The sequence below is a fragment of the Coffea eugenioides genome, chromosome 10 (genome assembly GCF_003713205.1).
Source record: "Coffea eugenioides isolate CCC68of chromosome 10, Ceug_1.0, whole genome shotgun sequence".
NCBI classification, from domain to species: Eukaryota; Viridiplantae; Streptophyta; class Magnoliopsida; order Gentianales; family Rubiaceae; genus Coffea; species Coffea eugenioides.
In genome coordinates this window covers 11,482,667-11,626,845 of record NC_040044.1, presented here as the reverse complement: position 1 = coordinate 11,626,845, position 144,179 = coordinate 11,482,667, and the positions used below count along the sequence as shown (strand labels likewise).

At 35.2% G+C, this 144,179-nt stretch overlaps 5 protein-coding genes, 1 non-coding gene and 1 pseudogene across 6 annotated transcripts; 4 read left to right on the top strand and 3 right to left on the bottom strand.

Moving 5' to 3' along the window:
- Window positions 1-660: 660 nt before the first annotated feature.
- LOC113750433 lies at window positions 661-2,631 on the top strand. The gene has a single exon (XM_027294406.1). The coding sequence runs from the start codon at window positions 661-663 to the stop codon at window positions 2,629-2,631; it is 1,971 nt and encodes a 656-aa protein (XP_027150207.1).
- Window positions 2,632-29,918: 27,287 nt separating this feature from the next.
- Window positions 29,919-54,502, bottom strand: LOC113750432 (putative germin-like protein 2-1). The gene is made up of 4 exons (XM_027294405.1): window positions 54,382-54,502; window positions 30,713-31,048; window positions 30,608-30,626; window positions 29,919-30,120 (listed from the first exon to the last, which is right to left on the bottom strand). Exons 1-4 carry the CDS (start codon window positions 54,500-54,502, stop codon window positions 29,919-29,921), a joined length of 678 nt encoding a protein of 225 aa, XP_027150206.1.
- A 6,451-nt stretch (window positions 54,503-60,953) lies between these two features.
- LOC113749941 (germin-like protein subfamily 1 member 14) lies at window positions 60,954-62,226 on the bottom strand. Its single transcript, XM_027293825.1, has 2 exons — window positions 62,082-62,226; window positions 60,954-61,622 (listed from the first exon to the last, which is right to left on the bottom strand). Exons 1-2 carry the CDS (start codon window positions 62,200-62,202, stop codon window positions 61,072-61,074), a joined length of 672 nt encoding a protein of 223 aa, XP_027149626.1. The 5' UTR covers window positions 62,203-62,226; the 3' UTR covers window positions 60,954-61,071.
- Window positions 62,227-84,288: 22,062 nt separating this feature from the next.
- On the top strand, window positions 84,289-84,395 carry LOC113750958. Its single transcript, XR_003464723.1, has one exon. It is a non-coding gene; the product is annotated as a small nucleolar RNA R71 (small nucleolar RNA).
- A 2,426-nt stretch (window positions 84,396-86,821) lies between these two features.
- Window positions 86,822-88,102, top strand: LOC113750431 (annotated as a pseudogene).
- Window positions 88,103-119,297: 31,195 nt separating this feature from the next.
- LOC113749849 (putative germin-like protein 2-1) lies at window positions 119,298-120,581 on the bottom strand. The gene is made up of 2 exons (XM_027293717.1): window positions 120,423-120,581; window positions 119,298-119,868 (listed from the first exon to the last, which is right to left on the bottom strand). The coding sequence occupies exons 1-2, from the start codon at window positions 120,541-120,543 to the stop codon at window positions 119,315-119,317; spliced, it is 675 nt and encodes a 224-aa protein (XP_027149518.1). The 5' UTR covers window positions 120,544-120,581; the 3' UTR covers window positions 119,298-119,314.
- Window positions 120,582-126,880: 6,299 nt separating this feature from the next.
- Window positions 126,881-127,414, top strand: LOC113750430 (putative protein TPRXL). Its single transcript, XM_027294404.1, has one exon. It carries the CDS (start codon window positions 126,881-126,883, stop codon window positions 127,412-127,414), a length of 534 nt encoding a protein of 177 aa, XP_027150205.1.
- The last annotated feature ends 16,765 nt before the right edge of the window (window positions 127,415-144,179 follow it).

The following is a 144,179-nucleotide window of genomic DNA, read 5'->3' as shown; positions in this document are numbered from 1 at the left end:
CCTACTTATGCACCTAACATCCAAATTAACCCTTCTCATGCCCAAATTCCCCAGAATTATCCGCCAATCACTATGAGCATGCCATTCGAACCTCAAGGACCACATTACTACTCCACCGCTGAGCCATTCACCTTAGATACTGCCGTCCTAGTGAAAGCTGAAGCTGGGGAATCATCCGCACCGATTGATAAGAACTTGCTAAAAAGATTGGATCGATTTGAGGAATTTATAAGGAAAAGCCAAGATTTGAGCAAGCAGGGAGGTCTGGACTACAACGAGTTATGCCTATTTCCGGATATGCAATTGCCAATGGGTTTCAAAGCGCCCAAATTTAGCAAGTACGATGGAACTGGCAATCCTAAAACACACCTTCGGTTGTTTGCAAACAAACTTGGAAAGCCGATAGATGATGAGAATCTGCCTGTGCATTTATTTCCCGAGAGTCTAGAAGGCGACGCGTTGGATTGGTATTCAAATTTGAAGCCTGAGGATATGAGGGCTTGGATGGATTTGTCAACCGCTTTTGTAAGGCAGTATGAATATAATTGCGAGCTCGCTCCGACGAGAACCACATTGAAGGGAACCAAGAGGAAACCATCGGAGGACCATAAGACGTATGCAAAAAGATAGAGGAAGCTGGCCGCCAAGGTGGAGCCTCCCATGACCGAAAATGAAATTGTTCGCACATTTATCAAAGCTCATGACCCACCCTACTTTGAAGAGATTTTTCGTATGACTGGTTGTTCCTTTGCTGAGATTGTCAACAAATTGGAAGAGTATGACGAGTTTATGAGAGCAGGCAAGATTGTTAATGTTTCAGCTTTAAAGTCGCAGTTGGAAGCTATGCAAAGCCAAAACAGCAGCGGTAAAAAGTCTCAGTTTAAGAAGAAAGACGAGGAAGCTTCCTTTGTTTGGAACCAAGGTTCTTCTTCCCGGCCTACATACCAACAAAATTCCGCCTACTCACCCCGTTACCTATACCAACCATGCCCTCGACCTGTTTACAATACCACAATTAGCCACCCCCGTCCTCGACTAAATTATCCAAACACACCGTCAACGCCATTTCACATTTTCCCACCAAACTTCCAAATTAGACCGCGCCCTCCTTTCAACCCAAGACCTATTCCACCCTTCAATCCAAATTACCACTATCAACAAACCAGTGACACCCAAAATCCAACCCCATACCGAACATTTACCAATCTAGGTCGGCCTGTTGACCAGTTATATGAGCAATTGAAAGCTGCTGGGAAGATTAGTACGGTACCCCCTAAGACCTATTCCAAAGAATTTTCCATTGGTTATGATCCTCAGTCATTTTGTGCTTATCATTCGGGAGCCCCTGGACATTCAACGGCCAATTGCTGGGCGCTTAAGCATAAAATCCAAGATATGATCGAGGCCGGAGACATAGTTCTGAGAATGAGGGATGAACAAAGGCCAAGTGTTAGCAACAATCCTCTTCCCGCACACAAAGATACCGTAGGAGCTGTTAACACAGAGGAAGAGAGTGAGGAACCTACACAGTACATTGTAGACAAAGCTGAGATAATAGGGGTCATCGGAGAACCGTTCATACTGGAGGAAGAAGCCTATGAAGCCAAGGAAAATACTGACCCATTTATTCTGGAAATGATACCTTTCGAATGTGAGCCTTCGGAGCTCGTGGTACTTGAATTGCCTGAGCAAGTTCCTGTTCTTAATTTGCAAGAGATCTCATGGAATTATAGCGAGCCTACATTGCTAATTGGAGGAGAGGAAGTGTCCAAGAAGGAGGTGGATGCTATTACTAGATCTGGAAGAATTATAGGGGAACCCGCAGTTGATGAATCTTCAAAAGCAAAAGAAAGTGCTATGCCAACAAAACCAGTTGTGACAGACGAAGAGGCCTTTAATTTCCTTAAGATGTTGAAGAAGAGCGAATACAAAGTGATTGAGCAATTGGACAAAATGCCTGCTCAAATTTCTATGTTAAACCTACTGTTGACTTCTGAACTTCATAGAACAGCTTTACTCAAAGTGTTAAATGAGGCTCAAGTTCCTAAAAACATTCCAATTGACAAATTCACCAATGTAGTTGAACATGTTTTGGCTCCCAATCGGATTTCTTTTCCTGATGAAGATCTAACTGCCGAAGGGATTGGACACAACAAAGCCTTGTATATCTCAGTCCGCTGTAACGGGAAACTTTTGTCAAAAGTTCTGATAGACAATGGATCCACCCTCAATATCTGTCCCTGGAATACCTTGATTAAGTTAGGGTTTCAAGAGGCTAAATTGCGGCCGTCTACCACCGTAGTGAGAGGATTTGATGGCGCGAGAAGGGAATCAATGGGGGAGGTGGATTTAGTGCTGGAGATCGGACCTGCCCAATTTCAAGTCATGTGCCAAGTCATGGATTTTTCAAGTGTTTACAACGTTCTTCTTGGACGGCCTTGGATTCACACTTCGGACACTATACCATCTTCGCTCCATCAAATGTTGAGATTTGTCGCGAATGGCCAATTGATTACAGTTTTTGCAGAAGATGATTGTACAATGATTGTTAATTCTGGAACAAATGGGGAAAATAGTATAGAATCTCTGGTTTCTCCTCACCATGTGGCTGACATTGTCTCTGTGGGATGATATCTAAGGAGAAGCCAGCGGTGGAAATGAATTTGCCGGAAGCTAGTGTTATGATGGCTAAAGAGATGATTCGAGGAGGATATAAGATGGGCAAGGGTCTTGGGCGCAACCTACAAGGAGTTTTGGAACCAATAGAGCTTCAAGGAAAGAAGGACACTTTTGGATTAGGGTTTCAACCTACTGCCAGAGATAAGAAAGAAATGTCGGATCGCAAAAGGGCGGAAAAGGAAGGGAGGCAGCTTATCATGAATATCCCACCATTGTACTGTACTTTTCCTTACCCATCAGAGGTGATTAGATCTGAAGTAGACTCGATCGAGGAAGTGGAGGTCGGATTATCTGAGCTATTTGTGGGGGTTACTTCTGAAGGGGAGCCGTTGGAGGACCCAAGATTTTCAGAGGTGCCTATTGAAGCAATGAAGAACTGGACCAGTGATCTCCTTCCCTCCTGCAGGGAATTTCGGTAAATTAGGGGATTGCCTTTGGTCGACATGAGACAAATCGTTCATACTACTTATCTTTTGTCTTTCAAGTTTGTAAATAGTTTTTAATCAAATGTTTTTCAATGCAAGTCTTGCGTTAAATTTCTTGTTAAGTAGCATGTCATGATGTTATCCTTTACTTTGAATTTCAATGAAATGCACAGTGTTTATTGTCCAAATTGTTTTAACTTACTTACTATTGTATTTATTTTATTCTTTTTCAGATGGTCAAAAATAAAACACATTGACCCTTTGGATATCACTATTCTGGAATTTGATGATTGTGGTCTCGATATCCCTCACGAATTCGAAATTTTGGAATCCGAAATTTCGAGACGAGAGCGATAACAAGGAAGAATCTGAGTCTTTATTAAAGGATTTTGAACAATATGAGGAGAAATCCAAACCGAACTTAGAAGAAACAGAAGTTGTTAATATTGGCACTGAGACTGAGGTTAATGAGATAAAAATTAGCATTCATTTGAATAAGAAACAGAGAAAAGAAATAATTGAGTTTTTGACCATGTTTCAAGATGTGTTTGCCTGGTCCTATAATGATATGCTTGGAATTTCAACAGATATAGTGGTCCATTGATTGCCAACCGATCCGAATTTTCCACCAGTAAAACAAAAACCTCGCAAGTTTAAGCCAGACATGAGCCTCAAAATTAAGGAGCAAATCGAGAAGCAGCTCAATGCTAGAATCATTATGGTGTCTCATTATCCCATTTGACTTTCAAACCCTGTACCTGTTCCAAAGAAAAGTGGAGAAGTGCGAGTCTGTGTCGATTACATGGATCTTAATAAAGCCAACCCGAAAGATGATTTTCCGTTGCCGAACATTCATATTCTTCTGGACAATACCGCAGGGCATGAGATTGAATCATTTGCTGACTGTTTCGCTGGATATCACCAGATCTTAATGGCAGAAGAAGATAGGGAGAAAACTGCTTTTGTCACGCCATGGGGGACATTTTGCTACTGAGTAATGCCGTTTGGATTGAAAAATGCCGGAGCCACTTACTATTTATCTCAACTCATATCTTTTAATAATTACAAAATAATTGGATGTTTCTAATACCTTTTGTAGAGATCCTTTTTCAGAAATGAACCAAACAGGTCTGTGGATTTAAAGCAGAAAAAGAAGATCAAAAAGAATGAAGTCTGCTGAGGATGATGTCGGACGCACAAAAGGAGAGTATCGGACGTCCGACATTCTTTGAGTATCTTAGGACGAATAAAGAACTCAGACTCGGACGTCCGAAAAAGACAAGCCAGGAGTTACTTGATTACTGATCAGGATCGGACGCTCAACACCTGTGTATCGGACGTCCGACAGCACCAACGGCTAGTTGACTCTTCAGTTGCCTTCTACCCGTTGACAGCATTAATTGAATAACCTTCTGGTCTCCTATAAGTAGAACATAGTCAACCACCTAAAGAGAACTTTACACATCAAGCCTACATCAGTTTGTGAGTGATTCTAGTGTTAGAATACTCAAAAGGAACATTTGTACTCTTTGCTTGTGTAATCTTCGTGTAGTTTTTCAAGTGTGACACAGCTTCTTCAATAGTGTAGCATAGTGAGGGTTGCGAGTGTTTGTAAAACTTCCTTGCTTGACCAAGTGTGGTTTGAGGCAAGAAGGAAGTGATCCCTTCCTTGTACACAAAAGATTGGTTGCAAGTTTGTTCAACTTGAAATAATTTGGTATATAAAAGTGGTGTTCAAACCTCAGTTGTGTTTGAAGCCCGGTTTGTTTCTTTACTTTCATTTACTGCTTTTCTACATAAACTGTTCTTCTCTTCATCTCACGAATACTTGTGCTCTTGTGTTATCTCGTTCATTGGGAGGTATTTGAGAAAAGAAAGGCAGTCTGTGAAAAAGTGGACTATATCTTAGCAGGTTTTTTTGAAAGCCTAATTCACCCCCCCTCTTTATTTATTTTCGATCCTTACAATTGGTATCAGAGCTTGGTCTCCTAGAGATTAAACTCAAGCGGCTTGGAGTAAAGATGACAACCAGTCATGCTATGTTTGTTGAGGGGCAATCTGTTACTCGGCCTCCCATGTTTACTGGTTCCAATTATGTTAGTTGGAAAGAAAGAATGATTATCTTCTTGCAATCCATTGATATTGAGCTGTGATTTATTGTGAATGAAGGACCGCATGATGCTAACTTTCTTGATGCAGAAACAGGGTTGTTGCGGCCAAAAACGAGAGCTGAGATGAATGCTCAAGATAGAACCAATCTCACATTGAATGTCAAAGCCATGAATGTTCTTTATAGTGCCTTAGACTCAAATGAGTCAATTAGAATAAAAGGGTGTAAATCTGCCAAAGAAATGTGGGATAAGCTAAGAGAAATTCATGAGGGTAGTGACAACGTAAGAGAACAGAAAAAGTCTATTCTGGTTACCAAGTATGAATCTTTTAAGATGGAGCCTCATGAAAACATCGACAAAATGTATTGTAGATTTAATGATCTGATCAAGGATTTAGAGGTGCTTGAGAAGGAGTACTCTCTAGGTGAAAAGAACAGAAAAATTCTGAATGCTCTATCAAAGGATTGGGAAAACAAAGTGACTGCCATAGAAGAAGCCAAGGATCTAAATTCCTTATCCATTGAATCTCTGATTAACTCTCTAACTTCTTACGAACTGAAACTTAAATCTAAGATGCAGGAAGAAGAAGACACAAAAGGAAGGAAGAGTATTGCTCTGAAAGCTTCACAAGATGAAGATGAAACAGCCTCACTGGATGAAAATGACTTGGAAGGTGATGACAGTGATATTGCACTCATCACAAGAGGCTTCAAAAGATTTCTCAATAAGAGAATATTCAGGAAAGGCGGATCCAGCAATTCTTTCCAGAATCAGACTAATGACTTCAGAAATAGAGGGAAACTAGAGTTCAACAAGAAGCAAAACGATAAATATTTTGAATGTGGCCAACCTGGACATTATGCAAATGAGTGTCCAATGAAGAAAAAGAAGGAAAACAAGATTGAACGAAAACCAAAGTTCAACAATTTCCAAATTACCTGGAATGATTGCAACTCAGAAGACGAAGTTGAAGAAGAAGAGGAATCTGCTCAAGTGGCTTTCATGGCTATTGGAGATGAAGAGGTAACACAATGCAACTCTCAAATCGATAGTGATAGTGAATCTGATGATGATGTTAATTCTTTTCTAGAAAAAATGCATAACAGATTGAAAGAATCCTATGTTAAAAACAAGGAACTGAGGCAAAAAATTAGCTTTCTAATACAAGACAATGCAAATCTTTTTCGACAAAACAAATGTCTTAAGTATGAAAATGATAACCTGAAAAGGACTGAGTCTGATGTGCTTGCTGAACTTTACAAAAAGAAAAATTACTGTGACATACTCAGAAGTGAGCAATGCAGCTTAAGAAAAAGGTTGGATGACTTATGTCAATTGTTACATCATTTGAAACAGAACCATCTTCAAAAGAATGACACTGTACCTTATGTTAATACTCATCAAATAAGACTGAACCAAAATACAAATGAGTTTGCTATCCACAGAAGAAGGCAAGTCAGATTCATTAAACCTGTTCATTTGATTGATCCAATGTCAGTATGCAACTTTTGTTGTCAATCTGGTCACATGAATAGCAACTGTCATGTTAAGAAAAACATGAGGAATGGCATGAGATGCATGTGGGTAGTTAAACATAAGACTAACTCTCAAGGACCCAATATGTAAAGGGTACCAAGTATTATATTGTGGGTTTGTGTGTAGGTGAACCAGGATAACATTGCCAAAAAATCAAAATGGTTCATTGATAGTGGATGCTCAAGACATATGACTGGTGATGCATCACAATTCATTAAATTCAAGCAAAAAGCAAGTGGAAAGGTAACGTTTGGAGATGATAACAAAGCCAAGACTGTTGGTATTGGCGATGTTGGTAAGAATGATCAAACTTTTATCCACAATGTTCTTCTTGTTGACAATTTGAGCTACAATCTGTTAAGTGTTAGCCAATCGTGTGATAGGAATCTGTTTGTATTGTTCAAAAAGCTTGAATGTCTCATATTTGACTCAAAGTTCAACATTATTTTCAAAGGAAAAAGAGTTAATGATGTCTATGTAGTTTTTCTTGAAAAATTTGATTCCTCATATCTCAAATGTCTCAAAGTAGCAAATGAGGACCCATGGTTGTGGCATAGAAGGTTGTGTCACTTCAATATGGATTTGCTGAAAGAAATTTCTAAAAAGGAACTTGTTAGAGGTCTTCCAAAAATTAGATTTGAAAAAGACAGAATTTGTGATGCTTGCCAATTTGGAAAACAAGTCAAGGTTTCTTTTAAACCTAAGAAATGTGTTTCTACTTCAAAACCACTTGAACTTCTGCACCTTGATCTGTTTGGTCCTACACAGACTGCAAGCCTTGGTGGTAAGAGATACTGTTTTGTGATTGTTGATGACTATTCTAGATATACTTGGGTGATATTCCTTGCTCATAAAGATGATGCCTTTAAGAATTTTACCTCATTATTTGCTAAAGTACAAAATCTGCTTGGCTTGAAAATTGTCAGGATTAGAAGTGATAATGGGACAGAATTCAAGTTCTGTGGTTTTCCAGAATTTTGTGATCATAATGGTATTACTCATGAATTCTCTATTGCTAGAGTCCCTCAACAAAATGGAGTTGTAGAAAGAAAAAATAGAACTCTCCAAGAGGCTGCTAGAACCATGCTTAGTGAATGCAATTTACCAAAATATTTTTGGGCTGAAGCCATAAACACAGCCTGTTATACCATGAATAGAGTTCTTCTAAGACCAATTTTGAACAAAACTTCCTATGAGCTCATGTATGACAAAAAGCCTGTTGTCGGTTACTTCAAAGTATTTGGTTGTAAATGTTTCATTTTGAATATCAAGGAACATCTTGGAAAGTTTGACAAGAAATCTGATGAGGGAATTTTCTTGGGTTATTGTGAAAATAAAAGAGGTTTCAGAGTTTATAATCGTAGAACATTGATTATAGAGGAGGCTATACACATTACTTTTGATGAATCTAATGGTGACATCTCTATGAGTTGTGGTGAAGATGATGACACAGGTGTTCAAGAAGAACTGAAGAAGCTAGCAATCAATGATCATGACTCTGCCTCACCAGAAACTGATTCAAAGGATACTGATGCTCAGGTCAGTCCAGCTGAAGAAGTGAATAATAGAGATACCACTATTCCTAATGATCTTCCAAGAGCCTGGAAATTTGCTCATAATCATCCCAGGGAGCTTATAATTGGTGATCCTTCTGAAAAGGTCAGGACTCGTTCCTCTAGACACCTGGTAGATAATCTTGCTTTTGTATCACATATTGAACCTAAAAATGTTGTTGATGCATTGAATGATGAGCACTGGATTTTAGCTATGGAAGAAGAGTTAATCCAATTTGAAAGAAACGAAGTTTGGACCCTGGTTGCCAGACCACAAGGCCATCCTATCATTGGCACTAAATGGGTTTTTAGAAACAAAATGAATGATAAAGGGGAGATTGTTAGAAATAAGGCTAGACTGGTGGCTAAGGGATACACTCAAGAAGAGGGAATAGACTTTGATGAGTCTTTTGCACCAGTAGCCAGGCTGGAATCCATAAGAATGTTTTTAGCATTAGCATGTTTCAAGAATTTTAAATTATTTCAAATGGATGTTAAGAGTGCTTTCTTAAATGGATTTATAGATCAAGAAGTCTATGTTGACCAACCTCCTGGTTTTGAAAATGAATCTTATCCAGATCACGTGTTTAAACTCTCAAAAGCTTTATATGGATTAAAGCAAGCTCCTAGAGCATGGTATGAACGTCTGAGTGGATTTTTGATTGAAAATGGTTTTAAAAGAGGCATTGTAGACACTACACTTTTTACAAAACAAAGCTCACGAGATCTTTTGATTGTGCAAATATATGTGGATGATATCATATTTGGTGCTACTAATGAAAAATTGTGCAAGGACTTTTCCATCATCATGCAAAAAGAATTTGAAATGAGCATGATGGGAGAACTGAACTTCTTCCTTGGACTCCAAGTGATTCAAACCCAAGATGGAACATTTATAAATCAAACAAAATACACCAAGGAGTTGCTGAAAAGATTCGGAATGGAGGATTCAAAGCCTGTTGGGACACCTATGTGCACATCTACCAAACTTGACAAAGATGAAGAAGGTACAAAAGTTGAGGAGAAGAAGTACAGAGGTATGATTGGGAGTTTACTTTATTTAACTGCTAGTAGGCCTGACATCATGTTTGCTGTGTGCTTATGTGCTCGATTTCAATCCTGTCCAAAGGAATCACACTTGAATGCGGTAAAAAGAATCTTGAGATATCTTAAAGGAACCTTAAATTTTGGCTTGTGGTATCCAAAATGTCATGAACTTCCTTTGTGTGGATTCTCTGATGCTGACTTTGGTGGTTGTAAAATAGATAGAAAAAGTACTACTGGCATATGCAACTTTCTTGGAAATTGCTTGGTCTCTTGGTTTAGTAAAAAACAAAATGCTATCTCACTGTCCACTACTGAAGCTGAATATGTTGCTGCTGGTGCTTGCTGTGCTCAATTGTTATGGATGAAAAACACATTGAATGACTTCGATTTAGTATATGAATGTGTACCCATGTACTGTGACAACACTAGTGCAATCAATCTAACAAAAAATCCCATTCAACACTCTAGGACTAAGCACATTGATATAAAGCATCATTTCATTCACGATCTTGTCTCAAAGGGGGTAATCCATGTTGAGTTTGTTTGTTCTAAAGAACAGATCGCTGATATCCTCACAAAAGCTCTTCCGCTAGATCAATTTGTGTCCTTGAGGACAAAATTGGGTGTTTCAGAAAAAATGTTCTAAGTCTTATTTCTAGTCAATCCTTATCGGACGTCCGATGAATTGGAACGAACGTCCGACAGTGTTCTTCGTCCAAGTTTCAGAAAAACCCTGGTTCGGACGGTTGTGTCGGACGCTTCATTTCGTTCGGACGTCCGACACTCAAAAAATGAGTCCTATAAGGCAGTTACCCATTCTTCTCAGTTCATTTTCCTCCATAAGTCTCGGACGCGACCTCTCAGTTTCCTCTAATATTTGAAATTCAAATTCCTCTCTCCTCAAACCAAGTTCCGAGAAATTGAACCAACCAACTTATTTACACCTCTATTGCTCCTTAATCACTCATAAAAATCACTCCTAACCCCCAACTACCCCAAAACTCCCAATTCACATACGAAACCCTAACTTCACACAACTCCCTTCTTGCGGCTTCTTAGTGCACTCTAGTTGGCTTTTACTGCATTCTTCTTCTGTACACCACATTCTGCATCAAAAATCATATCCACATTGCATCATGGTTAGAGTCAGAGGAGGATCTACTAGTGCCGGACGATCCTTTAGACTTAGGGATGAAGACATTGAAATTTTGGAACCCCCTCCTGTGGCACCCAAAAAGAAGAGTGTAACCCGTGGTGGTAAGGTGAAGCAAACTGCCCAAAGAAAACTGGATATTCCAACTGCTGAATCATCTGATGAACAGTTGGAAGAACAGAGCTCTGAAAAAAACATTGCTGGTGGAAACGAGGAACCAGAACAGGCTGTCCGGGGTGATAAAGCTGTCACAAGGTCCTCTGCTAAAAGAAAGAGGTCTGCAAAGAGGAAGAGCACTCCTCAATCCAAGAAAAAACAGTCTGCTGATCCCTCTGATGATCAGCAGAATGAAGGAAACACCACTGGGAGTCAGAAAACTCCTGAACCCTCTACCAGGAAGTCTCCAAGGACAAGAACTGAGGCTCAAAATGTAGAGGCATCTGCCACACAAACCTCAAACAGGAAACGTTCTGGAAAGGATCCTGTGTCTCAGCTAGTAGAAGAACCCACTCCTCTTCCAAAATTTATTGATGATGAAGCTAGAGACAGATTTGAGTTAGTCTCTCAAAAAGGGTTCATCACCCAAAGGCTCATCCTTCCCTATGAATTTCGTAAGCTTGATCTTGAACCTGTTATCAAACTATTTGAATTCCAGAAATGGACTCATATTCTGACCATTCCTAATGTCTTTTACCCTGACATGCTGTATCAATTTTTTGCTAATCTTAGAAAGGGTATATCACACACTGAACTCATCTCTAGGGTCAATTCTGTAGACATCATGTTAACTCCTGACATTGTGAATTCCATTCTGAAAACCAGTATTGAACCTAGTTTCAAAGGAAAAATTGCAAATTTCTTTTCATATGAGGAATTTCCTTCTACCTACCATCATTTTTACAATGCTAAACTCATGACCTACTTTCAAACCACATTCAATACTCCTGCTGAGGCAAGACTGGATGATCTTAGTCCTCAGAACCTGATCATCTTCACCATCATTTCAAATCTGTTAGTGCCAACTGATGGCCACAGAACAGATGCAAACAAAATGGAACTCTATCTGTTCTACTGCTTTGTTGAAAAAATTCGCATTGACTTTGGATTTGTAATGTGCAAGTTTTTGCTCAAAATTAGCACTGACAGCCGTAGAAAGCTCTCTTATGGCAGATTTCTAACCCCTATCTTTGCCCACTTTGAAATTCCTTTTTCTGGAAAATCTCCCAAAGACAGTGCTTCATCAGTCTTCTCAAAAGCTTATTTTGAACGAAAGAACTTAAAATTTTTTGAAGGCCATTGGTGCTATAAGGAGACTGTTGCTGAGTCTAGAAGGAAAAATTTTCATGAAACCCCTATCACTCCTAGGACTCCTCATGATCAGTCAGACTTTGTCTCTCCTTTCACCATTCATCCTAGGAAGTCTGCTAGCAGGTCCTTCGCATCCAATTCTGAAGTCATTTCCTTGCTTGAAGTTCTCAAACAGCATGTCTTGCTTATTGAAGAAGGTCTCATGATGACCATGACCTCTGACCAAAAATCCTCCTTCATTGAAAAAAGAAACCTTCTTGTCCCTCCAATACCTGAGAGCAATGTAAATGAGCCAAGAACTGAGCCCACAGGACCAACTACTGGTGCTGAGACTACACTAGCTTCCAGTTCTCAGCCCAAGGATAAAGGCAAGGCTCCAGCAACTGAGGAATCAGATGAAAATAGTGATGAAGAAACTGAAGAAGAAGAGGATCCTGCACAGTATCGTCTGGCAAGGAGAAGGCCTGGATCATCTAAAATCACCATCTAGGCACTACTAGGTCACTACACCTTTATCTAGGACTATAGTTCATCTTTTGCATTGCACTTTTGTATCAAGTGCTGAACACATGGTCTGTACAACTGGATATTTTTTGTTTACTGCTTGTGAATGTTATAACTAAGTGTTTTGTTATGAATGTTTTTCTTGGGTGATATGATTGGTTATGTGTTTGTGCAATCTGCTGATTGAATGAATGTTTCTGATTGATATCTGCTAAATGATTGATTCCAAACTGTGCTGTACATTGTAAATGTGTATACTGATATTGTTTCTGATGAGATGCATTGCTGGTACCAAAACTGATACTAAATCTTGTGATGACAAAAAGGGGGAGAATTAGAATTGGATTTGGTTTAACACTGATGGTATAGAGTAACTAGTTAGGGGGAGTCAGTCTCAGGGGGAGTTGAGTTGTGGATTGCGTTTCTTCCTGTATACTACTCATGCACTTCGTTAGGGGGAGCTGTTATATTTTTTGCTCTATCCAATTGTTTTGTCATCATCAAAAAGGGGGAGATTGTTTATCTCAACTCATATCTTTTAATGATTACAAAATAATTGGATGTTTCTAATACCTTTTGTAGAGATCCTTTTTCAGAAATGAACCAAACAGGTCTGTGGATTTAAAGCAGAAAAAGAAGATCAAAAAGAATGAAGTCTGCTGAGGACGATGTCGGACGTACAAAAGGAGAGTATCGGAAGTCCGACATTCTTTGAGTATCTTCGGACGAGTAAAGAACTCAGACTCGGACGTCCGAAGAAGACAAGCCAGGAGTTACTTGATTACTGATCAGGATCGGACGCTCAACACCTGTGTATCGGACGTCCGACAGCACCAACGGCTAGTTGACTCTTCAATTGCCTTCTACCCGTTGACAGCATTAATTGAATAACCTTCTGGTCTCCTATAAGTAGAACATAGTCAACCACCTAAAGAGAACTTTGCACATCAAGCCTACATCAGTTTGTGAGTGATTCTAGTGCTAGAATACTCAAAAGGAACATTTGTACTCTTTGCTTGTGTAATCTTCGTGTAGTTTTTCAAGTGTGACACAGCTTCTTCAATAGTGTAGCATAGTGAGGGTTGCGAGTGTTTGTAAAACTTCCTTGCTTGACCAAGTGTGATTTGGGGCAAGAAGGAAGTGATCCCTTCCTTGTACACAAAAGATTGGTTGCAAGTTTGTTCAACTTGAAGTAATTTGGTATATTAAAGTGGTGTTCAAACCTCAGTTGTGTTTGAAGCCTGGTTTGTTTCTTTACTTTCATTTACTGCTTTTCTACATAAACTGTTCTTCTCTTCATCTCACGAATACTTGTGCTCTTGTGTTATCTCGTTCATTGGGAGGTATTTGAGAAAAGAAAGGTAGTCTGTGAAAAAGTGAACTATATCTTAGCAGGTTTTTTTGAAAGCCTAATTCACCCCCCCTCTTAGGTTGTCTTCGATTCTTACACTTACCAAAGGACCATGACCACCCTGTTCCACGATATGATTCATAAGGAGATGGAGGTTTATGTGGACGATATCATCATTAAATCCAAGAGAGCGGAAGATCATCTGATTGATTTGGAAAGGTTATTCAAAAGATTGAGAAGATATGATTTGAAACTAATCCCTGCAAAGTGTGCATTCGGGGCCCCTGCCGGAAAGTTATTGGGATTCATTGTCAGTAAGAAGGGTATCGAGATAAATCCGACAAAGATTAAAGCCATTCGTGAAATGCCAGTACCAAGAACACAAAAGGACGTAAAGAATTTTTTAGGGAAGATTAACTTTATCGGGAGATTCATTGCCCAGTTGACCCATACGTGTGAGCCTTTGTTCAAATTATTGAAGAAAATTGTACCATTGCGTTGGAGTGGAGAATGCCAGCAGGCGTTTGATAAGATCAAGGACTAGTTAGTGCACCCTCCAGTTTTAGTGCCACCCAAACCCGGGCGACCTTTGATCATGTATCTATCGGTGTTGGACGAAGCTATGGGGTGTGTATTGGGACAACACGACGAATCGGGGAAGAGGGAGCAAGCTATCTATTACCTCAGTAAGAAGTTCACTGCGTATGAAGCCAACTATTCTTTTCTTGAGAGGAGTTGCTATGCTTTAGCTTGGACCGCTCAAAAGTTGAGGCATTACTTGCTCAGCCATACTACTTACCTCATTTCCCGCTCCGACCCTTTGAAATATCTTTTGGGAAAGCCTATGCCGACAGGATGTATGGCAAAATGGCAGATGATTCTTTCGGAGTTTGACATTATTTTTACTACGCAGAAGGCAATCAAGGGCCAGGCTGTAGCCGATCATTTGGCTGAAAATCCGCTGAAAGATGATTATCAACCTGTTCGTGGGTATAGCAGAAGATATGAATGATCAATGCCCGGAGTGGAGGTTGTTCTTTGACGGAGCGTCAAATTCCTTCGAGGCCTGTATTGGAGCTGTTCTAGTATCGCCTAAAGGAAAGCATTACCCTGGTTCGGCCAAACTCCGATTTTTCTGTACTAACAATATGGCTGAATATGAAACATGCATTTTTGGGTTAAAGATGGCGTTAGAAATGGAGATTAAGGATTTACTAGTGTCCAGCGATTCAAATTTACTTGTACATCAGACTCTCAAGTAGTGGATCACTCGGGATTCAAAGATCTTACCTTATCATTGCAACTTACTGGAGTTAGCAAATAAGTTTAGGAGTTTGGAGTTTCGGCATATTCCTCGTGTCAGAAATGTCTTTGCCGATGCATTGGCCACTTTATTTTCAATGATTCAACATCCAGATGAGTTGGTAATTGAACCTATCCAGATTCATCTACAAGAAAAACCTGCTCACTGCCTAGTTGTGGAAAAGTTTTTTGATGGCCGTCCCTGGTACAACGATATCAAGGAATTTCTCAAAACAGGGTCCTATCCCCCTGGGGCCGATACAACTGCTAAAAGCTTCTTGCGCAGATTGTCTTCCAAATTCTTCCTAAATGGAGAGGTGGTATACAAAAGGACGTCAGATTTGGGCCTTCTAAGGTGTGTTGATGAAGATGAAGCAGAATACCTGATGAAAGAAGTACATAGTGGAGTGTGTGGATCACATATGAATGGCCAGTTATTAGCAAAAAAGATCATGAGGACCGGATATTTTTGGCTTACTATGGAGCATGATTGTGTAGTTTTTGTTAGGAAATGTGTAAAGTGTCAATTGCATGGAGATGTTATGCGCACTCCCCCTACAGAATTACACAGTATGACTGCTCCCTGGCCATGTTCGATGTGGGGTATGGATGTAATCGGAGCAATCGACCCTCCCGCTTCAAATGGGCATCGGTTTATTTTGGTGGCAATTGAATACTTCACCAAGTGGGTCGAAACTGAATCTTATAAGCATGTGACTAAAAAGGTGGTGACGGACTTTCTAAAGAAGCACATCATTTGTCGTTTTGGAATACCAGAAACATTAATCACTGACAATACCAAGAATCTCAACAATGATATGGTAGATGGATTGTGTGAACAGTTCAAGATCAGGCATCGGAACTCCTCTATTTATAGACCACAGATGAATGGAGCTGTTGAGGCCGCAAATAAGAACTTGAAGAAGATAGTCCGTAAGATGATTGAAAGACACCGTGATTGGCACGAGAAGCTTCCTTATGCATTAATGGCATATAGAACTGCTATACGGACCTCTACTGGGGCAACTCCCTACAACCTCATGTATGGGATAGAAGCAGTATTGCCAGCTGAGGTCGAAATCCCTTCATTGCGCATTTTAATGGAGGCCAAGCTAGATGAGGCTAATTGGATTAAACAACGTCATGAGCAGTTATCTTTCATTGATGAAAAGAGATTAAATGCCATTTGTCATGGTCAATGCTATCAAAAAAGGGTAGCTCGTGCTTACAATAAGAAAGTCAGACCACGGATATTCACAGAAGGAGATAAAGTGCTGAAACATATTTTGCCAGTACAAGAGGAGGTTAAGGGGAAATTTGCACCAAATTGGCAAGGCCCTTTTATTGTCCAAAAAGTTTTACCCGGGGGAGCGCTCATTCTCGCAAAAATGGATGGGCAAGTGTTCCCTCAACCAATCAATTCGGATATGTGTAAGAAATTTTTCATATGATAAATGGAATTTTCCTTTTAAGGTTGATGTAAAGAATGGAATGAAAAGTCAGGCCTTCTTCCTTTTCAATCAAACATTCTACCCCTAGTTATCCCTTTTGAGTTTTCAGAGCAAATTATTTCGTTTGGCAACCCCTGAGAATCGCAAACCCCACACTGGGGCAAAAAGAAAAAAAAAAGGTTTTCAAAATGAAGAAAAATGGAAAAAGGATCTCGATTGAGAATAAACTGGGGCAATTGTTAGTAGAATTAATTTGAAGATGCGATCTCAGGAAATCTAAACATTCATAAATTTGCCTTCGAGCCTCAACCTTTTCCAAGCACCCCACCAGACCCTATTACAAAAACCAAAAGTCCTGACTTCTGTTCTCTATATTGCCTTCTTAGGATAATTCCTAATCAAATGGCACATGATGTCAAAAACACCTTCACCTATTTTGCAAGGGAAGGATTGTTATACTGATGCCATTGTTTTTCAAAACGCATTTCTAAATTAGTGCGGGCGGTGGACAAGATTTGTTCTTTAGGTGGAAACCCGTAAGGGCACCTTAAAAAAAATGAAAAAATGAAATGATGGAAAAGAAGAAAAGAAAAGAAGAAAAAAGAAGAAAAGAAAAGAAAAGAAGGAAAAGAAAAGAAAAGAAAAAATAAAATAAAAAGGGCGGGGGCAACCTTAGTGAAAACCCGAAAGGGCGCTGAGGTAAGGGTTTTGCAAACAAGAGTGAGTTTGGATCTGAAAAGCTGGTGACTTAGTTCGTTGGAATTTCTCCTCACATTGTGGTTCTATTTGTCAAGCATTGAACTTCCGAAGATTGATATCCAAAGGGTCAAGAGTAACATTTAGTTCGAGAACTCAAATGTTCGATCTATCAAACACAAGCTTTTGAATTTGAGTATATAAGTTTATTTATTTGAAATGATTTTTCATTCAATAAAAGGGATGGTTGTGTTTATGTTATTAGAATATTCATCATTATATGCAATTAGAATATTTTTTCATGTGTTTCATGGTCCCATTAGTTTCTCTCGTTTTATCAATGGCAATCCCTATAATTTATCGAATGTAAATGTGTAACGCCCAGAAAAAAAATGAGTTTGAGAACCCGGAAATTTTCTACTTTTCTAGGGTTTATTTGTTTAACGCCCGCTTTTCTACATTTTCTTGATTAGAAAAATTTCCCAGATAAAGTTTATGAGCAAATATCATTTTCAAATGATTTTTCTAATATTGGAGAGTTTTTGAGAAATTAAGAGTTTATAACGGACGTGGGACCCACTAGTGCGAAAAGTTCGGAAAAATTCGATCAATTAGGTTAAATTTCGGATACTGTAAAATTTATCGGGTGTTAATGGATAAGTAAAGGAGTGTGAGGTGATTGATGTGAGAGAGAAAAGAAAGGATTGAATTGCATTTAATGAGATGCCATGTGTCATTTTTCTATTGGGTGGACTTTATGATTTACTATTCATGGTTTTGACCTTTTGACTTATGGATTAAATATCTTCAAAATTCACAAAAAAACTTACCATTTTTTACCCCTTGATGGCCGAACCTCTCTAGCAAGAAGAAAGACAAAACTCTTCAACATCTTGGCAAATTCCTAGCTCAAATCATCCAAACTACTTGCTTAAATTAGTTTTTACTCCATAAAATTCCTTCCTTGGGTGCTAGGAAGTAGTTTAGTGAAGTTTGTTTGAAGGCTTAAGGTGTCCAACATCTTCCTCTCTCTTGGTTACTTGGTAAGTGGTATATGAACACCCTCCTATATCTAATGATGTTGAATTTATGCCTAATGGTGGCTATGGTGTTAGAAATTGTGGTTTATTTCTTGGTTTGAAGTGATTTGGTTGAGTTTTTATTTTTTTTGGGAATTTTCTGGTTTCATATGATCATGATGGTGTGGTTGTTTTTGATGGTTGGTAATAAGGGGTTATGACTCTAGTGGATGTAAATGATTGGCAATTGCAATCAATTTTGGATTTGGAAGGAATTCTGGAAAATTAGGGTTCTTGGTTCTTCATTCTGTCCGAAATTTTAGGTCATAGATAGAGGCCGAATTGGCCTTGGCTCAAAACATGAAAGTTGTAGGTATTGATGTTTTTGAGATGCCTGTAAAATTTCAGGGCATTTGGAGTAGTGTAGAGTGAGTTATGCCGTTTTTACTGTTGCTGTTCTGGGTGATCAGAATGTGCGAACTGCACTTGTAATTGTCTGTTTTGACTGGAATTGGTTTGGATTTTGTTGTTGGTGTCTTCTGATGAAATGTAGCTTGATGTCTTAGCTATCATATTGGAATCAATGCATTTGGACCTGTATAGACTGAATTGGACTGATTACAGCATGGTGTGATTTGGGAACCTGCAATTACGGTTCTGGGTTGGTTTTCTGCATTTTTGACCTAGTTGTGCTAGGATTCGGACTGAGTGGCCTTCTACATTGTTATAGCCCTGTCTTTTAGCTTCGAGATGGTGGGTCTTACACCCTAATCCGATAATCGTAGTGCAAGTTGTGCCATTACCGCAAAGTGATGTCCAAAACTGTTTTTCTGGTTTGAGCTAAACCTTCATTTCCGGACCTTTTCCCTAGCTTGATTTGTACTAGTACTACTTGGAGCTTGCTGAATGGCTATTGGATGAACTCGTTGTTGTGTGTGTACCTTTGGGACTGGCTGAGGATATAATGAAGCCGTGATGGCTGGGAAAAGTAAGGAAATTCAGGGGAAGTGCTGTCCGAACTTTTGAAGGAAGTTATTTGCATTGAGTTTGTGATTGAGGACTTGGATTTGAGCAAGGCAATGATATTTGATGGATGATTTCTGAGTCATGGAGGAGAGTGACCTCAAACTGTTTCCAAATTTACTTTTGAACCGCTTTCCTGCATTATCTACTTTTGAACTGTTTTCAAAGTTACTTTTGGAACTGTTTTCTTACATATCATGCGTGCTTGCATATTAGTGTCTTGTTATTATTGATTTTGCTTTCAATGATTGTTAAAACGAGTTTTCTAGGCGAGTGTGTACTTTATCGCACTCGATCTAAATAAATATGAAATTTTCAATGAGTAATGATTAAATGCTACTTGCGCATGAATGTAAGCCTTTTGGGCTGAACTGGCCATTGCCCCTTGTTACCGGTCGTCTCGAGCCAGAAGCGGACTCGGTCGGGCGACTAGGAACTTGGGTGAACGTTTCGGTATACTCGAGTATTACCTTGTAGGTTGGTGGAGCCTGGCCAAAAGCCAGGGACGGGGTGAATGAATGCACGAATGAAATGAAAAGAATGAAATGAAATGTCAGGAGAACGAACGTATCCTTTCATGAATGTTACTATCGCTTTCCATTGTAAATGTTTCTTGAATTATTGATACTCCATCATTGATTTATGACATCATTGATCTATGACATCATTGAAATGAACGATTGTGAAATTGATTTGATAACTAATTTTACTGGTTACTCGCTGAGCTTCTAGCTCACCCCAAAAATGTTTTTTCCCCTCCACAGGGCTCAAGGCGAAGGAAGGGCTTGTAGTGTTTAATCCTGGATTATTTCATGTATGGTTTGAATTTGGTTTTCCTTTTATGTAATCATTCATATTGGGATTGTATTGAACGTTTAGAATTGATTGGATGTGTAATAGTCAAGTTTTGGACTTCCTCCTGTATCATAATTGCGACCAAGGATCAGAGTGGCGCAGTGGAAGCGTGGACGCTTCGCTTTTGATATGTAAATGTTAGAATATTTGATTTATATTGGAGATTTTATCTTGTATTCATTTGAGGACTGTAGTGATCGACTGAGTCCCGGCGAGAGTTGGGCAGGCGGCCCGTTGACCCCTCTGGTTCGCCTTAGGGGAAAATGGGGTCGTGACAAAATGGATACTAAATGATATGTTGGGTTAAGTATGAGAAATTATGGAAGTTTGACATTGTTTGCAGGGCAAGGTTGGAGTACTCACTGCGCCAACAAAGAAATCCAAAATACTCATGTTTACACATCTCTTGAAGAAGGGGTTGATCGAATGGTGGCGGTGTTATCTATCCTTATTTCTTTTCTTGCAGGTCCGACAGTTCAATCGCATTGCACTGGGGCAATTTTTAGAAGAAATCGTTTGTCTCTCCTTTCGAAATTCTACAAAAGTCTTGCACAAATCGATCAAATGAAGGCAGGCTCGGGTGTTGATCCCACTGACCAATTAACCAAATTAAGGCAGGCTCGGGTATTCATCCCACTGACCAAGTGACGGCAGGCTCGGGTATTCATCCCACTGACGAAAAGGAAGGCAGGTTCGGGTATTGATCCCACTGACCAACTGACCAGGTAAAGGCAGGCTCGGGTGTTCATCCCACTGACCAAAAGGAAGGCAGGCTCGGGTGTTGATCCCACTGACCAACTGACCAGGTGAAAGCAGGCTCGGGTGTTCATCCCACTGACCAACTGACCAGGTGAAAGCAGGCTCGGGTGTTCATCCCACTGACCAAAAGGAAAGGCAGGCTCGGGTGTTGATCCCACTGACCAATTGACCAAATGAAGGCAGGCTCGGGTATTCATCTCACTGACCAAGTGACGGCAGGCTCGGGTATTCATCCCACTGACCAAAAGGAAGGCAGGCCCGGATTTCATCCCGCCAACATCGGCAGAATCGGGTGTTATCCCACTGACCGTTTTATGTTTACGTGTTTCACGGTAGAATAATGGAAGGTAAGTATTTTTGTCTTGAATTTCTCCGAAACTCAGACAAAGAGGGGCAAGCTGTAGACACCAAATTTTTATTTTATTTTATTCTATTGATAATTATTATCTATTTTTATTTATTAATATCATGATTTTGTTTTTGGACACTTTTGTAGCATTTTAAAATTTTTCACAAAAAATGTATTTTAATCAAATTTGTTGTCATGTAACTTTAGTTAGGGATTAACATTGTTTTTTATGAAAAGAAAGTAATGAAAATCAATTTTAAGAAAAATTAAAAAAAAATAAAATAATAATAAAAGCAAAATCATCAATCAAACACAAAATTTTTAGCATTTTATTTTTTTGCTCATTTTATTCGATTTTACTTAAAATGTTATTTTTGTTTATGCTATTTTCATTTTTATTAAGTAATTTGTTATTAGAAAAAAAAAAAACCAAGCTCACGCACTGTGAGCCACACAAGATCCAAGCCCTTCCTCAGCTTCATATCAGAAACCAAATACGTGCAGTACAGAAAAATTGCAGCTGGCTTTTTCTTCCCATTTCATTCGTTCCTCTAAAGGGTTCTCAGGATAAGTCCGGCTCACTCCATTCATGAATGGGATCAAAGGGGCAAGAGCAGGCCACATAAACCCATTTTGGGATTTGAGATCTCAGCCTTCCATCGTAGGTTTAGGTTCGAGGTTCCTTTAAATGCTTGAAAACGCAGCTAGCAAAGAGTAGGACTCAGGTGATGGCGGAGAGGACAGAAATAGAGAAAGGCTTTCGGCCAAGAGAAAAGGAGGGGGCTTCGTCTGAGAGCTAAAAAAAAAAAGATAGAAAAAGAACCGAGAGAGTTGAGAGAAAAACGGAGGAGAAAATCGAGTGGAAAAAAAGAGTTTCGGCAAATGGAAAACCAGGTGAGAGAACAACGAGCTTGAAGAGAGAAAAGTTGAAAAGGAGACCTGGAAAAGGAATTGAGAATAAGAGAAAAAGAGGAGATTCGGCTGAAGTAAAGAAGGAGCAACCAGATTGGAGTTCCAAGTTGCAGCTTTTTTCCAGTGCGGGGCGTTTCTGGGGTAGAATCACCTTCATCAGTTTGTGTTTGGACGTCTCGCCTAGGCTAAAGGTAGTTTTCTCATCTTTGCTAGATTATGGGATTTGCAGCCAAGGCATAAAATTTGTGGTTGCTATGCTGTCACCCTATTTTTCTGTTTTCCTTCCGTTTTCATTTTTTTTCCTATCTATGAATCTGGGGGTGGGGCGGTTTTAAGCCATGGAGACTCGTGTTTTCCGTGTATTTTTCTGTAAAAAGGAGGAAGACACTGCCTGAGAATGATTAGACTAATGTTGAGTTGCCTTTAGGTGAGTAAGTTTGCCGAATGTTTTTTTTTTCTTACATTATCTCTTCTGGTTTGATGAAAAGGAGGATTCTTGTTAGTGTCTCAGGGATTTTTGTTAGGAGTCTAGAGAAGATGTTGACTTAATGTGCTCCCTAGAATAACGTCTCTCAGGTTTCTTTTTACGGCATAACATTCATGCAAACCTTTACACCAGAAAACTCATGAAGTTGCAGAAATTTCATCTCCATTTTCACACATTCTTTCTTTTCTGAAATTCTGGTGTTTAAGTCTAAGAATCTCATATTGAAAGCTAGGAAGAATGTTTGATGTGCTTGTTTGCATGATTTTAGAACGCTCTTGCGTTTAGATTTACGCTTGAAATCTGCTGCAACAAGTTCGATGTTCCTCGGTTTGAGGCAGCAGTACAGGCAGATAATCTTTTTCTTCTTTTGGGGTGGCTGAAGTTCTTCGTTTGGCTTAATTTTTCTTTTGGGTCTGTTTGCTGTGTGATGTTAGCCTGTGTGTATGTTTGCTGCAATTTAAAGCAGCGATATGTACGATAATACCAGACTGCAACATGGCCAGTCCATGCGTTATAGCCATAGGTTCTTTAGCATTTTTGAAGTTTCGGTTGCCTCAACAGCAATACGAGCTCACGTTCAATTGATTTGGATTATAGCACTTGTTCATTATGTGTAGGATCTCTCTCTCCCTGCTCTTATTTTGGGCTAGGAGTTGATAAGGGTGAATGTATGATTTTACTTGCAAAAGTTTTCTCACATCCAGAAAAAAATCAAAAATTTTGAAAGCAAGTTCAAGGCCTTTGAGTTTTCCAATTCCTCTCTCGTGGGTTATGCTTCAGAATCCTTCAACTCAAGTTGTGGGAGAGGGGAACTTTTTCTTTAGTTACTTTGGTCATACGCGTTTGTTTTCTTTCTTTCATTACTGGTGTTCACTTCTGTCTTGCACGTTCTTGTTTTCCTGGCCATTATATTGAGGGGTTGGGATTGTTAGTTTTATTGTTAGAATGCCATGTTATAGCTTGCTTCCTTTGTTGTTGCGCAAATGGCTCGAATGTTTGAGAGTCGCATAAACCTACAGAAGAATTGTAGCTTGAAGTTGCAGAAACCAGAATGCATGGCGCGACCTTTGCATGAAAAGATTTTCCAAAATTGCAAATCAGCCCCTTAAGTTTCATCTAATGCCACTTTAGCCCAAATAATTGAATAATTTAATCAATTATATCCCTTTAAACATATTATTTTCTCTTTAGCATGCCTTAACATGATTCTTGGACAGGTTTTTTCATGAATTTTAGGATGAAATAGGGATAGTTGTGAAGAAGTTATAGTCTTGATTTCCATTTGATTAATATTTTCGCTAATTTGGTCGTTTTGTCCTAATAAATAAGTTTCCATTCTTCTTTTGTGAGGTTGTAGCACTTGAATGTGATAGATTCCATTTTTTTTTAAGCCATTGAATTTTAGTATTTCATTTTAAACTTTTAAACCTTTTTTACTTAGGATCTTGCTTGTCTCAATTTCTTACACATGGATGATTTATTTCGTATTTAATTCTCATGTTTGTGTTTCATGTGATTAATTGTTAATTAAAGTGATGCCTTGACCCTTTTTATTATTTTGGAGGGTAAATAAGTAAATTTGTGTCACTAGGGTCCCGACTCAAGGGAGGTACACTCTATCCCTTATTTTCACTTTATTTGACCCTATGTGCATTATATGACTTTATGTGCCTAATTGCATGCCTTTTGAATGTTTCTTATCCAATTTCTTTATTTGCTTTATTTGTTTAAATTTTGAATTTTTATTTTATTTTCTTTTCAATTTCAATTATTTGAAAGGCATTTAAATGCCAAGTTGTAATAGTTAGATATTTATTTTAATTATTTTATTTCATTTCCCCCTTTAGATTGTAGTAGGCCCCCCTCAAATGTAATAGTTAGGGTTTATATTCGCTTTATTTCTCGTTTGTGTGGTTTGCATGCCTGTGTGCTATATGTTACCGCTTTCTTAGGGTCTTGCATCTAGATATTATGATTATGTGTTATGTGTTTATGTGATATTATGTGTTTATATGTTTTATTAGGTCTTACATGATTTATTTGATTGTAACAAATGCATGTCGTCACCACACTAGTCCAACGCTAGTTGTGGCCCTCCTTTTCCGAATCCACACTAGTCCAATGCTAGTTGTGGCTCTTTGTTCCGATTTTTCACTAGTCCAACACTAGTGAGAATCTGTAGACATGGGTTAGTCCAACGCTAGACCCTTAGGAGCCCTTTGAGCGTTAGATCATAATTGTATGATAAAAATCACTTCATCTCATGCATATTTTTCACTTTCTAGGGTCTTTTATCATTTTGTGTGATATTCCCCTTATACATATAGCCCTTATCCCTAATTTCCCTATATATATACCCCTATGTATGATACATAACATTAGAATTGCATTTCATTTTAGAATTAGGATTAGGGTAGTGCATTTGCTTGATTAGATTAGGGAATAACCCCTTGAGTATGGGATATGGACGAGTATGGCTTTTCTAGCATTAGCACGCTCGTATTCCCTCTATAAAAAGGGAAAATTGAGTCACGAACATTAGTCCCCCGTACCCAACATGATGCATCCCTTTGGGTCATGTATATTTCTATAATTATTTTATCTTTTTTCTTTTCTTGGAGTCTCATATTTTTGCATTATTCGTGACTTCTTCGAAGAGTCTTCATTGGGCGTCACAATTAATGTGATTGGTACCATTCAAGTTTCAAAGAGAAATTTCGAGCCCCCGACACCCTCCTAGATCTAGGGTTTGCATTCATGTAGATATCTCCAAAATGTGATAAATTTTTAGGTTAAAAATAAGAAAATTTTTGACTAAATCGCGCAACTTGCCTTGGCTAGGTTGAGAGGGTGCCTTGGACTTCGTCCTTGCCTTCCCTCTCATCAAATGTGACTCCCGAAGACTTTATCTGATTTTTCGTAGACTTAAGAGTCGTTTAAAAGGATTTTTCTATTTTTTCCTTAAAAATTCATTTTTTAGGTGACTTGGTATACCTTAACTCCATACCAAGTGACGACTCCGATTTTTATTTCAAAAACCCTTTTTAAAACTATTATTTTGGGTCAAAACGTCGCATTTTCAAGTCCCATTTAGACCCGTACTCTTTATTCATTTTTCAAATCAAAATTCACTTTTAAACCATTTATTTATTTTATAAAAAATGGGGCGCGACACAAAGAAATCTGGAAAATGAACTAGAACTAGCATGAGGTTGGGGCAAAAAACCTTCACATTTATTGGTAATATTGAGGATTTTCAGGTTAATGATGACATAGAAACTGATGATGAACTTTATATATTTAGTGACAATGCTGAAATGTATGCTGAGTTTGATGATGATTTGTTTAATTCATATGTGAATGAGGGTTTAGAAAAAATTCAGAAGATAGTGGTGATTTGTCTGGTTATGAGTCAACAAATGATGTTGAAGCTACAAACGATTCAGATAGTGATTTAGAGAATGACTTGATGGGTGCTTGCTTGAATGCTGCTGCATTTTCTATACTAGAGGGGGAAAAATTCAGGTTGTCAAAAGGAATGATGTTTCCTAATGTTGATAAATTTAGAAAAGTTATGTATGAGTATGTGATTCAATGGGGCTTTCCTCTTGTTAGAGACAAGAATGAGAAGAGTAGAGTGACAGCCCATTGTGGTAGTGAAGGTTGTGAAATGAGGATACATGCTTCCCCAATGCCTGACGGTGTGACATTTTGTGTCAAATCATGCAACCCTGATCAAACATGTGTCATGAGTGAAAAAATTACTGCTAGTGCAAAATGGATGGCAAGCAAGATAGTGAATCTGCTAAGAATTGGGCAAGTATGGAGTCAAACCTACTGACATGTTGTTGTTCCAAGCAAGCAAGATAGTAAGCAAGAATTGGGCAAGAATGGCCACTGCCTACAAAAATGGATGGCAAGCAAGATAGTGAATCTGCACGAATTGGACAAGTATGGAGTCAAACCTACTGACATGTAGTTGTTCCGAGCAAAATAAAAGGCAGTGGCCATTATTGAGGGAAATCATGTTGATTCCTACAAGTTGCTACCAAAGTACCGCATCATGCTCCTTAACACAAATCCCAGAAGCCTTGCTAAAATTAAGTTTGAAATGGGACTTGGATCTCAAATACCTTCTATTAAGAGGATTTTTGTAGGTCTTGATGCAATGAAGAAAGGATTCGTTGCTAGATGCCTTCCTTTCATTAGATTTGATGGGTGCCATTTAAAGGGACCATATAGGGGAGTATTGCTATTTGCAGTTGGTTTGGATGGAAACAATGACCTATTTCCTATTGCTTTTGCAGTTGCTGAGAGTGAGAACAAAGAAAGTTGGTTGTTCTTCTTTAGGTTGTTATCAGATATGTTTGATGGATTTCCAAAACATAGACCTTGGACTTTTATGACTGACAGACAAAAGGTTTCTAAAATCTAAGATCTTATTACTATTTTACTCTAAAATACAATACACTTATTACACCTATACTTGTACCATGGATAGTAAATAGGAAATGTTGCAAGCATATCTACAGCAACTTCAAAGGTCAGTTTCCTAGAATTATGTTAAGACAACTATTTTGGCAAGCAGCCAGGTCCTATAGTGAATGACTTTTTAAGAAGCCAATGGCTAGAATCAAAGAATTGAAACCTGCTACACATGAATGGCTTGAAAAGATTCCATACCATTTATGGGCAAGGCATGCTTTCCTAATTGATTTGAAGAATGACCATATCACTAATAACAAAGCTGAGTTCTTCAATCATTGGGTAGGAGATCTTAGGGAGGGCAACTATCCTAAATTTACTTGATGGTCTTAGAGCTAAGTTGATGAGCAGGCTGCAAAAAAGATTTGAGAAAGCATGTACTTGGAAAAACTCTATAGTCGCTAATGTTATAAAAAAAGTTGAATGAGTTTAGTGTTCAAGGAAGGAAGTGTACTTTACTAAATGCTAGTGGGTATGAGTTCCAAGTGAAAGAGGTTGAAGTTTCCTACAATGTCAACATCAAGGAAAGAACATGTGACTGCAAAGCTTGGCAACTGACTAGAATACCTTGCAAGCATCCTGTGGTTGTCCTTGTTAACAAAGGGATGATTTAGAAAAGTACTGTGATCCAAGCTTGTCCAAGAATCAATACATCCAGGCATATAATGAAGTCATTCATCCTGTACCTCATGTTAAGTTCTGGCTAGATTTTGATGCAAATCCTTCAAATGTCCTACCACCAATGCCTAGGAGGAGATCTGGTAGGCCAAAGAAGGCAAGAAAAAGAGAGCAAGGTGAATCACTAGTTGTGGGGAAAGATAAAAGATCATATACTTTAAGGTGTGGCCGCTACAAGCAATTTGGCCATAACAAAAGAACTTGCGAACGTGGTCAAAAGAGAGATAGAAAAGGAAATTGTAACCAAAGAAAGGTAAAGTATAGTAATTTACATGTTAAACATTCACTTTTGAATGTTTACTTGACTTCACAGATTTACTCACTTTATCATTACATTTTCCTTGAAGCTGAATCTGGATAAAAATGAAGTTGGTTTTGAAATGTCTGGACAACAATCTGAGGCAAAAATAGCTACTGCACGTGGCCTATTTTATGGAGGAACACATGTGTCAATTGTGGATAACATGCCTTTTGGTGGAACACAAGAATCTGTCCAAGCTTCTCAGGGTATATTACTTACTCTCTAAAGAATTATGTGAACAATAAATAGAATTTTCACTAATTTATTTAAAGGCTTTCATACTTCAGGGGTCAATAGAGAACATAAGTGGTACCAGTACTAGAGCGTTAGAAGAGATATTTGGAAGTTCACGTGCATCCATGCTAATGGGTAATGATCTTGCGAGAAAGGTGTTGAAGGCAAAAGCTACCAAAACCTCAGCATCGAATGTTGCTCCTAATTCACTAGCTACTGCAGAGGCTTTAGCTATGGCAGAAACAAGACCAACAGCAAATTCTAATGGAGAAGAGACATTTGCACATTCTAATACCAACCCTTCTACCTCATTTGTTGCACCAACTATTACTAGTACTTTATTTTGGTTGCAAACTTGGTTGACTTAATATGTTATGAGTCATATGTTACTAGTACTTTATTTTGGTTGCAAACTTGGTTGACTTAATGCTTTTAGTAAGCCTTTTGTGGTACTAGTAATAATTGGATAGCTGCTTGGGTTTTATGCAATGTTTCATAAGTCCTATCAACAGCTATTAATCTAGTATTGCTAATGATGTAATAAAAATATGCATTCTGGTGAAGAGCATTTGCTTGTTTTCTCGTAATGTTTACTTCCAAAAAAATACGCATTTTGAAGTAATTTTTGGAGAATTTGGAAGATTAGTTCTCAATGTTGATGCTTTGTTTGGTTGTTCTGGAGTAAGTTTCTTATGTTTGGCCTATTATTGTAATGACTAATCTCCAGGTATAGAGACATGCATTATAATACTAAAATTTTGCAAAATTTGATTGATTTAAACTTAAAAACAGATTCAGAGGGTAAATTAAGTGCTCAATCACTTGAAAAACACAATTGATCATATTCCGTAGCCATCTATGTCGAAGCACAATAGGAAGGGACCACATTTAGACAGCCCTTTTTTGGAGTGTTTTCATTATTTAATCTTTATTCGGATGAAAAAGGCTATTTTTGGAATAAAAGAACAAAAAATAATGGCACATGGGCCTTGAAGGACATGTTTGGACTTTCACTTTAATTTTTGGTTGGTACTAGTAGAATTCCTAACCGTTTTAGACGATAGGGTGGCTTTTGTTAAAACAGTAATAAATTTGAAGGAGGTATCTGTTATTTTTTGAGACCACAGAGATTGATTGGTAGTTTGGACTAACCACAGGGGAGGTAAATGTAATTAACCCTTAAAAAATTCATTGGTTCTCTCTTTTATTTCCACCTATTAATTATGGTTTTACTATGAAAGTAGAATTTTGTCTCTATATCTAAGTGTGCTTGAGCAATGATGAATTATGTTTTCGGGGACATGGGGGCATTTCTTGGTTTAGTATTGGTAGTGGTGGCAGCAGGCCGCATTAGGCAAGATTAGTGAGGAATGGATTTTGAGGTGAGTTGGAATCACTGGACTCCATTTACTTTAGTGAGTTAAAAACTTGTTTTGTTTAGCCTTGTTCTCTAGAAGAAGAGTATTTCAAGATATTTGTGAAAAAATACAAACTATTGGGCCTATATTGTTACATAAGTCTTAAAAGCAAGGGAAGTAGATGTAATTTTTGAAACTTGAGAGCAGCCCCCTGGAAACCTCAAGGGAGGTTTCTGAAATTGTCCCACTAATCTTTGCAATGCCCCATGCATACATAGTACAACAGCAATGCTAGTAGATTTAGAACAAATCCATGGATCCTTTCGAGTTGTCTCAAGAAAACTATGCCTCAAGTAAGTCAATGACTTTATTGTCAAGCAGCAACACCTTAGTGATAACATCCGGAGAAATGGGAGGATTTGATCCAAAGACTGCATTTGCAATAGTATTGACTCGTGGATTCTGGCTGCTGAAACCAACAAATGCAACAACATTCATCTTCCCAACATTAAATTGGAAGTGAATCAGACCTTCTTTTTTTTTTCTTTGACAAAACATAAGTCAATATTATTAATCATCTAACTAGAAATCATCCAGCACGATTTGCTTGACAAAGTAATCTACACTAACGGCAGAAAATATATTGAACATATCATAGATATATTTGATATGAAAAATCATAAGATTTAATAGGGTTACAGAATATAAAAAATTACACTGTGAATCACAAATCATCAAATCTGACCAATTGAATGAACTGCTTCATAGATATCTATGCATGTCTATTCCCTCAGATTTACTATCCAATCGGTTCAAGTTCAAAGCTAATGTTGAGATCTGACGAGAAGACTAAAAAATTTTGAATCTAACATATAGATTTGAAGAAATTCTTAAATCTGAGAAAATAAAATAATAAAAACTAAACAAAACTCTCATCAGGATAGTTTGGGAAAGAAGAAAACTCTCACCAAGATACCTTAAGAGAGACTTTGTTAAATAAAAGTAAGAACAAAGAAATATGAAGGGAGGACAAAGGAAAAGGAATGAAGACTTTAGTTTAAGGCCAAGATCTCCCTCCTATGGAGGAAGAAGCGTAGAGAGAAGGTTGAGGGTAGAGAGAGGAGATGACTGAGAACTTTCTCCTAGATTCAACGTTTTCGTAAAGAGTTGATTTTTCATGTTATTTGGAGGATTTGAAGTGACAAAACCAACATGAAGAGTGCCCTCTAACACGAATAGGACCTCGGTTGCACGAGGATGAGTATGGGGTGGGTTTAGGCCATAAGGAAAGAAATCGAGACGAGCTAGGGAAACTCCCAAAGTGTTGAGCCCAGCTAGATTGTTGGCATTCGCAGAAGTAACATTACAACCTTGTTGATTTGCTGCATTTCCAAGTTTGTTCAGTCCCTGAAAGAAGAAATCGTCGGCGTTCACAACCTTTGGGTGCTTACAAATCTTTCCATTCACAAATACTGTGTTAAAAAAAAAAAGAGAACTTATATGTCAAGGCAAACATGATAGGACACGAAAATTGTGCTTAGAAAAAGAAAAATATTTTGCTACTGATTGGGAGTGGATTTTAGCAATGTTACATGTACCAATTGTTGGTTAATTGTGCCTTTTCATGCTTTAATTGGACGAGGACTCGTCTAACTTGGATAGATGTGGTTTTTGTAGGAAAAAGTGAGGTCGAGGAGAAAAACGTGTTGATTTGATGCAACTTGGCTTGGAAATTGCACGTGGAACTTGAACCAAAAGTGGAGGCGAGACTTGAGACCAAACTTAGGTGTCATTTGGTTCGCATTTTGGAATCGGATTTGGATTCAGAATCATTCATCCTGGATTTGGAATGAAATCAATCATTCCAATACATTTGCTTGGTTCAGTGCCAGAAATGTATATCATTACTATAGTTTATGTTGTGTTCGTTGGCTCTTTGTAAATTGAATATAAGAAATTTTCACTAATTAAATATATTAGTATAAATGTATTAGTAAATTTAGTATAACTATTAATAATTTCTATTAGTAAACATGTATAATTATTAGTATAATTGATAATATTAATTATATTACATAAATTAATATACATTATATAATACATATAACTAATAATATCATTATTATAAGTTTGTAACTAATTAAATTAAATATTATATATAATTATACAAATGTTATAATATAAATATATAATTATAATTATATAATATATATAAATATTAATTATACTAAAATTTTATATACATATAATGTATATTATATATTAAATATAATTATTATATATTTTTATATTTAAAATAATAAATGTAATTATAATTATATAATTTATTAATATTATATACATGTATATATTATAATTATATGCACATATAATATACATTTATAAATATACATATGTATTATAAATATATTATTATATAATATTAATAAATTTACAATATATATTATATAAATATAATTATATTTAACTAAATAATTACAATAAATATTTATATAATATACTAATATTATAATAAAATATATAATTATAATATATAATATATATGTATATATTATAATATAAATATATAAATATACTCCCTCCGTCCCATTGATAGTGTCATACTTTCCTTTTTTATCTGTCCCAAAATAATTGTCACTTGCTAAAATTGGCAATGAAAACTTTCACACATTTCCGCTCCATACCCTTCAATGTGACAGCCTTTTCTTATCTTTTAGTGGGCCCAATGTAATACATTTCCGCTCACTTACCAAGTACCAACACTGCATTCAATAGTTCGTGACTCTCACGTTAAATGCATATAGCAAGCGTGCATGACACTTTCCTCTAACGTAGTGTGGAGACATTTAAATTTTTTGGGTCCCACATGTTTTATCACAACTTGTGCCTCTTTTATCATTCACCGACGTATGACTGTATTGGAAGTCAAGCAGGGCATTGCCGGAACTTAAACGCAAATCATTTACCAGTCTTGCACTGTTGATAATAATTCCAATTCCCGAAACGCGACACACTTTTTGGGACAGAGGGAGTATAAATATATAAATATTAATGATATTAATATTATATAATTATAAAGTATATTATATATTAAATATAATTTTTATTATATATTATTATATTTATAATAATAAAAATAAATATACTTATATAATATATTATTATTATTTACACGTATATATTATAATTATATGCACATATAATAGACATTTATAAATATATATATATATAAATAATATAAATATATTATTATATAATATTTATAATTATATATTATATATTATATAAATATAATTACATTTAATTAAATAATTAAATAATATATTTATATAATATATGACTATATAATAATTATACATATATTATATAATTATACTAATAGTATAATAAAATATATAATTATAATATATATTATATACATAATTATATATATAATTATATCAACACTAGGAAATTATATATAGATATGTATATAATTATATATTAATTTTTTTAATGGGTGGCGGGACGGGTCCCATTTCTAAATGGGAATCAGATTTGGGTTTTGTTCAAAACCCTCCAAGTTATTAGGGAATTGAGGAATTCTAAATTTTTAGATATGATTCTAAAATCTCGATTTCGATAGTAATAATCGAAACAACAATGATGGGGTTTATACCAATTCTTCATTCCAAAACCCTCTTACCAAACGCCACCTTAGAGATTTTGTATGGAAAAAGGCAATGGAAACAACTACGCACCATGTTCAGCCCCACACATGGCACCAGACTTGTGGCTAGTCTTGGCGCCAGACTTCCTCGAGAAACTACACAAGATTCATATTCTTCAACTTTAAGAAACTTATTCCTTTTGAGATTCAACAGAAACTTTAGAAAACTATAAATAGGAGTACTTAAGATGTTTTTAGGTGAGAAAATACAAGTTCAAATATTAGTTCTAGGATTTTATTTTTGAGATTCAAGAATCAAAGTGGGAGATTAACGTACATGAGAGTTTCATAAGTTGGGAAGTTCTACATGCTCCTTATTCTAAGTTTTGTATTTTTCAATATTGAATTCTTGTTTACTCTTTCTATTGTTATGAACTAATCTATATCTAGGGTTAGGATTTTGTGAAGGAGTTTTGATTATTTATCCAACTTAAATTATATACCTTTACCTTGGTTTATCTATTTTGATTTAATTACATGTTTGTGTCCAGCCATCATAGATATGCTCTTAGAATTTATATTGAATTGAAAAGGGATATATAACCATGCACTAGATAAATAGATATATTTAATCTAATCATGAGAATAGGTTAAGGTTTGTATGATATAATTAAATTATCTAAGATTTTAAAGGGTTTAATTAAATATATATATGATTTTGAAAAATACATGAGATTGAATTAGGCACAATTTATACATATCGAGAGATAATTTAAAATACTTTTGGGTGATATGCTCTTGGTGTCGTGCCCTATTTTTGAAAAAAAATAAAAGAGAAAGGGATGTTTAAAAATGAATTTTGGATTTTATTTTAAAAAATAAAGAAATAGGGCCTAAAATGGGACATATAAAGTGCGCCGGTTTGATCCCAAAATTTTAGTCTAAAAAGGGTTTTTAAGGAAAATAGGAGTCGCTACTTGGTATTAAGTTTAGGTGTACCAAGTCATCCATAATGTTTGAAAATGAAAAGAAATAAAAAAAACCCTTTTAAAACTCCAAATCTTTGAAAATAAGATAAAAGAGTTCGGGAATCACATTTGAAAAAAAGGAAGGCAAAGATTTGATGTAAGACACCCTTTCAACCTAACCAAGGTTAGTTGCGAGATTTAGTCAAAATTTTTCCTAATTTAACTTATAAACTTATCACATTTATGTGTTTCTATATGGATGCAAACATAGATTTAGGGGGTATCGAGAGGGATGGAATGTCTTTTCAAAGTTTAATTGGTATAAATCACACTAATTGAGATGTCCAAGAATGATTCTTTGAAGAGGTCACAAAAAATGCGAAATATGAGACTAAAAAAAAGAAATTATAATATATAGATAAATATACATGACCTTGAAGAGGGGAATGCAACATAATGGGTACACGATGCTAAAATTCGTGACTCAATTTTACTTTTTAGAGAGGCGATAAAAGCGTGCTAAAACTAAGAAATCATATTCGTTCATTTCCCATATTTGAAGGGTGACTCTCCTATTCTAGTCAAGGAAATAGACTAATCTATTTCTAATTTCCTAAAATAAAATACAATTCTAAATGATATGGTCCAAACATATAGAGGGTAAGGGAATAATAGTAGGAAAAATATCATGCAAATGAAAATAATCTAGAAATAGGAAAAATGCATAAAATGCAATAAATGTTACACAAGATATGAACCTAACGCAAAAATGGTCTAAAGGGTCTAGTATTGGACTAGTTCATTTTTATAAGTTCCCACTAGCGTTGGACCAGTGAGAAATCGGGAGAAAGGCTACAACTAGCATTGGACTAGTTTGGTGACATCATGCATTTATTATAAATAAATAAAACATGTAAAGCATAATTAAAGCAAATAAACACATAAAACATACATAGCACACAACACATAGGCATGATATTTAGATGCAAAATCCTAAAGAAAGTGAATAAACACATAAGTACACAAGCACACAAACATGCAAGCAAATGCAAACTATCTATTACATTGGGGGCAAAATTACAATCTAAAAGGGAAATTTTTGGAAATAATAAACCTATCCATTACATTTTTGGCAAAAATAAATTCTATCTATTACATGACTTAACTAAATACATTTCTTGGGCACCTATCTATTACAATTTGGCATTTAAGTGCATCCCAAATAATCATAAAAAATTAAATAAAATAAACTAGAACTTTAAATGAATAAATAAAAAAAGCACTTAAAACATACAATCACACATAAAATCACATAGGAGCACATAAAAGAATTTAAATTAATAATAAAAGGTACCTCTCTTGAAATAGTGGTTAAATGATGTAGAACTTGGCCTATTTATACTCCAAAATCAACAAAATGGTCAAGGCACCAATTTAATTAATAATTTAAAAGAAAATGCAAACTTATAGCGAATTCACTTTATTATTATAAAGAAATATAAAATCCCTAAAATTTACTAATTAAATGCATTTAAATGAAGCATGATTAACAATGAAATAAGTTAAACAATCATACTGAAGAGATCAAAACCATCAGGGACCCAATTGTAAAAAATTGAAAAGTTTTTATTGAAAAAATAGGGGTCAAAAATTAAATAAAAGATAAAATTTAGAGACCAAAATGTAATTAAATTAAGGACCTAATTGAAAGAAATCAAAATTTTTTTGGGCCATGATGAGGTTATTTAAAAGATCAGGGGTTTAATTGCAAATTTGATTTTCTGATTTCTCAAATGCGGAAGGCCTTTGGGCCATCTTGTTTCTTTTTCTAGGCCGAAACTTCATTGGCCCAAAGAAAAACTCGAAGAAAAGGATGGGCTAGTCCTTTTATTTTACTAAAACAGGGCCATCTAAAAATGTTGGGATTTAGTTTAAAGTCCATGTCATAACTGAAAGAAAATAAAAGCAAATCCATTTACCAAAACCCAACAAATAACCTTAGCCCAATTCTTAAATTATTTTCCTAAATCCCCAAAAGAAAAAAAGAGAACATATTTAACTAGGTAATTTATATCCAACAAAATTATTTAATCTTTAATTATATCCTCAATTCAAAAATAAATCACTCAAAGCATACATAAAATATACAAAAGAAGATCAAGGCTTGAAAAGGGAAGACTTGATTCATTTTCACAAACTTTTGGGCCTTAGTGTAATTATACAAAAGTCAGGGGGCAAAATTGCAATTTCTGAATTCTTCCATGCAAGCTCCTCGAAGCTTTCTCAATTCTAGAAGCTTATCAAGCCCAAAATCATACCAAAATAATTTCCAAATTTTGGACCTAAATACATAAGGTTATGCAACCTCAAACATTAACACAAGATCTCATCTCCGAAACATAGGATTCAACGGAAGATTAAACAAATGGACTGCAACAAGAAAGAGAAAATAGCAGAGAAAAGAAACCAAACGATGTGCAGCAACTTTTCAACCAATTTGGTACGGATCTAAGCATGTACGAAAGAAAAGGAATGAACTAGGATACCTCTAATACTTTGTGGAGTCGAATAAGCACAGTAAACCTCAAGGAGAATGGATCCAAGAGTTGAAACAATGGAAAGCAACTTTTGTTGAAGAATGTTCAAGAATTGTGACTGCAGCAAGTTCAAGCCTCAATTCGAAGGGGTTGCAACATTTTTTTTGAAATTTTTCTAAATGAAACTTCTTCTACTAAGATCCTACATTACCCAGAAATTAAGATCTCCCCCAAAGGAGCTGTATCAAAAGAGAAAATCAAGCTCTAAGACCACGGGTCGGCCAACCTTTTTTTCGAAAAATTTCTGCAAAACCCTTTTTTTTTCCTTTCTCTTTTCTCCCACCACAGATTTTGGTGCAGCTGACTTTTCTTACCTCCTTCTTGCCCTAAAGCTGCGTCTTTACTATTTAATTGAAATGAGAACAACAAAACCCTCACCTCCATAGTGAGGATGAGAGATGATTTTTTGTTGGCTATTTTGAGCCATTTGATGGCTTTTCTTCCAAAATTTTTTTGATAAATCTTGCAGGGTGAGATGGCCTTTTGTACTAGCCAGACTTGGGGAAAAAGCAAAGGAAAAAAAAATGCAAATTTGATGCCTCCAAATTCTAGCTCTCATTTGTACCTGTTTCTAGTACGAATGAAGAAGGTGATGTACGCGTGCTATGGGGCAGATTTTTTTTTTTTTGAAAAATGACATTTTTCATTTTGTTTTATTTTCTGCTTTTTCCCTACAAATCCGAAACAAATAATCAAATAAAGTAAAAATGATTTTCTTAGAAAAAAAAAGAAATAGCAATAAAATTAAAAATAAAATAAAAATAGAATAAAGTAGATACAAAAATTTTGGTATTTACAACTTGCCCCTCTTTGTCTGAATTTCGAAGAATCTCAAGATAAAAATGTAGACACCAAATTATTTATTTGTTTGCTTCAATTGCAATTGAATCAAAACAAATAAAGTGAATTTTAAACAACATTGAAATTAGTAAGCATTTAAATCGATTGGCGGGATCTAACTTAGTCTCAAATAACTAGCGAAAAATTATTTTTGAAACTAGATTAATCGGTGGGATACAACCCATCCTTAGACAATTAGTAAAATCTAACGGATTGGAGAATTCAAGCCCATCAAATGATAGGTTGTTGGGATAAAATCTGAACCCAACAAAATAAACAATTGGTGGGATAAAACTTAAAACCAACAAATAACCGGTTGATGGGATAAAACCCAAACCCAAAAAAATAAACGGTTGGCAGGATAAAATCCAAATCCAACAAAACAAATGGTTGGCGAGATAAAATTCAATCCCAACAAAATAAACGGTTGGTGGGATAAAATCCAAATGCAACAAAATAAATAGTTTGTGGAATAAAATTCAAATCCAACAAAATAAATGGTTGGTAGAATGAAACTCAAACCTAACAAATAAACAGTTTATGAGATAAAATCCAACTCCAATAAATAAATGATTTGTGGGATAAAATTCAAATTCAACCATATAAACTATTGGTGGGATAAAATCCAAATTCAACAAAATAAACGGTTGGTGAGATAAAATTCAAACCCCACAAATAAACGGTTGGTGGGATAAAATCCAAATCCAACAAAATAAATAGTTAGTGGGATAAAACCCAAATTCAACAAAATAAGCAGTTGGTGGAATAAAATTCAAATCAAAACTCAATAAATAAACGATTTGTAGGATAAAATCCAAATCCAACAAATAAACAATTGGTTGGATAAAATTCAAATCCAACAAAATCAAACCCAACAAATAAACGGTTTGTAGGATAAAATTTAAATCCAATAAATAAATGGTTAGTTGGATAAAATCCAAACCTAACATTCAAATTCAACAAAATAAACGGTTGATAGGATAAAATTCAATCCCAACAAAATAAATGGTTGGTGAGATAAAACTTAAATCTAACAAATAAATGATTGGTGGGATAAAATTCAAAATCAACAAAATAAATGATTGGTAGGATAAAATTTAAACCCAATAAATAAATAATTGGTGGGATAAAATCCAAACCCAACAAAATAAACGGTTGGTGGGATAAAATTCAAATCCAATAAATAGATTCTTAGTAGAATAAAACCCAAATCTAACAAAATAAGCGGTTGGTGGGATAAAATCTAAACCCAAAAACTAAATAATTTGTGGGATAAAAGTCAAATCCAACAAAATTAACAGTTTGTGGGATAATACCCAATCCCGACAAAATAAACGGTTGGTGAGATAAAATCCAAATCCAACAAAAAAATGATTGATAGGATAAAATTCAAACCCAACAAATAAATTGTTAGTGAAATAAAATTCAAATTCAACAAAATAAACGATTGGTGGGATAAAATTCAAATCCAATAAATAAATAGTTGGTGAAATAAAATTTAAACCTAACAAAATAAATAATTGATAGGATAAAATTCAAACCCAACAAAATAAACAGTTGGTGGGATAAAATCCAAATCCAATAAAATAAATGGTTGGTAGAATAAAATTCAAACCTAACAAATAAACGATTGGTGGGATAAAATTCAAATCCAACAAAATAAATGGTTAGTGGGATAAAATTCAAATCCAACAAAATAAATGGAGAAATGAAAATGCATTCCAATTAAAAAGAAAAGGTGTGAAGCGATTTTCGCTATTTTTCTAAGCAACTATTGAACTCACTTGCAGAATCAGGTATCACATTTATGAAAATTTTACCCCAGTATAGATCAAACTCAACTAAATAAGTGTTGTTCTTTCTTTCCCTCTAAGAAGGCATGCGTAATCCAATCTTGCAAAAGAAAACAAAAGTAATTGCGGTGAAATATAACGCCACCACCATGTAATTTCTCGAGTTTTGAGAACCATATAAACATGAGCTTTTTAAATGTCAAAAAAAATGTTCGATTTGAAAATATTGTGCAATCTGTTCCTGATCTGTTAGTGTCTGTACTTAACCAATCATGCCTATATCATGAGACATATATGTCTATACACCTATTACGATAAATTACAGGGATTGTCTTTTAGCAAAATTCACTAAAAAGTATAAAAGGTTTTAAACAAGATTATTTGATGCAACGACACAAAAATAGAAAAAAGAAATAATTTTTAACGTTTTTTATTAAGTCTATGAAAAACGACTTAGAGATTCAGATATAAATTTGAGCGGCCAATCTATGATGAGAGAAATACCACATTTGACTTTTTCTGATATCACTTTTCTAAAATTCAATGTTGGCAAAAGAGCCTTAATATGAAGAGAAACCCAAATGAATATAGTCATCAGTTATTCAACAATCGACCCTCTGTTCCATTCACTGCTCTCTTTGTGCTTCAAAACCTTACCTTAGTGCCCTTTCAGGTTTTCATTAAGGTCGTCCCTGCCCATTTATTTATTTTCTTTCTTTTCTTTCTTTTTCCATCATTTGCTTTTTCATTTATTTTATTTTTTATTATTTTCTTTCTTTTCTTCTTTTGCTTTCTCTTTTTTTTTTAAAAAAAACGTGCTTTCAGATTTTCACCTAATGAACAACCTTTAATGATAGCCTTTGTCAGTTCAAAAATATGTTTCAAAATTGATGGTATTAGTGAGACAATCCTTTCCCTACAAAAATTATTGAAGATATATTTATATCATCTGTCATTTGATTATGCAATTTTCTATTAGGAATATTGTAAGAAGTAGAAGTTGAAAACTTTTTAACTTTTGTAATGAGGTCAAGTGGGATGTTAAGAAGTGTTAAGACTCGAAAGCCGATCTTTTAAGGGGTTTTAAAAATTTTAGGACCCTATCCTACAAAATTTGCTCCAGTATAGGGTTATTAAAATTGAAAATTGCTCCAGCTTGAATTTTCAATGGATTTTTTCCTCTCTTTCCTTTGTTTTTGTGTACTCTTTTGTTTTTGACCAAACAAAAAATAAAATTTGCCCCAGTGTGGAGTTTGCGATCCTTAAGGGACTATCAAATGAAAGAATAGATCATTCTGGAGGCTCAAAGGAGAAAACCAAGGGTAAAATATTTAGAGGGAAAAGAAGAAGGCCCGCCTTTTAGTCCACCCTATGTAGTATTTCAAAAAGAAAACTTACATAATCAGATGAAGAACTTTTTACACATATTTGAATTGATTAGCTGAGAAAAAACTTGTCCGTCTATTTTCGTAAGAATGAGCGCTCCTCCGGGTAATACCTTCTTAACAAGGAAATGTTCTTGTCAATTTGGGACAAATTTTTCTTTGCCCTCAACTTGAATAGGAAGAATTTGCTTCAAGACCCTATCTCTTTTTTTGAATAGGCGAGATTTGACTTTCTTGTAGTAAGCATGAGCAATTCACCTTTGATACCATTGTCCATGACAAATAGCATTTAACCGCTTTTCATCAATTAGAGATAGTTGCTCATGTCTCTGTTTAATTTATTCAACTTCCTCCAACTGAGTTTCCATTAAAATGAGTAAGGATGGGATCTCAACCTCTGCGGGTTATACTGTTTTCATTTCATACATGAGACAGTAAGACATTGCCCCAATAGAATTTCTAATTGCAGTCCGATAAGCCATTAATGCATAAGGTAACTTTTCATGCCAATCTCACTGTTTTTCTATCATCTTGAGAATAATCTTCTTCAAATTTTTGTTTACGACCTCCACAGCTCCATTCATCTGAAACTTGTAGATAGCTGAATTTCAATGTTTGATTTTAAATTGTTCACAAAATCTATCTATCATGTTATTATTGAGATTTCTTGTATTGTCAGTGATTAGCGTATCCGACTCCTACTTTTTTGGTTACATGCTTGTAAGATATTGTTTCGACTCATTTGGTAAAACAATCAATCACCACCAGGATGAATCGATGCCCATTCGAGACAGGAGAATCAATAGCTCCAATTACGTCAATTCCTCATATTGAGCATGGCTAAAGGCAGTCATACTATGTAGTTCTGTAGGAGGGGCACATATAACATCGGCATGCATTTGATATTTTGTGCATTTTTTAACAAAATCTACACAGTCATGCTCCATAGTAAGTCAGAAATATCCTGTCTTCATGACCTTTTTAGCCAATAAATATCCATTTATGTGTGGCCCGCATATACTGCTGTGCACCTCTTTCATCATATAATCAGTTTTCTTTCTATCAACGCACCTCAAAAGACCCAAATCCGATGTCTTCTTATATAATACCTCCCTACTTAAGAAAAAATTTGATGACATTCTGCGCAAGAAACTTTTGACAACTGAGTCAGCACCCGGAGGGTAAGATCCTGTCTTTATAAATTCTTTGATATTGCTATACCAAGGATGATCATCAGAAAATTTTTTTACAACCAAACAATATGCCGATTTTTTTTTCTAAAATTGAATGTATAGGTTCAATTACTAACTCATCCGGATGTCGAATCATGGAAGGTAAGATGAATAAAATATCAACGAAAACATTGCGAGTGCGAGAAATATGCCTGAACGTTAAATTTCTGAACTTGTTAGCCAAACTGAGTAGACTATAATGATCGACATGATCTTTGATTCTTGACTTACCCACTGCTTATGTGTTTGATGCACAAGTAAATCGGAATCACTGAATACTATCAAGTCTTTTATCTCCATTTCTAATGCCATTTTCAATCCAAAAATGCAAGCTTTGTACTCAACCATGTTGTTGGTGCAATAAAATTGTAACTTAGCGCAGCAGGATCGTACTTTGCCTCGGATGATACTAGAACGGCTTCGATTCCAACCTCAAAAGAGTTTGAAGTACCATCAAAGAACAGTCTCTATCCAGAATATTGTTCATTCATGTTTTTTGGTGCGTCAACAAAAAAAATCTCCTCATCAAGAAAATAGGTATGTAATGGCTGATAATCATCTTTCCTCGGATTCTCGATCAAATGATCCACTATGGCTTACCCCTTAATTGCTTTTTGTGTAGTGAAAATGATATCGAATTCAGAAATGATCATCTGCCACTTTGTCATATGTCCTGTCGGCATCGACTTTCCCAACAAATATTTCAAAGAGTCGAAACCAAAAATGAGATAAGTAGTATCTCAACTTCTGAGCTGCCTAAACTAAAGCACAACTCCTCTTAAGAAAGGAATAATTGGCCTCATATACGGTGAACTTCTTACTAAGATAATAGATGGTTTGTTCTTTCTTTCTCGAATCATCATGTTGTCCCAAAACACATCCTACAACCTCATCTAGCACGGACATATACATATTCAGAGGTCAACCCGACTTGGGTGGCACTAAGCCCGAAGGGTGTAATAAGTAATCTTTAATTTTACCAAAAACCTGCTGATATTCTTCATTCCAGTTCATCAGTGCATTCTATTTTAATAATTTGAATAAAAACTCACATGTATATGTCAATTGAGTAATAAACCTACCAATAAAATTAATGTTTTCTAAGAAACTTTTAACATTTTTCTGAATTTTTGGTATGGGCATCTCTCGAATTGTTTTGATCTTTGTAGGATCAATCTCTATTCTCTTTTTACTGATAATAAACCCTAACAACTTACCAGCGAGAGCTCCAAAAGCGCATTTTACAGGGTTCAACATTAAATTATACTTTCTTCACGTTTCAAATAATTTTTTTAAATCTACCAAATGATCTTCAGATTTCTTGAATTTAATGATAATATCATCCATATAAACCTTCATATCCTTGTGAATCATATCATGGAATAAGGTGGTCATGATCCGTCGATAGATTGTTCCGGCATTCTTCAACCTGGAAGGCATTACCAGATAGCAGAACATTCCCTACGAAGTGATGAAAGCGATTTCCTCTCTATCCTTTTCTGCTATCAAAATATGATGATACCTGGCAAAACAGTCACCAAAAGATTTGATTTTGTGTCTAGCAGTGTTGTCCAGAAGAATGTGAGTTTGGTAGCGAAAAATCGTCCCTCGGACCAGCTTTGTTGAAATCTCTATAATCGACACACACTTACACTTCTCCACTCATCTTCGAAACAGGTATGGAATTTGAAAATCAAATGGGATTATGAGACACGATGATAATTTTGGCATTGAACTACTTCTCGATCTACTCCTTGATTTCGAGACTTATATCTGGATTAAATTTGCATAATTTTTACTTTACTGGTAGAAAATTTGGATCAGTGGACAGTCTGTGAACCATTATATCTGTAGAAATTTAGGACATATCATCATACGACCATGCAAATATATCTTAGAACATGGTTAAGAATTCAATTATTTCTTTTCTTTGCTCCTTATTTAAGTGCACACTGATTTTGATTTCTTTAGCCTTCGTCTTAGTGCCAATGTTAATGATTTTTTGTCTCTTCTAAGTTCGATTTGAATTTCTCTTCATATTGTTGAGAATCTTTGAAATTGACTCAAGTTGCTCCTCGCTATCACTCTCATTTTGAATTTCGGACTCCATAATTTCAATTTCGTGAGAGATATCGAGTTTGCAATCATTGAATTTTAGAATGGTGATATCCGAAGGGTCGAACGGTTTTGTTTTCGACCATCAAAATTCCTTTCGAAAGAGAAGATAGTCAATTGTCCAATTTTACATAGCTCCTTCAGGGATATTTGGGAACTCCATATCTTCTAATGGTTCATCCTCGCAAATGGCTCCAACGAATAGTTGAGACAGACTTACCTCAACCTCTTGAAACAGGTTCTTCTCATCTAATTTAGAGAGAATTATCCTTGATGGACGAGGAAATGTATAGTGCAATGGCAGGATACTCATGACAATCTGTTTTCCTTCCTTTTTCACTTTTTTGTGTGGTTGCATCTCCCTTTTGTCCTTAGCGATTGGCTGAAATCCCAATCCAAATGTGTCTTTCTTTTTCAAAAGCTATATTGGCTCCAAGATACCTTGCAAATTTCGTCCAAGAGCTTTACCTATTTCATACCCTCCTTGGATTATCTCCTTGGCTATCATGATGTTAGTTTCAGGTGCATTTGTCTTTTCTTTGTACAACCATTCGACTAATACGATATTGGTCACATGGTGAGGAGAATTGAGACCTTTTTACTACTTCTCTACTCAAACTAGAGTTGATAATAATGGCGCAATCATCTTCGGTGAATACGTTAATTAACTAATTATTTACAATAATTTTAGCATTTGATGCAAAGAAAATGGCACAGAATTAGAGAGGTGGATCTAGGGTTGCCCAAGTAGGACATTGTAGACACTTGGAAAATCCATGAGTTAGCAGGTAATTTGAAATTGAGCAGGTCCTATCTCTAACACCAGGTGCACTTCACCCATCGACTCTCTCTTTGCACCATCAAATCCTCTTACTACAGTTGCTGATGGGCAAAGTCTAGCATCATGAAGTCCAAACTTCGTAAGAGTATTCCACGAGTAGATGTTCAAAGCAGATCTATTATCTATCAAACTCTGGGCAATAAATTTTCATTGCACCATACTGAGATATATAACGGCTTATTGTGTTCGATCTCCTCCGGAGTCAAATCCTTATCAAAAAAAATGTTATATGATTGGAGGTCAAAACATTCTCTACAATGTGAGTGAACTTATCAATTGAAATATTCTTTGGTCACTCAAAACTCTAACCAGTGCTTTCCTATGTAACTCAAAAGTTAAAAGCAAGTCCAGAATATAGACTTAGACAGGCATTTTGTCCAACTGTTCCATAACCTTGTACTCACTCATCTTTAATAACTTGAGAAAATTCAGTGCCTCCTTTTCAGTCACAGATGACTTCAACGATAGAGCATTCTCCCTCGCATTTGGTTGGACAAAAACTTCAGAATCACCCACAATCTTTCCAAATTTGGTAACGGTAGTTACCTCCTCCTTTGGCATCTCTATATTCCCAACCACTAGGGCAAGTTCACTATAATCCCATGATACTTCTTGTAAGTTGTGAACGAGCGACTACTCGAAAAATTGAAGTACCACAGGTACTGACTATTCACATTCAAAGGGTGACAAGTCCAAGATGAAAGAATCCCTGCTAATTTCAGAGAGTCCTTTTTCTAGTATAAATGGCTTCTCAATTATCCCAACTATCTCAGTCTCATTCACAATACATTGGGCAGGCTCTTCAAACTCCTTATCGGTGGTGATAGCCCCCACAATGTTCTTATGTTCCGAAAGAGGATTCTTACGAACATTCGACCCTTGCTCACCTCTCCTTCTTAAAACTATATCTCCAACATCAATCAAGTTTTGAATTTTGTGTTTCAATGCTCAGCAATTGGCAGTAGAGTGACCAGAACTCCCAGAATAATAGGCGCAAATGGTTTGGGGATCATAATCAATGAGAACACCTCTAGGATAGGTTTTAGGATGCACAATGCCAATCTTGCCAGCAGCCTTGAATTGCTCATATAATTGGTCGATAGGTCGGTCCAAATTGATAAAGATTCGATATTGATTTTGATTTTGGGTTTCATTGGTTTGGTTATGGTTATATGTTTGGTTACTTGGTAGAATAGGTCTTGGATTATAAAGGGCTCGGGGTCGAACTTGTAAGTTTGGTTGAGAAGTCTGAAAAGGTGATGTGGGTGTACTTGTGTGAGAACACCTCTAGGATAGGTTTTAGGAGGCACAATGCCAATCTTGCCAGCAGCCTTGAATTGCTCATATAATTGGTCGATAGGTCGGTCCAAATTGATAAAGATTCGATATTGATTTTGATTTTGGGTTTCATTGGTTTGGTTATGGTTATATGTTTGGTTACTTGGTAGAATAGGTCTTGGATTATAAAGGGCTCGGGGTCGAACTTGTAAGTTTGGTTGAGAAGTCTGAAAAGGTGATGTGGGTGTACTTGTGTAGTTTGGTCGGGGACGAGAGGGGTTGATAGTGGTGTGGTAAACAAGTCGGGGATTTGACTAGTAAAGAGGTGAGTATGTAGAGTGATTTTGAAATCTTGGTCTAAAAGACGGGCTTTGATCCCACACAAAAGTAGTTTCTCCTTCCTTTTTCTTGAACTGAGGTTTCTTTCCAAGATTATTTTGATTCTGCAGGGCCTCCAACTGTACTTTCAAAGCCGACACATTAACAATTTTTTCCGTCTTAACAAACTCATTGAATTCTTTGAGTTCGTTGACGGTAGTTGCGAATGAACTACCAGTCATGTGAAATTTTTTTTCAAAATACGGTGGATCATGTGCCTTAATAAAGCTGTGGACAATTTCCTCTTCAGTCATTGGGGGTTCCACTTTAGCAGCCAATTTCCTCCAATGTTTAGCATGTCTTATGATCTTCTAATGGTTTTCTTTTGGTTTCTTTAAGTGTTGTTCTTGTCGGTGCAAGTTCACAGTTGTATTCGTATTACCTCACGAAAGCTATAGACAAATCTAACCAAGTTTTCATCTCTTTAGGCTTCAAATTAGAATACCAATCCAGAGTGTTGCCCTCCAAACTTTCAGGGAACAATCGCACCAGCAAATTTTCGTCATCCATAGGTTTGCCAAGTTTGTTAGCAAACATTTTAAGATACGTTTTAGAATTTTCAATTCCATTGTACTTATTAAATTTAGGAGCTTTGAAACCCAAAGGCAATTGCATATCCGGAAAGAGACACAACTCATCATAGTCCGAACCTCCATGCTTGTTTAATCCTTGACTTTTTTTTTCATAAATTCATCAAATCGGTCTAGCCTCTTCAGTAGATTCTTGTCAATCGGAGCAGAGGGTTCATCTATTTTTACTTTCCCTTGAAAATGCGGTATCCAATATCAATGGCTCTGTGGCAGGATGATGGGGCCTTTATGGGTTAGATGGGATATTCAGGTTGATTTGTGGATACCTTTGAAAAATTTGATTGCTAGTGGGGTTGGCTAAGATACTGTTCGAATATGTGTGTGGTAAACAAGGAATAGGGTATGTAAAAGCACCCCCAGGTGGACTTGTAAAAGGTGGGACAAAGATGATTTGGATGTGTGACATGTGAGGTGGTTGATTTTCTAATTCGTGTTGATTATCGTCAACAGGTACATGGTCATTTTGGACACAGCCAGCATTGTTTGAGACCAGTTAATCGATCATACATCTTTGCGCCACTATTTCTGCACTTAACTCATTGAATCTGTTCAGTATCTTATTTAATTGGGCCCCGAAATTTGAAGCGTTTGACGAGAGAGAATCATTGCAAATCTTTCTGATGGCTCCGGATAGAAACTCATGTTTTCACGATTTCTCAAGGTTCTGCTGCGGGACCGTGTGAAGATGGGGATTCTGTGTGTAGCTATATTTGAAAGTACCTTTGTTGCTTTATGGAGTCAAATAGACGTGTAGAAATTCAAGAAAAGTGCATCCAAACGCTAGAACCAAGCAACCAAACTTGTACTGCAGGATGTTTAAGTGCTGGCGAGCTGGTGATTTTGAGTTGAAATTAGAGAGACCTAGAGGCCTTTTTTTGGGAAGTTTCCTAGATGAAAGTTTCTCCCTTTTAAACGTAGATGGTGCAGAAATGAAAAAATTGCCCTAAAGACTATATTCGAAGTCAAATCTCGGCCGAGAAGAAGGCTGAACCATCAACCCTATTCTAGAATTTTTCAGCCAAAATTTTCTGCTCCTTTTCTTTCTCTCTCCCTGCTTTTCTCTCTTTTCCTCTCTTTTTGTTGTTTTCCTTTTGCTGACCTTTTCTCCTCCTTCTCCAGAAACCCGACATTAAGTTGTCCAAAACCCTCTTCTCAATGGTGAGAATGAGGTGGGTTTTGTTGGTTTATTTTGAGCCATTTGATGATCTTGTTTCCAAAGATTTCTTGATCATTCTTGTAGAGATGATGTGGCTTCTTGTACTAATATGCCTGGGGAAAAAGAATGAGAAAAAAAGCACCCCAAATTTCCAACTCACATGTACTGGTTTCTAGTATGAAAATGAAGAAGAAAAATTCACATGCGCGTTAGTCTAAAAAGGGTTTTTAAAGAAAAATAGGAGTCGCCACTTGGTATTGAGTTTAGGTGTATCAAATCACCCAAAATATATTTTAAATAAAAAATCCTTTTAGACGACTTCAAATCTTTGAAAATAAGCGAAAATAGTTCAGGAGTCACATTTGAAGAAAGGGAAGACAAAGATTTGATCTAAAACACCCTTTCAACCTAATCAAGGTTAGTTGCGAGATTTAGTCGAAAATTTTCCTAATCTAACATATAAATTTATCACATTTGGGTGTTTTTATATGGATGCATACCTAGATTTAAGGTGTATCGAGAGGGATGGAATGTCTCTTCAAAGTATAATTGGTGCAACTCACATTAATTATGATGCCCAAGAATGATTTTTTAAAGAGGTCACGAAAAATGTAAAATATGAGACTAAAAAAAGAAATTATAATATATAGATAAATATATATGACTTAGAAAAGGGGAATGCAACATAATGGGTACTAGATGCTAAAATTCGTGATTCAATTTTCTTTCTTTTAGAGGGGATAAGAGCGTGCTAAAGTTAAGAAACCATACTCGTTCATTTTCATATTTGATGGGTGACTCTTCTAATCTAGTCAAACAAATGGACTAACCTATTTCTAATTTCTTAAAATGAAATGTAATTCTAAATGATATGGTCTAAACATATAGAAGGTAAGGGAATAATAGTAGGAAAAATATCATGCAAATGAAAATAACCTAAAAATAGAAAAATGCATGAAATGCAATAAGTGTCGCACAAAGTATGAACCTAATGTGAAAACGGTCTAAATGATCTAGTATTGGACTAGTCCATTTCTACAAGTCCTCACTGGCATTGGACAAGTGAAAAATCGGGGAGAAAGGTCACAACTAGCATTGGACTAGTGCAGTAACGTTATGCATTTGTTATAAATAAATAAAACATGTAAAGTATAATTAAAACAAATAAACACATAAAACACATATAGCACATAACATATAGACATGATATCTAAATGCAAAACCCTAAAGAAAGAATAAACACATAAGCACACAAGCATGCAAGCAAATAAAAACTATCTATTACATTGGGGACCTTAACTACAATCTAGAAGAGGAATTTTTGGAAATAATAAATCTATCTATTACATTTATCTAACTAATTAACTTTTTGACAAAAATAAAACATATCTATTATATTGCCAAACTAAATACATTTCTTGGACACCTATCTATTATAATTTAACATTTAAATGCCTCTTAAATAATTATAAAAAATTATATAAAACAAACTAAAACTTTAAATGAATAAAATGAATAAATAAAAGAAAAAACACTTCAAACATGCAATCACATAGGAGCACATAAAAGAACTTAAAATAATAATAGAAGGCACCTCTTTTGAAATAGTGGTTAAATGAGGTAGAACTTGTCTTATTTATACTCTAAAATCAACAAAATGGTCAAGGCCAAATTTAATTAACAATTTAAAAGAAAATACAAACTTATAGCAAATTCACTTTTATTATTACAAAAAATACAAATAATTATAAAATCTCTAAAATTAACTAATTAAACGTATTTAAATGAAGCATGATTAATAATGAAATGAGTCAAACAATCATACTTAAGAGATCAAAACCATCAGGAACCTGATTGCAAAATATTAAAAAGTTTTTGGGGTTATAATTATTGAAAAATTAGGGGAAAAATTGAATAAAAGATAAATTTTAGGAACCAAAATGCAATTAAATTAAGGATCTAATTGAAAGAAATCAAAGGTTTTTAGGGCTATGGTGCAATTACTTAAATGATTAGGGGCATAATTGCAAATTTTGTTTTCTGATTTCTCAAGGCCAGAAGGCCTTTGGGAGATCTTGTTTCTTTTTCTGGGCCGTAACTTCCTTGGCCCAAAAGAAAACCCAAAGAAAAGGATGGGCTAGTCCATTTATTTTACTAAAACAGGGCCAACCAAAAACTTTGGGTTTTAGTTTCAAAGTCCATGTCATAACCCAAAGAAAATAAAAGCAAATCCATTTACCAAATCCCAACAAATAACCGTAGCCCATTTCTTAAATTGTTTTCCTAAATCCCCAAAAGAAAAAAGAAGAAAACATTTAACTTGGTAATTTTTATCCAACAAAATTATTTAAACCTTAATTATATCCTAAATCTAGAAATAAATCACTCAAAGCATACATAAAATATACAAAAGAAGATCAAGGCTTGAAAAGGGAAGACTTGATTCACTTTTCACAACATTTGGGCCTTAGTGTAATTATGCAAAAGTTAGGGGGCAAAATTGCAATTTTCTAATTCTTCCATGCAAGCTCCTCGAAGCTTTATGCAATTTTGGAAGCTTATCAAGCCCAAAAACCGTACCAAAATAATTTCCAAATTTCGGACCTAGACACATAAGGCTATGCAACCTCAAACATTAACACAAGATCTCATCACCGAAATACAGGATTCAACGGAAGATTAAACAAATGGGCTGCAACAAGAAAGAGAAAATAGCAGAGTAAAGAAACCAAACGATGTGTAGCAATTTTTCAACCAATTTAGTACAGATCTAAGCATGTACGAAATAAAAGGAATGAACCAGGGTACCTCTAATGCTTTGTGGAGTTGAATAAGCGCGGTAAACCTCAAGGAGAACGGATCCAAGAGCTGAAACAATGGACGTACAGCAACTTTCGTCGAAGAATGTTCAAGAATTGTGACTGTAGCAAGTTCAAGCCTCAATTCGAAGGGGTTGCAGCATTTTTTTCGAAATTTTTCTAAATGAAACTTCTACTAAGATGCTAGATTACCCAGAAATCAAGATCTCCCCCAACGGAGTTGTATCGAAAGAGAAAATCGAGCTCTAAGATCACGGGTCGGCCAGCTTGTTATTTTTGAAAATTTTCTGCAAAACCCTTTGTTTTCTTTCTCTTTCTCTCTTTCTTTCTCTTTTCTCCCACCTCAGTTTTTTGTGCAGCTGACTCTTCTTACCTCCTTCTTGCCCTAAAGCTATGTCTTTTACTATTTAAATGAAATGAGAACCACAAAACCCTCATGATGCGAACTTGATTCTCCAAGCTCCCCTTCTCGAAGAAATGAATTGCACAGGCAGCAGAAGAATCTATCTAGACCAGGTTATGGATACAAAAATGGAACAACCTTGACCCCTCTAACCCACAAAATTACGAACCTTGAATCTAATCGCGACCCACAACTCAACAAGATAGCGAACCAAGATGTGTTGGTAGAATGGCGCCACAATTGAACGTGGTCTTGAATTGATAAACCAAAACTTGAACAAAGGAGACACGATTCACTTTATATCAAGGACTGTTCTCAAGGAATAAGAAAGAGAAAACTCTCAAATTTTATTCATCATCTGACTTGACTATAAAAAATGTTGACATTTGAGGCTTATTTATAGCCTTTTACAAGACTCAAAGACCTAAACCAACTTGGAAACAATTAACTACTTTCCTAAAACTATAACTAGACTAGAATAGGAAACTAACTAAATCAATTGGCTTAACTACGGTCAACATGACCTTAGCCTTTATTTCCTAATTCAAACAACTTACTTAACTCTTAAATTAACTCTAATTAACAACTAACATTGCTGGAAACTCAATTAAATAAATGATAACAAGAAATAAGCATGACACAGGTTTGGATCTTCAATGATTCTTGAGCCCGATAACCATTATTGGAATGTGAAGACTTGTAAAATGAATTTCCCTGAACTTGAATCATTGGATCTTATTTTCTCATCATTCCCTCCCTCTTAAAGACGATTTGTCCTCAAATCGAGTGCTTGCCTACAAAGGAGCAATTCGGGAAATGTCTTGATGAATGCGAGCCAAGAAACATGCCTTCTACTCAATTTGATCACGAGCCCACTTGCACGTCTCGACTCATGAGCCATGAAGCACGAACACTCTTCACCAAGCTTATTCGATCCTTTATCACCTCACCTCAATGGTGAGGATGAGAGTTGGTTTTTTGCTGGTTATTTTGGGCCATTTGATGGCTTTTCTTCCAGAATTTTCTTGATAAATCTTGTAGGGTGAGGTGGCCTTTGTACTGGCCAGACTTGGGAAAAAAGTAAAGGAAAAAAAATGCAAATTTGATGCCTCCAAATTCCAACTCTCCTTTGTACCTGTTTCCAATGTTTTAAAACCCAGACCGTCAATTGAACCGATGAAGTGAAAGGGTCGAAATTCAACCGGTCGGACCGGTTAGATCCCGGTTCAATAAATTTTTTTAAAAATAATTTATATAAATATATGTATGCACGAACTAAGACATGCACTGGACTAATTTAAAACTTTATATGATGAAAAGTTTACTATTTTTTAATAGCTTGGATTTTCAAAAATAAATTTTTTAAATTTTTAGTTGAAACAAATAAATTTCATCTCAATTTCAATTATATCTACTAAAAAAATCTTAAATCCAACCCAAAAATATCACAATATTTTGAAATTATACAAAATTCACCTCTATGAGAATTTAGACATTGTGAACTTAAATTTTAATTTACGTTTTTGAGATTTAGAGATTGCAATTTAAAAAAGGAAGTTTGGAGTTTGAAGGAAGTCAAGAGAATTGAAAATAGAAATGCAAACTTGATAAGAAACAAAAAATGAGATAAAAGTGAGTGGTTGTGGCATTAAATAATTTGGGTTAAAGAAAAATAATTCTTTTTTAACTTTTTTCAATTTAATGGACAAAAACAAAATTAAAAGATGGAAGAAAACATCAATAAATTAAAACTAAAGAGATTTGATTAAAAAGGGAGTGACAAAAGAAAAGAGAAGAGAGAGAGAGAGAGTTGAAGATTAAAAAGAAAGAGTCATGAGAAGATGAGATTTTGTAAAAAAAATGGAAAAAAGAAATATGGGTGTTTGTTTTATATAAATAAGTTATAAAAAAAAGCTAATAAGATGTGACGGTGCAATGGTTACTACATTGATTTTCTATTACAAAGGTCTTGCGCTCGAATCTTGATAGTTGCATTTTGCAAAACAGAAAAAAGGGGGGGGGGAACTTGAAAACCGGTTCAATCCGGTTCAACGGTTTTCACGAGTTTGACCGGTTTTCTAACAAAGTCAACTTTAACATAGAATCGGACCGGTGCCATGGCCGGTTCGCGGTTCAACCGGGTGACATGGCCGGTCTGCGATTCAACCGGTCGAACTGGCCGGTCTAGTCCAATTTTCAAAACACTGCCTATTTCTGGTACGAATGAAGAAGGTGATACAGCACACGCATGCGTGGGGCAGAAAAATATATATTTTTTTTGAAAAAAATGATATTTTTCATTTTGTTTTGTTTTGTTTTCTGCTTTTTTCCTACAAAGCCAAGCAAATAATCAAATAAAGTAAAAAATGATTTTCTTAGAAAAAAAGAAAAAGCAATAAAATAAAAATAAAAATGGAATAAAGAAGATAATAAAATTTTGGTGTCTACACTTGGTATGTCCAGAAATTAACTGGATTGTAATTCTAACTCTGGATAAAAAATCTGAACCTCGAGTTTTGCCAATTATTTTCTTACCACTACGCTGTTTGGTTTGATTATCTATTTAATTTCTTAATTAGTAGTTAAAAACATTTTTAATTTTAATTTATTATTTTTCATAGTAATTAAAATAGAAAAATTAACTCCTACCTCTAGATTCAACTCTAGGAATATTCCAAGTCATTTTATTACTACCATTGACCCTTGACATTTGGAAAAATTCGTCTATCAGCTACATGTTTTGATAGTTGTAAGGAATTACCAGCAGTATTGGGATCATTGATTGCAACACAAAAATCCTGCGAGGGGCTAGGATCAGAAGCGACAGCAAGGGATGAAAGTAGTGCCATTGCGGCAATGGTTATGAGGAATGGAGCTCCCATGGTAATTATGGATGAGATCTAGTATTTCTTACACTAACTCTTTGGCTGATGGTTTGAGGGATTTGGCTGATGGTTTGAAGAAAATTAGAGTGCCTGACAACTAGGTCTGCAGGTTGGTTAATTAGTGACTTCTCATACTTAATTAAGTCAGCAAGATGAATCCTTCCTCAACAACTAGGTACATGCATGTATCTAGCTGAACGCATTTTTTTTAAATTTTTTTCTTTTTCTTTTTGTTGAATCCCCCCCCCCCCCTCAATGTTATGCCCTAGCCAATCCGATCATTTCTCCATGGCTAGTCCTTTACTGGAAAATGGTCGAACTTTCAATGGTTGAAATTTTACTTTGATGGTAAAAAGTTTGAAAAGGTCATGAAGCTATTCGTGAAATCCATGTAATTCTAGATATAATAATTTTTTTCTTTTGAACTTCCTCCAACTGATATCGAGTACTTCCAATAGATTCTAATGATATGGCTTTCTATTTATTTATATTGTAAGCAGGAGGTTTGAATCCAAAAACTGCTACTTATAATCCCTCCCTCGATGTGCTTTGTTTGAATGTTCAACGTACAACTAATACTTCGAAATTACTCCTTCGTGCAAGAGAGTTAGCTATGAGAAGCAGCCAGAAATTCAATCTTAATTATCCTTTTTAGATTAGATCCTCTGACTAAATATACTTAGTTGGATATGCAATAATGAATTAGAGCATTAACTTGATCCAAACTCAAAGGTTTTGTGATAAAGAGTACTATCCCAGGCCATTGTATTTTTCCATATCACCTAGTCAAACCCTACTTATTCTAGGAGTTAAGATGTTAATATTCATGCACTTCTGCCCACTGTAAATCCCAACAAATTTTGTTCCACAACTAATCTCATTTGCAAAGTCTTCTTAATATTTAGTTAGTGGTGTTAGTTGATTCAAAAAGGTCATGATTGCAACTTAAACTCCAATACTTATCCAGCTTCTAGGTAATCATTTTTCATGACCTGGTTTTTGAAAATATGGGAAGTAGTTAAATTCCAACCACGTAATTGAAAAATCATTCACTTCCAGACTGGCCAGAGGAATTTCTTTGCCTCTTTCCTGAAAATGATATATGTACTTACGTAAAGGATAAGGGATGCTCGAAAGTCTTTGTTACTAGTTCAACTAGACGAATAAATATCTCTTGCCTTTTCCTAGGATAAGAATAGATAGATGCAGGAAATACTTGATCCCTGATTATCTATATACATTTAAAATGATATTTGAAATCATATATATATATATAATAAAGTCGTATTTTCATTCTTATCACTTTATACTTTCTCTTTCCTACGTGGCTTAACGACAGGGCAAGTGGTTTCAACACACTCTATAAAATAACCTACGCTTTTCCATCTCTCTCTTCTTTTGCCTTTGTTCATTTATTCCACGATTTCCACCTTTTTTTAAAAAAATAACCTATGCTCTATATGGAGCTTATCTCTCTCTTTTCATAAGCACGAAATCAATTATCAATATCTATCTAAATTAAATTTCAAATATAAAACCGTCCTTATCATCCATGTATGGCTTATAAAACCGTCCTTAGCATTCTATCCTATATTCGCGGCCGATTATCATTCTATCATAATTATATATTTGCGGCCGCTTGCTCCTCTTTTGGTTTGTGAACTTCTAGGTATAACAACAAGGTATAACCCGTACAATTTCTTTAGCATGCACGCCTTTAATAAAACTATTTTTTATTATCTCTTTTGGTTTGTGAACTTCTAGGTATAACAACAATGTATGACCCGTATAATTTCTTTAGCATGCACGCCTTTAGTAAAACTAATTTTTATTATCATCTTTTTATATTCTTATCAATATCTCTTTATATCCTTATCAATTCTTATTTTCTACCCAAAGTTACGTACTTTCAGCAACTTAAATTAAGATAAAACTACTTTTGATATTCTTATCAATATCTCTTTATATGCTTATCAATTCTTATGCCTACATATAGCCTCTTTATATGGTTAGGTATTTCCAGTGCAAGCGGTTGGCACATTAAAGCATCGATTTTGGGTTTCCACTCCTCTAGATTATCAGGTAAATCTTTCTTTGATACACATTTTTCTTTTTTAAAAGACATGTTCATCTTCAATAGTAAGAATTTAATAACATATCTTGAATTTTGTGTGTTTTGGTTTGATTTTCTATTTGTTTTGTATGAAGAGATAGGATTTAAAATAGTATTTTCATCATAAGTTTTCATATAGAAACATGTTAGATGTTTCCACTGAATTGGACAACATTCATATGCTATAGGATGTATGTTAGATATTTGTTAATTTGCCTTTGTTTCGTTTGTCCAAGGTACTGGGCTTGTAGCTGGTGCGGTGGATCCTTACTCAGCGCATATTCCAAGAGTTGAATTTGTTATTTTCTCCGGTCTTTTTTTCCCAACCATATGTAAGTTTGTTAGTTACTTTGGTTGAACTATCTATTGTATATTTTTCACTGCTGTTAAACATTCATATTATAAGCATTTGGCCTATGCCTCTTGAGTGATCATGAGCTGAGAGAGGCAAATTTATTTTCGTTCCTTTTGCAAAGACAAATGTCTACTAAATTTTCATCTTGAATTGTGAGTGATCATGGGTTTTGTTGTCCAAAATTGTAAATACAATTTGTAACTATAATCTGGAACAGTTTCATCTTGAATTGTTCAGTTTTATGGAAGTAAATGCTTTTGTTGATTACGTCCCATGTTGTTCTTAAATTTTTAATAATCAATTGACGAAGATATTTCTTCAGAAATTTTGTATGTTTAGCTATTATTGTTGTTAGTTACTTCAGTTGAACTATGTTTTCTATGTCTTCCACTGTTGTTAAATATTCATATTATAGGCATTTGGCCTATGCCTCTTGAGTGATTATGAACTGAAATGAGAAAATTTATTTTGGTTCTTTTTGCGAAATTTATGTATGGGCAAATAGACATTACTGCACTTTTTATTTCTTTTCAAGTTTTTAAATGTTATGGTATTGTCGAATGTTATTTTTTCCATTTTTGAATTATTATTCACTGAATTAGATTTTCATATTTATATTATAAGAATACTTTATATTATGATGCGCACATAGTAATATACTTAAGAAAGGTTATAATAAAATATACATTAAGTTTGTATTTCATATCGACATTTTTATAAAATTGACTAAATAGTTTATTATTTTTCGAAGATTCTCGTTCAACGAATGAGTACAAAACTAATTGATTTATATTTTAATATGGTATAGTCACAGGTGGCGTCTTAAATTCCAAATTAGAAGTTGTAAACAATTAACTAAAAAGGTAATTAGTTTTGTTACAAACCCGATTTAGTTATCTCCATCGACCGGATTTGGATCGCTTGACCGGACGGCCTTTGTAGTCCACGCTTCCTTCAACGATGTCGAGGAGTTTCAACGGCCTCCGTGGCTGTAGAGACAGCGGCCATGATTCAAGTCTCCAGCCAGCCAGCCAGCCAGTCAGCCCACGGAGGAGGTGCAGTTTTCACCTGCGTGTGGAGCTAGCTGGAGTTTTTTTATTTGTTTTTTTTTGGCTGTTGGTTTAATTTTTTTCACTTGTTATTGTTTCAAATGATAAGCTGGTGGTTGGATTTGAATCGTGCCACAGAATTGTGGTGTTTGCGTGCTAACTATTACTTTTTATTCGTTGAGCTTTTGAGCTTTTAGAAGTCAAATTGGCTTTAATTCACTTTACTCGAACTCGAATTCAATCAAGTCTAGTCTAATCGAATTCAATTAAACTTAATTGAGCTCACCTAATATAAATTTATATTTTACATATAATTTTAAAAAATATATATTCAACATTTCACAATAATAAATAAAAATATAATATAAATAAATAATATATATATATATATATGTGGAGGAGGGATGAATTAAATAGTACCAAAAGAGTGAATGTAAGTGATAAGTTTTGAATTCAACACCTCCCACTTATATACTAATATATATATTGAAAGCTCACGAGTTTTTTTGATCCAACTACTTGAGCTGGTGATTTGTTGTCACCCACCCCCAATGATGATGTTATTTGTATTGAACTTTGCCCTTTTTGGTGTAGATTGGACTTGTTGCTTATTTTCTTTGTCATAAATCCATCAACCCCAGAAGGGAAAAAATGACAGAAGACAAACTTAAAGATATGTCATTTGTCTTGGACTTTGGCCTTGTCGAGGTAGGTTGGACTTTGTGTTATTTGGTTTGTCGTGAATCCATTAACCCATAAAATGTGGCAAGGCACTTCAAGTGGCTTTCAGACGAGTGTATCGTGTACTCGTCTGGACCAATAGGTAGTTCAATCCTCTTCGTTTTCCCCCGACCTCTTCAGGTTCTCCCCTCCCTGTAGTATAGAATAATTGTAGGTCTATCGTATCGACAAAAAAAAATCAACCCATAAAGGAAAGAAAAAAGACAAAGTTGAATATTCATTCTTAGACTTGAGAAGTACTTAAAAGTCATTTCACCTTTGGGCTCATAAGTTGCTTTCACTTAAGTTGAATGCAATGGCTGGGCTTGAACTTGCAACTTCTGCCTTAATAAGGCGATCTTATGACCAACTGAGCAAGATTCCCCACGCCAATTGATGAGACAAATCCCATCTTATAAATTATTTTTTATATGTCAATTCAATTTAAAATTTTCCCCTTTTCCTCTGTGTTCTTCAATTATCATTACAAAAAGGGTTATTATCACTTTACCCCCTTCAACTATATTACTACTATCAGTTTATCTCCTAACGTTATCTTTTAGTCACTTCACCCCCATAAGTAATTCAACTCAACATGTTAAAAAATTTTGGACAAAAATACCCTGTTATTCTATAGCATTACTATATTGTTATTATTACTTTATTTCTTTAAATTATAGTGATATAATCGCTTTAATTCCTAACATTATTTTTTAGGCATTTTATTTCATCGTTAATCTAACTAGTATGGTCAAAATTTTTTAAATATATTTACCCTTTTATATATATCATTAAAAATAAAAAATTTGAAATGATTATTCTTCTTTTTTTTTTCACTTTAAGAGATCCAAAAATATAAAAATAAAAGGATTTTCTCAAATTTCTTTTTTCACACTTATTAATACTAGAAAAAGAAAAAGAGATAGGAAAGAAGGAGACAGAAAATTAGATTTTGCAAAAAAAAAAAATAATAATAATAAAGAAAAGTATAACATTATCGTATTAATTTAAGATTGTTATAATTAGGATTGAAACATGGTGGTAAACGGTAAAGTAAAATAATTTTAAAATAATAAAAGTATTTAATTCTTTCTTATTTATATTTTTTAAAAAAAAGAATTGAGCTCTGTCTCTCTATCTCTCCCCCTCTCTCCCTCCACTTCCCAATCTTTTTATTTTGTTTAATATTAATAAGATTGTCAAGAAAAAAGAGACTAATACTTTGACTTTTTTTTTGATACTAAAGAGGAGAAGAGCCACTCTAAATTTTTTATTATTTTTATTATACAAAATAGAGGGTACTTTTTTCTAAAGTTTTTTAACTTCCTAAGTTGGTTTAATGGTAAGATAAATTGTCTAAAAATAACTTTATGGGGTAAATTGATAATGAGACTACAGTTTATGGGGGTAAAGTGATAATAATTTTAAGGGCTAAACTTGTCTTTTTACTTTAATTAACAAACTCCCTTAAGTTTGACCGTTAGTCTTGGGGATAAATTGACTAAAAGATAACATTAAGGGGAAAATTGATAGTTGCATCGAACGTTAAAGGGGTAAAGTGATAATAACCCTTACAAAAGTAGCAATTAAATTTCTTAATAATGATGACTACCCATTATTTGTCTTATTTTGCCACTTTGATAATTGCCCAAGAATTCGGCAATTCGCCAAACGGTACATGAGTTGGTTTTAGAACGTTGTGAGACAAGCATTAGGCATTCTAGCCTAGCCTTGCAGCACGGTTGCATGTTATGTTTATCGCTGGGAATTTGACACAGGACGAAGGATGTGGGCAGACACTAGGCGGGCATCTCTTTTTCTACACTCTTGGCGGTTCCTTCTTTGAAGAAGCACAAGCAATATACATTCCTGTTTACATACACTTGCCTTAGAAGTATCAAAAATATTTTGACATGTTAGACCCTAACTAAATGTTTACTGAGAAACAGAAGAGATACCTATATTGTTTAGCTAACTTCTTTTAGTCGATTTTGTAGCGAGTTATCTGATGCCGATTAATTTACGTTTGCCGAATTTTAATAATTCAGTCCTCTACCCGAACAATGTCGAAATCAAGTCGAATCAGTAAAACTCACCAAGGTCATTATTTTCTAACGCTGTCATCTTCATTTTTTCTTCCATTTCAACAAAAATAACTTGAACTAAAAAGGAGAGATTAACTTATTTAATAATATATCACTTTATGCTCACACATATAATACAGTTTTATGATGTTATCAAATCAATCTTTGCAATGCCCTGTGCATACATAGCACAAAAGTCATGCTAGTAGAATTTAGGACAAGTCCATGGATCCTTTCGAGTTGTCTCAAGAAAACTGTGCCTCAAGAGCGTCAATGACTTTCTTGTCAACTTGGAATGCCTTAGCAAGAACACCTAGAGAAATGGGGGGCTCTGTTCCAAAGACTACATTTGCAATAGTATTGACCCCTGGATTTTGGCTGCTAAAAGCGGAAAATGCAAGAGCCTTCGTCTTCCCAAGATTTTGTATGAAGTGAACCAGACCTTGTGGGAACACAAAAACATCTCCTGGATTCAAGACTTTGGTAAAAAGGCGATTTTTCATGTTATTTGGTGGATTTGAAGTGACAAAACTAGCAGCCAGAGTGCCCTCTACCGCAAATATGACCTCGGTTGCACGCGGATGAGTATGAGGTGTGTTTACACCATAAGGAGCGAAGTCGATACGAGCTAGGGAAATTCCAAAAGTGTTGAGCCCTGGTAGATTGTCGACAAGCACACGAGTGACATTAGAACCAACTGGATTGTTTGTATTTCCAGGTATGTTAAATCCGTGGAAGAAGAAATCGTTGGCATTCACAACCTTTGGATCCTTGCAAATCTTTCCGTTCACAAACACTGCATTCAAAAAACTAGCTGTTAATAATGTGACAATGCGGAAAAAACAAACCCACGATGTTGTGAAAATAATAATAATACTTCCTCCGTCTCATTGAAAGTGTCATACTTTCCATTCTATTTTGGAATATCCTAAGACAATTGTTATGTTACAAAAGTCAAAACACCTTTTAGTCTCTCTTTCCAATATGATTTTTCTTTCTAATCATATGCATGTTACCATTTAAATTTAAAATTTGAATTTGTGGGGGTAAAATTGAAAAGAGAAGCACAACCATCACAATCAAATCACTATTTTTAAAAGGTTGGATTCTCCAAACATGACTAAATAAATAGGACGGAGGGAGTAGTAATAAAGAGAGAACTTAAAAGTCAAGCCAAAACATGACAGGACACGAAAATTGTACTTAGAAAAAGAGAAATGTTTTGCAACATTCTCTGATAGGTATAAGGAATTACCAGCAGTTTTGGGATTATTGATTGCAACACAAAAATCCTGCAAAGGGCTAGGATCAGAAGCGATAGCAAGGGATGAAAATAGTGCCATTGTGGCTATGGTTATCAGGAATGGAGCTCCCATGGTAATTGTGGACGAGATCTAGTATTTCTTACACTAACTCTTTAGTTGATAGTTCGAGGCATTTGGGCAAAGATTTGAAGCTATATATGGGCATATTTCATTTGACTATTCGCCAAGTTTATCTCTATCACATGAAGACAATTACACCTGATTGACACCTAGGTCTACAGGTTAGGTTGGTGACTTTTTATACTTAAATATTAAGTCACAGCAAGATGAATCTTTTCTCAGCAACTGAGTAGATGCATTTATCTAACCATCAGCCTAAGGCTGATGGCCACCACCAAGCCTTTGAAGCTTTGGTGGGGTGGGAGGCAAGGGTTCAAAACCTTGCCTCCTACCAATTTGCCACATTTGTGCCACCATCAATTTATCACGCATCCGTCTGGTCCGGTGGTGGTTCTGTCTCCATCGGTTCCCCATAGATCCAGTTGGGTCTCCCCCGTAGTTAGATTAGAATAGCGTAGGAGTAGAAGTAGGGTTGACGATTGACCAAAAAAAAAAAAAAGTAGATGCATTTATCTAGCTAACATTCTGAGCATTCAATATTGGTTTTTCCCTTCCTGCTCCTATGAAAAAAAATAAAGAACAAGAAAGGTATATAACAATTGGAACGGTCCCCTATCAGTGTTAATTTCCTGATTAGAGTTTTACTTTAATGGCAAAAAGTTTGAAAAGTTCGTGATGTAATTCTTGAATTCCTCGTAAGGTCTTCCAACAGGTACTAGTGAGATGCTATCTTTGAATGTTCTGAATACAACTAATACTTTGAACTTACTCCTTAGAGAGCCCTGATTGATGCTTAATTTTACATTATTTTTTGGGGATATACATAAGGTATTATTGAAAACAGAGTGCTATTACAAAAACTTAATTTTACATGTACCACTCCATTTCCTCTTAGAATTCTGCAATCAACTGTCACCTGTGGATGATTTGGTGCTTTTTTTTTAACCTTCCATATTTTTTAGCCGTTTAGCGAAAATAATTCCCAAGAAGAATAGTGTGGTAAATTCTAGAAAATTAGCTACGAGGAGCAGCCAGAAATTAATCTTATCTTTTTTAGATTTAGATACCCTCACAAAATATTTTTTTTATTAAATAAAAGTTTGGGTGGATTCGAATCCTCTAACTAAATATACTAAGTTGTATATGCAATAATAAATTAGAGCACTAATCTGATCCAAACTCAAAAAAAGGTTTTGTGATAGAACGTACTATCCAATGCCATTGTAATTTTCCATATCACCTAGTCAAACCTTACTAGGAGTAATTGTTTCTAGAAGTTAAGAAGTTAATATTCATGCACTTCTACCCATTATAAATCCAGAGAAATTTCGTACCACAACTAATCTTGTTTGCAAACTAAGTCTTCTTAATATTCAGTTAGTGGTGTTAGTTGATTTGAAAAGGTCATGATTGCAACTTAAGGTGATGTCCTAATAAGTAGGATTAATTTGTGTCAAGTTCCCTATGATATGAAAAACAAAATCATTTCACGTACACAAACAATTATAAAACTATTAGAAAAAAGAATATCACATAATTTTAAAAAACAAAATTTTGAATTTACTTAATATCCTTAGATTTGTATTCAGTAGAAGTGAAATATTTTGGAAACTCAGCTTCCCAAAAAAAAAAAATGATTTCATTGTAGAAATGTGTGACATGAGAAGTCTAGGCAGGGAAAGGAAGAATAGAGAAAAATGAAGATAAAGGTAAAATCAAAACTTTTAAAAATGGTAAAACTGATGTGAATTAATAGATGGGACGGAGCTCGACAAAAATAACGGTAGGCAAGTGCAAAGGACAACAAGTGTTGGGGGTTGAGTGCCTTTAACCCTTTTAACGCCGATGCTAATCGAGGTGTTACGTTAAGGATAAGAGATGTTCGAAAGCCTTTCTTTGTAGTTCAACCAAAGCAATAAAAATCCTCTTTGCCTTTTTCTACGGTAAGAAAAGATGCATATGGCAAGTTTAAGGCTTGATACCAGATTAGCTATATACAATTAAAATGATATATTTGAAATTAGTTTGAATTTCAATTAGGTATGGTCACTTGTGCCGTTAATGTAAAATATTCTGTTATATCAATTACAGTTCATTAGCATCGATCAGGATCTTACCTTATATAATTTTCTCCCAAATGATCTGATCATGTGCAAACTGGAGTTGGTTTCCTTTAGGGCTGCAAACGAGTCGAGTCGAGTCAAATTTTGACCTAATCGAGCCGAGTCTTGACTTAATTTTATTGAGGTTGAGTTCGAACTCGAAGAGTTGACAATTTAAAACTCGAGCTCGAACTCGACTTGATTCGAGCCGAGCTCGAGCTCGAAAAAAATAAAAAAATAATTATTTTATTTTTTAAAAAAATAAATAAAATAATATTTTTTCTTTAAAAATATTAAGGATATATATGTAATTTTATTATTAAAATAAAAAATATGTATATACTTAAAATAAAATAAAAAATATATATATATACTCGAGCTCGTGAGCTAACGAGCTTAATATTTTGAGCTCGATTTTGACTCGAGTATCGAGCTCGAGTCTAGCTTGACTCGACGCTCGCGAGCGGTTCGGTTCGTTTGCAACCCTAGTTTTCTTGCAACCATCTTGAGTTCGGGGAGATGCTAATTTAAACTATTATTTTTATATCAATTACTGTTCATTAGCATCAATTAAGATCTTATCTTGTATAATGTTAGTTTAAATTCATTGGTTTTAAGTGTCTAGGTTCATTTTGTAAAGGCTATAAATATAAGCATTATATTGTTGTATAAATCAAGAATTCAATAAACAATATTCTCCCAAATGAATTCCTCCAACATGTGGCATCTTAAATTCCAAATTAAAAGTTGTAAACAATTAACCAAAATGGTAATCAGTTTTCTTATAACCTGATTTAGTTAGTACTGCTTATTTAGAACGCCATGCTACTATGAGTAGCATGGTGTCCTAAATAAGTAGGATTAATTTGTGTCAAATTCCATATTATATGAAAAACAAAACGTGGGATTATCTCATTAGAAATTAAACGATCTAAATATAATATTGCATATTCTTTCTTGAGTTTATGTAACATATTAGTTTGGGTCTTTGAACTAGAAATGATAAAAGTGCTTATAATTAGAAGGCTACATATATTATATGTCTTGCAGTTTTTCCTGTCCGTGGTTGAGTGCCCATTTTTTTCCCGTTGAATTTTGGCAGATCCAAATATTTTCTCCTGTAGTGGAAATAAATTTTTTTACATCTGGTTAATTCGTTCAGGATATTAAAGAAACCCATTATTCTCTTTCTTAGTTTAACTAGTTTAAACCCCGTTCGTTGCACGGAGATTAATCTTGAGAGGGTTCGGTCCATTTTAATACTAATCGAAGTGCATGTTGCGGAATAATAAGTGAAACTTCAAAGATTTGACATGCGGCTTATTTTGAAACTTCAAAGAATTGAGATAAGAATAAAGGAATTGAGGTTGCATCTAGTCAATTAGGTTTTTTAATTCTTGCATACTCTAAACAGTCACAGGGATTACTCAAAACTCAAATACTGAAAATTTGATTGAATCAATTCATAATTTAAGGATGTTAGTAAATTACGTACTGATATAAGAAATATGATGTGTGTCAAGCAATCCATTTGAGCTCCTCTTTTGTTGACTTTCAAGTAGGGATAACAATAGGTCGTGTTGTGTACTTATCGTGTCATATCATTATTGTGTTCGTGTCATAAAGTTTCAATGCTAACTCAACTCATTAGACTTTCGTGTTATGTCATGTCATAACCTATTTGTTAAAGGGTTGTGTCACTCATAGGGTTTGTCCAATAATGACTTACTAAAGTTCGGATCATGCGAAAATCTATTAATTTTAATCGTGTTATCGTGTCATGTCAAAAATTGTCATCCTTACTCTCAAGAGAATGGCATTCACCGTTACATCATTAACAACTTCGCAGGTTTCTGAATTGCTCTTTGTACGACGCATATTGGTACCAATGCCATTGACTCGTATGGTAAAGCAAGTATGGTAAAGCAATTAAAGGGACAAAATTGAAATTCCAATGCACATAACCAATGGATCTCAATACCAAGAAACCTTCATCAATTCAACTTAAATGTGCAAGATTGAAATATTTATCTGTAAAAAATAAATAAATAATTTAATCTCTTGGAGAGTGTAATTATTCAACAAAGCCCCAGAAAAGATAAAAAGAACCCCACTATTAGTACCTGAGAGCCCAATTTTGCTAAACATGAATACTAAGAAAGTTCCCCCCAAGTCTTTTCCTATCAAACACATGACTGTCTTGTTAGAAAAATTGCCAAAATTTGACCAATGATGAGCTATTTCTCCTTGGTCAAGTATTTGGGTAGTAATACTCGGACTTGAACCCAGCATTAGGAGCTCCAGCTTTTATTTGGGTAGTATATGGGACTCACCAAGATATAGATGGGGAAAGAATTAGAAGACTCTAATTGATTGTTCAAGATGCATCAAAGATAACTTTTTCCCCGATCTGCATGGCCAAATCTTTTTTGCATTTCCAATTTACATCCGCATATCTAATTCCCTATCCCTCAAGTCTGAAGCATCATAGGAGAGCTCTACAGCAAGTTAAAGTTATGTTCAACCACCACAAAATGCATCTTTTAATTCACATGTACAATCCTAAAACATTGAAAACCAATAGGTGATTAAGTAGTCTTAAATTATTACCATGTTATTACGTATATATTCCGAAAACATTGAAAAGCCAAGGAGTGATTAAGTAGACTGCAATTATTTTTACGTATATATTCCTAAAACATTGAAAAGCCAAGGGTTGATTAAGTAGACTTCAATTATTACCATGTTATTGAAAAAGATGACTTTGTTTCTAATTTCAACAACATTATTATCAATTCATTTGTCAAATCAAATCTGAAGCATCATAGGCGAGCTCTGCAGGAAGTTAAAGGTTATGTTCAATCACCACAAAACGCATCTTTTAATTCACGTATACATTCATAAAACATTGAAAAGCCAAGGTGAGATTAAGTAGCTTCAAATATTACCATTTATTAAAAAACTTGAAGATGACTTTGTTTCTAATTTCCACGACATTGTTATCAATTCATATGTCAAATCACATCTTACAACTAATAATTAGCCGCCATAACAGTTGAGAGGTTCAATATCGATCACCTAATAGAGAAAAATTTAGCAAAGCTAGCTAACTATTACCCAATAATAATTGATATTGGCAATCCTGACTGGCGCCCCATTATGCATCCCCCATTGGAATTAACATCCAAATAACTACATTTAATATCACCACCAAAGTTGGAAAATCACCAAAAAATTTAATCTTTTTCAGCAGAATTTAACAAAATACTAGAGAACTTTGAGCATTCAGTTAACTAACACTTGATTAAATACCTGGATGCTTTATTAGCTCCATTCCTCCAATACAAGTCCTAAAACAAAAACCCACTATGTGATTGTTAGACATTGAATTAATTGAAGCAAATCAAGCAAAAAAAGTTGATATTTAATAATAAATAAGAGGAACTGAACATAATTTCTATGCAAACATGCTCAAACATGATCTTCAAGGATTCAAAACATATTCGTTCTCGAGTTTATGTTACATATTAGTTCGGGCCTTTGAACTAGAAATGATAGAAGTGCTTATAATAAGAAGGCTACATATATTATAGGGATAATTTCAGAAACCTCCCCTGAAGTTTGTGACAATATCATTTAGCATTCTTGAAATTTAAAAAATATCACTTACCTCCCTTATTTTTAACTTTTTATAACATTATAAATCCATTTTAAAATATATTATTAGGAAAACTCATTTTTGGATAGAGAATTTGTATTCAATCCAATATTGCCCTTTTCTTCTGCACCTTTTAGTTTTCATAACAAATGTAGTTAATCCTTTAAACTTTTAAAAACTTCACAGATATGGTTTTGTAGTTAAGAATTATAGGATATTAACAAGATTAAAAAACATTTTAATAGTGTTCATGCCATTAGTTGGCACAATAAATATTAAATTTATAAATTCAAAAGCACTTTTTAGTAAAAGAATAACTTCTTTTGATCTTTGAAAACATATCAAATGAGTTTGTAAACATAATTTAAATTTTTTCCAAGTTTTCAAAAATTATAATAATTTGAAAAACTCATCAAGTAGACTATGAACACTTTGTAGTTCATAATATTTTTTAGCTTGAAAACACGTTAAATATACTCTTAAAATAAATTATTTATACCTTAAAGCAACTATTGTTATATTGTATCCCTAAAATTGCACATTCACTCAATTTGTCTATTGATTTCAAGCATTTGTAATATACTTTTAATTTTTTCTCTACTTCAAAAATGAGTGTTTTAATAATTTATTTTGAAATGGGTCGATAATGCACAAAAAGTCAAAAAATAGGGAAGGCAAGTAATTTTTTTAAAATTCAAAAGTGCTAAGTCAAATTGTCAGAAACCTCAAGAGAAGTTTCTAAAATTATCCCTATATTATATGCCTTGCAGTTTTCCTGTCCGTAGTTGAGTGCCCATATTTTTCCACTTTACTTTTGGGTGATTCCAAATATTTTCCAATATAGTGGAAATAATTTTCTTCTGCATCATCCTAATTCGTTCAGGATATTAAAGAAGGCCATTATTCTCTTAGTTTAATTTCAAACGTAAATATGCAACCATTATACAGTCACATTCTCACTAAATGCTTTCCAAATGGAGGTATCTCATCAGTATATATACGGTAATAAGTTATATAGTACAAGAGAGCATGCAATACATGTCAGCGTCTCTTAACGTTAATAGTGTTTATAATTTTACCAATCACTTTCTAGACCATCACTAACGGTAGTGGCAGTGGTGTCACCATCAAAGTTCCATCACCAACGGCAATGGCTCTCGTGTCACCACTGGTTTGTCGCCCCTCACCACTCATTTACGCTTCTATCGGACTTCAACTTGGGTAGGTAAGTTTGTCTTATAGCAATTGTATCCTTAATACATGCCAAGAGAAAAATTTGTCTGCTTAGAGTCTCACAATTCGATAGGGGAAATGTGCATAGAGTAGGTGGAAACATTTACTAATTTTCAAAATTTTTCTGCACTATACAGTACTAAGTTAAAACCTCAAGCCAACTAACCAATGATTGCAATAGTTTGTAATTATTTGGGACATTCACCAACCAAACAGTTAACTTACATGTCTAGCCTTATAATGTTACAAGATAATTAATTTCAAGAGAGGTTAGTGTAATTTATGAAATTTGGAGGAAGGCCACCAAAATAGTCAGAAATCTCAAAGTAGGTTTATGAAATTCTTTGTAATAAGGGTGATTAAAAGCCCTAAACTACATTGTATACTAGTATTCTGACCCGTACTATGCACGGATTTATATTTCAATTCAAAACAATACTTGTATATTATAGTATAGGATAAAGTATAAGAAAAAGGCAAAAACAATTCAAAGAAGTGTATGCTTAACATGTTAAAAAAAAGTTTATTTCGTAAATACAAAATGGACTTTCTTAATTTTATTATCTTAAATAAGTTGAAATCAAATTTTGTTAACCTATTGTTTGTCAATAAATGATAACAATTTGAATAAAATAATTTAATATATAACGATTTACATGATAGAGCAATTGTAAACTTATTTATCAATATATCATGTTATACCTTTATATCAAAATTTTTAACATTAAAAATATAAAGTATAACTAATTCATTTTCGTCAATTTTAGAAACTTATTTCTCCCATCTTTTACTTGCTAATTGGCTATCTGTTGCCTTCTATGACTTTCAGATCTCTTACCACTGTGCTATCCTTCCTATCATATCCCCACAATCCTGTTCTTTCTTCTCTCCTCTCTCTGTCCAATCTTGAAATAGTTCACTTTCCTTTTTCGACTTTTCTCACTACTCTTTAACTTCTCGTTATTGTCTTTCCCTCGCGTATAGCTAGCCTCTAGTTTTCTATTATTACCATTCGATTCCCTATTATTTTCCCTTCACCATTCTTCCAAACCCTTTAAATCCATAATTTGATTTTTTAGACTAGTAATACTTTATTTTTTATTCAGTGATTTCATAATTTAGGATTCACAAATGGTACCATTATTGATATTTAAATCCATGACCAATGACTATTATTTTCCTTTTGTTTTCTATATAATTTGCCCTTTTGATTACAAAGTTGAAGGGTAAAATATTGTTATTTACTTTTTTACTTTTAGTAGGGTTGGTGATTTTTCCTCTTCATTTACCCTCACATTAATAGATTTCAAATCAAATTCCTATATAAGTGGGCTACTTCTAACTTTTAAATTCAAAAGGCATGAAAAGATATATAATAATTTAAAAAATTCAAAATTCTATATAAAAAAAGAATGAGGAGTTATAAGCATTCTGATTTAACCATACTAAAAACCCTCCCTATAATACATATAGATATAGATTTTAGTGGCAGTTATTTTTATATATAATGGTTGTGTATTAAAGGCAAGGGATGTAACTGAAATTGGTATTTGATAACTAAATGAAAAATTCTCCCTCCCTGCTCAATTCTCGCTCTCTTCATATCTCTCTCTTTTCCTCTTTCTCTTTCTGTCTTCTTTTTCTTTTCTCTTTCTGTCTTCATTTCTGCACTTATCATTCTTTATCTTCAACTCTAAGCTACTAAAACCTTCCCATTGATTCTAGCCCTTGTCGCATTGAGACGAATTTCATGGTGAAAAACCTAGATATTAGTCTTGTTAGACCTAAATCGGAATGGCCGGTCTGACCGTGAATCGGTCTTCTTCCTGGTTTGTAATGCAAAACCACTTTGGTCAAAAATAAGTCAAAATTAGCTAAACCAGTGATCCGATTTGACTGATTGACCCGGTTTTTAAACTTTAATTCTTGTTTTCTCCAAACATAATTTGAGTTACAAAATTAAAATTTTCATTTATTAATAGAAATAAGAAAACGCGACCCACTTAGTGTAAACAACAAAATCACTTGCTTCCCTAAATGATCTAAATCAAGAAATTTTCATTCCTATCATCTTATCAATTTAGCATCAATGATTCCAACTTGCATTAATTTGTTTTAATTTAGTTTTTCAAGTAGTTTTTGAAAACAGACATATTTTAGCCATGAAATTACATTTTTATATATAATTTCTAGATGTATGTTTGATTGTAAGTCTAATATGTTTGGAATATTTTGTATAGTTGGTTGACATAACCAAGAACTTAATTTCAATATTTTGGAAACTCATAAAAATATAAAATAATTATGACTTCATGCTGATATCAATGAATTTTTTAGAACGGTTTGACTGATCCAACCAGTTGACCCTTGATCCAATATTTTAGCCTAGTCGCTATTCGGTCCGAGTTTAACAACATTGCTAGATATCGTTCTCTTGAGGAACAATCAAGCGACAAGAAACTCGCCTTCAAGAAGGGTTGGACTCAATGGCTGCATTTCAAGTGAGTTGTCAGCAAACTCTATAGCAGAATTTGCAGCAGCAATTCCGCAAAGAGTTGGAAGGAAATAATAGGCAATTAGAAGCCATGATTGGAAACTTAGACCAGAAGTTCAATGCTTTTGTTAAGCTAATGTTGAAGGAGAAGGGGCCAATTCTTCCTAGTCCATCACCTCATTAGAGATTAGTTCCATAAGTCGACTCCAATATCTTGTTGCAAGATAAAAGGGGTAAAATTCCTATTTTAAATCCTTCAAAAATTGAAATGTTTTCTTCTAGTAGCCCTAGATAATGGCTGAGAAAATGTCACAAATATTTTGTGAATTATCAAAGTCTGCATTGCTAGAAGGTGGATAATAGAGATATGTTCTTTGAGGGGAAGGTTGACAAATAGTTTCAAGCGATTAAACTTTAAAAACCCTGCATTTCTTGGCCTAAATTTAGTGAATTACATTGTGAAAGATTTGCAGTAAGAGGGTCAAGAGATGTAGTGGAAGAATTCAACAAATTGCAACAAAAATGGTCAATAGAATATTGCCAAGAAAATTCAAGGAGTTAAAAACCCTTATGCTACTCAAGAATCCTAAGCTAGATGAGGCATATTTCAAATCTAGCTTTATTAGTGGGCTAAAGAAAGAAGTTAAGCCCATGGTGAAGATGTTCAACTAGAGACTTTGGGTTCTTTTGATAAAGTAGAAGTCTGAAATCTGAAATTTGAATTCTGAATTCTGAATCCATTAAGTTATTGAATTACTAAGTATTAAATCTAATATATTTGAGTACATATCACATTCACTAATAAGTGAATAACTTATCACTTAATTTTGAGAGCAAGTTTTGCCCAGGAAATTTAGTGCCACTTAATTAATTCAGATATTCAATTTTTGATTATCAAACGATCTGAATATGTTAATATCTAAATCCATTAATTTTAAGTGTTGAATTGGATTATCAAACAAGGCCTTTGTCTAAAGCGTTTGAAGTTGCAAAATTGTAGTAATACTCAATAGATCTGCAAAAGAAACACTCTAAGTATCATGGCAAAACTATATTAGAATCCAAGTTTGGAATATACAAGAACCCTGCAGGAAGTCATAATCCCTCTAGTTCTTATAAGGTTCCTACCATGGCACCCAATTTCAAGAAAGTTAACTCAATATCAAAGGATTCCAAGAAAATATCAGTAGAGAAAAGGTTATGCTTTAAGTGTGGGAAAAAATCGATGTGGTACATCAATGCAAGATGGGACATTTAAACTTCTTAGTTCGTGAAGAAGATGATGAAGGGATCTACAAAGATGTCAATGGGAAGCAAGATGAACAGACAAAGAGGCCATGTGAATTAGAAAAATTATCTCTGAATGCACTTTCTAGGGTCATGAGAAGGAAATCGATCATGTTGCCAGTTGGTTGATACAGGCAGTACTGATAGCTTTATTCATTATGGACTGGTCAAGTTCTTGGAATTACCTTTCCAGATAGTTGAGCCTTTCTCTATGACACTGGTTGATGGATCTAGTGTTACAAGTGGAGCAATCTATTTAAGGGTGCCATGGAAGATTCAAGAACATCAGTTCAGAATTGCCTTGAGAATCATGGAACTTGGTGGTTGGGACATAATCCTAAGTGTTGATTGGATGTGCCATCTCAGTCCAATTACCTTTGATTTCCATGAGTTGAGCATTGCTCTCAGCAATGAGAGGGAACTGGTACATTGGCTTTATTAATTAACCAGTGATGGAGTTAGTGAAAGGAAGGACCTCAGGACATTTATACAGGATAAAAAAAGATGTGGTGCTTCCATGCAATTGGACAAGATAAATGTACAAGTTAGTAAAGCTCTTAGAGAAGTCAAAGTTGAATTGCAACAATTTTCCAAAGTATTTGAGACTCCACAAGGCTTGCCACTAGAAAGATCATTGGATCACCAAATTACACTCACACTAGGAGCTGAGCCTTTCAAATTAAAACCATGCAGGTATCCTTATGCCCATAAAGCTGAAAATTGAGCAGCAAGTTGCTGAAATGTTAACCAATGGAATTATAAAACATTGTGGCAGCACTTTTGCATCTCCTGTTTTGTTGGTTAAAAAGAAGGACAACACTTGGAGGTTGTATGTAGACTACAGGAAATTGAATGAAATGACTGTCAAGGAAAGATTTCCTATTCCCAATATTGATGAGCTATTACATGAACTGCATGGCACAAAATCTCTCTAAATAAGATCTTAGAGTTGGATATCATCAATTGAGGGTTAAAGCTATAGATGTTCCCAAAATAGCTTTTCAAACTCACCATGGACACTTTGAATTCCTGGTGATGCCTTTTGGATTGACAAGTGCTCCAACTACTTTTCAAACTCTAATGAAGCTAATCTTTCAACCATACTTGAGGAAATTTGTATTAGTCTTCTTTGATGATTTTCTTGTTTATAGTCCTACCTTAGAAATGCATGTGCAGCACCTACAGATTGTACTAGGATTATTGGTAGAAAATCAGCTTTATTGTAAGCTGTCTAAATACACTTTTGCTCAGACTTCTATGCAGTATTAGGACATATTATATTTGAAAAAGATGGATGATTCAAAAGTGGAGTGCATTCTTTCTTAGATAAGTTCCAAAGACTGTGAAGGAGTTAAGGGAACCCCAGGCTACTATAGAAGGTTAATCAAAGGCTATGGAATCATATGTAATCATTAACTCAATTACTCAAAAAGACGGCTTTGTTTGGGATTCTGATGCTCAATCAGCATTTGAGGCATTAAAGCAAGCAATGACTACAACCTCAGTTTTAAGCATGCCTAACTTTGAAATTCTATTTATAATAGAAACTGATGCCTATTGATTGGAAATTGGGTGTCTTGATGCAAAAATAACAACCAATAGCTTTTCTCAGTAAAGCTTCATCACCTCAAAACCTCCGTATATCAGTTTATGAAAAAGAGTTGATTGATTCAGTAATGGTAGTAACTAAGTGGAAACATCACTTGGTTGGTCATCATTTTGTAATCAGGACAAATCATCAAGCTCTCAAATACTTGTTGGAACAAAGGCTCACTAACTCACTGCAGTATAAGTGGCTTAGAAAAATGTTGGGATTGGATTATGAAATCTAGACAAAAAGACGACCGACAATAGGGCAGCAGATGCTCTCTCTAAAAGGAGGATCTTGGAGAATATAGAGTCTGGATCATAAATTGGAACCCTATATGTCTTATCCTCAGCTCAACCAATATGGATGAATGAGTTATTACAAAGTTATAAGGGAGATGTGTTTGCTCAGGATATCATTGCTCAACTTTTGTTGGATCCAAACTCCAATCCTAGGTATTCTCTGGAGAATGGACTGCTTAAGTTTAAAAGTAGACTATATGTGGGGACTGTCAATGAGACTAGAATCAAAATAATCAAAGCTTTACATACTTCAGCAGTAGGAGGACACTCTAGGCAAAAAGGATGCCTACATAAAGTCAATACACTCTTTTATTAGCCTCACATGAAAAATGATGTGCTACAGTTCGTGAGAACTAGTGATGTTTGCCAAAGAAGAAAAAGTGAAAACATGCCTTATCCATGTCTACTGCAACCAATTCCTGTACCTACTCAAGCTTGGTCCCATTTAACAATGGATTTTATTGAACAATTGCCACTATCTATGGGTCTTACACCGGATTAGTGTTGGTGGACCGTTTGATAAAATTCAGTCACTTTATTGCACTCACTCATCCTTTTACAACCAAACAAGTGGCTTAGTTGTTCATTCACATTATTTATAGACTTCATGATTTTACCAGAAGCATTAGTGATATGGTGTTTATTAGCAGATCCTGCCAGGAATTATTTAAGATGATAGGCACAAACTTTCATTATAGCTCTTCTCACCATCCTCAATCAGATGGCCAAAATGAAAGGGTGAATCAGTGACTTGAAAACTACCTAAGGTGCAAGTGCAGTGAGAATCCTAGGCAGTGGAGTAATTGGATCCCTTTGGTAGAATTCTGGTATTACACCAAATTCCATACTAGTTTGTAGCTCACTCCTTTTGAAGTGTTATATGGCTATCAACCAAATCATCTGCCTTTAGGGCCATCCTTAATGCTCTAATACCTACTACAGCTGCTTTAGTATAGGACAGACTTCAGGTATTATGCAACATCAAGAGAATTTGGTTAAGGCACAGAATCGAATAAGTACTATGCTGAGTAGCATAGGACTGAAAAAGAGTTTTTGGTTGGAGATTGGGCATTTCTCAAATTGCAGCCTTACAAACAGCAAACAGTGGCCATTAGGAAAAATTTAAAACTGTCAACCAAATATTATGGCCCGTACTAGATCTTGAGGTTGGAAATATTGCTCATAAGCTCAAACTTCCACCACGAGCACATATTCATCGAGTGTTTTCATGTTTCGTTACTAAAAAAGAAAATTGGGACTGATCACAGTATTACTTCTACGTTGCCAAAAATGGATACTTTTTGATAGAGGTGTCAAAATGGGTCACTTGGATGGATTTGGGTTGGATAAAATGGGTAATTGGTATAAATGAGTCAATCCATTTATACATGTTTAATTACATGGATTAAAATATATAAGTCAAAAAATAAATTGGGTAACCCAATTACCCATTTATTTTAACTATTTGTAAACTCATTGACGAGTTTTTGATATAAGTACAAGTTTAATTCCAATTTATACCCGTTTGACTGCAAGTATCCAGGTCAAATCAGTAGTTTAGGGCATGTATCGGGTCAATCCCACGAGAAGCAATTTAAACAAGTACTAGGTCCTTTACTTACTCTATTATTTAGACTAACTAATAATTGAAGCAAGAGAATCTATAATTACTACTACCTACAAATCTTAACTAGACAATTGCAAGATAACAAATGGAGATAATTCACTAAATACTTGAGTTTAGGGATGTAGATTCCACTTATAGCATAAACAACACAAATGAATAGATTTACCTCTTGTTACAACCCTTGTTTAACTAGGGATTCATTTTCAATATTACTAAATCTAATTCTCATGATGAAATTACCTAGAATGGTTTAATTTTCCCTATTCTCATGGTGAATAATTAGTTCTACTCTTGTTTTCTTCATGAAATGCAAGTTAATCTACTTAAGTGTACCTCTATTCTCATGAGTCTACTACTTAAGCTCTGCTCATGTTGTTCCATCATTATTACCAATTTTCATTGAATAATAACAACTAAGAGCTTGTTATTGGTGATCAAGCAATAACAAGTTATAAGCATGACAAATAGACAAGTTAAAACAAGATGTAACAAGTGTAACTCATATTTATTTCATGTCAAGTAGCCATAAGGTTCATCTACTCCTTAGATCTAGAAATTTAGCTACTCATGTAAGATAGAACAAGAAAATACACAGGTTCATTGCATGAACACATCATGAATCACAAGTAAAAGATAGATTAAAGAAAGCTTAGCCAAGGTTAATGAAGAAACTCCCAATGATCTTCAATTTCTTCAACAAAATGGGTACAATGAAGTCTCCAATTGGTCTCACCAAAGTTGCTAGTTAGAGAGAACAATACAAGACTAACTTCTAAGTTCTAATTGTTAAAATCTGATATCCCCCCTTCTACTATGTTCTACTCTTCTCTAATAATGTCTTTTCCTCCTTTTCTTTCCAAATTTGCCCCTCATTGAAATCTTCACATCTTGTTTCTTCAAGTGTACAAGAGGTCTGCCAGCTTCCAGCTGAAATTTTGTGTGAAACATAAGTTAAAAAGTAAATGTGAAATGAGCACAAGTTGTCCTGCAAATTGCAGAGGATAGAGAAAGATCCGAGGCCTGGATCCGAGAGGTGAAAGAGTGATCCGAGCTCGGATCAATTTCCTCAGCATTTTCTTCACAAGTTCTTCTTGCAGTATCCGACACCTTCTTCAATGTGATCCAAGCTCGGATCGTCTGGCCTTGGATCCACTTCTCCAGAAGATCAAACTAGGGCTCGGATCAAAGAGGATGAGCATGGATCCAAGCTCGGATCGCTCTCCCCTGTTTCCAACTTCAAATTCTATCCTCTTTTGCTCAATTTTTGCTCCTTGTTTCACTTGTCCGTTGTCCTCCAACTAGCACCTTGCCTCTTCTTTATCTTATGTAAGTGTTTCATGCACCGATAACCTACAAAATATCACATGTTTATGCATTAATCTACTCATTTTGCAAGTTCCGATCACTAAACAACACTTGAAGCAATTTGCACCAAAAGAGCTTAAGTATGGCTAAGAACCTCTAAAAATATGACAAAAGCTCGTGCAAAATCGTACGAAATATATGTGAAATATTCACTTATCAAACTCCCTCACACTTGAATCATTATTTGTCCTCAAGCAATACAATAAACCACTCAAACAACAATTCAAGTGCCAAACAGAAAATATGCTTCTCAAATTTACTTCTCACAATTCAACTATTAATCACAATGTAATTCTTCAAAATGCACTCAATAGTTATAATACTCAATAAAGGGGAAACAATTATACATAAATTTAACCACATTCAAATCATTCTCTCACCCTAACTTGTTTTCACAAATAACCGACTCATATAGTCACAAGGTAATACTTTCCTTTATATCCAATTTTTTTCTCAAAATTTTACTATAGGAGGGTATCATAAATATATGCTAAATACCAACACTTGAACATTGCAAATGCCATTTTACGCTAAGGTCGACACTCTTAGGTGAAAACCCCCGATTACTCCGCACTTACACATCAAGGTCACAACACCTTTTTACCCCAAGTACTTTTTTACGCGAAAATTGACATTTTTAGATGAAGATTCCCGGTTACTCAGTATTTAAGTAGTCGGTGCAACTTTATTGCTCTCTTTTTTTTTGAACATATAAATATATATATATATAACCCTCATTTATCATAGAAATGGAAAAACATTATCAATAGATTATATCAATCACTTATTTGAAAATCAAAGTGAAGGGAGAGATCTCATTAAAGATAGAAATAAAGGCATAATTGTCCCCACTTTATTAAGTATACTTTCTAAAATGCACTTATCATAATCACATAGTACTAATTACAAGTCATGAAAGAAATGAATTCTTCAAAAGCATAATTGAATTTTTTCAAATATTAGGGAATTTTGGCAATCCATCACAAGTTCTTGGGCCATAGTGCAATTTTGAAAAAGATTTTGGAAAAATTTGGGCAGAGTTTTCCCTATAAATAGACGAAACTCCCTGCCAGCAACCCACAATTCAACAAGAATTCAGTCATAATCTATATTTCCACAATCATTTCCAGCATTTCTCAACAAAAGTAAAGAGTTAACATGCACTAACAATCATATAAACCACACCCTCCCCCAGACTTAAGGGTCACATTGTCCTCAATGTGAAAGGGGGGTAAAGAAACAATACTCCCCTAATCAATGGGAATGAGAGATCCAGCGTCGATACGAACATCTCGAACATCACGAACATCCCAAAATCTACTTAGACTGCAAGGGGGGGAAGTACATAACAATAGGGGAGTAAGATAGTCTAAAAGATTTAACTAAACAAAACACTTCACTAAAAGTCAACAAAAGATAATCTAAACCAAAAGAAAGGTGAAAACTAAATAAAAATGAAAATAAAGTAAATTAAGCTGAGGGGTCGCCGAGTTCCGAAGCTTCTTCTCCTCCGACTTCTACACGAGTTTCTCGCACAACTTGGCCTCTTGGCTCAGGAATAGATGCAACTTGACCTTCGCCAGGTATGGGAGTCGGAGTCAGCGTAGGTGAACGGCGGATTTGGAAATGGTCCTCTAATTCCCGAAGACACCGATCATGCCTCTCTAACCGTTCCGTCATGTGGCGCTCATGTTGGTCAATCTGTTTCATTACCTTTGTCTCCATACAGCAGATAGCGTTTAAAACCTCTTGTCACCTAGACCTAGAGGGAGGTGTTGGAGGTTGAACTGGAGGGTATAGAGTTGGCTGTGCTTCCGTCTCTTGAGTTTCCGGTCTTGGTTGAGGGTGAGGTGGAGGCTGAGCGGAGGTTGAAGCTTCACCAATGGCAATGTCTCGAACCAGTGAAGCTTCAAAGTCCGTTGGAATGCCCAAAGACTTGAGCAATGTAGCATTGACTTCATCAACAGCCTTGGTGACAAGGGCTCTCTCGGCACCAAGGGGAACCTCGAGCTTCTCAAATAGGAAGGAAAGAAGACGAGAGAACCTAAAGCAGGTCTCGCCGACCCTCATGCGAACAGTGGTCCGCATGTAGCTGATAATGATACTGGCTAAATAGATGCCAGTCAGTTGCTGTCCCATGCCATGCATCATTTTATCCAAAAAGTATAAATTGCTATTGCGCAGCTCGCGTTTGCCACTCTTCTTGGGTACCACATTATGAGCAAAGAGATAAAAGATGAGATGATACCGAGCCTCAAAAGAATCAGCATATACAATCTTTTTTTTCGAACTTCCTCTATCTCTATATTGGCCCTTAAGTCGTGCTACTGCTTCTTCGATTTGGCAAGGGTCACGCGCCTTAAATTCTTTAGTCAGCTTCATATCCACTCCCTCATCCTTGAGCTTGATATACCGTGCAATTGTTTTCCGGTAGATGGCCACCCTCTTGCCTCGAACCCAAGAGATAATCAGATTGCCGCTATGTCCTTGCTTATCCTTCACATTGGCATAAAATTCTCGCACCAAGTTCGAGTAGTAATGTCACGGCAACTTTAAAATGTTCGCCCATCCGAGTCGACCAAATGCCGTGGACACTTTGTAATGATCGTCCACCTCGGGTGCCAAATGCTTCTCAATGATGATCTCCTTGGCTAACCCGGCTTCATACCACTGTTGATTCTCTAATGATGTGAACCGTGTGTTATCATAGTCCGGAGGTGACTCCTCTCGACTTGTGGACACTCTCTTGCGTCGTGAGCGAGGAGGTGACTCGGCGAAGAAGATTCTTCCTCCACTAATGGTGTCGTTTCAGGACTTGGTGAAGGAGTAGGCATTCGAATAATGGCTCTTGTTCTGACCATCTTGCCTTCATTCACAAACAAGTGAGTTTATATAAATATACAAAAATAGGAGTTGAATTCCAAGCAAATTAAAGGCCCTTCTTATGCTAATTCTCATTTTCAATTCCAACCAATCCACATTAATATGAGTTGAATAGTAATTTAAACATTTAGCATTGTCACTCATACAATCACCTCAAAATCACCATTCCCTAACATTTTAAAGTTTTAAAATTTCATTACTAACTCATGGTATTTCTCTTCAATTCATGTGAGCAGTATTCATACCATTTGCCACAATTGGACATGCAAAGAAATCAAGATGGTTTAACAATTCCTCAACACATCAAATTCACCAAAAATAGGGCATTAAAAGACATTTGAATTACACAAATCCTATGAACTTAATAATTGAGAGAAAATAAGATTACTTCACCAAAGGTACAAATTCCTCAATATTAAGCATCACAACAAGTTTAATGACATTTCTAAGCATCAAAGAGCAACTAAACAACAACAAATCATCATTATTATAGACCTCACAAAATATGTCAGAAAACTCAGGAAAGGAAATTCTTGAAACTATAAAATTCCATAAAAAAAAATCCAGAAATCTTGCCTCAAACGTGTAGAATGATGTTAGAGGATGCAAAAGAAGCAAAATGCAGAACAAACAAGCCCAATTTCGGCCCCCAAATGGATGAATTTTAGTTCGCCCCTCTTCCCTTTTGTGAAGATTAAAAATCCTCTTTATTGATGTTTTGATGCGAAATTGTTGAGGGTTAATGGCCACAAGAGGTTTGGGGATGTTTTTATGGTGAAAGATTGGAAGATTAATGGATGAAATGGAAGATTGGAGGAGAGGGCTAGGGTTTCGGTGAAGGAGAAGAAGAAAAAGTGAAGAAATGCATAACCGAAGCCTCGGTTCTGTTATATCCCCAAACCGATCCAAGCTCAAATTAGTTCAATCAGGCCTCGGATCCAATGGGCTTGGATTCTCCTCGCCAGAAGAACAGACGAGCCCTCGGATCCCAGAGAATTTCCTTGGATCCGAGCTCGGATCCGTCAGAGTGTGCAATAATTGCAAAAATTGCAAATTTTTTCAATTTTTACAACCTTTTTCTGCTAATTCCAAAATACACTTGGGATGAATTTTTTCGCAATTTCAACACCGTACGCAAGTGTAATATACCCTAAACACTAAATCTAACCTCCCAAAACACATCAAACACATCTAAATTGCAAATCGAGGGTTGAGGTTCTTTGATCATTTTGGCACTTTATACACTAAAATTGCACTTTTAGACATGAAATGCACATCAAATGAGTTAATGAGCATATACAAATATGTTATCACAGAAACTCACTTAAATATCATGAAAGTGCATAATTTAGGATATGAACGAGAAATTTAGGCACTTAAGACAAAATCCAAGATTAAACTTCCCTTTTCCCGGCTTTAGCATTCCTTGTGAACCTTAAAGATAATCTTTCAGACTGGACAAACCCTACAAAACCAATGTAACATTAAAATTCATACCAACTAAAACTAAAGAAATGGAAAACACATTGCAAACATTGAAAACACATTAAAACTAAAGAAATTGTTGGGTTGCCTCCCAACTAGCACTTTTGTTTATAGTCGTTGGCTCGACTCAAAAGATTTGGATCCTTTTAGAACATTAGGGAGCGATTTTCTCCCCACGGGTCGAAACTCCTAAGCCAATCCACCGTGTGGTGAGTCATGCATTGATCTCCATAGTCCAACTTCCTCAAATGCCAAGGAGAAGTATTAGACTTGTCATATAAAGGGTTGACTACATCTTGGAATGGAATTTGCTTGCGTTTTTCGAGTTGACTCAACTTTTCACCTATTCCTTTTTGGAATGACGAATTTATTAAGCCAACTTCCATCCTCATCTTCGCCTCTCTTGCTCCTACACCATGAAAGTTAGTACCAAGGACATTTATAGATTTAACTTCTCCGTTCTTTTCTTGGTTAACTTTCTCATCACATGGCATATTAGAAACAAGAACAATAGACTCTATACTCCCTTCTTCATTAATCAAATTGAATTCCAATTCCTCATCATTAACCCGTAATATAAGCTTACCTTTTTTCACATCAATTATAGTTCATGCGGTGGCTAAAAACGATCGTCCTAGAATAATTGGCATTCTAACATCTTCCTCAATATTTAAAATAATAAAATCCACGGGTATAATAGATTGTCTTACCCTTATGAGCACATTTTCTAACGTACCAATTGGATGTGTAATTGACCGATCCGCCAACTCAATGTGATATTGGTAGCTTTCAACTCTTGAAATCCCAACCTCCGGGCAACCAATAACGGCATAAGTGACACACTTGCACCTAAATCACATAAAGCATTAGAAAAATGCAATTGACCAATAGTGCAAGGAATAGAAAAACTTTTCGGATCTTTCAATTTAGGAGGGAGTTTGTTCTTAATCAATGCACTACACTCTTCCGTTAATGCTATCATCTCGTTATCTACAATTTTCCTCTTTTTTGACATGATATCTTTCAAGAAACGCGCATAAGAGGGAATCTGTGTAATAGCATCAATGAAAGGAATGTTAATGTGCAATTGTTTAAAAATTTTGAGGAACTTTTCAAACTCCCGACCTTTTCTGTCTTTCTTCAACATGTGAGGAAAAGGAATCACATTAGAATTTAAATTAGTAAGAGGTACATCAATATCAATAACAACATGATCATTTTAGCTTTCTTTTACTCCTTCGTAAGCTTGCTCCTTATCTTTTTCACTACTTGAATTACTAGAGTTCGGTCCTTCAACCATTTTACCATTTCTAAGAGTGATAGCATTGACATGCTCTCTCGGATTCACTTCGGTTTTACTTGCCAATTCTCCAGGGTTTCTGTTGTTGATCACATTGGCAATTTGACCAATTAAACCTCCAAATTTCTATACATCCCAGCCAATTGGTCGAGCCTCCCCTCAACTCGCTCGAATCTATCCGAAATAACCTTAGCAAGCTTTTCCACCGCGATCTCTCAACTCGGTTTAGTTTTCATTTGTGGTTGTCTTGGTTGGAATCCTGACGGATTGGCTGGGTTTTGTTGATTGCCTTGATTTTTTCATCAAAAATTTGGATGATTTCTCCACCCCGGATTGTAAGTGTTTGAGTAGGGGTTATTTTGAGCATTTCGATTGTAGTTGTTGACAAATTGTACCTGCTCACAATCAATACAATCATTAGTATCATGTTCACCTCCACATATAGAACAACAAGCCAGATATGCATTAGATGAACTTGGATCAACTCCGACTTGTCTATAGAGTAACTTCACCACATTGTTCATTTGGGCACTCAACATGTTGAGAGTGTCCATTTCAATCATACCTGCATGGTATCTCAGATTACCTCTCTCATTGGCCCATTGGTAGTTGTTTGCAGCCATTTCTTCTATCAAACTTTGAGTTTTTTCGGGTGATTTACCCATTAAAGCACCACCTGCGGCTGCATCAATAGTCATTTTAGTAGAGAAACCTAAACCGTTATAGAAAGTTTGTACAATGAGCCAATCGAAAAGTCCATGATGTGGACATCTCCGAAGAAACTCTCTAAACCGTTCCCAAGTTTCATACGACGATTCACCATCAAATTGACTAAAACTAGTGATATCCATTCTAAGTTTAGCTGTTTTATCCGGTGGAAAATATTTATTCAAAAATGCCTTAGATAAATCATCCCAAGTGGTGAAGGTGTTAGGAGCATGATAATGTAGCCAAATTTTAGCTTTATCTCTTAATGAAAATGGGAACAACCTTAGCCTTATTGCATCCTCACTAACTCCATTCATTTTTATAGTATCGCATATCTTCAAAAATATGGCTAAGTGTGCATTTGGATCCTCTACAGCATTACCTCCAAGTTGAGATTGTTGAACCATTTGGATAAGTGATGGTTTAATCTCAAAATTGTTAGCGTTTACTGTCGGTCGCACTATACTTGTTTGGAATCCTTGAGTTCCCGGTAGAGCGAAATCCCTTAAAACTCGCCTATTTGCTTCATTTCTGCCATTTCTTCTTCAAACGGTAGCTCTATTGCAATTCTCTCTATTGGTTGCCTAATCTCTTCTTCTTATTGTTGTGGTGTACACCTTCTTTGTTTACGTAGTGTCCTTTCAATTTTCAAATAAAAAAGTACTACTACCCGCAATGCCCGGTACATACCCTACAAGCAAAAATAAAAGAGATTATGTAGCAATTAATTGACAAAACTAATAAAAATCCTAAATTAACTATAACTAGTTTAACTAGTAAATACAAATAATATCTAAATTAATAAAGTTAATTAGGCTCTAATATTGCCGCTCCCCAGCAACGACGCCAAAAATTTGATGAATTTTTTTATGTAAGTGCAAGTTTAATTCCAATTTATACCCATTTGACTGCAAGTATACAGGTCAAATTAGTAATTTAGGACATATATCGAGTCGATCTCACGAGGAGCAATTTAAACAAGTACTAGGTCATTTACTTTCTCTATTATTTAGACTAGCTAATAATTGAAGTAAGAGAATCTATAATTACTACTACCTACAAATCTTAACTAGACAATTACAAGATAACAAATGGAGATAATTCACTAAATACTTGAGTCTAAGGATGTAGATTCCACTTATAGCATAAACAACACAAATGAATAGATTTACCTCTTGTTACAATCCTTGTTTAACTAGGGATTCATTTTCAATATTATCAAATTTCATTCTCATGATGAAATAGCCTAGAATAGTCCAATTTTCCCTATTCTCATGGTAAATAACTAATTCTACTCTTGTTTTCTTTATGAAATGCAAGTTAATCCACTTAAGAGTACCTTTATTCTCATGAGTCTACTACTTAAGCTCTACTCATGTTGTTCTATCATTATTACCAATTTTCATTGACTAATAACAACTAAGAGCTTGTTATTGGTGATCAAGCAACAACAAGTTATAAGCATGCACAAATAGATAAGTTAATATAAGATGTAACAAGTGTAACTCATATTTATTTCATGTCAAGTAGCCATAAGTTTCATCTACTTCCTAGATCTAGAAATTTAGCTACTCATGTAAGATAGAACAAGAAAACACCTAGGTTCATTGCATGAACACATCATGAATCACAAGTAAAAGATAGATTAAAGAAAGCTTAGCCAAGGTTAATCACAAAGCTCCCAATGATCTTCAATTTCTTCAACAAAATGGGTACAATGAAGTTTCCAATTGTTCTCACCAAAGTTGCTAGTTAGAGAGAACAATACAAGACTAATTTCTAAGTTCTAATTGCGAAAATCTGATATCCCCCCTTCTACTATGTTATACTCTTCTCTAATAATGTCTTTTCCTCCTTTCCTTTCCAAATTTACCCCTCATTAAAATCTTCACATCTTGCTTCTTCAAGAGGAGAATTGTAATTTTAGTCCCCAACATATTACCCATGCACGGAACTAGTTCTCAATCTATTTCAAAAAGTAAATTTGGTCCCTAATCTATCCAATTTTGTGTAAAATTGGACAATTGACAGATTCCTTCCAATTGACTAACGGAATGTGCCGCGTGCACTCACTGTACCAGAACGTGCAAGTGGTTCCAATTTTACTGTCCCCTGTAACGGGGCAAAAAGGAAATAAGAAAGAAGAATTGGAAGCATGAGGGTATATAGCAGGCGGGAGGAATCAGAAAGAAAAGAACCACACACCAAGTGTACTGATATTCGAAGCATCCATTATGAAATCTTTGCTCGACATATAAATTGAGGTGAGAAGGCGGTCACCTTGCTCTCAATAATTTTGTAAAGTTGGCTTCCAGTTCCGGACTGGAGAGAGGTGAGAAGGCGGTCACCTTGCTCTCTTCCAAGTTAAACACAAAAAGGAGAAGCGGCCGAAGGAGAAAGAGGAGAAGAATAATTCAAGCCAACTTTGGTCAGTCCCATCTCAGAACTCACATACCATTCTCTCTTTTTTCTTTTTTTTTCGGCCTTTCCTTCTTTCTTTAGTGCAAGTTTCCAAGAGCCCCTCAATTCTTCTTCTGCAACAACCAACATTGAAGAAGAAAAAGAAAATTTAATCAAGATGGTTGAAGGGGGAGTCTCAAAAGTCGACAGAACTGAATTCACGGAGTGCTGGTGCACAACATGAAAGACACCCTACATCATGAGATTGGCCTTATCCGCTGGAATTGGAGGTCTCTTCTTTGGTTATGACACAGGTGATCCAGAAAGCCACCCCACCCACCCCCCTATTGCTTCATTCACAGAAGATTACATCCCTTTTTATTCGTCTCTTGCAAGTTGCATCCCTAATTTGCTGCATGAGTTATTTCCGGTGCCCTCCTTTACATTAGAGACGACTTCAAAGCTGTTGACGGGAAGACATGGCTCCAGGTACCATGACTTTCTTCCACTTTTCATCATACTCTCTCAAGAATTTCTCCTTGTTCAATTACTACTACTCCAGGTAAACTGTTCTTGTTCAAAAATTTTCAAGAGACAATTGTCAGCATGGCTGTTGCAGGAGCTATTCTTGGTGCTGTATGTGGCGAATGGATCAATGACAAATTCGGTCGTAAAATCTCCATTTTGGCGGCTGATATTCTCTTCTTTGTTGGAGCTATCGTTATGGCCGTTTCTCAAGCTCCCTGGATGATCACTGTTGGGAGAATATTTGTTGGCTTAGGGGTTGGGATGGCATCCATGACTGAGCCTCTTTACATTTCGGGAGCCTCACCCCACAGAATCAGAGGTGCTCTTGTTAGCACAAATGGTTTCTTAATTACCAGAGGCCAGTTTCTTTCCTATCTTATCAATTTAGCTTTCACCCACGTAAGAATTGGCCATCTTCTTGCTCCGTTGTTGTCCAATGCATAAAGAAAGAAGCCGCTCTTTACTCGATTACATTTTTATCGCCTCAGTCTGCTTTTGCCTTTTGTAATTTGCAACTCCCCTTTGCCAAGCAGGGTAAAGTTGACGAGGTCAAATCCATATTACAGAGGATTTATCCTACTGAGGAAGATAAGGAGGAAATGCAGGCCCTGAAATCATCAGTTGATGAGGAAATGGCCCAACAAGGTTTTGTAGGAGAAGGCAATTTAATTTCAAAAGTAAGGCAAGCCTTGAGTTATCCTGTTTTCCGGAGAGGACTATATGCTGGAATTACAGTTCAGGTGGCTCAGCAATTTGTTGGCATCAATACTGTCATGTATTATAGTCCAAGCATAATCCAGTTCGCTGGTTTTGCTTCAAATCGGACTGCTTTGGTCTGTCCCTCATCACTTCTGGTCTCAACGCAATTGGGTCCATCATTAGTATGTGTTTTGTTGATAGATATGGAAGGAGGAGGCTTATGATCACTTGATGTGTGGTTCTTTTCTTTCTGATTCCTGCCGCCTGCTATATACCCTCATTCTTCCAATTCTTCTTTCTTATTTCCTTTTTGCCCCGTTGCAGGGGACAACAAAATTGGAACCACTTGCACGGTCTGGTACAGTGAGTGCATGCGCCACATTGCATTAGTCAATTGGAAGGAATCTGTTAATTGTCCAATTTTATGCAAAATTGGATAGATTAGGGACCAAATTTACTTTTTGAAATAGATTGAGGACCAGTTCCGTGCATGGGTAATACATTGGGGACTAAAACTACAATTCTCTCTTCTTCAAGTGTACAAGAGGTCTGCCAGTTTCCAGCCGAAATTTTGTGTGAAACATAAGTCAAAAAGTAAATGTGAAATAAGCACAAGTTGTCCTGCAAATTGCAGAGGAGAGAGGAAGATTCGAGGCCTGGATCCGAGGGGTGAAAGAGTGATCCGAGCTCGGATCAGTTTCCTCAGCATTTTCTTCACAAGTTCTTCCTGCAGTATCCGAGGCCTTCTTCAAAGCGATTCGAGCTCGGATCGCCTGGCCTCGGATCTACTTCTCCAGAAGATCAGACGAGGGCTCGGATCAAAAAGGATGAGCATGGATCCGAGTTCGGATCCCTCTCCCCTGTTTCCAACTTCAAATTCTATCCTCTTTTGCTCAATTTTTGCTTCTTGTTTCACTTGTCTGTTGTCCTCCAACTAGCACCTTGCCTCTTCTTTATCTTATGTCAGTGTTTCATGCACCGATAACCTACAAAATATCACATGTTTATGCATTAATCTACTCATTTTGGAAGTTTCGATCACTAAACAACACTTGAAGCAATTTGCACCAAAAAGAGCTTATGTATGGCTAAGAACCTCTAAAAATATGACAAAAACTCGTGCAAATCCGTACGAAATATATGTGAAATATTCACTTATCACTAACTTAAATTCATTTTTGCAAACTAAGTTATCAATTTTTACCGCTCTTTGCACCCATTATTAGTTTTAAATATTTACTTATAATACTCAATAAACCTAATTACCAATTTTTTTCCATCCGCACTTTATGTCACAAAATTTTATACTATTTAATAATTGAATAATAAAAATATAAAAATTTGAACTAAGTACTATAAAAGTTAACATAAAAACTTAATTCAAAATTTTTGAACCCCTAACATTTTTTTCATGTATAAATTTAAATTTTTATTTTAGAAAAATAGGAAAAGAGGTTAAAACTTATTATAAATTGATAATACTAAAAATAAGCAAGTTAACAAACTAAGAGAAAATAAAATGATAAGATAAAACCAACAAATAATAATAATAATTAAATAAAAGTAGTTGATATCATGACAAAATAAAAAATCCAAAAAAAAATGGGTGGGGGAAGAGAGGAAACTTGGGGGAAGACAATTATAAATGGATTAATTGGGTTTGATAAATTACCCAATAATACTCATTTAATAAATGAATATTATTGGGTAATTCATTTATATCCATATGCAAAAATTTAAGATACTCATACCCATCTATTCATTGGCAGGTATGGATAAATTTAGTTAAATGGGTTGGTTTGCCACCTATACTTTTTGACCATTGTCTTTTGGAGCCAGAGAAAGTGTTACAGAGAAGGGTTATTTTAAGGAACTCAAAGCCAGTTATTTAGTGCCTAATACAATGGAACCATCAACCACTGGCCCTTTGGCCTGGTGTAGACACCAAAATTTTACCTTAGTTTATTTGTTTATTTATTTTTATTATTATTACTTTATTTTTGTTTTATTTATTTATCTATTTGTTCCTTTTCATTTCATGATATTTTTATTTTTCTTAAGAAAATCATTTCAATACATTTTTTAGAAAATTAGAAAGAAAAGAAAAGAAAGGCAGAAAAAAATCAAAATCAGATTTTTGCAAAAAATAAAAATAAAAATCATTCCCACGAGCTCGCGCACTATTCTTCTTCAATGGCACAAACCCATGAACCAGAAAACAGTACAAGGAAGATGCAACTGCCATTTGATCCCATTGCCACTCATTTTTTTTTTTTTTTGCATTTTTTCTTTCCATTCAAGCCCCTCAGTACAGAGATACATAACCACAACCAGAAACATCAAGAAAGATCTAGAATCAAGCCATCTAATGGCTCTCAAAGTGCCACAAAAAATGGGTTTCATAGGAGCCATTGAGACAATGACGGAGCCAAGGGGGGGCTGAGGGGGGCCAAGTTTTGAAAATTTAATTCATAGTATGTAGATATATGTACAAGACAAAGTTGACCCATCTTAATTTTTTACAATTTTAGTTTAGATTATAAGAGTTTATATATATATATATATATATATCTGTGTGTGTGTGTGTGTGTATGAATTAACCACATTTGATTTAAATTTTTCTTCAAAACAAGTTCTTTATTTTTTATTGTGCTAATTATTTAACGTTCAAAAAATTAAACATATAATTTGATGATCCATAGTAAATTCACCCAATTTGATATATTATAATAAAAGACTCAATTCATAATTATCAATGGTCTAAAATAAAAATAATTACTTTATTGGTCCATATACATATATACAACTTACCCTAATTGATAAAAAATTTAAAATTAGTGAACTATCCTCTTGTTGACCCATAAACAAATATACAAATAATTACTTGAAGGCTTGGTTAAGACAAAAAATTGAGTGATCTATCTTATTGTTGACAGATTAATTATATTTGTTTTCACTCTACCTGTATCAACTGCAATTAAAGAACTAGCATTTTCAATTATGAATATAATCAGAACAAAGCTCCAAAACAAGATAAAAAATAATTTCTTGAATGATTGTCTAACAATGTACATAAAAAAGGGGAAGTTATTCAAAAATTTAGCACTAATTTAATTATAGATGAATTTAGTTCTATGAAAGAACGTAAAACTCAATTTACTTTTAAGAAAAGAGATTGAAATTTCAAGATATGCAAACATAACTTTTATCTTTTTTTTTAATTGAAAGTAGTTATATTTATATTGCATAGTTATATTTTTGTTTTTGCACAAGTGACATATTGGAGCATCTTCTCATAATATACAATTTGGGTAGTTTGTGATCTTATAAGATATTTAATTAAAGGTTATTTCTTGTCCTAATTTTTGTTATGACTATGCTACATATTTATGAAATAGACATACCTTTATAATTAAAGTTAATATTTGATATTTTAAGATGTCATATATTTAAATAGATGAAAATTAACATATTCAGATAATTTTGTTTAGAAAAATTTTGGCCCCCTTCCCAAGGAAAAAATCCTGGCTTCATTCTATAGTCTATAGAATTGATATTTTCAATTATGAAGTTAATCATAACAAAGCTCCAAGACAAGATAAAAGATAATTTTTTGAATGATTGCCTAACAATGTACATAAAAAAAAGGAAGTTGTTTGAAAATTTTGCATTGATTCAATTATAGATGAATTTAGTTTTATGAAAGAACGTAAAACTCAATTTACTTTTAATAAAAGATGATAAAATTTCAAGGTATGTTAACATAACTTTTATCTTTTTTAATTGAAAATAGTTATATTTATATTGCATAGTTATATTTTTGTTTTTGCACAAGTGACATATTGGAGTATCTTCTCATAATGTGCAACTTAGGTGGTTTGTGATGTTATAAGATATTTAATCAAAGATTATTTTTTGTCTTAATTTTAATTATGACTATGCTATATATTTGTGAAATAGACATACCTTTACAATTAAATTTAATATTTGATATTTTAAGATGCCATATATTTAAATAGATAAAAATTATTTTGAACATAACATATTAAGATAATTTTGTTCAAAAAAATTTTGGCCCCCCTAAGGAAAAAATTTTGGCTCCGTCACTGCATTGAGATGAGAGTTTGGCAACCCTTATAACCCTTATCTCATATAAATGGAACAAAATGGTGCATTAGAGAGAAAGGCGGCGGAACGAGAGAAAAAGAGAGAAAGCAGAGGGAGAAAAGAGGAAAAAAGAGCAGAAAATTTCTGGAGCCAGGGTTGAGTGTTCAGCCCTCTTTCCGATCACAATTCTAGTCATTTAGAAATTTTATTGATTTCTGTACACTCTCCGAAGTCAATAGAGAAAATTTTGTTCAGAAATCTTGTGGAAAAAATCACTGGAAGTCCATCGTATTCAGCCTCAAACTCGCTGCAGTCAGAATTCTTGAACTTCTGCAACAAAGCTAGTTTTTCATCTTTCAACATCTGGGTTCATTTGCCTGTGATTTCCCACGTTATTTTGGCTCTTTAAAGCGCTAAAAGGTAACTTCATTCATCCCTTTTCTGTCATATTTGCTCAAATCCTCGCCAAATTCGTGAGATTCTCGTTGCTTTTGCTTGTTCTTTCTTGCTGGCTTTCTTATCCATGTTGCATCATGTTAAGTTGGATTTATATCACAAAAGATTGTTTAAATAGTCCATTTGGATGGTGGATTTGTAGTTGGGTTGCATAAAACCTTGTGTGTCTGGAAGATAATATGAGTTTTGCAGCAATCATTCTCATGTGTTCATAGAGAGTTGCTGGGTCTGCAACTCCTCTTCAAGCTTCGAACCAGTGCATGGAGTTTTCAGAAAATTGTACTTAGACCCCATAATTTTTACATAATTTCACTATCGCTCAAAAGCTTCTGCAAATGAACCATTTTGCCCCCTTTTAAATTTTAATCATCTTTTGCATATTTTAAACATGTTTTTGGACAGATTAATTTTGGATTTTAGGGAATAAATAAACCTTAATGATTTTTGTTGATTTAATATTTTGGTTGGGTTTTGTAAGAAAGTGAGTTTTTGGGTTTAGGGTTAGTTTGATTGGATTTGGCAAATGGGTTTTAGCTTATTTTTATGGGATGACAAAACCATAGGATTTGGCATGGGTTTGGGATGACAAAACCATACTTTTTCAGTTGGGCTTGATTGGTAAAATTAGATGAGCTGGCATGCTTGTTTTCTTGGACTTTCCACTGGGCTTTGGGAATTCTGGCCCAAAGAAATAAGAAAAACGGCGGGAGAAATAAGAAAATGTTTTTGCAGATTAGTCCCTAAACTTTTGTGTAACTATAATATAGCATTAAAATCTTTAGTTTTCTTTCAATCAGATCCCTAATTTAATTGCATTTTGGACCCTAAAATTTATTTTTTTAATTTGACCCCTAATACTTGTAATAATTATAATATAACCCCAAAAATTTTCTTAATTTTTGCAATTAGGTCCCTAATAATTTTGATTTCTTAAATATAAGTTACTTTTCTTTTTTAATTGTTAATTATACTTCATTTAAGTGCTTTAATTGGTAAATTTCATGATTATTTTCATTTCTTTATAATTAAATTGGTTTCTTGATCATTTTGTTGATTTTAGAGCATAAGTAGGGTAAATTTCATCTCATTTAACCACAACTTCAAGGGAGGTAACCTCTTTTATTATTTTAAATTCTTTTATGTGCTCCAATGTGTTTTTTATATGTAATTGCATGTTTTAAGTGCTTTTTCTTTTAATTATTCATTTTAAGTTTCATTTATTTTATTCAATTTTGATGATTATCTGAAAGACATTAAAATGCCAAATTGTAATAGATAGGTACCCAAGACATATATTTAGGTAGCCTATGTAATAGATAGGTTTTAATTTTTGCTAAAAATATATTTAGTTAGATAAATGTAATAGTTAGGTTATTATTTTTAAAATTTCTCTTTTAAATTGTAGTTAGGGCCCCGAATGTAATAATTAGGCTTTTATTTGCGTTTATTTACTTGTGTGCTTGCATGCTTGTTTGTTTATGTATTTATTCACTTTCATTAGGGTTTGCATATAGAAATTATACTTATGTGTTATGTGTTCTATGTGCATTATGTGTTTATTTGCTTTAATTATACTTTATATGATTTATTTAGTTATAATAAATGCATGATGTGTTTATTTAAACGCTAGTTGTGGCCTTTCTCCCCGATTTCTCACTAGTTCAACACTAGTGAAGACTTGTGAAAATGGATTAATCCAATGCTTGACTCTTTAGGCCGTCTCGCGATAGAATCGCATTTTTTGCATGACATTCATCGCATTTCATACATATTTTTCATTTTTAGGATATTTTCTCATCTTGCATGATATTTCCTCTATATATTATCTCCCTTATCCCTATGTGCATGAAACATGACATTTAGACTTGCATTCCATTTAGAAAATTAGAAATAGGCTAGTTCATTTGTTTAATTATGTCACGCCTCGAGCCCGCACGTGCCCGTCACATGACATCCGCCGTACTCCCAAGTCTCACTCAAGAATACAAGGCTACATTAACGAATTTAACCTTAACAGCACTAAATAAATCAACTAAATAAAGTGTGGTACGAATTACATATAAAAGAAAGTCTACGAATATTCAAGACGTTCGTACATTTATTCTCTGACTGAAACAGTGGAAACCAAAGTAAATAAGACTAACAACTAGAAGTAGCTAGCCTGCCAACATCTATTCATCCAAAATTAATAAAAGTCATCCTTAGGGTCTTCTACGTAAACCAACTCATACTCTTCAGAATCTGCAAAAATGGTAAGAAGTGGGTTGAGCGACACATCGTTCAGTAGGTAATATTTACCCCTCTGTTGGACCATGTACTCGTAACTTTATAAATACATATATATATAAGTACAAATCAAATCATTTGCGCATCGATCACCTCCATAATTTTAAAAGTAACGTTATTTATAAAACAATCAGTAGTAACGAGTGGCAAGCAATTTAAAAGCATCTTGTTGATAAATGAACATAGAAAATCATAACGTTGTAAATCATTTCGTCTCAATTCACAAGTCTCTTCACATCCACTCATAAATCAGTTCATAAGTCTCATTTCAGATCAGTTCATAAATCATTCCATATCACCTCATAAATCATTTCATTTTAGCTCATAACAGGTACATATGATGGCCGGCTATTGAGTACTCAACCTAGAGATTAAACCCCTTCTAGGTGGGCGACCAATAAGTTTCATGACTATTGATTGGCCTCTTTTCATACATGGGTCAATCGGCCGGACTTTATACCAGGCTACCATGACCTTACCAATCGGCCGGACTTTATACCAGGCTACCATGACGATTAGACAGGACTATAGCCCCTACCGTTTATTCCATGACTGTTTTGAGCTTTAATTGTCAAAAATTCATTCCACACGTCACATACATAAATCTTTGATTTCATAAAAGATTCAATTCGTTTGGTATATAATAACATATCAAAACATTTCAAATAAATCACATTGTCCATTTTTGTATAGTAAAAATATAGCTTTCATAAATATCCAAGTAAAGCATTTAATCAAACACCTTTCGAGTTAACACAACAAAATAGGATTAAAAACAAGAATTTCATTTTGCACATTTGAAATTTCAGAAGGGTAAGTACCACCTACCTTCATCTGGCTGCTCGAGTGGAACTACCGTAGATCTTTTAAACTGGTACCATACCTATCAAATGCATAGGTTTCCTAATTAGTTGTTATTTCTTATAAATGCATAAATATACAAACTCTGAGTAAGTCGAAAATGCATGTCTAGACCATTGTTTGAACCCTAACAGCATTTTCCCTAAATTGGATGATTTCTATTTTTGAAAAGTTTCCTAATTTGGAAAGTGTCTATTTTTAGAAAGTTTCCATTTTTGGAAAGTTTCTTAATTTGAAAAGTTTCCCTTTTTGTAAAGTTCTCTAATTTAAAAGAAAGTAATTATTCATAATCATGTTTATTATCTTGACTACTATCTTACTATATTTACTTATAATTTATAATTTATAATTATTCATTATTATTATTATCGTCCTCGTCATCGCTAATTTATTTCATTTCCACTTATATATATATGTTAAATAGTTACTATTACCTTTCCTTTTATTTCCACTTTTATGCGTGTGTAGGTGCTATTATTATTTATGTATATATGTACATATATATATTGACTTATTATTATAATTATTGCCTTAGTTTATTGCACTTGTATTATATTTTTATTTTCATTTATATTCTTAATTTATTTCACCCATGTCTATATTGTTAATATTCTTACTATCATTGTTCAATTAATTATTGCTTACGACATTGTCTAAATTAACCTAATAAGGTTAGATTAGGATGTTTTAACTTTCTATTTAAGTACCTTAGACTTGATCAATTAAGTATGATTTTATATGACTAACCCTTCAATTCTAACAACTACTTTAAATTGGATCCTGAATTTTAATACCCACGATAAACTATAAAATGGACCAGTTATATTTAAAATTTATTTATTAAATCTTTACTAATTTTATACTATATTTTGGTCCACCCCTGAATTTCTCTCCTTTTTTTTTTCTTTTTTTTTTCCTTCGTCGGGTAGGACTGGCCAACCATCTTTGACCATGTCTGGTGACCCCTTGTTCTTCATTGGTTGGCCGAAAAGGCCAACCATTGCCATTGCTTGTTGTCGCCAGCACTTGCAGGCGACATCCTTTTTCTTTTTTCTTTTTTTTTTTTTCGTTTAGGTCTTTCGGCCAACCTTGCAATTCCTTTCTCTGCCGCTAGTGACGGCGGCTCGCTCTTTTCCCCCTTGTTACGTTGCTTCCGCAATGTCTAGCAACAACAGGGCAACGGCAGGCGCCGCTGGTCTTCCCTCCTTTTCCTTTTTTTTTTTAACAGATTCAAATACTCTATAATCTCAAGATTAAAATCACCCCACATTTCAATTAACCCAGATACGAATCTTATCAAACATATATATCTACACCTATATAGCAACAATACATGTTCATAAAATTCCTAAAACAATTAATACAACTACTAAAACTTAAAAGAGAAGTTTTCTTGCGTGAACTCGAGACTTACAGGTTTAGGTGCCTAGTTGTCGGATCGATTGACGGTGTCGCCCGCTTCTTCTTCTCTCCTCTCTGACGGCTCTTGCTCTAGGGAGGTAGACGAAAGAAAAGTAAGGTTGGGGTTATTTTTCTGTGTAGGGTTTCAATAAAATTCTAAACCTAGCACTACTTACTAGTAGGTGGCTTGGATAAGAGTTTTAGTTTAATAGAACCCCTTATCCCATCCTACCGTTATTTTATTTTATTTTTCCTTTTTACATAGTAACTTTATCTTTTTAATTAATTGAGAAAATAAAATAATAAGGATAAAATAATAAAATTGGTGCCAAAAGTCGTGGGTTTCACAAATTAGATTAAAAGAGTCACCCTTCAAATACGGGAAAAGAACGAGTGTGGCTTTTAACCTTAGCACGCTCTCATCTCCTGTATAAAAAAGAAATTAGAGTCACAAATCTTAGTCCCCCGCACCCATTATGTTGCATTTCTCTCTTTTAGGTCACATATTATAATTCTTCTTTTCTTCAAGACCCATTTTTGCATATTCGTAATCTCTTCTAAGAATCATTTTTGAGCATCACAATTAATATGATTTGCACCAATTAAATTTTGAAGAGATATTTCGACCATCTCGATATCCATTAGGTTTAGATTTGCATCGATGTAGAAACCTCCAAATGTGATAAGTTTTATAGGTTAGACTAAAAAAATTTTCGACTAAATCTCGCAACTAACTTTTGCTAGGTTGAAAGGGTATTTTAGATCAAGTCTTTGCCTTCTCTTTCTTCAACCGTGACTCCCGAATCTTTTCTCTTGTTTTTGAAGATTTGGAGTCGTCTAAAAAGGGTTTTATTTATTTTTTATTTAAAAAAATATATTTTTGGTGACTTGGTACACCTTAATTCAATACCAAGTGGTGACTCCTATTTTTTCTTAAAACTCTTTTTAGACTTATTTTGGGCTAAAATCATCGCATATTTTAAGTCCCATTTAGGCTATTTTTCTTTATTTATCCTCTAAAATCAAAAACCAACTTTCAAATAAAAATTAATCAAAAATCATATTTTTCTAATCACTTATTTTATTTTTCAAAAATGGGGTGCGACTGTTGGCGACTCCACTGGGGACTTTTAGAGAATCCAAGCATTTGGTTTAGTCGATTCTTTTCTTTTTCTAACCCTTTTACATATCACATTGGGATGTTTTAGGTTATATCTTTCTTTTTTTGAGTTTTTTGCATTTCACACATGTAATCATCTCTATATCCGTGTATGCAATGAATAATTTATTTGTTTACTTTCATTTACTTATGTTTATCGCGCTTTGTATCTTGGGATGGTATAGCTACCCTAGAACCTTCACACATGTTTAATGTTATCTAATCCCTCCTCTCAAAGGAACACTTCATACGTGCATACTCAATTTCTTTATAACTCTTCATCTTATTTTCTTTTTAGTGGTTGTCATACCACTCCTCCCTATTAGGATTAGAATTGATCCACTTGGACATGTGGCCATGGCATGACGTGGGCATAACAACGTCTAAGGGATCACTCGAACCACCGACTGAAGGCCTTGGGATTGATGACCATTCGCCTCTTAATCTGAAGGTTTGGGAGTCTGAAATCTTATCGAGTCTATATGCATTAGTGAGCCCAGCTTGGTGCATCCATGTTAGAAATTGCCTAGGATAGAGTCAACCTTATCATATTAGGCACACTAGACACGTGGGGAGGGATTTTGCCCCTTTTCTCTTCTTTATTACTCCAACGTGCTATGTGTTATTTATTAATTGAACTAATCTCTCTTTGTTTTCTCTTCTCTTGCATTCACAAACCTTAGGAATAAGAGTCCTAACATGGTACTCATTTAGGACAGATCGCCTTTTGTAAATAGCATGTTTAAATTTTAGTTATTGCACTAATACTATGTATATATTGCATGTCATTTTAGGCTTACCCCGACATCTAAATAGGGCACCTTTAGGTCATAGTTTAATTATTATATTGTGTATTTATTCGCTTTAATAAATTGTCATCATGCATCAACAATAGAGGGAATGCTGCATAGGGAATCCCATGTTAGGAATAAACCACCTTCGTCTCAGATATATAATCCAATGAGACTTGCACGTTTATATTTTTTGTATCATCCAAAGGAGTAGTGCACAAGGTAAGGTAGGATCCGATTCCTTCCATGATGACGACATTGAGAATGATGGAACAGCTTTTGCACATTAGAATATGAGCCTCTAATAATCAATTTTTAGCCATTTTATCAAAATTGGTAAAAATCCCTTGCCTAACAGATGCTAAATTGAAAAAATTTACAAATGATTCCTCATTGTTGAAATAATAAATATATCGAGGTCAATTCTTGATTTAGAAGGCTCATAGACTAATGTATTGCAACAAAATTTGTGAGATTTGAATCTACAAATGGGTGGACAATTCAATCAATTTTTAAATAAATCATCAATTGTTTCTAACCCATTTTATCAATTTATTCATTTTTGAATTCTATCCAATTCTTTTGACCAATTTATTCATTTTTAGGATAATCCAATCAATTTTTTTGAATAAATCATCAATTTCATCCAATCATCCAATCCATTTTGACCAATTTATTCACTTTTAGGACAATCTAGTTAATTTTTGAATAAACCATCAAGTCCATCCGATTTATTTGATCAATTTATTTATTTTTAGGACAATCCAGTCAATTTTGAATAAATCATCAATTCTATCCAATTATTTTGACCAATTTATTTATTTTTAGGACAATCCAATCAATTTTAAATAAATTATCAATTCCATCCAATCCATTTGATCAATTTATTCATTTTTATGACAATCCAGTCAATTTTGAATAAATTCTCAATTTTATCCAATTCATTTTATCAGTTTATTCACTTTTATCACAATCTAGTCAATTTTTGAATAAACCATCAAACTCCATCCGATCTATTTGATCTATTTATTCATTTTTAGGATAATCCAATCAATTTTGAATAAATCGTCAATTTCACCCAATCCGTTTGATCAATTTATTCACTTTTAGAACAATCCAATCAATTTTTAAATAAATCGCCAATTTCATTCAACCTATTTGACCCATTTATTTACTTTTAGGATAACCCAGTCAATTTTTGAATAAACCATCAATTTCATCCGATCCATTTGACCCCTTTATTCTCTTTTAGGGTTTTGATCTCTAGAGGACTGTAAAATCTAGTCGAGATATTGCAATCTTTTGAAAAGTAGCATCTTTCGTACTAAATTGACTTGTAACATCATTTTATGTGTCGATCAAAACAATCAATCTATTTGGATTTTATCCTCATTTTGTTAGGTCAAATGTTTTCTGTCACTCTAATTAGCCAAAATTTTCAAATTGCTTTTCACTCGAATATCAATAAATTGATCGGATCCATCAGGTATTGTATCGTACCCACCCCAGATGATTGCATTTTTCAAGTTAGTCCAATCCTTGACATAAAAGGATTTCTCCATAGGACATGCATTCCAATTTTACATTTTTGCTTACTAACTTTGGGTATTTTTCTTTTATTTGTTCCCCTCCCCTTCATTTATAAAAGATGTTTCAATAAGGTAAAAAAATATTTTTTTTTCTATATCAGATAACAATTATGGTTAGATAAATTTTGAAAAAATAACAAGTATTACTTGATTCTTGGGTGGATCCTACAATGTAAACAAAAAAAAAACTTGGAGAATCCATCTGGAAGCACTAGTCTGAAACATCTAAGAGATTTCATATTTATTTGTCAATAAAAAATCCTTTTTGAAAGTGTATTCTTTAGAGATTTTCTTTTCTCATTTGTATTATAGTTGAGTAAAAAAATCGTTTAGACAATTATTGTTTTGTATATATTCATGTATATTTCATTCTTTATTTGCTCATTAGGAGATTTTCATTATGGACTTTAAAAAATAAGATTAAGTTTGAGATTTTTCAATCTCTTGCCTGAAAATTCACAAGTGTATATTTAATTTTCTAAAATCTTTACATATATTAGATTTGTGGTCCAGATTATTCGATGAGAGCGTTCAAAATCAAAAGAGTAGTTTGTTTTAAAAGACCAACTACAATACCTTTTCTCTTTCATTTTACAATTCATATTTTGTCCGCTTCTATCAAGCCTTCAAAATAAATCACATTAGTTGACAAGCTTCAAAGTAGGGCAATTTTTATTTTGAAAATGCCCACTGTATCTAACCAGATTCAATCCACATCTGAATGAAAGCAAAAATGTATATTACTCTTGTTTGTTTTGAGAATTTGCAATGATATTTTAGGCGTTTGTTTCTCTATCTATACAGATTTTATCATTTGTTCTCCCATTTGAACCTTTAAATGTACAATTTCGTTTCAAATAAGAGCCTTAGTGATCATAACCCTACACAGGAAAAATTTTCAAATGTCAAAAGGGAATGGATTCTGCCAATGGGCTATTCTTTATTTTGGTTGTCATGCGAAATAAGAATGATATTTTGACCATCGTTTCTACTATCTAAACATTGTTTATCCTTTGCATCCTCATTTGAGTTTAAATTGGTGGTTCGTTTCAAAAACACTTATGATCGCACCCCACATTGGGGAAGGAGATTGGAGAATGTTTCAAAAATAGCAAAAATGCTAAAATTAAAAAAAAAAGAGAGAGAAACTACAAGTCGGGGGAATTTGATTTTACCATTGATATTTGGACTCTAATTTTGAAAAAAAGAGAAGGGGCGTCTATAATCTAAAAATTAGGGGGTTTTCAATTCTATTATTAATTTCGGTATTGGCAAAAAAAAAGAGAGAAAGAAAAGAAAATGAAAAGAAAAATGTAAAGAGATTTAATGCTGAAATTCCCTAGTGATTGATGATAAAAGTCAAGATGGAGTCCAAGATCTTTGAATCCAAAACTGGGGCAATTTTTGAAAAAAAATACGATCTTAAGTGTAATGTCCTTGAAAATCTTGTTTCTTTTAGCTATCGTTATCAAAACCACATTACAAGTTCATAAAGTCCATTGCTGACTTATCTTTTATGACAGCTCGAAATAAAATCATGCCTCTAAGGAATCTACCAATCACTCGTAATCATAAGACCATAATCTGTTTTCATATATTTAACTATCGCTTCTACCCATATTACATGTTTATAGAGCTTATATGTTGATTGAGTTCTCTCAAAGAAATAAGAGCGATAAACTATTTGTTTTCACCAAGATGTGATATTGAATGGGTTAGACATAATTTGGGCACAAAAGCAAAACAGATACTGACATACCATTTCTCATAACCACCTCAAAATAAAAAATAACACCCACTTGATTGGTCCTGAAAAATGAGACCTTTTTCCCTCAACGCCGATCCTCAAGTGAGGAAGAGATTTTTTGCAATTTGGTTTTGTTTTGAGAGGTTCATCATGGAGTCTTCTACATGGGTCTAAACACGATATTTAAATTTTTTTCATTTGAAAAATGCAATTTCTATTGTACATCACTTCACATTGCATGTTAGTACGTGATTATTTTCTAAATTTTAGAAAATACAGTTTTCTTGTTTTGTCCAAATAAATGGATAGTCATCCGAACAAAATTTTTTGCAACTAAAATAGGTCTAAACTAGGGCAAATTTTTGTAATATATTTGTGAGATTTCGTAAAATAGGTTCAAATTAGGGCAAATTTTTTGTAATACATTTGTTGGATTTCGTCCAAGAATCAAGCAATATACTTTCGAATCTATTGTTCAAAATTCGACTTTGATAAGACCGTTCCTTTCATAAATAGTAATTGCATCATTTTTCAAATCAAGTAAGAAAATTTTTTGTGAAAATTCAAATGCATGTTGTAATTTGGTAAAACCCCTCTATGCAGGTATTTATGACTGAAAACGACGAAGAAGCGTAAGTTAGAATTTTACAAATTTGACGGTCAATCACAAATAAAAATGAATAATAATACTACATGGCAAAGTGGAGGATTGACTTATTCATTCAGAATGAGTACAAACTTCAAGAAAAAAACGAAGAAAAGAAGTTCAATCAGAATTAAATTGGGGCAATTTTTAGTTCAAAAAAAAAAGCCAAATTGGGGCAAGTTTTGAAAAATGAGATTTCAAAAGTTATTTCAAACCGTTTATTTTGTTGAGTTTGGGTTTTATCTCACCAACCTTTATTTTGTTGAGTTTGGATTTTATCCCACCAATCGTGTCGAGTTTGAATTTTATCCCACCAACCTTTATTTTGTCGGGTTATGGTTTTATCCCACCGACTATTTTTTTTTTGTTGAATTTGAATTTTGTCCCATCAATCATGTCGGATTTGGATTTTATCTCACCGACCATTTATTTTGTTGGATTTGAATTTTTTTCCCACCAACCGTGTCGGGTTTGGGTTTTATTCCACCGATCATTTATTTTATTAGATTTTGATTTTATTCCACCAACCGTGTCGGGTTTGGATTTTATCCCACCAACCGTTTATTTTGTTGGGTTTGGCTTTTATCCCACCGATCATTTATTTTGTTGGGTTTGGATTTTATCCCATCAACCTTTATTTTGTAGGGTTTGAATTTTATTTCACTGATCGTTTATTTTGTTGGGTTTAGATTTTATGTTACCGGGTTTGGGTTTTATTCTACCGATTGTTTATTTTGTTGGGTTTGGATTTATCCCACAAACCGTATCGAGTTTGGATTTTATCCCACCAACCGTGTTGGGTTTGGATTTTATCCTACTAACAGTTTGGGTTTGCCAAATCAGATTTTTGCAAAAAAAAAAAATTCATTCTCACGAGCACGCACGCCATTTTTCTTGAATGGTACAAACCCATAAACCAGAAAACAGTACAAGGAATATGTAGCTGCCATTTGATCTTATTTCCACTCGATTTTTTTTTTTTGCATTTTTTCTTTCCATTCAAGCCCCTCAGTACAGAGATACGTAAACACAACCAGCAACATCAAGAAAGATCTAGAATCAAACCATCTAATGGCTCTCAAAGTACCACAAAAAAATGGGTTTTATAGGAGCCATTGAGATGAGGGTTTGGCAACTCTTATCTCATATAAATGGAAAAAAACGGTGCATTAGAGAGAGAGGAAGAGAGGGAGGTGGCGGAACGAGAGAAAAAGAGAGAAAGCAGAGGGAGAAAAGAAGAAAAAAGAGCGGAAAATTTCTGGAGCTAGGGTTGAGTGTTTAGCCCTCTTTCTGATCGAATTCCGATCACGATTCTAGTCATTTAGGCATTTTGTTGATTTCTGCACTCTCCGAAGTCAATAGAGAAAATTTTGTTCAGAAACCTTGTGGAAAAAATCACTGGAAGTCCATCGTATTCAGCCTCAAACTCATAGCAGTCGGAATTCTTGAACTTCTGCAACAAAGCTGGTTTTTCATCTTCCAACATCTGGGTTCAGTTGCTTGTGATTTCCCACGTTATTTCGGATCTTTAAAGTGCTAAAAGGTAACTTCATTCATCCCTTTTCTGCCATATTTGCTCAAATCCTCGCCAAATTCGTGAGATTCTCGTTGCTTTTGCTTGTTCTTTCTTGCTGGCTTTCTTATCCATGTTGCATCATGTTAAGTTGGATTTATATCACATAAGATTGTTTAAATAGTCCATTTGGATGGTGGATTTGAAGTTGGGTTGCATAAAACCTTGTGTACCTGGAAGATAATGTGAGTTTTGCGGCAATCATTCTCACGTGTTCATAGAGAGTTGCTGGGCTTCAAGCTTCGAACCAGATGCATGGAGTTTTCAAACAATTGCACTTAGACCCCATAATTTTTACATAATTTTACTATCGCTCAAAAACTTTTACAAATGAACTATTTTGACCCCTTGTAAATTTTAATCATCTTTTGCATATTTTAAACATGTTTTTAGACAGATTAATTTTGGATTTTAGAGCATAAATAAACTTTAATGATTTTTGTTGATTTAATATTTTGGTTGCGTTTAGTAAGAAAGTGAGTTTTCGGGCTTAGGGTTAGTTTGGTTGGGTTGACAAGTGGGTTTTAGTTTATTTTTATGGGTTTTTGACATGGATTTGGGACGACACAACCCACACCTTTTAAGTTGGGCTTGATTGGTCAAAAAGGATGGGCTGACCTGCTTGTTTTCTTGGATTTGCGACTGGGCTTAGGGAATTCTAGCCCAAAGAAATAAGAAAAAGGGCTCAGTGGCCTGATTTGTCAAGAAACCAGAAAATATTTTTGTAGATTAGTCCCTAAACTTTTGTGTAACTATAATATGGCCCTAAAACCTTTAGTTTTCTTTCAATTAAGTCTCTAATTTTAATTACATTTTGATCCCTAAATTTCATTTTATTTAATTTTGACCTCTAATATTTGTAATAATTATAGTTTGACCATAAAACTTTCTTAATTTTTGCAATTAAATCCCTAATAGTTTTGATTTCTTAAATATAAGTTACTTTTCTTCTTTAATTGTTAATTATACTTCATTTAAGTGATTTAATTGGTAGATTTCATGATTATTTCCATTTCTTTATAATTAAATTGGTGTCTTGATCATTTTATTGATTTTGGAGTATAAGTAGGGCAAATTTCACCCCATTTAACCACAACTTCAAAATTCTTATATATCATGTGTTTGAGTGCTTTTTCTTTTAATTATTCATTTTTATTCATTTTAAGTTTCATTTATTTTATTCAATTTCGATGATTATCTGAGAGGCATTAAAATGCCAAATTGTAATAGATAGGTACTCAAGACATGAATTTAGGTAGCCTACGCAATGGATAGGCTTTAATTTTTGCTAACAATATATTTAGTTGGATAAATATAATAGTTAGTTTATTATTTTTAAAATTTTTCTCTTAGATTGTAGTTAAGGCCCTGAATGTAATAATTAGGTTTTTATTTGTGTTTATTTGCTTGTGTGCTTGCATGTTTGTGTGTTTACGTGTTTATTCACTTTTAATTAGGATTTTGTATCTAGAAATTATGCTTATGTGTTATGTGTTCTATTTGCATTATGTGTTTATTTGCTTTAATTATGCTTTATATGATTTATTTAGTTAGAATAAATGTATGATTTCACCACACTAGTCCAATGCTAGTTGTGGCCTTTCTCCCCGATTTCTCACTAGTCCAATGCTAGTGAAGACTTGTAATAATAGGTTAATCCAATGCTAGACCCTTTAGGCCGTCTCACTATAGAATCACATTTTTTGCATGATATTCATCGCATTTCATACATATTTTTCATTTTTAGGATACTTTCTCATCTTGCATGATATTTCCTCTATATATTATCTCCCTTATCCCTATGTGTGTGAAACATGACATTTAGACTTGTATTCCATTTAGGAAATTGGAAATATGCTAGTTCATTTGCTTGATTAGGTTAGGAGAGTCACCCTTCAAGTATGGGAAAGGAACAAGTGTGGCTTTTAGCCTTAGCACCCTCTCATCTCCTCTATAAAAAGGAAAATAGAGTCACGAATCTTAGGGGCTGCTTGGTTAAAGGGTTTGGGAATCACAAAATGGAATAAACCCCTTATTTGTTGCTTGGGTTAAGCCTATTGGAATGCAATTTTTGGAATCATTTCTAAAAAATGGGACTTATCCCATTCCCGAATAAATTGGGAGGTTTTGGACAAAACCCTCAACTTATTCCCTCGGGCAACATTTATGACGGACCTACCCTCTCTTTCTCTCCATCACACGTCACACCTTTTGCTCTTCTTCTTCATCAGTTTTCCTATCTCTTCTTCTTCATCATATAGTTTTCATCTCTTATTCAAAATTTCTTGAAAAAAAAATCTAAAGTAGATTTAAATGGGTTAATAGTGGGCAAATATCTTCAGTGGACAAATTGTTCAACTCAATCTCCACGAGAAAGATCTCAAAGAAAAATTGAAGAAAATCCTCAACCCAAATCCAAGGGTTCTAAGGTACGTATTTTCTCAAATTTCATTTAATCCTATTGTGTTCATCCTCTGGAGTTGAGGAGTCTTCTACTAGGGTGAATTCCTTGATCCCAGGTAAGTGGGTTACAGACTCCGTTGCCTCTGCAATTTTCTTCTCCGTATGCAAGCTTTTCTCTTCCTTCTTCTCTGTTTTTTCATCTCTAAAGAAATAGTTTTTCAGCTCTTTTTTTTGTTTCCTTTTTTTGGTGAGATAAATGTTAATGTCACTAGATTTGTCATTTTTATGTTTTTAATGTGTTTTCTTGAATTACGCATTCAATGGAAGCTGGAAAAAAGGGTCAATCGATTCTTGATCTTTTGGTTATTTGATCCGTGAATACTGGTATAGTTTGGGTGGGCTTCTGGTTGCCTTGTACATGTTTGTAAAATTGTCTGCCTGAATACCTTTTAGTTTCATAGTTATTCGCACATTAGGATTTCGAGTTTCAACCATCAATTTCGTTTGTTTATGCTTATTTATACCTGTACATCATTGTGTTTACGGATGTATGATGCATGTCTAGGCCCTTTTTATAAGATCAATTGATGTTTAATGCATTTGAAGATTTTGATGTCGTAATCTAGTTTGGTGAATACTTACGTTTGGTTGTCATATTGTTATGTAGACAAAGATGCCATGTTTGCCTATTGGAAACAGAAGACGCAAAAAATATCGGAATAGCCAAATTTTATCAGGAATGATAATGGTTGTTATTGCACTGTTTATGATGTGGTACCAGTTAATATTCATTCATCTCAAAAGTAGAAGGCGCCAAATAAAATCAAAAGAAGAAAAAGTCACTGAGCGCATGCAACACTTGTTCAATTTGACTAGGGAGAGTGATGCTTGTTGTATTAGCGAACTTCGTATGGATAGACGAACATTTGGGATATTATGTGAAATGATTAGAGACACTGGAGGTTTGAAAGCTACAAGAAACATGTCAATAGAAGAAATTGTTGCCATGTTTGCATATGTTTTGGCTCACCACAAGAAAAGTAGAACAATTTGTGGTCTATTTTGGAGAAGTAGAAAAACAGTGAGTCGTCAATTTAATCTTTGCCTCCTAGCAGTTTTGAAATTGCATACTATATTGCTTAAGAAGTCTGAGCCTATTACCGAAGATTGCACAGATGAGAGATGGAAATGTTTTAAGGTAATTCATTAATTAAAATACAATCATTTAATAAAACGTATATTTTCATCCAAACTATCCAATATAGACATTTTAACTCATTTTATATTTTTTACTTTTGTTAAAATAGAATTGTTTAGGTGCCTTAGATGGGACATTAATAAATGTGACACCACCCACTGAACAAAAATTAAGATACCTAACGAGAAAAGAAAGTATTGCAACGAATGTATTTGGGGTTTGTTCTCCTAATATGCAATTTATCTATGTTTTGCCTGGTTGGGAAGGTTCGGCACATGATGGCCGTGTGCTTCGAAATGCTATCTCTAGACCTAATGGTCTTATAGTCCCACAAGGTAAACATATATTGCAGTATCCAATACCATTCAATCAATTTTTTTTTTCTAAAATAAGGTAGTTAGTTTAGTATTAATTTGTGCATGATTGAATTTTGAAGGTTGTTATTACTTGGTGGATGCTGGATATTGTAATGCTGATGGATTTCTTGCCCCTTATCGAGGGCAAAGATATCACCTTAATGAATTCAATGGTTATCGACCACAGAGACCAAAGGAATATTTCAACATGAAACATTCTAAAGCTAGAAATATCATAGAAAGATGTTTTGGATTGCTAAAAGGAAGGTGGAAGATTCTAGCATCCCCTTCATTTTTTTCAATTCAAACACAAGTGCGATAATTATGGCATGTTGTTTGTTGCACAACTTGATAAGGAAGTTCATGACTTTTGATCACAAGAATTACTACAAAGTGAAGAAAATGAAAGTGAAGATGAAGACAGTGATGAAGAAGTAGAGTACATATCCACTATTTTGCCAAGTGACCAATGGGCAAATTTTAGAAATAATTTAGCTCAAGATATGTTTGACAAATGGAGGGCTGGACTTAGTATTTAGCTATGAATGGATGTTTAGCTCTTAGACTCATTAAATTTGGATTGACATTTGATGTATTCTTGTAGTGGATTTGTGAATTAGATTGACACTTGATGTATGTTCTTTTAAATTTGGATTGACATTTAACTGTATGTTCTTTTATGTGCTTTGTTATATTATAAATATTAGTTATATGCTATTGTGTATCGAAATTAATTGATATATATGGGCTGACTTCTAAATGATAGGATGGAGAATGATGAAACTGTATGTGGGAGAGAGAGAAATAAATGTTTTTGGACTGATGAAGAGGTAAAAGTGCTCATAGAAGCATTGCAAGAGTTGGCTTGTGATCCAATGTGGAAATCAGATGGAGGATTTAAAAATAATTATATGAGCGAATTGCTTAAAATTATCTTGCGTAAGCAACCTACTTTTACCAAACAAGTCAGCCCACATATTGAATCAAAAGTTAAGTGTCTGAAAAATAGGTACCATGCAATTGTTGAAATGTGCAAAGAAAGTGGTTGTAGTTGGAATGATGCTAAGAAAAAGATTTCTTGTGAAAAACAGTGGTATGATGATTGGTGCAAGGTAAGAAATTGATTACTTTTTACATTGTGATATGTCATTTTTCAACCTTTTATTAAGGTTATCATTTATCTTTCTATTCTATCTCTAGACTCATAAGGATGCAAAGGACCTTTGGGATGTCAAATTGCCATATTTAGGAGATCTTGAAATTGTATATGGAAGAGACAGAGCCATTGGAAATGTTGCTGAAGATTTTGCACAAGCTGTTCAAGATATGGAAGCTGTCCAAAATTTGGAGGAATGAGATGAAGGGGTTGATGCTATGTCAAACTCGGATAATGATAAGGTAGAAGAAGATGGAGTAAATTCCATGGCGCAATCAACTCAACCAAGGTCAACAAGCACAAGAAGTTCCAAGAAACAAAAGAAACAATCACCTCCCATTGCAAGTGTGTCAAAAAAAATGAAATCTGCATCAACAACAAGGGGTGATCTTGATGCATCATTGCAACTTCTCACGGGTAAATTTGGAGATTTTGTGGAGGGAATTCAAGCTAATTCCACAACTATGGCAGCAGCCATATCAAATGAGGATAAACGTGAGCAATTGGTCTCCGATAGAAGAGATCAAGTTGTTGCTGAGTTATTGAAACTTGCTTTATGGAGTGGAGATGTAATGAATGCAGCCGACATACTTTTGGAGCAGATTTCCAAGCTTCATGTGTTCTACAATCTTCCTGCAAAAATGAGACGACAATATGTAATTAACCTCCTTTATCCTCCATCTACTCGTTGAAGTAAAATTATTGCTAGCTGGAAAGTGATGATTTGGTGGCAATTTCTTTTTGTTATGGTGATTGTTAGATGGTTATATGATTAGTCTTTTGGAGATTGTGGATATTAAGTGGCACTCTTGACTGGATTAGACAATTGGTTTGTATTTTGCATGGTTAGCTTTTGTGATTTGAGTCTCCTTCTTTTGTTTATATATGTATGGAGAGATCTATTTCAAATCATTGTCTAATGTAAGAACCACAAACGACTTGTTAAAGCAGCCACTATATTTATTTTCTGGTATTAATTTTTTTTATGGTTTATGATTTTCTTATGTTTTATAAAAAAGCTAATAACTATTGTAGTTACAATTATGGAGATGTTAATTTGTTGTATATGTAATTTTTTTTATAAGAATTGTTGAGTAAATTCCCAAAAAGAGGGAGTTTTTAAATTAACTTCCCAAAGGGTGGCGATTTTTGAGTCTCTTCCCAAAGGGTGAAAAACGCATCCAAGGAAATAGCTATTACTTTGTTCGTGTAATAGAGAAAACCCATAAAAAGCTGGTATGTTATGGGCAATTTCTTTTTTTTTTTTTAACTTTCACGTATTTAATTTATGTTAAATACAAAATGGTGCTAGTTTTCCTTTCGTAAAAGTATTAGTATATCACTTTTTAAATTTTACTTACAAACATTTATGTATTTAACATAAATTATATGATTTAGAGTAAAATGCCTATAAATAGCTAGTACTTTATTCATATAATAGAAGAAACCCGTAAAGAGCTAGTAAAAAGTGGGTAATTTCTTTTTTTACTGTCACGTATTTAATTTATGTTAAATACAAAACCTACTAGTTTCCCTTTCGTAATAATATTAGTGTAACACTTTTTGAATTTCACTTATAAACGTTTATGTATTTAATATAAATTAAATGATTCAAAGTAAAATGCTCATAAATAGTTAGTACTTTATTCATATAATGGAAGAAACTCGTAAAGAACTGGAATGTTATGGACAATTTTTTTTTACTTTCAAATACTCCATTTATACTAAATACAAAACATGCTTGTTTTCCTTTCATAAAAATATTTGTGTAACGGCTTTTGAATTTTATTTGCAAATATTTATGTATTTAACATAAATTAAATGATTCAGAATAAAATGCCTATAAAAACCTGGTACTTGGTTCATGTAATAGAGAAAAGCCATAAAGAGTTGGTACTTTGTGGGATATTTCTTTTTAAAAAAATATTTAATTTATTTTAAATAGATAACCTACTAGTTTTTTTTGTTAGAAATTACTGTAACAGTTTGTGAATTTTTAAAAACCCTTTCGGACGTTAGTTTGAAAACGGAGCAGATTTCCAAGCTTCAATTGTTTTACTCAAGAATTGTTATATCAGGGGTACATTTGGAATTTAATTGCATTTAAAAACGAAACACTCATCAAACCAAGTATCAAGAATTGGAATGATGCTAATTCCAATGTGTGAACCAAGCTAGTTATTGGAATGAAAAGTTTAATTCCAAAACCAGAGTCTATGATTCCATTTCCATTTCCGATTCTAATCTGTGAAACAAGCACCCCCTTAGTCCCCCACACCCATTATGTTGCATTTCTCTCCTTTAGGTCACATATTATAATTCTTCTTTTCTTCGAGTCCCATTTTTGCATAATCGTGACCTCTTCTAAGAATCATTTTTGGGCATCACAATTAATGTGATTTGCACTAATTCAATTTTGAAGAGATATTTCGACCATCTCGATATCCATTAGGTCTAAATTTGCATCCATGTAGAAACATCCAAATGTGATAAGTTTTATAGGTTAGACTAAAAAAATTGTCGACTAAATCTCGCAACTAGCCTCGGCTAGGTTGAAAGGGTGCCTTAGATCAAGTCTTTGCCTTCCCTTTTTTCAACCGTGACTCCCGAACTCTTTTTTCTTGTTTTTCGAAGACATGAAGTCGTCTAAAAAAGGTTTTATTTATTTTTTATTTAAAAAAAACACATTTTGGATGACTTGGTACACCTTAACTCAATATCAAGCGGTGACTCCTTTTTTTTCTTAAAACTCTTTTTTGACTTATTTTAGGCTAAAATCGTCGCATTTTTAAGTCCTATTTAGACCCTTTTTCTTTATTTATTCTCTAAAATCAAAACCCAACTTTCAAATAAAAATTAATAAAAAAACTATATTTTTCTAATCACTTATTTTATTTTTCTAAAATGGGGCGTGATACCTAGTGGTCACCGCCAAACATTTAAGTTTTGGTGGTGTTAGGAGGTCGACAAGGGTTCAACCCTTGTCTCCCACCAAATTGCCACTATATGTGGCTGCTTTTAGTGGCTTTCTCAGATGGAGTTTCTACTCCTATTAGCTCCCTATCCCCCTAGATTAGGATAGATTAGATTATAAGAATGTTACCGTTGCGACAAAAAAAAAATGGAACCATCAAGGAGGAAGATCAAGCTTCATAGGAAGATAAGAGTTTTATCAACCATCAATTTCCTACTTTTCAAGCTTGAGAAGAAGCTGTGTTTTAAGGGCAAGGGAATGCCAGGAACTTAAAATTATTATAATTGTCATTTTACATAAAGTAACCTGCCTTTTGTAATACGAGTGATTACGAGCCCTAAACTAGGTCGTTTACTTTAGTGGCAGTTATTGTTACAAATAATCTATATATCTATATGTATTGCGAGGAGGGTTTTCAGGATGATTAAATCAAAATGTTTATAACTCCTTTTTTTTTTTTATAGAGTTTTGAATTTTTTTAATTGTTATATATCCTTTCATGTTTTTTGAATTTAAAAGTAAGAAGTGGCCCACTTATGTAGGATTTGATTTGAAATATATTAATGTGAGGGTAAATAAAGAGGAAAAATCACCAAGCCTACTAAAAGTAAAAAAATAAATAACAATATTTTACCCTTCAACTTACTAATTCTAACTAAAAGGGCAAATTATATAGAAAACAAAAAGAAAATAATATTCATTGGTCTTGGATTAAAAATATCAATAATGGTACCATTTGTGAATCCTAAATTATGAAACCACTAAATAAAAAAATAAAGTATTACTAGCCTAAAAAAACAAATTATGGATTTAAAGGGTTTGGGAGAATGGTGAAAGGAAAATAATAGAAAATTGGGGGGGGGGAGGGGGGCAATGATAGAAAGCTAGAGGCTAGCTATAGATGAGGGAAAGACAATAACAAGGAGTTAAAGAGTGGTGGAAAAAGTTGAAAAGGAAGGTGAACTATTACAAGATTGGACGGAGAGAGGGAAGAAGAAAGGATGGGATTATGGGGATATGACAGGAAGGATGGTACCGTAGTAAGAGGTTTGAAAGTCATAGAATGTAGCAGATAGCCAATTAGCAGGTAAAAGATGGGAGAAATAATTTTCTAAAATTGAGGAAAATGAATTAGTTGTACTTTATATTTTTAATGTTAAAAAGTTTGATGTATAGGTATAACATGATATATTGATAAATAAGTTTACAATTGCTCTATCATATAAATCGTTATATATTATTATTTCATTCAAATTATTATCATATATTGACAAACAATAGGTTAACAAAATTTGGTTTCAACTTATTTAAAATATTAAAATTAAGAAATTTTATTTTGTATTTATGAAATAAACTTTTTTTAACATGTTAAGTATACATTTCTTTAAATTTTTTTTTGTCTTTTCATATACTTTATCCTATACAATAATATATAAATATTGTTTTGAATTGAAATATAAATCTGTACATAGCACGAGTCAGAATACTAATGGCTATGCATTAAAGGCAAGAGATATAACAGAAATTGTATCGGATAACTGAATGAAAGATTCTGGGAAAGTTGGGGTAGGAGGAGTAATTAGGGATGAAATGGGAATCTGGAAAAGGGGATTTTGCACAAACTTAGGAATAATTAGCAATGTCACTGCTGAGCTATGGGGCATAATCCGGGGTTTGGAACTTGCATGGGAGGAAGACATCAGGAAGATTGAGGTAGAAATAGATTCACTAACCAGTATTATGCTAATAAAGGAGAAGAATAGGGAGGGACCATATGCAAACTTGGTGAAGATGATTCTAGAGTGGGTGAAAACAGATTGGGAGTGCAAGATAATCCATACATGGAGAGAAGGAAATAGAGTAGCTGATTGTTTCCCTAAGAGCAATCTGGAACAGGACATGGGATTGACAATTGTGCAAGAACCACCAGATAGTGTGAGGAGTCTTTTACTTGAAAATATCATAGGGCTTGCTGCCCCAAGGCTTGTAGAAAGCTAGTGGGCCTTAAGTCCTCCAACGCACTAAACAAAAAAAAAAAGATTCTTCCTCCTTGCTCAATTCTCTCTCTCGTTCACTCTCTTCCTATCTTTCTTTGCTTTTCTCTTTCTCTTTCTGTCTTCATTCTACACTCCTTCCTCTATATTCTTCTTCATCTTTAATTCTAAGCTACTAACATCTTCCTATTGATTCTAGTTGTGATGGCAACTTGAAGACTCTTAAACCCTTTTTTGGCCACTCAGCTGACCCTAGTGATTAAGATTCGCTATGTTATCAAATTGAGTTCAAATTTATATACCATTTGGTTTGTTATGACTCAACAAGGCTTGATAAAATTACATTAAAAGTTAAAGTGATAAAGTGATAAAATCAAGGCTTAATTAAATATTTTATAAAGTGATAAAATTACATTAAAAATTAATAATAAATAAACAAATTCAATTTCGAATAGATCTTGATTTTATGGGAGATAAGATCTAATAGCCTAGGCTCCTCTTCATTGCACTGAAGAGAATTTTTCTCCATTACACCCCAATAAAATTAATTTAAAAATTATATTAAAAAATCAACACCATTCATAATATATCTTTACTACTCATGTAATAGTAGAATTTTTCAGTTATGCCCCTATTATGACCCATGTAATTTTGAAAAATTTTCAATTGTACCCCTATTATGTTGTTTAGTGTGTGTGTGTTGTGTGTATATATATAATTAGTTTTGTAACTTAATGAAAACGAAATGTTGCAAAATTCAAAAAATGGCCTTCCACATAAACAAAATGAATTTTGTGAATTTTTCAGTAAAAGTAAAAATATAGAGTAATTGTATTGCTTAGTAAAAATAAAATAAACCTAATTTTTTTAAAGAAAGTGGAGGTGACTTTTCAATAAAACAAGAAGTTTTATATCCTTGTCCCCTAGAAAACTATAGCTCTGTGGTTACTTTAAAAGGTTTTTCAGCATTGGATCAAGTGGAAAGAGTTGTGTGCCGACTCGGCACAGGAGGATAGGTGCTCATTTGTTATTGGAGGTTCATTCAGCGTTCTCGATCAAATTATGGTGGCGGTTCCGAACGAGTGATTGTTTATGGTCGACATTTATGCGGGCCATGTATTGTCGACATCCATGCATGGTGGGGTTCATGCAGGGCAGCTCATATGTGTGGCGTCGAATGCTCCAAGTACGTGAGGTGGCGGAGCAAAACCTTTGGTGGTTGGTGCGGTCTGGTCAGTGTAACTTCTGGTTTGACAATTGGCTAGGATCCGGTCCTTTGTGCCAGTACCTGCAAAGTGTCTCGGATCACTTAGTAGTTGACTTTGTGTCGAACGGATGGTGGAATCAACATTTGTTGCGACGCTGGGTCTCGGATGACATAGTTTCAGAGATTGTTACTAAATTTGCCCCAGCGGGGTCTGCGCATGATTGTGCAGTGTGGGGGTTGACGGAGTCAGGGGATTTCTCGATTGCTTCATCCTACGTGCTACTCAGTAGGCAGACGCCTTCTTCGTTCATGTTTGACAGGGTTTGACATCCTTTGTTACCGCTCAAGATATCTTTTTTCATGGTGCGGCTGTTGCGGGATCGCTACCTTTAGCGTCGTCGTTAGGGAGATTGCATGTGTATGGCCCATCAAAGTGTTTTTGTTGCACGGCCTCGCAATCCGAATCATTGGAACACATCTTCGCGGAAGGAGAATTAGCTTAGTTCCTGTAGGCATTTTTCGGGGACGGTGTGGGTGTGCTGTACAGAGGGACATGGGTGCATTCACGGCTGACTGGTTGGTGGTGCCAACCGAAACGTCACTCTCGTATGGAGTCGCTAAACACAGTGTTGCCTAGCATAATCTGCTGGCATATATGGTTAGCACGTAATCTTGCACATTTTGAAGGGCAGTGCCTGCGTAGGCAGACCATTTGTGACCGTATACTGGCAGATATAGTGGGGATATTTTGCAGGAAGTATGCAGGGGAGTTTGTTGGGCTTGGCTCCTGGTATGCATTCTACTCCAATATCTCTGGATGGAGGCCTCGATACTCCCTTAGACTGGTTCGTTGGGAGTTCCCTGCCCAAGGGAGTTGTAAGCTAAATACGGATGGATGTTCACTAGGCAACCCGGGAGTTAGTGGCGGGGGTGGTGTGCTCAGGGATTCATCTGGTGCATTGTTCTTTGGGTTTTCTATTCCATTTGGGGAGCTGACATGTATCCAAGCTAAGGTCAAGTCTCTACTGTTTGGGGTGTAGCTATGTCTTCTTCAGGGCTTCTCGCGTATACAGGTGGAGGAGGACTCTCTTGTGTTAGTCAACTTAATGCTACATAAATCGAGGTGCCCGTGGTTAATTCGGTCGGAGCTAGAAACGTTATTGGCAATCCAGGGCTTCGAATGGACAGTGGGGCATTGTTATCGCGAGGCGAATTAGGTGGCGGATGCTTTAGCCAAGGTGTGGGCATAGTCTGAGGATATTGTCATGTATACATCACAGTCCGATTTACCAAGATTGGCGAGGGGGGCCTTGGGTTTAGATAGATCACAGACCCCCGTCATACATATTAGAACTGTTCACAATTAAAGCCTTTGTAATTTTGCTTTGTGGTCTTTAATAATATAAGGGGGTGGCGTCCCTCCCTGCATATGGGGTTAGCCGGAAAAAAAAGGTTTCTCATATATTTTTTAAAGAAAATTATTGTATTATTATGTAATTTTGTGTTATATTACTCATTAAATAGAAATTTTTATATCTGTTCAAAGCGACAACTTGGCATGTCCAATTATTGCTCCAAAAACCAATAAAAGACTTCCATGTGAATATACAAGATCCCCACTAAATAGATGTAATATAGTTTATGTGAATATTGTTGTTATGTACTACTTTTAGGAAAGATAAGGAAGAAATTTTGATATTATTTTTGCCCCCACTAACAATTATTTCTGGCTCCGCCACTGTATGAAGCCCCACGTTTAGGCCACTGATCAAGCTTACTTCTCATGTTGCAGATATTCTAGATGGTTATATCTATGCAAAAGTCCTTTATGATTTGATCGTGATGCACATGGCCTGTGATATAAAGGCTTAAAGATGTACCACAAAATTTTTCTTTTGGATTAATGCAGTAAATTATGCTATTCATCACGTATACACCGCAAACAATGTGGTTCCTTGTTTACAGAAGTACAAACAATATTCCCGTTTTTATACACTTCCCTTAGGAGTATAAAAAAAATATTTGACATGTTAGATCCTGATCAAATTTTTGCTGAGAATAGTAGCAGAATTAGAAAATTTAATTTGAGGGAGTGAAATGCATACACATATAAACTTTGGAGTCAATATAAAATTTTTTGAAAAGTTTCGAGGGACAAATAGCTTAATGCATATAGGAAATTTTGAAAATTCTCAAACTTTTAAAAAGAGAGAGCATGATTTTCTAGAAACTTGGGAGAAAATAGCTAAATATATATAGAATATTTTAAAAATTCTTAAACTTTTATAGAAGACAAAACATGAATTTCTAGAATTTGTGAGATGGTGGCCCCTCCCTGCCCTTAGTTCTGCCCTTGACTAAGAAAATGTTGAAGATTTTTCAAAACTGAGAATCCGGCCATGGATTATTGAGAATCTGTCCATGGATTCAGAATCCGGCGTTGGATTCTATGGAAAGTGAAATGGATTTAAAGTCCGGATTCACTCCAAAGGATTGTGAAAATTTTGTTGAAACCTGTCAAACTGGATCCATAAATGGATCCATTAGGATCACGGTCGAATCCTTAGTAGCAATCAACAAGTTTCAATTTTTTGTTTTGGCACATTTTTGTATTTTGGTGGTTAATTAACCTCCAAATGATGTCTAAACCACTGAAGAATATCTGAACACTTGCATTAGTATTGAGGAACCTTTTGACCAACATAATTCAAAGAAAATTACAAATTAGTTGAACAAAAGTAGCACACTTGATCACTTTACAATCTCTCTTTTATAAAAGGTCAAGTAGAAAGTGGTTAGCTGCAGAAAATCATTTTTCTACTATCTAGAATTATGTGCAAAAAAAATGCATCATATTTCAAGTTTGTGTTTGTCTCATTTAGTGCAAAAGTAGAAGACAAACAAATTTCAAATTATTCTAAAGGATATTTGTCCAAATTCTTTTGTACACGAATTTTGGACAAATAAAATCTAAAGGAAAGTGATTTAGAATTACTATTTGAAGCCATCTTTGAACCTTAAACTTTGTTTTTGTTCAGCCATTTTATTTGTTATATCCATAAAAGAACATTAACCCGGTGCAAATTTTTTTGTTTAGCAAACAGAAGAGATAACTTTGGTGTTAAGCTAACTTTTCTAAGAGAATTTTGTAGCGAGTTATTTGATGCCAATTCATTTACGTTTCTCAAATTTTAATAATTCAGTCCTCTACTCGACAACGTTGGAATGAAGTCTAATCAATAAAACTCAGCAAGGTCATTATTTTCTAACGCTGTCACCTTCAATTTGTGTACTAACCATTTTATTTTGAGCTTGGACAAGCCACGTGACGTTTGGTAATTCAACATAACTCCTTTTTTCTTCCTTGTTGACTTGTATATGCAAAAATTACTTGATCTAAAAGGACAGATTAAGTAATTAACAAAAATCACTTTATTCTCATACATATAATAAAGTAGTATTACAAATTAATCATTGCAATGCCCTGTGCATACATAGCACAAGAGTCATGCTGGTAGAAATTTAGAACAAATCCATGGATCATTTCAAAAACTGTGCCTCAAGTAAGTCAATGACTTTCTTGTCGACTTGGAATGCCTTGGCGAGAACATCTGCAGAAATGAGAGGATCTGATCCAAAGACTGCATTTGCAATAGTAATGACTCCTGGATTTTGGCTGCCAAAACCAGCAAATGCAACAGCATTCGTCTTCCCAACATTAAATTGGAAGTGAATCAGACCTTCAGGGAACACAAAAACATCTCCTGGATTCAACGTTTTCGTAAAGAGTTGATTTTTCATGTTATTTGGTGGATTTGAAGTGACAAACCCAACATTAAGAACGCCCTCTAACACGAATAGGACCTCGGTTGCACGAGGATGAGTATGGGGTGGGTTTAAGCCATAAGGAGCGAAATCGAGACGAGCTAGGGAAACTCCCAAAGTGTTGAGCCCAGCTAGATTGTTGACGTTCACAGCAGTAACATTAGAACCTTGTCGATTTGCTGTATTTCGAGGTATGTTCAGTCCCTGAAAGAAAAAATCGTTGGCGTTCACAACCTTTGGGTCCTTACAAATCTTTCCGTTCACAAACACTGCATTAAAAAAACTAGCCGTTAATAATGTAATAATGAGACAAGACAAACCCACATTGAATTTTGCATGTCTTATTAGGTATCATGCACGATGTTGTAAAAATAATAATACTCCATCCGTCCCACTTTGATAGTTCTGGTTCTTTTTTCACACAGTTTAATAAAAAGTAGTTAACTTTGTTGGAACAATTAATTTAGGTAGCTATTTTCCTAAAATACCCTCACATTAATTAGAGTACAACTTTATGAGAACTTGAATTGATGGTAAAAAAAGAATCAACTCTCATTAAATGGAGTAGGTTTATAGTAACAACAACTTACATTGAATAAGGGTATTTTAGGAAAATTAAAATACAACTACATTCTTCAATTGGAAAGTAGATTACAATTTGGGACAGACGAAAAAGAAAAACAGGACTATCAAAGTGGGACGGGGGGAGTAATAATAATGAAGAGAGAACTCACAGGTTAAAGCAAACATGATAGGATACGAAAATTGTGCTTAGAAAAAGAAAAATGTTTTGCAACATGTTCTGATAGGTATAAGGAATTACCAGCAGTTTTGGGATCATTGATTGCAACACAAAAATCCTGCAAAGGGCTCGGATCAGAAGCGATAGCAAGGGATGAAAGTAGTGCCATTGTGGCTATGGTTATCAGGAATGGAGTTCCCATGGTAGTTGTGGATGAGATCTAGTATTTCTTACACTAACTCTTTGGTTGATGGTTTGAGGGATTTGGGCAAAGATTTGAAGGTATATATATAGGCATGTTTCAATTGACTAAGTCACCAAGTTTTTCACTATTACATGAAGAAAATCAGATTCCTTGACAACTAGGCCATCATGTTAGGTTGGTGACTTTTTAAAATTGCAAGTTAGTCAGCAAGAGCGAACTTTCCCCAACAACTAGGCACATGCATTTAGCTGCCTAAGTCTCTCATCTGAACTCTTTTTTTTTTTTTCCTTTTTCTTGAATCTTTTTTCTTTGGATAAATTATTTATTACCCCCCTATGATTTTACCTAAAACTAGATGACCCCTCAAAGGTATTAAAATAACCACATAACCCCCTGTGACTTTATATAAAGTGAAAAATGGATGGAATACACAATTAGTTATGGCATTTGTATCAAAAGTGCTTTAAAAATGCATGTGATAAAATCTTAATATCCACGTAACTCCCTTATGATTTGTATAAGTATCCATTTTACCCTCCTATGATTTTTACATTTATCCACTTAATCTCCTTATACTTTTATACAAGCCGGTTACGCCGTTGATTAATTTAGCATTTAAGTAAGGGTACTAATAGTATTTTAACTAACAACGTTATATAGGTTATTTTCTATCAAATCCTGCTTTACACAAAATTATAGGGGAGTGAAGTGGATATTTTAAAACATTAAAGAGCTCATGTGGCAATGGACGAAACCACCGGAGGGTTATATGTAATTTACCATTTTTCTTTTCTCGATGTTACGCACCATTGCTAGCGCTTTACTGGAAAATGTTTCGACTTTCATTGGGCACTTTAGCTTCTTTTAATAAAATTGGTTTGGGCTGATAGCGTACGATCTAACAAGCATGGAATGTCTAGATTTGAGGCCACTCGATTTGTATTGTATGAGAGCATGTTGCTCCAAATTTATAAGGCTACATCTCCTTATGGCCAATTATTCGAAGTATTCAATGTCGGTTTTTCCTTTCCTGTTCCTACAAGAAAAAAAGAAAGAAAGAAAGAGCAAGAAAGGTATATACCAATTGGAACGGTCTCCTATCAGTGTTAATTTCTTGATTGAACTTTTACTTTGATGGTAAAAAGTTTGAAAAGGTCATGAAGCTATTCTTGAAATCCTTGTAGTTCTAGATATAATGATTTTTTTTCTGTTGAACATCCTCCAACTGATATCGACTACTTCCAACAGGTTCCTAATGATATGCTTTGTTTGAATGTTCAGAGTACAACTAATACTTCGAAATTAGTCCTTAGCGCAAAAGAGTTAGCAATGAGAAGCAGCCAGAAATTCAATCTTAATTATCCTTTTTAGATTGGATCCTCTGACTAAATATACTTAGTTGGATGTGCAATAATAAATTAGAGCATCAATTTGATCCAAACTCAAAAAGGTTTTGTGATAAAACGTACCATCCAGAAGTTAAGAAGTTAACATTCATGCACAAATTTCATGCCACAACTAATCAGGTCTTTTTAATATTCAGTTGGTGGTGTTAGTTGATTAAAAAAGGTCATGATTGAAACCTAAATACCAACCGTTTAGGTGATCATTTGTCATGACCTGGTTTTTAAAAATATAGAAAGTAGTTAATTCCAACCGCGTTATTATTAAAAAAGCATTCACTTCCAGGCAGGCCAGAAGAACTTCTTTGCCTCTTTCTTGAAAATGATATGTGTACTTACGTTAAGGATAAGAGATGCAAACATGCTCAAACATGGCCTTCAGGGATTCAAAACATATTTGTACTCCAGTAACTAGAAATGACAGAAGTGCTTATAATTAGATGGCTGCCTTGCAGTTTTTCTGCCTGTAGTTGATTGCCCATGTTTTTCCATTTTATTAATATTTTCCAATATATTGGAAATAATTTTTTTCACATTATGTTAATTCATTTAGGATATTAAAGAATCCCATTATTCTCTTTCTTAGTTCATTTCAAGCGTAGAAAATATGCAACCATTATACAGTCACATACTCTCTAAATGCTTTCAAAATAGAGGTATATATCTCATCAGTAAATATACGTTAATAACTTATATATAAAAGATCATGCAATACATGTTAACGTCTTAACGTTTATAGTCTTTATAATTTGCCAACCACTCTATAAAGGTCATCAGTTATTAGCAAAAGTTGGAGAAACTCTTGGTTCCATTTGTGGCTATAATTGCCCCAGTCAAAACAAAGCAGGGTATTATTTCCACATTGATTTTTCCTATGATTCTCATTGCACCTTAAGTTATATTAATTTTTATAATGAAATACTGTACTGTCCAAAAAATGGATAAAAAATTCACAAACATGCCAAAGCATCATCTGAGTTTTAAATGTCAAAGCATCATAAGCTAAATGCAGGGATTCATGTCCTCCGATGCAGTCATTACAAACTTACGAGTGACGGAGTCAAAACTTCATAATTAGAGGGAGCGAAATAATCACCTAAGCTAATAACATACAACTTAAGTTTTAATTCTTGTTATACAAAAGAAAAATTAGGCAAAAGTCATTCTTGGTGCTTGTTGATGGGAGTCAATATCACCAAAAATAAAATATCTACTCTTAATATCTACTTTTGAGTGCAATGGCGAGTAAGGTCATATCCATAGGGATTGGCTAATTTATTTTTTTGCAAAAACTACAAGCAACATGAGAGGGGGGAGATTTTTAGAAATTTAACTAAATAACTTAATTAAAAGTAAATAAAAATGCAACAATAAAATAATACTAAATTAATAATATACAAACTTCTAGTTAACTAATCATTGATGCAAGGATAAAAATCATATATTCATAAATAAATTGGTTATAGTTGTTAACAAACTCTAATAACCAATCTTTCCTTACTTTCTCAATAATCACAGCAGGCTCTATAGTTACTTTTTAAATCAAAAGGCAACCCTAAACAAGCTATTAGGATTTGATCTTTCAAAATCATTAAGAATTAGAAAAGCCAATTCTAGCCAACTAACTCGCAGATTCGATTCATTTAGATTGGATTATATATTTCCATGACATATATTCGAAAGTTTCTACTACAATCAAATTATATCACTAACCATAAATACTAAAACTATTAAAAATTACGGAATTGATATTTTAGATGTTGATAGATTATTCTGACAATTAAATATTGACCAAATATTTAATCATGCAAAATAATTATCTCAAGAAAGCACATAGAATTTATAAATACCCATGAACTAATGAAACATAAAAAAATCAAATTAGATCTCATTGTAGAACCAAAAGCCTTTATTATCTGTCAAATAGAGATGAAAGTAAAAAGAGAAAAACATAGAAAAATGGGATTCACAAGAGAGTGAAAGAGATAGAGAGAGCCGCCCTCTAAAAGAATGTTCTTACATCTGTCGCCTCTCTCTTTATATAAGACTCTCTCCCCAAAATTAATCCCCTCCCCACAATTAGTCCCCTACTAAACACGAATCACTCTTATTTTATAATATTATACCTAACTAAAACCTCTTCTAAAAAGGAATAAAGTAATGAATATCCAAGACTAATTGGTTACTATCTAAAAATAAAAGTTTCTTAAACAAAGTTGGATTCAAAGTCCACTGCTGATGGGCTTCAGATCCTCTGTCCCCAAAATAGTCCATGTCCCCTCTGTCCCTTATTTGTACAGCTGCCACGTGTCTCTAACCTTTTGTTAACCCAAACTCAAATAAAACCGATAATAATCGGTTTACAAGTTTTGTTAACCCAAATTCAAATAAACCGATAATAGTTGATTGACAGGTTTACTCAAAATCAATTAAAACAGATAACTCAAAACTATTTTTTATTTTCTTTTTAACAAAAAAGAGTCTTGTTGATCATAAACATAGAAATCAACTAAAACTCTTCTTTATTTTTTACCCCAAATCATCTTTTTCTTAAACCCTAACAAGTATTTTGATTCACTCATTATATCTTTAATCTTGCAGCAAAAACGCTCAAAGGATCAAGTAGCAAGATTCAATTTCATCTTTATCCAGGTAAAACAAATCAATAGATCATGTATGCCAATTTTACAATATATTTGATTCATGATTTGTCTTGTTATATTAGAAATTACCTGTATTCATTGGAACTTGTATGCGATGGGAACAATATTGTACAATCCCCTCTCAACATCATTGTTCATATAAGTATCTATATACACTGTGAAGTCAATATGGTTCATAAACTAGTATCTAATTGAAGTAAAGCCTTTAGTAATGCCGTAAAGCCCCTTTCAGTAATAAACTAGTACAATCCCCTTTCAGTAATGCCGTAAAGCCTTTAGTAGTCAAAGTGATCAAAGTAAACTTTTTCAGTGATAAACATTATAGTTAAAAGCTTTTATTTTTGACTAATGTCATTCGATATTTAAGCACGTCTATTTGTATTTAATTACGTCGTAGATATTCACTCTTTATTGCTTTTTTTTTTTTAAAAATAGATTCCAGTTTTAGCTCCAAATCAAATGAACCAAGTTGCACATTTTAATTTTCTTGAAGAGTTGCAAGATTCTATGAGATTGACAGACTTACTTCAGGTAACTTAGTAATTGTCCATTGATAGTATTTGATGTTATGAGAATTTCATCTCAATATTTTAGTATTTATGATTATTTTTTCTACATTTACAGGTTGAAGTAGGACACAAGTTCAGTGGATCAAGTGTCAATGACTTTATAGACCTTAATGTCATTTCCAGCCAACCGAGTTCAAGTTTGGTTGCTTGTAATGAAATTTGCGGCTGTCCCATGCCATGTCCTGGTGGTTTTGTTTGTAGATGCACAACTGATGGAAAATCCGACAATCTTTAGAAGTTTTGAATTATGAATAGGCAAGGGTTGATATTACAAACCAACATGATAGACCATGGTTATTCAAGTATTAGCAGGGTTTTTAGGTGTACTTAGTAAGAGTGGTTGAAATTTTATTACTATTCTCTTATTTTTATCCAGCAGATGATTTTTTGAGAATCAAATTCCAATATCTAACATTCTTATCAACCATGTGTGTGTTTATATCAACTTATTTAGCTCTTTCTAATTTTTTTACATCTCGTAATTATGTAAATACGATGATTTAAAATTAATTACTTAATAGTTTTGAGTTATATGTTTTAATTGATTTTGAGTAAACCTGTCAATCAACTATTATCGGTTTGTTTGAATTTGGGTTAACAAACTTGTAAACCGATTATTATCGGTTTTATTTGAGTTTGGGTTAACAAAAGGTTAGAGACACGTGGCAGCTGTACAAATAAGGGACAGAGGGGACATGGACTATTTTGGGGACAGAGGATCCGAAGCCAAAGAAAGTGTACCTGATTTTTGAATTTTAAAAGCATCCTATCTTGAGGCCTGAAGAAGCACGGAACTTCCCCGGACCGAGCTGACCTGATGAGCTCGGCGTGCTGATGAGAAGAGCGTGTCCCTAACCTGCAAAGCGAACAAGAGAGTGAACTAATAGGGGAGCCCCGAGGTCGTCCCCGAGGGCACTCCGACGGTCAAGTTAGTTTTCCGGCGAGTGAGATTCACAGGAAGTAAACGGACGGGAGTTATTGTCAAATAGTGAGCGTACCTTGCGCAGTCGGTGTGCGTTATTATTTATACCTGCTTAGGAGTCCGACCTCCGTACGTTTCGGGACCTGCCCAGAATAGTCTCAATCCCGCACTGAGGGGGATCAATCCCGACCTATGCGGGATTGTTCTCTGGAGCCCCTTGGAGCCCTAGCGGCGGGGGGCCGCGGGACGGTTCCCATGGGCCCGGGGTCTAAGCCCAACTCAGGCATCCCTGGGCTGCCACGTGTATAGGCCCAGGACGGGGCCTCTGCACTAGCCCCCTAGATTAGGTAGGGTTTCCAGGCAGACCTAATCTATACCCTTACCACGTGGGAGCCCAGCATCGCACTGCTCTGCCGCGGTCACCTCCGGTACAGTGCTGTCATTGGGAAGCTGCGTCCGCGTCCTTTCAGTTGTCGCGTCTCTTCGGTCTCCGTACCGCTCTTAAATGCGTTCACATGGGGCGGTTTAAATTCAAACAGCCGTTTCCCCCCATTTTGCTCCCTATAAATAGGGACTCCCAGATTTTCTCAGACTCTATTTGCCATTTTCCTCTCTTCACGTATTTTTTCGACTCCCAAAGGTTCTTGCGGCAAGACTTCCGGCCATCAGTACCCAGATTCCGGCGGTTCCTCCATCCCTTTCCACTCCGATCATCAGTAAGTTCTTTTTCCCCCTCATTCGCACTTTCTTTTCCTCCTCTGCCACCTTCTGCATTTTATGTCGGATCGCTCCGGCGTTACCTCCACCGCATCCCAAACTCCGGCCCGTCGTAGAGCCCCCAGAATCCTCATTTCCTCCTCGTCTTCGTCCTCATCTTCGTCTTCGTCCTCATCTTCATCTTCATCCTCTCCTCCTCCTCTCTCTTCTTCCTCTGCTTCTAATCCCAACTTTCACATTCCTGACCTGCTCGAGCCCATTGATATTATGAGCTCTCCATCCGCCCATTCTCCTTTCGCCCGCGCCTTGGATGAGGCGGCCGAACTTGATGCTTTCATCGATCAGCAGGCCATCTCCATTCCCTCCCCCAAGTCCCCACATGATTCCCCTGGCGGAGCCCAGGGTGGGGTAGGTGAGGATAGGGATTCCTCGGAAGGGACCCCTGCTGCTGAGCAGGGGGATGATCCCGAAATCGACTACGGTCAACCTGACCAGCAAGAGGTCACCCTCTCACCCGGGGTCGTGGCCGAGCTGGCTAGGTCCTTTTCCATTCCTCCGGCCTTCGAGCCGAGGGCTGCCGGGCCCAGCGACTGAGCTAGCCGACCTCCCCCTAGCTTCGTAGCCATTTATAGGGAGCAGTTGGTCGCAGGGCTTCGACTCCCCATCCCTTCGGCCCTAGCCGAGATTCTGAGCTACTGGGGGCTCAGAATCACCCAAGTCCACCCCAATTCGAACAGGATCATTACTGCGTTCCTGATCTATTGCCAAATCTGCTCCATTCCCTATTCTCTTTCTCTTTTCCGAGCCTCTTACACCCTCAAGCTTTCCCTTCCTGGGTGGTACTACTTCTCCCGCCGAATTGTTGGCAAGGTTCGGGGTGGGAAGGGCACCCAGGACCTGTTCTACGGGATCCCCTCTTCCGTGAAGAACTGGAAGGGGGACTTCTTCTTTGTTAAGTCCACACATTTTCCCCCTGATATGTGGAAGGTCGGGGAGGTCGAATCCGACCCCTACCCGGAGGACCTGGACCCCGAAGCTCTTAGCCAGCTGGTAAGCTCCAAGGTGAAGCTCTATGCGGGCAAGTCCTCCACCGAGCAGATATCCGCGGCCGGGCTAATGGGGACATTGTCCGGATCCCCCGAAGGAGTGGAGCCCTCGCCTACCGACTACGACACTTGTAATGCCGCCTCTAGGCTCCCGTAGTCTATTGTTTCCTTCTTTCTTTTACTGACCTGGTGATGTCTGCTGCAGTGCGGAAGCTTTCCCGGCTACTGGGCGCGCCACCCGAGCAGGTCGCTCCCACCAAGCAGCCAGAGGCAGCGAAAAAGGCCTCCGAGGCCTCTCCGACCCCTGGGGGCAGCTCGGCTCCCTAGAAGGAGGCCTCCCAATCTCAGTCCCCCTCCAAGCAGGTCGCCAGCAAAAAGAAGGCGACGGGGCAGAAGAGGGGCCGAGGAGACGAGCCTTCCTAGCCCGGGAAGAAGCCTACGCTTGTGACGGCCCCACCTCCCCCTAGGGCGTACCCCAGGGTTCGACGGGTCGCCTGCCCAGCTCTCGCCGGGACTCAGTTGTTCACTACAGTTCTCAATTGAAATCGGAATAAATCACAAGAATAAATAGGGCAGCGATCCCAACTTAAAGCGGAACTTATATACATTGCTATCCCAAAAGGGAGTATAAAGATCGAATATGCAAAGGTTCTCAATCCTTCATACGTCCAGCCCGTGCCAAGCACTAAGTCGAGAACCATTACAAAGAAAAACAAAAGAACTAGACTAGGCTAGTCTATGCTCTCATCCTGCTCGCCGTCCCCTGTTAAGGAAAACAAAACTAAAGGGGTGAGCGAAAAGCTCAGTGAGGTTCCGAACACATAGTCAGATAGTCAATTCAATACGTTAAACATGGAGTATCAATAATTCAAGAAATGTTTACAATGGAAAGCGATAGTAACATTCATTAAAAGGAAACGGGCTCACATGGAGCTATTCGTTCGTTCGTTCGTTCCCCTGACATTTCCCCTTATTCCTCCAATTATTTGAAAATTTCCATTTTGAGAAGTAAAACCCTCGTGCCTTCGTTCGTTCATTCATCCCATTCCGGACGTTGACCGGACTCCACCCATCCGGACGTTGGCCGGACTCCACCCATCCGGACGTGGCCGGACTACAAGGTAATACTCGAGTATACCAAATTCACCCAGGGCCACCATATCGCCCGACCTAGTCCGCTTCAGGCTCGAGTCGATCGGTAACGAAGGGCAGGGCCCAGTTCAGCCAAACGGCTTACATTCATGCGCAACTAGCATTTAATCATTAATCATTGAAAACTTCACATTTATTTAGGTCAAGTGCGATAAAGTACACACTCGCCTAGAAAACTCGTATTAAGAATCATTGAAAGCACTTAACACATTATCAATCAATAATAACAAGCCAATAAGTCAAGGAAATATAACAAACAAGGAACACTCACCTATGTACGCAAAATAACAGGTAAAATATCCTTCCGGATATTATCCTCAGTCATCGAGAAAACCTAAATTAAACGAGAAAGAATATTACAGATCATCTAGCACAACAATTAGGTGCAATCAAAGAAACTCGACAATTATTGAGTAGAACGTACAAAAGACTTTAAAGTGAAACGAGGACATTTGGACCCGTGAACAAAAATAACTAGGGTTTCAAAATCAATCGCAAAACCAAGCTTAAAAAGGCTTATAGAATTCCAACGGAAAATATTTGACTAATGACAAATCAAAAGACAAATAGATAGGCTAAGAAAATATTCTTTCGGAATCGTAAAGAATCGTTTGTATGACTAAAAGTCACTATATATTCAAGTAGAGGTTATATAACAAGGGTTTTGATGAAAATCATATGGAAAAGGAAGACTCTTAAAACCGTACTTGAAAGTAGTTCACTTGTGGCCGATAAAACCCTAACTCATACTTCTATATTTTGGGTACGGAGCAAGTAAACATTTTGCGTTTCAAATCGAAGAGGTATCATGTTTTGGGATGGTAAAACGGTCATAGTATTTGCCAAACGAAAATATACAAATTCAAATAGAAACTTAGTCCTTGAGCGAAAATTTGGGCAGCACGCCCTTTGTGTTTACCAAATTTTCCAGCCATTTTGGCTTCATTATTTTTCTCATTCAAGCCCAAGTTTATACACAACACAAATGCATTTCAATAGCTGTTCCATAGGCTCAAGACAATACAAGGACATAAATCAACTCATAACAAATGCGGAAATGAAGTTTACAAAAACACAGATTTGATAGGGTTTTACGGAATGGACACATCCGAGGCTACGCTTATCAGATTGAGGTGAAACTTATACCATTTCGAAGCTAAGACAGGGGGCTACAAGATTGAAAAAGGTCACTCAGTCCAGTTTGTAGTGCAACTAGGTCAAAAGATCAGTATACCAAACCAGCACCGTCAAAACAGGTTTACAAACCGCATTCAGGCTCAAATACCATAAGTCAGGCTCCCTAAGTCCAAATCAAGTGATTCCAAAGCCATTTGAAAGCTAAGATACAAGGCTACATTTCTTAAGAAGGCATCAATAACCAAATCAGAAGTATTCCCAACCAAATTAACCAATTACAGAAGCAATTATCAAGTTCGGGTAGAAACAGGGCAGCAGGGGTATTTCAGTCTTTTCACAGGCTACGTTGCTCCGATTGAGCTGAAATTTTGTAGGCAACTATGCGATAAAGTACACACTCGCCTAGAAAACTCGTTTTAACAATCATTGAAAGCACTTAACACATTATCAATCAATAATAACAAGCCAATAAGTCAAGGAAATATAACAAACAAGGAACACTCACCTATGTACGCAAAACAACAGGTAAAATATCCTTCCGGATATTATCCTCAGTCACCGAGAAAACCTAAATTAAACGAGAAAGAATATTACAGATCATCTAGCACAACAATTAGGTGCAATCAAAGAAACTCGACAATTATTTGAGTAGAACGTACAAAAGACTTTAAAGTGAAACGAGGACATTTGGACCCGTGAACAAAAATAACTAGGGTTTCAAAATCAATCGCAAAACCAAGCTTAAAAAGGCTTATAGAATTCCAACGGAAAACATTTGACTAACGACAAATCAAAAGACAAATAGATAGGCTAAGAAAATATTCTTTCGGAATCGTAAAGAATCGTTTGTATGACTAAAAGTCACTATATATTCAAGTAGAGGTTATATAACAAGGGTTTTGATGAAAATCATTTGGAAAAGGACGACTCTTAAAACCGTACTTGAAAGTAGTTCACTTGTGGCCGATAAAACCCTAACTCATACTTCTATATTTTGGGTACGGAGTAAGTAAACATTTTGCGTTTCAAATCGAAGAGATATCATGTTTTGGAATGGTAAAACGGTCATAGTATTTGCCAACCGAAAATGTACAAATTCAAATAGAAACTTAGTCCTTGAGCGAAAATTTGAGCAGCACGCCCTTTGTGTTTACCAAATTTTCCAGCCATTTTGGCTTCATTATTTTTCTCATTCAAGCCCAAGTTTATACACAACACAAATGCATTTCAATAGCTGTTCCATAGGCTCAAGACAATGCAAGGACATAAATAAACTCATAACAAATGCGGAAATGAAGTTTACAAAAACACAGATTTGATAGGGTTTTCCGGAATTGGAACATCCGAGGCTACGCTTATCAGATTGAGGTGAAACTTATACCATTTCGAAGCTAAGACAGGGGGCTACAAGATTGAAGAAGGTCACTCAGTCCAGTTTGCAGTGCAACTAGGTCAAAAGATCAGTATACCAAACCAGCACCGTCAAAACAGGTTTACAAACCGCATTCTGGCTCAAATATCATAAGTCAGGCTCCCTAAGTCCAAATCAAGTGATTCCAAGCCATTTGAAAGCTAAGATACAAGGCTACATTTCTTAAGAAGGCGTCAATAACCAAATCAGAAGTATTCCGAACCAAATTAACCAATTACAGAAGCAATTATCAAGTTCGGGTAGAAACAGGGCAGCAGGGGTATTCAGTCTTTTCACAGGCTACGTTGCTCCGATTGAGCTGAAATTTTGTAGGCAACTATGCGATAAAGTACACACTCGCCTAGAAAACTCGTTTTAACAATCATTGAAAGCACTTAACACATTATCAATCAATAATAACAAGCCAATAAGTCAAGGAAATATAACAAACGAGGAACACTCACCTATGTACGCAAAACAACAGGTAAAATATCCTTCCGGATATTATCCTCAGTCACCGAGAAAACCTAAATTAAACGAGAAAGAATATTACAGATCATCTAGCACAACAATTAGGTGCAATCAAAGAAACTCGACAATTATTGAGTAGAACGTACAAAAGACTTTAAAGTGAAACGAGGACATTTGGACCCGTGAACAAAAATAACTAGGGTTTCAAAATCAATCGCAAAACCAAGCTTAAAAAGGCTTATAGAATTCCGACGGAAAACATTTGACTAACGACAAATCAAAAGACAAATAGATAGGCTAAGAAAATATTCTTTCGGAATCGTAAAGAATCGTTTGTATGACTAAAAGTCACTATATATTCAAGTAGAGGTTATATAACAAGGGTTTTGATGAAAATCATATGGAAAAGGAAGACTCTTAAAACCGTACTTGAAAGTAGTTCACTTGTGGCCGATAAAACCCTAACTCATACATCTATATTTTGGGTACGGAGTAAGTAAACATTTTACGTTTCAAATCGAAGAGGCATCATGTTTTGGAATGGTAAAACGGTCATAGTATTTGCCAAACGAAAATATACAAATTCAAATAGAAACTTAGTCCTTGAGCGAAAATTTGGGCAGCACGCCCTTTGTGTTTACCAAATTTTCCAGCCATTTTGGCTTCATTATTTTTCTCATTCAAGCCCAAGTTTATACACAACACAAATGCATTTCAATAGCTGTTCCATAGGCTCAAGACAATGCAAGGACATAAATAAACTCATAACAAATGCGGAAATGAAGTTTACAAAAACACAGATTTGATAGGGTTTTCCGGAATTGGCACATCCGAGGCTACGCTTATCAGATTGAGGTGAAACTTATACCATTTCGAAGCTAAGACAGGGGGCTACAAGATTGAAGAAGGTCACTCAGTCCAGTTTGCAGTGCAACTAGGTCAAAAGATCAGTATACCAAACCAGCACCGTCAAAACAGGTTTACAAACCGCATTCTGGCTCAAATATCATAAGTCAGGCTCCCTAAGTCCAAATCAAGTGATTCCAAGCCATTTGAAAGCTAAGATACAAGGCTACATTTCTTAAGAAGGCGTCAATAACCAAATCAGAAGTATTCCCAACCAAATTAACCAATTACAGAAGCAATTATCAAGTTCGGGTAGAAACAGGGCAGCAGGGGTATTCAGTCTTTTCACAGGCTACGTTGCTCCGATTGAGCTGAAATTTTGTAGGCAACTTGCGATAAAGTACACACTCGCCTAGAAAACTCGTTTTAACAATCATTGAAAGCACTTAACACATTATCAATCAATAATAACAAGCCAATAAGTCAAGGAAATATAACAAACGAGGAACACTCACCTATGTACGCAAAACAACAGTAAATATCCTTCCGGATATTATCCTCAGTCACCGAGAAAACCTAAATTAAACGAGAAAGAATATTACAGATCATCTAGCACAACAATTAGGTGCAATCAAAGAAACTCGACAATTATTGAGTAGAACGTACAAAAGACTTTAAAGTGAAACGAGGACATTTGGACCCGTGAACAAAAATAACTAGGGTTTCAAAATCAATCGCAAAACCAAGCTTAAAAAGGCTTATAGAATTCCGACGGAAAACATTTCACTAACGACAAATCAAAAGACAAATAGATAGGCTAAGAAAATATTCTTTCGGAATCGTAAAGAATCGTTTGTATGACTAAAAGTCACTATATATTCAAGTAGAGGTTATATAACAAGGGTTTTGATGAAAATCATATGGAAAAGGAAGACTCTTAAAACCGTACTTGAAAGTAGTTCACTTGTGGCCGATAAAACCCTAACTCATACATCTATATTTTGGGTACGGAGTAAGTAAACATTTTACGTTTCAAATCGAAGAGGCATCATGTTTTGGAATGGTAAAACGGTCATAGTATTTGCCAAACGAAAATATACAAATTCAAATAGAAACTTAGTCCTTGAGCGAAAATTTGGGCAGCACGCCCTTTGTGTTTACCAAATTTTCCAGCCATTTTGGCTTCATTATTTTTCTCATTCAAGCCCAAGTTTATACACAACACAAAGGCATTTCAATAGCTGTTCCATAGGCTCAAGACAATACAAGGACATAAATAAACTCATAACAAATGCGGAAATGAAGTTTACAAAAACACAGATTTGATAGGATTTTGCGGAATGGGCACATCCGAGGCTACGCTTATCAGATTGAGGTGAAACTTATACCATTTCGAACCTGAGACAGGGGGCTACAAGATTGAAGAAGGTCACTCAGTCCAGTTTGCAGTGCAACTAGGTCAAAAGATCAGTATACCAAACCAGCACCGTCAAAACAGGTTTACAAACCGCATTCAGGCTCAAATATCATAAGTCAGGCTCCCTAAGTCCAAATCAAGTGATTCCAAAGCCATTTGAAAGCTAAGATACAAGGCTACATTTCTTGAGAAGGCGTCAATAACCAAATCAGAAGTATTCCCAACCAAATTGACCAATTACAGAAGCAATTATCAAGTTCGGGTAGAAACAGGGCAGCAGGGGTATTCAGTCTTTTCACAGGCTACGTTGCTCCGATTGAGCTGAAATTTTGTAGGCAACTATGCGATAAAGTACACACTCGCCTAGAAAACTCGTTTTAACAATCATTGAAAGCACTTAACACATTATCAATCAATAATAACAAGCCAATAAGTCAAGGAAATATAACAAACGAGGAACACTCACCTATGTACGCAAAACAACAGGTAAAATATCCTTCCGGATATTATCCTCAGTCACCGAGAAAACCTAAATTAAACGAGAAAGAATATTACAGATCATCTAGCACAACAATTAGGTGCAATCAAAGAAACTCGACAATTATTGAGTAGAACGTACAAAAGACTTTAAAGTGAAACGAGACATTTGGACCCGTGAACAAAAATAACTAGGGTTTCAAAATCAATCGCAAAACCAAGCTTAAAAAGGCTTATAGAATTCCGACGGAAAACATTTGACTAACGACAAATCAAAAGACAAATAGATAGGCTAAGAAAATATTCTTTCGGAATCGTAAAGAATCGTTTGTATGACTAAAAGTCACTATATATTCAAGTAGAGGTTATATAACAAGGTTTTGATGAAAATCATATGGAAAAGGAAGACTCTTAAAACCGTACTTGAAAGTAGTTCACTTGTGGCCGATAAAACCCTAACTCATACTTCTATATTTTGGGTACGGAGTAAGTAAACATTTTGCGTTTCAAATCGAAGAGGTATCATGTTTTGGAATGGTAAAACGGTCATAGTATTTGCCAAACGAAAATATACAAATTCAAATAGAAACTTAGTCCTTGAGCGAAAATTTGGGCAGCACGCCCTTTGTGTTTACCAAATTTTCCAGCCATTTTGGCTTCATTATTTTTCTCATTCAAGCCCAAGTTTATACACAACACAAATGCATTTCAATAGCTGTTCCATAGGCTCAAGACAATACAAGGACATAAATCAACTCATAACAAATGCGGAAATGAATTTTTACAAAAACACAGATTTGATAGGGTTTTACGGAATGGACACATCCGAGGCTACGCTTATCAGATTGAGGTGAAACTTATACCATTTCGAAGCTAAGACAGGGGGCTACAAGATTGAAAAAGGTCACTCAGTCCAGTTTGTAGTGCAACTAGGTCAAAAGATCAGTATACCAAACCAGCACCGTCAAAACAGGTTTACAAACCGCATTCAGGCTCAAATACCATAAGTCAGGCTCCCTAAGTCCAAATCAAGTGATTCCAAAGCCATTTGAAAGCTAAGATACAAGGCTACATTTCTTAAGAAGGCATCAATAACCAAATCAGAAGTATTCCCAACCAAATTAACCAATTACAGAAGCAATTATCAAGTTCGGGTAGAAACAGGGCAGCAGGGGTATTTCAGTCTTTTCACAGGCTACGTTGCTCCGATTGAGCTGAAATTTTGTAGGCAACTATGCGATAAAGTACACACTCGCCTAGAAAACTCGTTTTAACAATCATTGAAAGCACTTAACACATTATCAATCAATAATAACAAGCCAATAAGTCAAGGAAATATAACAAACAAGGAACACTCACCTATGTACGCAAAACAACTGGTAAAATATCCTTCCGGATATTATTCTCAGTCACCGAGAAAATCTAAATTAAACGAGAAAGAATATTACAGATCATCTAGCACAACAATTAGGTGCAATCAAAGAAACTCGACAATTATTGAGTAGAACGTACAAAAGACTTTCAAGTGAAACTTGGACATTTGGACCCGTGAACAAAAATAACTAGGGTTTCAAAATCAATCGCAAAACCAAGCTTAAAAAGGGTTATAGAATTCCAACGGAAAACATTTGACTAACGACAAATCAAAAGACAAATAGATAGGCTAAGAAAATATTCTTTCGGAATCGTAAAGAATCGTTTGTATGACTAAAAGTCACTATATATTCAAGTAGAGGTTATATAACAAGGGTTTTGATGAAAATCATATGGAAAAGGAAGACTCTTAAAACCGTACTTGAAAGTAGTTCACTTGTGGCCGATAAAACCCTAACTCATACTTCTATATTTTGGGTACTGAGTAAGTAAACATTTTGCGTTTCAAATCGAAGAGGTATCATGTTTTGGAATGGTAAAACGGTCATAGTATTTGCCAAACGAAAATATACAAATTTAAATAGAAACTTAGTCCTTGAGCGAAAATTTGGGCAGCACGCCCTTTGTGTTTACCAAATTTTCCAGCCATTTTGGCTTCATTATTTTTCTCATTCAAGCCCAAGTTTATACACAACACAAATGCATTTCAATAGCTGTTCCATAGGCTCAAGACAATACAAGGACATAAATAAACTCATAACAAATGCGGAAATGAAGTTTACAAAAACACAGATTTGATAGGGTTTTGCGGAATGGGCACATCCGAGGCTACGCTTATCAGATTGAGGTGAAACTTATACCATTTCGAAGCTAAGACAGGGGGCTACAAGATTGAAGAAGGTCACTCAGTCCAGTTTGCATTGCAACTAGGTCAAAAGATCATTATACCAAACCAGTACCGTCAAAACAGGTTTACAAACCGCATTCTGGGTCAAATATCATAAGTCAGGCTCCCTAAGTCCAAATCAAGTGATTCCAAAGCCATTTGAAAGCTAAGATACAAGGCTACATTTCTTAAGAAGGCGTCAATAACCAAATCAGAAGTATTCCCAACCAAATTAACCAATTACAGAAGCAATTATCAAGTTCGGGTAAAAACAGGGCAGCAGGGGTATTTCAGTCTTTTCACAGGCTACGTTGCTCCGATTGAGCTGAAATTTTGTAGGCAACTATGCGATAAAGTACACACTCGCCTAGAAAACTCGTTTTAACAATCATTGAAAGCACTTAACACATTATCAATCAATAATAACAAGCCAATAAGTCAAGGAAATATAACAAACGAGGAACACTCACCTATGTACGCAAAACAACAGGTAAATATCCTTCCGGATATTATCCTCAGTCACCGAGAAAACCTAAATTAAACGAGAAAGAATATTACAGATCATCTAGCACAACAATTAGGTGCAATCAAAGAAACTCGACAATTATTGAGTAGAACGTACAAAAGACTTTAAAGTGAAACGAGGACATTTGGACCCGTGAACAAAAATAGCTAGGGTTTCAAAATCAATCGCAAAACCAAGCTTAAAAAGGCTTATAGAATTCCGACGGAAAACATTTCACTAACGACAAATCAAAAGACAAATAGATAGGCTAAGAAAATATTCTTTCGGAATCGTAAAGAATCGTTTGTATGACTAAAAGTCGATATATATTCAAGTAGAGGTTATATAACAAGGGTTTTGATGAAAATCATATGGAAAAGGAAGACTCTTAAAACCGTACTTGAAAGTAGTTCACTTGTGGCCGATAAAACCCTAACTCATACATCTATATTTTGGGTACGGAGTAAGTAAACATTTTACGTTTCAAATCGAAGAGGCATCATGTTTTGGAATGGTAAAACGGTCATAGTATTTGCCAAACGAAAATATACAAATTCAAATAGAAACTTAGTCCTTGAGCGAAAATTTGGGCAGCACGCCCTTTGTGTTTACCAAATTTTCCAGCCATTTTGGCTTCATTATTTTTCTCATTCAAGCCCAAGTTTATACACAACACAAATGCATTTCAATAGCTGTTCCATAGGCTCAAGACAATACAAGGACATAAATCAACTCATAACAAATGCGGAAATGAATTTTACAAAAACACAGATTTGATAGGGTTTTACGGAATGGGCACATCCGAGGCTTCGCTTATCAGATTGAGGTGAAACTTATGCCATTTTGATGCTAAGACAGGGGGCTAGAAGATTGAAGAAGGTCATTCAGTCCAGTTTGCAGTGCAACTAGGTCAAAAGATCAGTATACCAAACCAGCACCGTCAAAACAGGTTTACAAACCGCATTCTGGCTCAAATATCATAAGTCAGGCTCCCTAAGTCCAAATCAAGTGATTCCAAAGCCATTTGAAAGCTAAGATACAAGGCTACATTTCTTAAGAAGGCGTCAATAACCAAATCGGAAGTATTCCGAACCAAATTAACCAATTACAGAAGCAATTATCAAGTTCGGGTAGAAACAGGGCAGCAGGGGTATTCAGTCTTTTCACAGGCTACGTTGCTCCGATTGAGCTGAAATTTTGTAGGCAACTATGCGATAAAGTACACACTCGCCTAGAAAACTCGTTTTAACAATCATTGAAAGCACTTAACACATTATCAATCAATAATAACAAGCCAATAAGTCAAGGAAATATAACAAACAAGGAACACTCACATATGTACGCAAAACAACTCACCTATGTAGCAAACAACTGGTAAAATATCCTTCCGGATATTATTTCAGTCACCGAGAAATCTAATTAAGACGAGAGAATATTACAGATCATCTAGCACAACAATTAGGTGCAATCAAAGAAACCTCGACAATTTATTGAGTAGAACGTACAAGACTTTCAAAGTGAAACGAGGAATTTGGACCCGTGAACAAATAACTAGGGTTTTCAAAATCAAGTCGTAAAACAAGCTTAAAAAAGCTTATTGAATTCCGACGGAAAAATTTGACTAACGACAAATAAAAAGACAAATAGATAGGCTAAGAAATATTCTTTTCGGAATCGTAAAGAATCGTTTGTATGATAAAAGTCATATATAATTCAAGTAAGAGGTTATATAACAAGGGTTTTGATGAAATCATATGGAAAGGGAAGACTTCTTAAAACCGTACTTGAAAGTAGTTCACTTGTGGCCGATAAAACTAACTCATACTTTCTATAATTTTGGGTACGGAGTAAGTAAACATTTTTGCGTTTTCAATCGAAGAGGTATCATGTTTTGGAATGGTAAACGGTCATAGTATTTGCCAAACGTAAATATACAAATTTAAATAGAGAACTTAGTTTTCCTTGAGCGAAAATTTGGGCAGCACGCCCTTTGTGTTTACCAAATTTTCCCAGCCATTTGGCTTCTTATTTTTCTCATTCAAGCCCAAGGTTTTACACAACACAAATGCATTCAAATAGCTGTTGCATTAGGCCTCAAGACAATACAAGGACATAAATCAACTCAATAACAAATGCGGAAATGAATTTTACAAAAACACAGATTTGATAGGGTTTTACGGAATGGGAAGCATCGAGGCTTCCGCTTATCAGATTGAGGTGAACTTATGCCATTTTGATGCTAAGACAGGGGGCTGCAAGATTGAAGAAGGTCACTCAGTCCAGTTTGCAGTGCAACTAGGTCAAAAGATCAGTATACCAAACCAGCACCGTCAAAACAGGTTTACAAACCGCATTCTGGCTCAAATATCTTAAGTCAGGCTCCCTAAGTCCAAATCAAGTGATTCCAAAGCCATTTGAAAGCTAAGATACAAGGCTACATTTCTTAAGAAGGCGTCAATATCCAAATCAGAAGTATTCCCAACCAAATTAACCAATTACAGAAGCAATTATCAAGTTCGGGTAGAAACAGGGCAGCAGGGGTATTTCAGTCTTTTCACAGGCTACGTTGCTCCGATTGAGCTGAAATTTTGTAGGCAACTATGCGATAAAGTACACACTCGCCTAGAAAACTCGTTTTAACAATCATTGAAAGCACTTAACACATTATCAATCAATAATAACTAGCCAATAAGTCAAGGAAATATAACAAACAAGGAACACTCACCTATGTACGCAAAACAACTGGTAAAATATCCTTCCGGATATTATTCTCTGTCACCGAGAAAATCTAAATTAAACGAGAAAGAATATTACAGATCATCTAGCACAACAATTAGGTGCAATCAAAGAAACTCGACAATTATTGAGTAGAACGTACAAAAGACTTTCAAGTGAAACGAGGACATTTGGACCCGTGAACAAAAATAACTAGGGTTTCAAAATCAATCGCAAAACCAAGCTTAAAAAGTCTTATTGAATTCCGACGGAAAACATTTGACTAACGACAAATCAAAAGACAAATAGATAGGCTAAGAAAATATTCTTTCGGAATCGTAAAGAATCGTTTGTATGACTAAAAGTCACTATATATTCAAGTAGAGGTTATATAACAAGGGTTTTGATGAAAATCATATGGAAAAGGAAGACTCTTAAAATCGTACTTGAAAGTAGTTCACTTGTGGCCGATAAAACCCTAACTCATACTTCTATATTTTGGGTACGGAGTAAGTAAACATTTTGCGTTTCAAATCGAAGAGGTATCATGTTTTGGAATGGTAAAACGGTCATAGTATTTGCCAACCGAAAATGTACAAATTCAAATAGAAACTTAGTCCTTGAGCGAAAATTTGAGCAGCACGCCCTTTGTGTTTACCAAATTTTCCAGCCATTTTGGCTTCATTATTTTTCTCATTCAAGCCCAAGTTTATACACAACACAAATGCATTTCAATAGCTGTTCCATAGGCTCAAGACAATGCAAGGACATAAATAAACTCATAACAAATGCGGAAATGAAGTTTACAAAAACACAGATTTGATAGGGTTTTCCGGAATTGGCACATCCGAGGCTACGCTTATCAGATTGAGGTGAAACTTATACCATTTCGAAGCTAAGACAGGGGGCTACAAGATTGAAGAAGGTCACTCAGTCCAGTTTGCAGTGCAACTAGGTCAAAAGATCAGTATACCAAACCAGCACCGTCAAAACAGGTTTACAAACCGCATTCTGGCTCAAATATCATAAGTCAGGCTCCCTAAGTCCAAATCAAGTGATTCCAAAGCCATTTCAAAGCTAAGATACAAGGCTACATTTCTTGAGAAGGCGTCAATAACCAAATCAGAAGTATTCCCAACCAAATTAACAATTACAGAGCAATTATAAGTTGGGTAAAAATCAGGGCAGCAAGGGGCGTATTTCAGTCTTTTCAAAGGCTAGTTGCTCCGATTGAGCTGAAATTTTGTAGGCAACTATGGGCGATAAAGTACACCATGCGCCTAGGACTCGTTTTACAATCATTGAAAAGCAACTTAACACATTATCAGAATCAATAATAACAAGCAATAAGTCAAGGGAAATTAACAAACAGGAACACTCACCTATGTACGCAATAACAACTGGTAAAATATCCTTCCGGCTATTATCCTCAGTCACCGGAAACTAAATAAACGAGAAGAATTAGCAGATCATCTAGGCACAACAATTAGGTGCAATCAAAGAACTCGACCAATTATTGAGTAGAAGTACAAAAGACTTTCAAGTGAAATGTCGAGGAAATTTGGGACCCGTGAACAAAATACTAGGGTTTCAAAATCAATCGCAAATCCAAGCTTTAAAAGGGTTATAGAATTGCCCGAACGGAAAACATTTGACTACCGACAATCAAAAGACAAATAGGATAGGCTAAGAAAATATTTTTCGGAATGGTAAAGAATCGTTTGTATGACTAAAAGTCACTATATATTCAAGTAGAGGTTATATAACAAGGGTTTTGATGAAAATCATATGGAAAAGGAAGACTCTTAAAACCGTACTTGAAAGTAGTTCACTTGTGGCCGATAAAACCCTAACTCATACTTCTATATTTTGGGTACGGAGTAAGTAAACATTTTGCGTTTCAAATCGAAGAGGTATCATATTTTTTGGAATGGTAAAACGGTCATAGTATTTGCCAAACGAAAATATACAAATTTAAATAGAAACTTAGTCCTTGAGCGAAAATTTGGGCAGCACGCCCTTTGTGTTTACCAAATTTTCCAGCCATTTTGGCTTCATTATTTTTCTCATTCAAGCCCAAGTTTATACACAACACAAATGCATTTCAATAGCTGTTCCATAGGCTCAAGACAATACAAGGACATAAATCAACTCATAACAAATGCGGAAATGAAGTTTACAAAAACACAGATTTGATAGGGTTTTACGGAATGGGCACATCCAAGGCTACGCTTATCAGATTGAGGTGAAACTTATGCCATTTTGATGCTAAGACAGGGGGCTACAAGATTGAAGAAGGTCACTCAGTCCAGTTTGCAGTGCAACTAGGTCAAAAGATCAGTATACCAAACCAGCACCGTCAAAACAGGTTTACAAACCGCATTCTGGCTCAAATATCATAAGTCAGGCTCCCTAAGTCCAAATCAAGTGATTCCAAAGCCATTTGAAAGCTAAGATACAAGGCTACATTTCTTAAGAAGGCGTCAATAACCAAATCAGAAGTATTCCCAACCAAATTAACCAATTACAGAAGCAATTATCAAGTTCGGCTAAAAACAGGGCAGCAGGGGTATTTCAGTCTTTTCACAGGCTACGTTGCTCCGATTGAGCTGAAATTTTGTAGGCAACTATGCGATAAAGTACACACTCGCCTAGAAAACTCGTTTTAACAATCATTGAAAGCACTTAACACATTATCAATCAATAATAACAAGCCAATAAGTCAAGGAAATATAACAAACAAGGAACACTCACCTATGTACGCAAAACAACTGGTAAAATATCCTTCCGGCTATTTTCAGTCACCGAGAAAATCTAAATAACGAGAAAGAAATTACAGATCATCTAGCACAACAATTAGGTGCAATCAAAGAAACTCGACAATTATTGAGTAGAACGTACAAAAGACTTTCAAGTGAAACGAGGACATTTGGACCCGTGAACAAAAATAACTAGGGTTTCAAAATCAATCGCAAAACCAAGCTTAAAAAGGCTTATAGAATTTCAACGGAAAACATTTGACTAACGACAAATCAAAAGACAAATAGATAGGCTAAGAAAATATTCTTTCGGAATCGTAAAGAATCGTTTGTATGACTAAAAGTCACTATATATTCAAGTAGAGGTTATATAACAAGGGTTTTGATGAAAATCATATGGAAAAGGAAGACTTTTGATGAAAATCATATGGAAAAGGAAGACTCTTAAAACCGTACTTGAAAGTAGTTCACTTGTGGCCGATAAAACCCTAACTCATACTTCTATATTTTGGGTACGGAGTAAGTAAACATTTTACGTTTCAAATCGAAGAGGTATCATGTTTTGGAATGGTAAAACGGTCATAGTATTTGCCAAACGAAAATATACAAATTTAAATAGAAACTTAGTCCTTGAGCGAAAATTTGGGCAGCACGCCCTTTGTGTTTACCAAATTTTCCAGCCATTTTGGCTTCATTATTTTTCTCATTCAAGCCCAAGTTTATACACAACACAAATGCATTTCAATAGTTGTTCCATAGGCTCAAGACAATACAAGGACATAAATCAACTCATAACAAATGCGGAAATGAAGTTTACAAAAACACATATTTGATAGGGTTTTGCGGAATGGGCACATCCGAGGCTACGCTTATCAGATTGAGGTGAAACTTATACCATTTTGATGCTAAGACAGGGGGCTACAAGATTTAAGAAGGTCACTCAGTCCAGTTTGCAGTGCAACTAGGTCAAAAGATCAGTATACCAAACCAACACAGTCAAAACAGGTTTACAAATCGCATTCTGGCTCAAATATCATAAGTCAGGCTCCTTAAGTCCGAATCAAGTGATTCCAAATCCATTTGAAAGCTAGGATACAAGGCTACATTTCTTAAGAAGGCGTCAATAACCAAATCAGAAGTATTCCCAACCAAATTAACCAATT

Coding starts and splice junctions, on each gene's coding strand:
- LOC113750432 (XM_027294405.1), bottom strand. CDS start 54,502: ATGGGAGCTCCATTCCTCATAACCATTGCCGCAATGGCACTACTTTCA. Junction 31,049..54,381: donor CAATGATCCCAATACTGCTG/GTAATTCCTTAC, acceptor TTTTTAACACAG/TATTTGTGAATGGAAAGATT.
- LOC113749941 (XM_027293825.1), bottom strand. CDS start 62,202: ATGGGAGCTCCATTCCTGATAACCATAGCCACAATGGCACTATTTTCA. Junction 61,623..62,081: donor CAATAATCCCAAAACTGCTG/GTAATTCCTTAT, acceptor TTTTGAATGCAG/TGTTTGTGAACGGAAAGATT.
- LOC113750430 (XM_027294404.1), top strand. CDS start 126,881: ATGTCGGATCGCTCCGGCGTTACCTCCACCGCATCCCAAACTCCGGCC.
- LOC113749849 (XM_027293717.1), bottom strand. CDS start 120,543: ATGGGAACTCCATTCCTGATAACCATAGCCACAATGGCACTACTTTCA. Junction 119,869..120,422: donor CAATGATCCCAAAACTGCTG/GTAATTCCTTAT, acceptor TTTTTAATGCAG/TGTTTGTGAACGGAAAGATT.
- LOC113750433 (XM_027294406.1), top strand. CDS start 661: ATGACCGAAAATGAAATTGTTCGCACATTTATCAAAGCTCATGACCCA.